Source organism: Cuculus canorus, chromosome Z (assembly GCF_017976375.1).
Source record: "Cuculus canorus isolate bCucCan1 chromosome Z, bCucCan1.pri, whole genome shotgun sequence".
Lineage (NCBI taxonomy): Eukaryota > Metazoa > Chordata > Aves > Cuculiformes > Cuculidae > Cuculus > Cuculus canorus.
This window is the reverse complement of record NC_071441.1, coordinates 52,005,348-52,127,243: the sequence shown is the minus strand read 5'-3', so window position 1 is coordinate 52,127,243 and position 121,896 is coordinate 52,005,348. Positions and strand designations below refer to the sequence as shown.

General features: G+C 44.4%; 4 protein-coding genes across 9 annotated transcripts; 2 read left to right on the top strand and 2 right to left on the bottom strand.

Moving 5' to 3' along the window:
- Window positions 1–268: 268 nt before the first annotated feature.
- On the top strand, window positions 269–32,022 carry TMOD1 (tropomodulin 1). Of its 4 annotated transcripts, XM_054054640.1 has the most exons (11): window positions 269–425; window positions 13,391–13,554; window positions 15,979–16,135; window positions 19,563–19,682; window positions 22,959–23,048; window positions 23,525–23,655; window positions 25,249–25,356; window positions 26,876–27,019; window positions 27,773–27,917; window positions 29,536–29,595; window positions 30,346–32,022. In XM_054054640.1, exons 2-10 carry the CDS (start codon window positions 13,435–13,437, stop codon window positions 29,568–29,570), a joined length of 1,050 nt encoding a protein of 349 aa, XP_053910615.1. In that variant the 5' UTR covers window positions 269–425; window positions 13,391–13,434; the 3' UTR covers window positions 29,571–29,595; window positions 30,346–32,022. The 4 variants fall into 4 exon arrangements, with proteins under 4 accessions (XP_053910615.1, XP_053910613.1, XP_053910614.1 ...); XM_054054638.1 differs by lacking the exon at window positions 29,536–29,595; XM_054054639.1 differs by having other exon boundaries at window positions 29,536–32,022.
- A 1,596-nt stretch (window positions 32,023–33,618) lies between these two features.
- On the bottom strand, window positions 33,619–48,233 carry TSTD2 (thiosulfate sulfurtransferase like domain containing 2). Of its 2 annotated transcripts, XM_054054636.1 has the most exons (10): window positions 48,002–48,144; window positions 47,657–47,925; window positions 45,025–45,113; window positions 44,651–44,755; window positions 42,445–42,570; window positions 40,195–40,300; window positions 38,463–38,581; window positions 37,655–37,813; window positions 36,598–36,736; window positions 33,619–35,279 (listed from the first exon to the last, which is right to left on the bottom strand). In XM_054054636.1, the coding sequence occupies exons 2-10, from the start codon at window positions 47,811–47,813 to the stop codon at window positions 35,020–35,022; spliced, it is 1,260 nt and encodes a 419-aa protein (XP_053910611.1). In that variant the 5' UTR covers window positions 47,814–47,925; window positions 48,002–48,144; the 3' UTR covers window positions 33,619–35,019. The 2 variants fall into 2 exon arrangements, with proteins under 2 accessions (XP_053910611.1, XP_053910610.1); XM_054054635.1 differs by lacking the exon at window positions 45,025–45,113 and having other exon boundaries at window positions 44,651–44,759; window positions 48,002–48,233.
- Window positions 48,234–48,331: 98 nt separating this feature from the next.
- Window positions 48,332–77,197, top strand: NCBP1 (nuclear cap binding protein subunit 1). Its single transcript, XM_009561188.2, has 23 exons — window positions 48,332–48,463; window positions 48,593–48,678; window positions 49,416–49,516; window positions 50,622–50,778; window positions 52,647–52,754; window positions 53,290–53,411; window positions 53,894–53,963; window positions 55,487–55,702; window positions 56,693–56,790; window positions 58,158–58,221; window positions 60,541–60,651; window positions 62,219–62,283; window positions 63,014–63,076; window positions 64,395–64,469; window positions 65,516–65,619; window positions 66,466–66,588; window positions 67,802–67,904; window positions 69,292–69,385; window positions 71,904–72,007; window positions 72,652–72,766; window positions 75,202–75,345; window positions 75,745–75,858; window positions 76,734–77,197. The coding sequence occupies exons 1-23, from the start codon at window positions 48,430–48,432 to the stop codon at window positions 76,845–76,847; spliced, it is 2,385 nt and encodes a 794-aa protein (XP_009559483.2). The 5' UTR covers window positions 48,332–48,429; the 3' UTR covers window positions 76,848–77,197.
- Window positions 77,198–80,598: 3,401 nt separating this feature from the next.
- XPA (XPA, DNA damage recognition and repair factor) lies at window positions 80,599–87,746 on the bottom strand. Of its 2 annotated transcripts, XM_054055143.1 has the most exons (6): window positions 87,466–87,746; window positions 86,918–87,058; window positions 84,806–84,911; window positions 82,988–83,153; window positions 82,248–82,365; window positions 80,599–80,828 (listed from the first exon to the last, which is right to left on the bottom strand). In XM_054055143.1, the coding sequence occupies exons 1-6, from the start codon at window positions 87,629–87,631 to the stop codon at window positions 80,680–80,682; spliced, it is 846 nt and encodes a 281-aa protein (XP_053911118.1). In that variant the 5' UTR covers window positions 87,632–87,746; the 3' UTR covers window positions 80,599–80,679. The 2 variants fall into 2 exon arrangements, with proteins under 2 accessions (XP_053911118.1, XP_053911120.1); XM_054055145.1 differs by lacking the exon at window positions 87,466–87,746 and having other exon boundaries at window positions 84,806–85,817; window positions 86,918–87,057.
- Between the last annotated feature and the right edge of the window lie 34,150 nt (window positions 87,747–121,896).

Sequence of the window (121,896 nt, the reverse complement as noted above, 5' to 3'; positions counted from 1 at the left end):
TCCAGCCCTCTGATCATCTTTGTAGCCCTCCTCTGGACCCGTTCCAACAGCTCCATATCCTCCTTGTGTTGAGGATTCCAGTACTGGACACGATATTCCAGATGAGGTCTCACGGGATGCACGGGGCAAACGGACAGGGAGAAAAGCAAGACACGGCAGGTGCATGGATGCGTTTGCGGTGACGCAGGGCCACAAAGGTCCGGCGGCAGCGGGGACATCCCCAGCCAAGACACCGGACCCCATCCCGACCGCTCCGGGGAAGGACCTTTTGCCCGAGGTCCCCGGGGGCGGCATCGCCTCCCCGCACCCCATGAGGGCAGGACCGGCCCTCGGTGAGCGCGGCCCTGCCTCCCCGCAGCGGGGAGGGGCGAGGGCACGGCGGGAGGCGCCGGGGCTCGGCGCGGCTGGGCTCGGCCGCCGCTGCGGTAAGCGGGGACGGGGCCGCCCGGCGCCTCCCTGCGCTGCGACCCGGGGGACAGCGGGGAGCCCGGGGAGGTTCCCGCGCGTGTTGGGGACCCCTGGGTGGCGCAGGCAAAGCCGGGGCAGTGGGGGTCCAGGGAGTGCCCACGCGTGTCCAGGGCAGTGGAGATCCAGGGAGGTGCGGGGTGACCCGAGACGGCAGGGACCCCCGGGAGACGACCGTGAGTGTCGGGGATAGCAGGGATTCAGGGAGATGCTCACACACGTTGGGGACAGTGGGGACCCCCGGGAGGTGCCCACGCGTGTCCTGGCAATGGGGACCCCCGGGAGGTGCCCACGTGTGTCGGGGACAGTGGGGTCCAGGGATGTGCCCACACATGTCCTGGGCAGCAGGGATCCAGGGGAGCACCCAGCGTGTCCGGGGACAGCAGGGACCTCGGGAAATGCCCACGGGAGTCCGGAGCAGCGGGGACCCCCGGGAAGCACAGGCAGACCCGGAAGAGACGGGACCCCCGGGAGGTGCCCACGCGTGTTAGAGGCAGTGGGGACCCCCGGGAGGTGCGGGCAGACCTGGGACAGCGGGGACCCTCTGGAGGTGCCCACGTGTATAGGGGACAGCAGGGATCCAGGGAGTTGCCCAAGCATGCTGGGGACGGTGGGGATACAAGGAGATGCCCACATGTATCCTGGACAGCAGGGACCCCTGGGAGATGCCCATGCATGTTGGGGACAGTGGAGACCCCCGGGAGGTGCCCACACGTGTCCTGGGCAGCAGGGACCCCTGGGAGGTGCCCACATGTGTCGGAGACAGCGGGGATCCAGGGAGGTGCCCACACATGTCCGGGGCAGCAGAGACCCCCCAGAGTGTCCATGTGTGTTGGAGACAGCAGGGACCCCTGGGAGGCTCCCACGCGTGCCCGGGGCAGCGGGGACCCGCAGGGGCAGCGCCCCTAGGGCAGATGCCACCAGCAGGCAAGGTGTTTCTTTCTTAATGCTGTTGCATTTGTAATTATTGAGGCTGTGCTGGGAAAGGGTTCTCCAGGGGATGGATCAAGAGAAAGCTGCACTGCTTTCTTACTGGAGAAGTTGAAATTGATGTGGGTGCATAAGATTCCCCGAGTCCTTGTGGTGTGTTTTCCATGGCTATCCTTTGTCTGGCTTATCTCAAATATAACTTTCCTTCACGCAGCTGGACACCGCTTCTGCCCCCACTCACGTGCCAGCCTGATGTGCTCATCGCTCTGCTTTTGCTTTTGAAATGGTCCTAAATGGGATCTAGATGAGCTGAAGCCATTGCCTGCTGCCCCCCTTCTGGACTGGCTGCCCTACCTCTGGGCAGAGTTCCTCTCTCTGGTTGCTTTCCATCTTTCATTGAGTATTGGGCCTTGAGCCAGAAAGGTGCTTAGCCACATGGCTGAGGCTATTTTAAAGCGTGTATAAAATCCCTTCCATGTGTGACCCACCAGATCACGTGGGAGTGAAGAATGAATTCCTCATCTCTCATTCAAGAGACAAGATTTCTGCCAAGAGGTGGCACCTGCTCTCAGACTAACTGATAGCGCATATGCTGGACAAGCTTTTGAGTATGCTTCAGGTTACAGTAGTGAGCCCTTCATCTTTTATCTTCTTGAAAGAAGGGTCTGTACTACAGCATTGAAGCCAAGCACTGTCTTGAGGGCATTGTGGTGCCCAGAGTCGGACACCTTTTGCAGTGATGTAGAAGAGTCTGCGCTGTTGTCTCTCGACAGCCTCTGTGCCTGCTGCTCTAAGGTACATGCACTGGGTGTTCCAATAAGCAGACTGCATCCCATACTCACTGCTGCTCATTTTGAGTTGTCTCTTTTCTTCTTGTCAGTGCTTTTTTCTTCCCCTCCCTTCAGCAGTGCTTTGTTTTCCAGCCTGACTCTTCTTGTTCTTTCCTCCATGCGTTTCTCAGCTGTGATGGTCTGCTGGCTTTTCTCCAGATAACACTTTTCTGTATAATATTGGGAATATGTTGCTGCCTCCCCTTCTGCTTGATGTATTTGGGAAAGTCAAATGGATGTGTAGTCAACCTGGTCTATCTCATTACTGATTTCCTTTTGCCCATGTTTTAATTTCATTCACCCAAAGGACAGTTTGATCTATCTTTTTAGGAGATCCTTTTGTAAGAATTGTCTTTCCCCTGTTGCTAGGTGTGTAACTCAGTCCCCAAGAGTGATGTTCTCCTGATGTAACATTTGCAGATGAACTGTTTTACTTCTCCTTTTGCTGCTTCACTGTTTTCCAGGCACACAGAGTTTTTGTGAAAGCCCAGTGCAGCTCGATAGGAGAAGGCTGAGATCTGCTCTCTGATTTTTTTCCTCTGTAGTTGACAGACATTTGCAAGTCACATGCTAGGAAGACTCTGTCTTCATTTCTCTGTTCCAGACAGGGACTTGTAATCAAAACATGTTTACTTTGTAGAATTACTGGGCAATTGAAAACAACAGGAGATGGAAATTGTGTTCATGGCTCCATGGTACTAAATGGCCGCATGGTTTTTGTCACAATACACCAGTACTGCTGGTGGCTCAGCGGTTCTCTAGTCCATGCCTAGCTCCCAGGAGGTCTCTCCTCAGCCTGTGAGGTTGTGGCTTTGTATGTCTAAGACCCTCCAAAAATGGAGATCCCACCTCCCTGATGCTCTGTCCCAGAGCTGCATCAACCTGCTCGGCGAGAGATTTCTTTCTACTCATTCGTGCTGAATGAGATAAACACAAATCAGAGGCTATCCTGAGTCAGACCAAGGTCTGTCCAACCCAGGATACTCTAGCTAGCAGCAGATGCTCTGGGAGAGTCATGGAAACAAGGCTACAGAGGTGATTTCCCAGAGCTGTCCTGCAGAGAAGGACTTGGGGGTGCTGGTTGATGAGAAGCTCGATATGAGCCGGCAATGTGCGCTTGCAGCCCAGAAGGCCAACCAAATCCTGGGCTGCATCAAAAGAAGCGTGGCCAGCAGGGCCAGGGAGAGGATTCTGCCCCTCTGTTCCTCTCTTGTGAGACCTCTTCTGGAGTATTGTGTCCAGTTCTAGAATTCTCAGCATAAGAAGGATATGGAGCTGTTGGAACGAGTCCAGAGAAGGGCTACAAAGATGATCAGAGGACTGAAGCACCTTCCCTATGAAGACAGGCTGAGAGCTTTGGGCTTGTTCAGCCTGGAGTAGAGAAGGCTCAGAGGAGATCTTACAGTGACCTTCCAGTATATGAAGGGGGCCATAAGAAAGCAGGGGAGGGACTATTTACAAAGGCTTGTAGTGATAGGACCAGGGGGAATGGGTATAAACTAGAGAGGGGCAGATTTAGGCTAGACATAAGGAGGAATTTATTTACCAGGAGGGTGGTGAGGCGTTGGAACAGGTTGTCCAGGAAAGCTGTGGATGCTCCATCCATGGAGGTGTCCAAGCCCCAGTTGGATGGGGCCTTGCGGAGCCTGATCTAGTGGGAGATGTCCCTGCCCATGGCAGGGGGGTTGGAACTAGATGATCTTTAAGGTCCCTTCCAACCCTAACTATTTTATGATTCTATGATTGATTCTGTGACTCTATGATTCTAACTCTGCCCCTTTCCAACACTATGTGGTTTAATAGCTCTCTCAGCTGGAGGTGGTATCTTTGTTTCTTCAGGCCTTGGAGGACTGCATGAGGATGCCACCTCTGTTAAATGTCTCGTTCAGATTTGGTGCACAGCATACACCACATGTTCATTGATGCCAGAATGGTACTCATTTTGCTCCTGTGTTCATAAAGTATCAACCCATCTTGGGCTTATTACCTGCACCTTGATGGCACATTGCGCTTCTGTGCTTCAGCTGTGCTGGCAGTGGGATGGGATCAGGTGCATGCAGATGTGGGGGTGTTGCTAAAAGGTCTCTGTGTTTTGCTCAGTGCGGTTTGGCAGGGCCTCTGTTTTACAGGACATTGCCATCACCTGCGGAAGGGTCCAAGGCACAGCTCAGTGCAAGACAGGAACCTTTTTGCTCCTGTGTTCACATGGCGTCCATCAGGTTCGGCCACTCCCAGCAGCTAGTGTGTGCCAGAGAAGCAGGAGTCCCTCTGAGGACTAACAGAAGTTCAGGCAAGAAACACAGGACAGCTTTTCAGAGGAGATTGTTCTGGCTTTGAAGTTTCCAAGTGGAAGGGTTCAAGTTACAGAGCAGGAACTGAGTCCACGGTGTCACTAATGACTCAAGTGTGCCCGCACACTTTTCATAGGGATTAGTAATTAAGTAATTAAGTACATGCCGGGTGAATGAGAGAACCTCACTCAAAATAGGAGAACACATAACTGTGTTTACAAGTGTGTGCCTTAAACAAGGGCAGGTGCAGCTGGGATAATTTGTATTTAGACTTTGGAAGAGTTTGGCCTTGTTATGTTAACTGGTCACTGGACATCCAGGCTGTTTGCTGGTTGGCCTTGATAAGAAAGACTGCCTGGTAAGAGCTGGTATTGAGCTGTGTGGGCTTGCAGGCTGCAAGGGAAGGAGGGCCAGGAGATACAGGCAGTTTCTGAGTCTCGGGTTAGGTACTGACTGAGCTGCACCTCCAGGCATGCAAGGAAGGGGGAAAGTCCACCTGAGTGCAGCCAGTATTAAGATTTCCCTAAGTAGGAGTGGATGCAGAGAGAGGTCACTTTGGTCAAGAACAGGGAGCTTCCTTGTGTGTGTGACCTTGGGCAACAAGCTGTTTGCTGTGGAGCTGTCAAGTGCAAGGATGGGAAGGTCAGCTCTGGCATGAGGATCCCCATGGGAATGAAAGCATCATCATCAGTAAGTGTCGTCTGTGGTGTATTGAGCTTGGTGGCTGTAGGGTTCTGGGTGGTGATGATAACTCCGGTTAGCAAGATTTATTTTGCATGGCCAGCATGTCATTTAGAGAGGCAGAAGTCACACTCTGCTTTGATAGATCCAAAATGCCTCCTTCCAGATGTTTCTTTTCAAATATGAATTGTCTAATGTTAATGGCTGCTGATTCTGATTCCTCCCAAACCAGAGGAAGTCTGAGTTTCATGAAGGGGCAGCTTATTCCTCATTGAATTTCATTAGCCGTGGATCTCTTACAGGAAGGCTAAGAGGGCCTCAGTCTTTCTAATTGGTGGCTGGCTTGCCTGGTGTGATGAGAGTGCATACCGAGCTCAGCTTTCTGTATCTGACATGACAGAGCTTCTCACTGTCCGGAGCATCCCTTGTCTTTTCTCTGTCCACTCCTCTCATCCAGGGCCTGAATGCACTGCCACTGCCCGGCTCTGCTGTGGAAACCCGAGGGATGAGGAAACGCCTGATGGGCACTGCTCCCTGCGCAGGGCTGGGGACATCACCTACCTTGTATGCTCTATTTTATTGATGACGCTTGCCTACCTTGCAAGCTGCACCAGGGCTTCTCAGCATGAGAAAGCTGCGAAGCAAGATACTGTGATGGTCTCTGGGAGGCTGAGTGGCTGCAAAAGCAAGTGGCTTAGCCAAGGTGACCTTTAACTATGTCTGAGCTCATGGGTGGTTTAACAGTTCGGTTCAGGGGAAGGCAGCTAAACCCCTGTGTGTTCAACTAGAATCAGAATACAAGCTTGAATTGCAGTAGTGAGGACTTTGCTTCAGCTAGATAAACTGAGTGCAGAAAAGTTCTTGTGAAATATAGGGGACCAGCTTGGACCCCCATTCTTGTCCTCCTGGCATTCAGAGGAGGAACCTGGACAATTAGACTGACCTATGCATTCTTCTGACACCAAGTCGTGGAAGCTTTAGGTGGGAAAGAACCTCTGGAAGTTCCTAGACCTTGAGTGAGGATGCCTAGCCCCAGGCTAGGTCAGATTGCCCGAAACCTTGCCCAGTTGAGCATCGAATGTCCAAGGATGGAGATCCCACCACCTCTCTGGTCCATGCTGAAGGGCTGTACTGCTCTTGCAGCAAGGAGTCTTCCCTTCCCCATGTTATTCCCATTGCCTTTTGTCCTTCCCCTATGCACCTCTGAGGAAAGTCTAGTTCTCTCTTCTCTAGAAGTCCTTTCCCTTTAGGCAGTGGATGACTGACTGCAATTAGAAGCCTGATTCCCTCCATTTCTCCTTGCATCTTCTGTGCCTCCCTTCGGATGGCCCTACACTGAAGTCTCTTCAGCTTATCAAGACTCATCTTTTGCTGGGCAACATTGAACTGAATGCAGCATCCAGCTGCAGCCCCAATGGTGCTAAGCAGAGCGGAATACCAACCTGTGTGGATTCCTGGCTAGATGCTTTCTAGTGCAGCTTGGACTGCAAGTCCAGTGCACGGTCTGTAGGAGGTCTCTTGTAGCTTTAGCAAGATGTTTCAACATCTTGTACATTCAAGATGGGAATGCAGACCCAGAGCAGACCCACAGCTCTTGACCCTGTAGCCTGGGTCTGTGTTGATGGCTTGTTAAAAAGTTACTTTCATCTCTGGCTGAGAAAATGAGATCAGCGTAAAAAAGAACCTACAAAAAGTGCAGGAGACCATTCCCTTAAAAGGACGGCCTTTAGGTATTTGTCTTCCTTTCATTTCTCCAAGGCAGACTTGACATTTAGCGAGAACACAGTCTGCTTGCTTGAAATGGGGCAAACATTTCATTGCTTGTACCACAGATACAGGGCATGGAGTCAGCTGCAAGGCCACTGCTGGGCTCTGGTTGTGTCATCCAGAGAAGAGACTGCTGGCTCCAGGTGTGACATTTATATCTGTGCTGAGAGGAGAGCATTCCTGTTCCAGCACCTGCATTTGGCTCTCTTGTGGTCAGGGTAGCTACAGACAAGAGGCACCCAGCAATCAGAACTTTGGATATGTGTGGCTGTGAGGGGGACAGATCCAGCTCCTCCTCTGCTCTGCTCTGCTTTGACACTTGGTTTTGCAAAATTCACACACTCATGTTTTTATATGTGGTCTCAGAAGAAGCTGATGTGCATCTTTCCCTCCGTCATTACTGGATCTGGCCCTGATTTGTTCGTGCCTTCTTGAAACTCCTGGGAACTGATGATTTTGGGGTATTCAGTGGTTCAAACAGTTGGGTGGCTGTGGAGTCAGGTGCTTGCACACCAGTGCCCAGGTATGCTGGGATGCAAGCCCAGGGTTTGCAAGCTGTCCCGATGAGCTGTAGAACCAACAGAGACTCACATTTTGGTAGACAGATGTCCTTCATCCCTACTACATCCCCACTGAGTCTGTCCCAGCTCTACCACGTGAAAACGTTCCCTCTTCTCCAAGTGCTTCTGGTACTTCCTCTCCCTCTAGACCTCCCTGCAGATGTCCCAGCTCTCTCCTTCATTCCCTGACTGTCAGCCAAAGGAGGTGCTTAGGCTTGCTCCATGTTACACCTGGGCTGATGGACCTTTTGTATGCATGTGCAGCTTGACAAGGAATTAGGGTTTGAGTCCTGTATGAGATTTCATTAGAGTTAGCTCATGGCTTTTAAGGTTTATCAGGGGACTGAGGAGCCACTTAAAAATACAGTCTTCATTTAGGAGACCAACTGGCATTGATTTTTCTCCTCTTGTCTGCGCAGCATGCATCTTGGATTTACACTTGGTTGATTCGCTGAGGTCTAAGTCCATGCACAGAAAGTACTTAACTTCTCTTGAGTTTACATTAAATGGTCATTTAAAGTGCATATAATTTCTCAGAAAAAGCCCTGGCATTTTTCTTTAAAGTTCTGCTAAATGTTAAAGACAAAGAAATTGTAGCAACTACAGAGGGGTTGTTGACATTGGTTTATTATTTTTATACTGTAAAAATAATAACTCTGAACTTTGGCTCAGTTTTATATTTAAGCTATGAAAAAAATCTCATAAATCAAAACACTTCACAAGTCAAAGAGGAACTGTTCTAAAGCCAGGAAATCCCTTAGGAGGTTAACTCCTGTCTCCAGTGCTGCTTGAAAACAGCTTTCATCCCGAATACCCTTCTGCCTTCAAACTTGTCAGTTGTTTCCAAGAATCATCAATATCTGTTCTGGTGACACTTGTTGGCCTTACCTTGTAGACCAAGCCTTTGGTCTGCTTTCTTATTTCAAAGCACTGAAGAAGTTTCCCGGTAGATTTGAGGGTTATTTGCAGACTGGCATTCATTTTTTCAGCTGTGGCTCTCATTGGCCTCTGCCTTTTGCTGATGATCCAGCTGTGGCTGGTGACTCGGGGTGCACCAAGCCCTCTGCCCTCCCTGTGGTCATGGAATTGACCGCTGCATGCCGCAGCCTGCTGCCAGGTGCTGAAATGAGGGTCAGATTGGACTGATGACAGAATTTATCCCTGAAGAGCCCTGTGTCTTCACTGAGGTTAGTTGCTCTTTCTCTCCATGTACGTGCAGGAAAGCTGGGGAGGGGGTCTCTGTCAGGGAGCGTAGTGATAGGGTGAGCGGTAGTGGTTTTAAGCTGAAATAGAGGAGATTTAGATCAGATATTAGGAAGAAATTTTTTTACTGTGAGTGTAGTGAGGCACTGGCACAGTTGCCCAGAGAAGTCGTGGCTGCCCGGTCCCTGGAGGTGTTTACAGCCAGGTTGGATGGGGCTTTGAGCAGCCTGATCTAGTGGGACATGTCCCAGGGGGGTTGGAACTGGGTGATCTTTAAGGTACCTTCTAACCCAAACCATTCTGTGATTCTGCGATACATATGAAGAGAACAGAGCTTTCAGTAATTTTCTGCGGTGACCATGCTTGTACATGTGGGTGTTTGTGCAGTAAGAGTCCGGGTTTCACAGCACAAATATGTGCAAGACCACTGTCACATCACATTACGTAGCACTCAGGGAAATCAGCTTCTATGTTTTCTCTGTGACAGTTTCGTATTTTCTTGGAATTTGTCTAGCTTGCTGCTGGTTTTGTCAGTTTACCCAATTCTGCTTTCTTGTTCTTTTGCTGAGGCTGTGAGAGGATTCAGGGATGATCCTGCTGATCCTCTGACTCTGTAGTATCTGTGCTGCTCCACAGCCTTCCTGAACAACCTGTTGCAACCTGAGCCTTTTGCTGCCCTGCTCCTGCCCTCCCTACTTCCCCCAGTGAGGAGCACGACCGTGTCTCCATGCTTGCTTTCTGCCGTGGGTGGGGCACAGTGTTCCCACGTGGGCCACTTTCCCAACTTCCCTCAGTTTCCACTGGTTCCCTCTTTTCCTGTCAGTGCTGTTCTCTGGTTTTGGTGCCCCAGAAAGGGGACAGTGCTGCAGAGGGGCTGTGAAAGGTGCAGAGGAGTATTTCCAATGTTGTATGGGATAAGTTTCGTTTTCACTTGTTGTACAGCATGCCTATGTTTGTTCAGTGGTTTTCAGAAAGAAACTATTCCATCCCCCTCATAATCATAAATGTTGCCTTTCTGGTTTTGGTTTTGTTTTCCTGTATTGGTGATAGGAACACTTTTCCCTGTAGGTGACCTCTGGTGTACATCTCCCATCCGATTTAATTTTTCTCCCTGAACCTTTTCATTGGTCTTCATATATACCACTTGTGTGCTCTTCAAGCTTACCAAACACAGGTGTTTCAGCTCTTTGCTGATATGTCTGGCCTAATATCTTACTGTCTTGGTGCAAAGAACAGGTTGCCCAGGGAAGCTGTGGCTGCCCCATCCCTGGAGGTGTTCAAGGCCAGGTTGGATGGGGCCTTGGGCAGCCTGGTCTAGTGGGAAGTGTCCCTGGCTATGGCCTGGGGGTTGGAACTAGGTGGTCTTTAAGGTCCCTTCCAACTCAAACCATTCTATGATTCTATAGTGCTCAATATGAATTTCAATTTCCTGAGGACTTACAGGTGTAGTAGTATCAGTCCTGTGTCAGTCATTACATGTACATTTTGTTGTGGTGTTTCCTTCATTGGTTGAATGAAAAGTGTATTGGTAGGTTTAATGAAAAATAACAGTAGATCAAAGCTGCAATTTTAGGAAGGTATTGAGAATAGATTTGATGGAGATTTGTGGTAAGGGTTAACTCTTTCCTGAATGTACAGAGGTGCACAGATTTGAAATTTCAATATAGTATTGCAGTCCTGTTGGAGGATCTTGTTATTATTTTGGAGTGCAGGTGTTAAACCATACTTGAACCCTAGCACAGGTCAGGGAGAGCTGTTCACGGAGCTGAGTATTTCAGCACTTTGTATAAATAAAAACAATTACGCTTAGGTAGAATTTGCCCACTTCCTATTTTTGGCAGCACAGAGCCCTTCTGCCATTTATAGCAGAGGAGGTATTTGCTTTTTCTCCCAGCACTCATTAGTGAGATAGAGTAGAAGGGGTCTGGATGCGGAGATAAGGGGGAGCCAGTGAACATACTGGTCCTGGGGCTGGTGCTGCAGGGTGCGATGCTCGAAACACACAGGTTGTGCAGTGGGCGGCCACAGGCACCGTTAGCACTCCCAACACTCTCCACAGGAGCTTTGTGAGCCGTCAACGCCGTCCAACTGCACCAGCAGGGTGGTGAGGGCACTGTCCCCCCCAGCAGCTCTGCTTCGGTGCGTAGCAAACGAAATTCTCCCCCTGGGGATTTCAGCTGTGTTTTAGCAGGCTCTGCACCTGTCCTCAGTCTTCAAGGCCTTTGCTATATGCAGCCCCGGCTTCATATCTCTGCAAGATACTTTGAAACCTGGAGTGTTTTCCAGAAGTGTTGCCTGTATGGGCTGACATGCAATGTCTGTCTTGCCTTTCACCTATTGGTGCTGACAATCTCCGTCCTTCTGGCAGGAGGCAACAAGGTCAGTTCTGCGGAGGCTGCACTTGAGTCCCAGCTGAGGCGCTGGTCACAGAAAAGGGCTGTGGCTGCCTCTGGGAGTAGTTACCCCCTTATAGCCAAGATGAAGATTGCCATGTGCATGGCAGCTGTAGATATTTTAAGCCATGACAGGGAATTTAGCAGTTTGGGTGGGTTATCTATCCACTGTCTTCCTGCCTGCTCCTAGCTCCTGCCCCTTCTACAGCAGAACAGTCAAAACTAGAAATTGAATATACAGTACAGACTTGTCATGCTTCATGCACTTTAATCTAAGGTTGCAGTGGTGCAAAACATCTCTAGATCCAGGTCCAAGCTGCTTTTCTTGGATATCCCACATCAGAGTAATAATAACTGCTGTGGCAACCAGCATTTGTTCATGTGTAGTTGTGATAAAGACTGTGCTGTTTTCTGCACCGACCAGAAGAACAGCGTTGCTGGGGCTAAGCTGCTTGACGTGGCTCCTAGCCTCACTGGTGCATGATTGTGTGGCTGCTGCTCAGCCAGCCTTGGATTTGCAGCTTGAGGTGCCTTGCACTGACTTGCTAAAGTGCTGGAGTGCTGAGATCTCCCCATCGCCTCGCTTAGCCAAACCCACCAAGCCCTATAGCCCATGATTCCTCCTTCAGCCTCACACTGCCCTGGACCCTGGTGCCACACAGTGCATACCATCCTGTTTCATTCATACCATTTATACCATTTCTTACTATTTCATACCAGCTGAAATGGTTTTCACCCTCTCAGCTCCCAGCTGTGGGAGCCAGGGGGACTGTTCTTCCCACCAAGAAGGCACCATCTCCTGGCGCTCCACCTCCTAAGTGGTGAGTGGCAGGAATGCAAGTGATGCAGGATTCGCCATCACAACAGTGGGAAACTGAACGTCTGACCTAATGACGGCTCTAAATTTAAGGGCTTGCTGTCAAGCCATGTGTGCGTTAATGTGCCCTTTTGTGACCAAGCTGAAGATAATTTTGCTATCTGGAACAGCAGCTGTGTTATAAGTTGTATAAACAGACTTCTCTGCTAATGAAGAGCTATCATAAGAGCATGATTTGCCCTGAGAGGATGGGCAAAACTAGAGATGTGACTCGGGGCAGGGCTCTGACGTTCTGCAGGAGCTGAAAAGAGACCATTTATAGAAATTCAAGAGATGTTTGGCTCCTTGAAAAATGCACAATCCTTGCTGTTACTTTAATGCAAATACCACTTAAGAAAATAGCAATTTTTTTTTTTAACTGTAGGAAAAGTAACTTGAGACTACCTAGAGTTCAATATTCTCCACAACAATTGAACAAAAAAAAAATGTAAATTTACAGGCAGTGCTATGGAACAGAAAGAAGTTTTTCACATTAAAAAAAGCAGAGTTGAGTAGTGTTGTAGCAAGCATATTTTTAACCCACCTGCATATTTTAAACAAGCTGACCTTCGTAGAAGGTCTACTAGAGTCTTTTAGAGCTGGCAGAGCTCCAGTTACGTGCGTGTGATTGTGTATGGCATTTCATATTAGGAGACATGGGACAAACCCCTGGGTCAGCAGGGATTATCCAGATAGGTCATTTAGTACGTTACTCCCACTTCTCTTCTTGAAGGGTTGGTTGAGACGTGCAGTAACATTCAGGTCAGCTGCTTAGCTTTTAGCAGGGCAAACGCATGTCTCAGGGAAGGTGGATCACTAAACAGTGTGTTTATCTGGCAGCCTCCTGAACACAAGTGGATAATACTCCCTGATCTTCTTGTGGTTTTAAAACATGGGGAAGAGTGCCACGTGGTGTGGCCTCGTAGAGCTTTGCAGTGCTCTGAGGTATTCAGTGATGCTACAAGTCCGTTTTCCTGCCAGGTGACATGGTTGTCTGGAATGCCATGCACAGGGAGATACTGGGAGCCTGTAAGGACCCGAGAGCTGCAGACTTTTTATGATTTGCGGTTTGTTGTCCTTCAAGTCAAAAATGCCTTGAACACTTTTCTAACATCTGGCATTGCTTGGAGCAGGACATCTCCAGCCAGGGTCTCATGCAAAGTACTTCCTCAGTGCTGCCCTGTGACTCTGTGACAGGAAAATGTGCTACTGGAGTTGTGCCGCTGTCATGACCATGGTTACTTGCATGTCGGGTATGGACAGGCAGGCCTGAGCAATCTGACCTGGCTTTGAAGTAAACCATGCTTTAAGCATAAATCTGCTGCAACCCTGTGGTATTCAGCATTCCCTGACCAGCCGGGCTGCAGTATCATATTTCACGTGTTCACTGTCGTGCCTCTTGTTTTCATTTCAGACCCTGTTTCAGAGTAAAACTGAGATTCACAAGTCTCCTCTAAGATGTCTTACAGAAAGGAGCTAGAAAAATACCGAGACCTGGATGAAGACAAGATTCTTGGAGCTCTGACAGAGGAGGAGCTCAGGAAGTTAGAGAATGAACTGGAAGAGCTGGATCCTGATGTAAGTAACCTTTACACAAGATCTGCTGGGTGGTAAATCTCAGTAGCCTGTGGGGGAATGGGCTGCATTAGTAATCTGTATGTAAGTGGGATCCTTTGCAGAGCCTTTACTCAGTGCAAGGATGAAAGATGCTGTCAACAGATGAGCAGAAGCAGTTTTGCCATCACAAACACAGGCTACAAATGGGACTTTGTTCCTGTGATATTCCCGTGACGTTGCCATGGTGTGTGTGCTCAGATGTGGTGAGCGCTGTGATTTACAGTACTGATGCGAGCCGCTGCTGCTGCAGGGCAGGAAACCTGCACAATCTGGATCTCTGCTTCTGATCAGGCCATCTTGCAAGGAATGTTTTGGGGTTTGTGGGTTGTTTGGGCTTTTTTCCATAGCAAATTTCAAATGGTTTGTGTTTTCTTCCATTGAGGCAGAAGTCCAAATCCCAGAGTTTTGCAAAATGCGACAATTGCTTTTTAGCGACCTCCCAACATCTGTAGGAGCTGCTCATGCGCAAACTTTGGGCATGCTGGTGCCAAGCAGTGAAAGTTTCTTCTAGGCAGCGTTGTCCTGTGGTCATAGCAGGGGACGTGCAGGGCCAACTGGCTCTGGCAGAGCTCTGGGTTATGGCAGCGTTAGATGATGAGGCTGGGCACTGCCAAGGGAAAAATCATTCCTGCGACATGCAGTTAGTGTTTCTGGGGGAAATGATGGGCAGTGTAGATTGCATCATCATCAGTATTTTTAATTGCAACACAGGAAAATAATTAAGATGTGGCAGGCTAACTCCCAGGATTAAGCAGCTGGCTGATGGGCTGATTAGAGCTGCCTCAGAAAACGAGAGAGCCAGGCAGTGTTCTGTTAAAGATGCAGAAATGTAAAATAATCATCAACATCTGTCAGCACAGGAGCCCAGGCACAGGAGTTAAAGCATGAAGATTGCATGGTCATCTCTCACAGCATGAAGCCTGAGGAAGCAGACTGTTCCCTATGCCTCCATGCTCATGCATTAGCACATTTCTCCTCTGTTGCCCTCCAAGGCTCCCCAAGTCTAATTGCTTCCTATTAATTATTTTCCTTCCCAGTCTTTTCACTGATATGAATTTAAACTATAATGAATTACTTTTATTAGGCAGGCATGGAAAAATCACCTTAGCTGTCTTAAAAAGTTGACTTCTATCCAGCAAAGCTGTAAAGAATATGCTTAGTGTCAAATCTGAGAATAGTCTTACTGCATTAAGGCTGTTCTATATTTAAATATAAGCAGGTGCTTACGTGCCGTATGTGTCAGGCACAAAGCAGCTTCCCATGGTAGCTCATGGGACTGAATAACAAGGAGGAAGTTTAGAAACAAGCTGAGGTTCGCAGGAGTTGTGTTCTGCAATGGAGTGACGTTCTTTGTGAGACCCTGCCTGCAGTTTGTGATAGATCATGAAAAGCAGAAGAGATCACTGCAGCTCTCTGGTCGTGGGGTTTCCCTGAACTCATTGTTGTTGAGACATGTGGGTCATGTGTGCACTCAGACAGACACATGTAGGGAGGATAAGATAGGTTGAATTTAGCAGCTAAATTTTGATGCTCTGACTGTTGCAAAGAGGCAGCAGAAGTGTTGAGGGTGTGGGAAGAGGCTGGTAGGAGCAAGAGGCAGAGAGCTTCCAGACAAAGGGCTGGAGCTGCTGTTGTAGAGAAACATCCACTTGGCAACACAGAGATCTTGTAGTGGAGCCAGAGCCAGCATTTGAAATTGGAGGGGGAGAACAAGCATGACATGTCTTAAATGATGTGGGGATCACTGGGGTTGCATGCATTGTTGTTCAGTTCTGGGCCCCTCGTTACAAGAAGGATGTTGAGGCTCTGGAGCATGTCCAGAGAAGGGCAACGACGCTGGTGAAGGGACTGGAGAACAAGTCTTACGAGCAGCGTCTGAGGGAACTGGGGTTGTTTAACCTTGAGAAGAGGAAGCTGAGTTGCTCTCTACAACTACCTGAAAGGAGGTTGTAGTGAGGAGAGTGCTGGCCTCTTCTCCCAAGTGACAGGGGACAGGACAAGGGGAAACAGCCTCAAGCTGCACCAGGGGAGGTTCAGACTGGATATCAAAAAAATTTTCACAGAGAGAGTCGTGGGGCACTGGCAGAGGCTGCCCAGGGGGGTGGTTGAGTCACCGTCCCTGGAGGTGTTTAAAAGACAGGTAGATGAGGTGCTCAGGGACATGGTTTAGTGGCAGATAGGAATGGTTGGACTCAATGATCCTGGAGGTCTTTTCCAACCTGGTGATTCTGTGATTCTATGGAGATAACCTTAGACATAAAGAGAAGCAAATTACCCAGCAATGTGAAAGAAAGACAGTGCAACAAGGAAAATAGAGAGGGGAGAGCATTTGGATGGGGATTGTGGCCTGCAGGAATAACACATATTTCTCCCCTCTGTGCCTAGAATGCATTGCTGCCAGCAGGGCTCAGGCAGCGGGATCAGACACAAAAGCCACCAACTGGACCATTCAAAAGGGAGGAACTCATGGCCCATCTAGAAAAGCAGGCGAAGGATGTAAAGGACAGAGAAGACTTGGTTCCTTTCACAGGAGAAAAGAGAGGTATGGTCACCCTTCATGCCATGCTGAATGTGTTGTGATGAAGGTATGGTGGGTACACAGCAGAAAGGTTATGTCTGACCTGCATTGCTAAGCACAGGTTCATTTTGATACCACTGAAGTGGTGGATCTGGTCTCTCTGCTGTCTAGCCGCAGCCTAGACTGGCTAATAAACTGGCGTACCCAAGCGGTCCATGTGCTTGCAGATTTGAGTACCACTTGCAGATTTGGGTACCAGCTGGTATGTTGTTAAGTGATGGACAGAAGCTATACCACTGCACGGCCTCTTTCCATCCTCATCCTGCTGCACCTGTAGCAAGCCTTGGGGAGGACTTCATCTTCTGTCCTCTCTTGTTCCTCCTCTGCCCTGTCCTCCTGTGAGCTTCACAGGCTGTGCTCTGGTTACCACTGTGGCCTTTCTTATTCCATGCCTGTGCTCTGAACTTCCATCTTGATATAGAGAAACTCCACAGCTCCTATCAGAGGTGATGATCCCAACAGTTCCTGCCTAGTCTTCATCACATCTTGGCAACCCCAGCCTGATTTCCCAGTCTCCTGCAGTGTGCATGTTTCTGTTTTCCTGCACCGTACCCTGTGATGGCTGCTGCATCTCTGCTTTGTGTAGCCCTGGGGCCTGTGAGCAAGGGGCTCGCTCTTCCTCTCCTCTTTCCTCTGCTTCTGGCACCTTTTCCTGGTCTGCTGGGACATGTCCCATTATCCAAAGGACTTTGCTGCACCCGTTAGCACTCTGAATCTAACGTGGGATGTGGTCTGGGCTGTCCTTACATCTGGGTTCCTGGAGCTTTTCAGCAGCTTTTTTCTGCTGTTGTGTCTCCGTCTGTACCATGGTCCTCTTGCAGCAGTAGATTTGGTTGTATGCCTTTTTTTCACTACTAGTTGCCTCACATCAAAAAAAGAAGTGCATGAAAGTGTGGACATGTCAGCCCGTTTCCTAGCTGAGATCAGATCTTTCTCAAAGCTGCCTCCTTACTGATCCACTTGCTTCTCTGATAAAAAAATTCTGTTAAATCTGTCCATTTAATAAAGCTTCAGGCGGTATTTTAGGAAAAAAAAAAAAAGAGTTTTTTTTCCTTGAAAAAAGTAAATGAAAAGAGTACATGGAGTGGTCTCAGGAAGAGCAATTTAGCAACTTCAAACATACCACAGCCCAGCACTCCTACCTGTCCCTGGCTAGCCCAGCAGATAGTAGCAGTGCTCCAGAGGAGACAAAAGCGTAGTGTCTTCAGCTTCTGTTCTAAGCTAATCGTATTTCAATGTGATGTGATCTCAAACACACAAAACATATTTTCTCTTGTAACATGCTGTTGAGTGAAGACACTACTTAACATTGACCGTGAGCCAGACGTGGTAAATTACATACTCACAGTCGCAGCAGAGCTGGAAATAAATCACTACGTCTGCATTTTGGAGGGTGATTTAATAGTTTGCCATGGAAGGTGCTCTGCCTGGCCCTGCTGGTGGACAGGGTAGGGGTTGGTGTGTGCATACATGCTATGTTCTGAGATACAATGCTGTGTTTGCATTCACCATTTAATTTAAAGTTCAAATTTGTAGTAAAGCATGACTGAGATATAAAACTCTCTAAAATTAAACCCCAGAAGTTTCAATGACACTGAGATGTCAAAAGGTGTGATGGCAGAATTAAGTTTGTCTTGTTTTCCCTATTCCCTACTGAACTGACCAGATGGTGTGTACAATTTGCAGAGCCATGTGTCTGGAGGGACAATAGTTCCAGGTCTCTGCAACAAGCCAGAGCAGAGGGAACCAGCCCTCCCCAGACCCGCTGCTGCAGAGTGCCCAGAAGTTGCCTGGTTGTGCAGGCACACATGACACTGCCTATTTTTGCGAGAGCAGCTGTGTCCCAGGAGGCAGATTCCTGCCCTCTTTGTCAGGGTGCAGGCAAGAGATGGGCCGTTTTGTAAAAGGCTGTTTATAGCAGCCTCCATTTCATACTGGGGGAGCCCGAAGCGCAGTTGCTTCTTCCCTAAGGCTAAATTTAGCCTCTTCTGTTTCTGCACATCCCTGAGCAGTAGGATCTTTGTTTCTCCCCTTTGGTGCTGCTGACTCTAGTTTCAGAGCAGGGACAAAAATAGTCCTGGCTGGCATGCCAGGCTGAGAGCTTTGCACTCGCTATCTCTCTGCACTGATCCTGGACTATTTCAGGGGAGGGGACTGCTCTGAAATGCTCTGGGTTCCCTCCTCCTCCTTCTGTCCCATGACAGCTCTGGGTTTACCCAACAGACTGCTCGCTGCCATGGTCATTTAAAACACCTTAAGCCCCTCTCTTTTCTTAAGGAACCAGGGCAGTCAAAAGTAGGTGTCCTTTTGTGAAATCTCAGACCTGACCTGTTAGCTTCCACAGAGATCTGCCCGCCTGTTAGCAGTGTGAGCAGTTAGGAGCTGGGAGCAGCCATGTGCCCTGTCTGCTGTCCACACCTCCCTGGAACACAGCCTGGATCACTGCAGGCTCCAGTAGAGAAGGGGTCCTGGCTTGCAAAGTCCTGGGTAATGGGATGGATGAGTGCCAGGGAGCCCACAGCATCACTCACTGCACAGCCCCTTGTCCACACTGAATGTGGGGAACCAGCATCCCTCATTAGGAAAAGGCCACAGGTGAGCAGCCAAGGCTGGAGCTTTTTGCTACCAGCTGCACCTGTTGCATTGCACCTCTGGCTTGCAGAGGAGAGGTCTCTTCCTTGGTCTGTTGCTGCCCTGGGAGATGGAGCATGGAGGTCTCTGTCTGGCACACTCCCTGCCTCTCTCCTCACTGCTCTACTGTCCTCTGCAGCAACATCGAGCCGGACCAGCTGCCCCAAGCTTGCTCCTTCTTGCATCCCATGTGCTTAGTGGACCAATGACTGCTATCCATGCCTGCTGCCAGATCCCCCTCCACCACCTCCTTTCCAGCCTCTTTTGACTAATGTGCCATCTGCTCTGCCACTGTGTGTTTGGAGTAAGCAGCAGGAGCTGTCTCAGTGGCAGGACCCCAATCCTGCACAGTGCTGGATCCGGGCCACTGGCCTGTCTTCGTTTGTGTGAGTGCTGGCAAATATCCATCCTTTTCATGCAGCCTTCAAAGAACTGAAGTCCTGCAGGGTCAGACTGTGCATGGCTTTCTGAGTGCTGTGCAAATGTACCATTGGGCATTTTGTAGACGCAGCCCTCTCTGCTGGTGAAAGTGTCCGCAGTTGGAGGTGTCTGGCAGTTGCCTCCTGACTCGCATTGCATCAGGACTTAGACCAAGCTGATGGGAAGGGACTCAGTGTCCCCTCTGATTTTTCTCTAGGTCCTTGTGCTCCCTCTGTCCTTTCCACTGTGCGATTCTCACCCCACGGAAATACATCCACAGGGCTAGTTATGAAACAGGTGCTACAGCTATACTGAGAGTGACCTCACTTTGCATTTATAGGAAAAGCTTGGATACCCAAGGAGAAGCCGATGGATCCTGTTTTGGAAAGTGTGACTCTTGAGCCAGAACTGGAAGAAGCCCTTGCTAATGCTTCTGATGCAGAGCTCTGTGACATTGCTGGTAAAATAGTTTCACATGAATTGGGAGTTCAAATTGTTTGACGATTGGTTTATTTTTGTTTGTTCTTTCGTGGGAAGTGAGATATTGAGCTTTTTGCTGTTTATCTGAATGCTGTCAGTTTTGACAGGAAGTATTTCTTTGTTAAAAAAGAAGTGCATATTTAAAATTGCTTTCAGCCAGGTGATTTAACTAGAAGCACGGACCAATGCTGAGGAGGGAGAAGAAAGATTTATCAAGGGAACAGTGTGTGCTGTTTGATCCATCCTCCTATCTCTGCCATTGAATCTTGCAAATTGCAGTTTATCAGGTTCAGGAGCACAGATTTCTCCAAGCCAAACCTCTAGGAAACAATCAAATAGACATAGTGAGAATGTGAATTTCGTGTGCAACCTATTAAAGGAGCTGTGAGGTCAGAGCAGTCTTTCAATGTATGCTCAGGGCTACAGTTCATTAAACAGCTTCTCCAACGCATTTTAAAGCTATGGATTTCTTGTGATTTGTGCCTTTGGTTTTGTGAGTGTTAGCTCAGGGCTAGGGGAATCCAGCATTAAAAGACAGGTGTACTTAATGATGACTGACAACAGAGTGGAATGCATAGTGAGCTGGAGAAGGGGAAAGAGCGACTGCAGGTGCTGCTTGAGCCCTGACAGCATGCTCTTCACCAGGCTAAACAAACCCCATGCAAGCTGAGAGGAAAAAGTGTAATTCCCGTTTGATTTTTTTTTGCCTCCAAGCTGGATAGGTTCAAGCAGTGTCCTAGTGCTGCTTTTCAGACAGTGTTCTCTGAGTGCAGGCAACCCCCAACTCCTCTCAAGCCTCCTTACTCTGCCACTTTAGAGGTGACAACATTGGTATCTTTCTGAAGTCAGTAGTGTGATCTTAGCTGTGTGACTGGAACAGGATATACGTTTGCTAAAGGAGCGTGTGAACACTCCCTTGGTACTTTATTAAGTTCTGATGTCCCCTGCTGGTCTAGCAGTTGATGAATGTTTCAGTGCGACTGGCTGCTTCTTCCAGGTCTGTCTCCTTCAGACTTCCATACTCCCTACCAGTATCCTCCTTGATAGAAGTCTGTAAGATAGCCTGTAACACAACCACACCACTAGACGTCTACATAAAATTTCATGTGCTGGTTTAGAAATGTGTTTCTGCATTAAGGCTTCCAACACATGTACTGTGGCCAAGCACTGCATCTCTGGGTTTTGCTTTTTTACTATACTCCTAGAGTCCTGTAAAGCCCTATTCTGTAAAATCTGACTTTCTAAACTCCAGATTTGTGCAGCAATTATTTTCACAGAGAAATGTTGTATGGTGCAGCTTGCTCTACAATTGTTGGGCGAATAGACTTGAAGTGGCAGCAGGAGAACTAATGTGATACAAGCTGTGCTGAAATCTCAACACTGACGGCAACAGCATTGCTTTTCCAAGTTTTCTAAGTCTGTGAAACAGCTCCTGCCTGTTCAGCAGGGCTCATTGTCAGCCATGGTGTACTGGATCCTAGTCAGATAACTCTTGTGAGTAGCTCCTAACAAGTCCTGGAAGGGCTGCCATGCCTTTGTTTAGCTGCGGAAGGCAGAATCAGGGTGCCTTCATTCTGCTGGGGTTTATTTGGATGACGCACAGTAAGCCCCAGACTTACAAACAGTGGGTGCCTCTTGTCTACAAGCACAAACCCTACCTTGAACCCCAGCTTACATGGTCATAAACAGCAGATCTTTTTCTCTTTCTGCAGTCCAGGTAATCCACTGTCCTGACTGTCATAGTAAGCTGTGTTTGGTGTGTCTGTGTCTCCAGAATGCAAATAACTTTTCCAAGCCATGTTGCATTCCTTAAAATTTCAGCTATAACTACATGGCAGAGAAGAGGGGTAGGCTAAAATACAAATGAGCATACTCAGCACGCCCAGTCTCAGTCAGACTTTCAGCTGGAGATGGCTTGACTCTGTGCCATCCAACCAGGGATGTGCTGGGGTCCACAGGGAAGCAGACGGTGGTGTTTGCTGACACTTTGCTACCAGCTGTCCAGCCTGTGCAACCCAGACCTGGAGTCATGGTGAGCTGACATCGTAACAGATGCCATTCATCTTATAACCTTCTCCTGCAACTCTTGGCCATTCTTGCCTAAAACCCAAGCAAATGGTGATAAACTGGTGCCAACCAAGCATAAGAGCAGCTTACGGAAAAGCAAAGTGGTTTGTGGCAACATGGTTGAATTTTAGGGGAGATTTGCACTTCATTTATTTTAACTCTGTCCATCCAAAGGTCAAGATTTGTTAAAATGTGTCTGTTTGTAACAAGTATTCACTTTCTGCATTTTTCTTTAGAAAGTAGGATAATTAATTTTTTTTAAGAAGTTGATTAAAAAAAAAAACAGTTTCTTTTTAAACATGAACTTTCTATGAGTAGGAGGGTTGTTTTTACAAACAGAATCTTTGCCCAAATGTTTCTAAGCCATTGCCTTCCCACTGCTCATTTGCAGTTGGCAGGAACCTCAGCAGATCCCCTTGGGCGTGTTTCAATGTACACTTGAATATTGGTTTTGCTGTCGTGAACCTGAGATACACAAATTGGCAGAAGTTTGGGGTTTAGGCTCTTAAAGTCTTTGAATTTTGTCCTTACCATCACTTTATGCATTTTGACCAAGCAAGCAGAGCTTTAGCTTCTCACAAGGTCAACTTCAAAGTGTACTAAGTTTAATTCAAAGCACATCACCACCACCACTTGTTGTTGAGTGAAAACATAATGTGCCTTGCCGTGCTTCAGATGACAGTCATCTCGTATATTGCTGCCTGAGCTTTGGTTCTGCATGGGGCATAACTCATCTGAAAAACTGGTCTGTTGCAGTGTGTGGCACATGTCCAGATGAGCAAGGATGATGAGGATGCGTAGGTGCCTGCTGGACTGGACCTGTTAGACTAAATCCTACCAATGACATTTTCTTGTTTTTTATTTTTTTCCCCTCACTGTTTTTGTGTGATGCTGAATCAAGTCAGCTACTGGGAAGCCTTGGCTGCTTCTCTCTTCGTTGTCTGCAAAACGATGTTCCTCTTCTCCTTTAAATCACGCTACCTTGGAATAAACAAGGGGGTGCATTTGAGCCCTGTTGTGTATTTATTACAGCTGGGGGCCTTTGTTCCACCTTTGTATGTTGTTCTGTGTTTGCACAGGGAAAGGTAATGCACTATAGACCCCTACCCCAGGCAGCATGGCACATATGTGTCTTTTTCTGGCTTTGGAGCCTTCAATAACTCTAGTCATGTCCTTTCTTTTTCTGTAGCCATCCTTGGCATGCACACCCTGATGAGTAACCAGCAGTACTATGGAGCACTGGGGAGCAGCACCATTGTGAACAAAGAAGGGCTTAACAGTAAGTGGTTTAGAGTGTTAGCAGGCTACATCATTTGGCTTTGAAGCTGCTAGCAGAGGCAAAGCTGGAGCTGGTTTTAGGCTGAAGGCTGGAGATGTGACTGTCAGAGCAGCCTGTGATTGCTGGGGCTGTCCACAGTGCATCCATTCCCTATGTGAGCCAGTGCGGTCTCAGCTGCTGACGTGGTGCTGCCTGGGAGGTAGCACAGCCCAGGGAACAGCCCAGTTTTGGACCCCAAGGACAGATAGCAGTCGGCACCTGTGCTGGTTGGCCCCACTGCCAGGCAGTGTTTCTAGGTGCATGTCAACATAAGAGCGAGTAAATGAGTGCTTGTTCAGTCTCTCATTTTGCATCTGTTTGTCTGGTCATGCTTCCCTCTCCCAACACTGTTTCTGGAAGAGGAGAAACACACTCAAAGGGAACATGCTGCTGCTCAGAGTTCTTTCGGTTTCATTTATCTTGCTATTCATTTGCAGGTGTGATTAAACCCACACAGTACAAACCAGTTCCTGATGAGGAACCGAACTCAACAGATGTGGAGGAAACTCTGAAACGAATACAAAGTAATGATCCTGACCTTGAGGAAGTCAACCTTAACAATATTATGGTATGTGCTCCTTTTTACTCTCCTCTCTTAATAACAGGGCTAAATGTGAAACATAGAAGGCAGAGACCAGGTCTGTTTTGCTGTGCAGAGCAATACTGTTAACACTGAGACACGGTGTTAGACAAGAAATACCAATGCTTCCCAGCACTGTTTTGGGCAACAGAGTTGTTACCTGCTGTGGGACAACAGTGTGGGGTTGGTAACCGGAGCACTCCTGTAGGTGCCTGGAAGAGCAGAGCTGTGTTGAGGGTGGTTTGAGAACTTCATCTCCAGCCTGTTTGTTTAAAAGCATTGTAGGTTGCTTTAATAGTTTAGTCAGGCCCGTTTGTTGGAGAGGCTGTTTATTTAAGATTAAATAGTGGGAGAAAAAAAGCTTCATAATCCTGATACTTGCCATGAAAATATGAAGAAACCTCCCTTCTTGTAGGTAGTCCTATCGATCTCCCACCTATGCCTTCTATGGAACTCCTTTACTTCTCATAGAATGCAAATCAGGACACAGTACCACTTCTTATGTTGCCTCTGGGACACGTACACATACTAAAAACTGCAGTTTACATCTGTCCTCCCTGACACCAGCGCCCTCATCCCATGGGATCTGTTGAATGACGACATGTTCAAATATCAAGAACATGGTTAACTGCCTAAGTACAAAAAAACCACTGGTTCCCTTCTGCCTGCACATTTTTACTTTCACATATTTGGTTCTGGCTAGTGACCCTGAATGTCCCTTGAGGACACCAGGCTGAGGATCTGGCAGGCAGTTACTCTCTTTACATGTTGGACTCGTGACTTTGGGACACAGTTAGGAGAACTGGGGAGTGGCAGTGGAGAAGGTGAGATACTGGGCTCTGTGTTGTAGCTCTTGCAGATAGCTTTGACTATAGATGATTCCACATGGTAGGATCCAAATGGTGCGTTAAGAAGTCAAAGATGAGGATACCACTTAAAAATTTAGACAGATGAAAATTTGTGCATCTGAAAAGATTATCTAAAGTGCTTCATAAGTGAAAAATAATTCGTTTTGTAGGAGCTGAGAATAAATAGCATGGATTTATTTTCTAGACTGAGACCTAGCATGGCAAACGTTAGCTTAAAGATGTATAAAACAGTCAGAGGTATCTGGTTTGTACAACAAGGAGATCATTTCAGGTCCTTCTGGATTAGGCTCTGTAGGTGGAAACTTTCCTGAACATGACGTAAATGTTGCTCAATGCTATCATTCGTATTAAAAAGCACAGGAGCGGTGCTTTGTAGGCTTGTGGATCTTAGTTACATACATCCCCACAACGCCTGCATTCGTAAGTAGCTGAGTTTCTGAGCAATTAAATTAATCAGCAGACACTGTAGCTTCAAATCAAGGCAGTGAGCTATCAGCAGAGTGGGAAGAAGACACTGCCATGCTCCTTGGGCTGTGCTAATATAGCAAGAGAACTTATAAAAACATTGATCAACCCCTTACTATATTACTTCAGTTCATTTGGTGGTTTGACCTTGGTAAGAAATTTAAAGTATCATTTAACAATAAATGTATCACATATTCCTTCATACAGATGATGGTCTAAGGCAAGTTTTCTGCATTTCTTTTCGTAGAATATTCCCATACCAACTTTAAAAGCTTTTGCAGAAGCACTGAAAAATAACACCTATGTGAAGAAGTTCAGTATAGTTGGGACACGGAGCAATGATCCTGTTGCTTTCGTAAGTACTGTCAGCTCATCATGAAGTTATGACAGGAGCTGTTCTTGGGCGAGGTATTTTCGGAGTTGACTGACTGCTTTTGCACCTTATGCTGGTTTGGCCCGTTCTGCACCTCTGGCATTTGGTGCAGGTGCTTCAGCTTCAAGAGAAAGCAAGCGACAGACAGGTTTTAGTTCCTTTGCTTCCTTTTTCAGCTGTGGAGATGTCAGGACACAGTCCTTTAATTCCATTCAGCCCAATATTTGTCCTCAAGGTTCTCCTGGAGAAGGAGCAGGAGACAAGACCTGACTTCCTCGTGGCATTTTGTAAAAGCAGTTTGTCTGTCACTGTTTATACTACACCAGGGCCATCTCGTGTGCTTCTGTTGGTACAAAGCTGTACATTGCTGTGTGTAAACCTGTCCTTCCCCTCGCGCATGTGTGCTCTGGCTCCCTTTCATGTATTCCTTTGTGCAAACCTGTGCAGGACTCTTATCTTTCTTATGTGTGGCCTCAGTGGCTGATAAAGGGTCTGTCTAGCTGGTGCAAGCAGTCTTAGTATTAGTGGGGATGCAGAGAGGTACTGAGCGTTCTTGTCTGGCATTTGTGCTCCATTCTAGTCTGCATCCTTACTCACTCTTCCAGCACCATTGCAGCCAGTTTTAGCTCTTCTTCACACAGGCCACCTCTACCTACACCCAGACTCACAGGTGCATAACAGTTTCCTGTTAGAAGAAAACTTCTTTTTTGCAGGGCGAGTACTGCCCTCACATTACTTCAGGCACTCTGGACTGGGGAAGAAGACTGTGCAGGCAGCACTGGTGCTGTTTAAGGGCCTGTGGGCCACAGTGCAGGGCTAGGGGAGCTGTGGAGTGCCATGTGAGTGGGTGCAGGGCAGCCCTGCCACTTGGGCACCACCTTCTGTTTCATGGCATAGATGGGTCCTCCCATGGAGCTTGTGAAATGAGATTATCAGATCAAATTGAGGGGGCTGGGAGTGTGCCAGTCCATGTCCGGTCCTGCCCGCTGAGGGAAGGAGAAGTAATCAGTATGGTTGTGAGGTCATTTGGGAGGATGTCTTGTACATGGAGAATCCCTTGTTGTTCAACAGATGCTCTTTTGTATGCCTGCTGTGATGGGAAGCATCTCAGCCCTGTGCAGAAGAAGCAGTACAGACAGGGCACTGATCAGGCAGGAGGCAGGGCTGATAGTGGCCAACATCCCTGCCACCACTGTGCTGGCTTTGGAAGAGTGACAGATGAAGGAGAGGACTGTTGCCTTTTGGGGTGGCCCTAACGGTTTGTCCATACGAGGTTTTGCTGTGGTCTCCAGCGTGCTCCCATTCAAGAATACTCTTGCAACAGAGGAAAACTACCTACACCCTGCAGGGAGTTCTCCCATCTGTTGGCAGAGAAACCACTTGGCATGCAGAGTCCTCCCAGTGTCCTCTGAAGGTGAGGGGAGTTGAACCCCTGCTGCTCTGCATTGCTCTGCTCCTGCCTACCTGGCTGCCAACTCTGACCACCCACCTCTGCCCACAGGCACTGGCAGAAATGCTGAAGGTCAATAACACACTGAAGAGCCTGAATGTGGAATCAAATTTCATATCTGGGACAGGAATCTTGGCTGTTGTTGAAGCACTCCAGGGCAACACATCACTTGTCGAGCTGCGCATCGACAATCAGGTAAAGAGTGTGTGAGCGGCAGCTCTGAGCAAGTGAATGTGTCCTGGTTGTGGGAAGTTGCGTGGGTGGTCAGGGTGGAGGGGGAGGCAGTGCGCCACCACTGCCAGGTTGCTTTGGAGACGTTTCAGTCCGTGGTTTCTCCTGCAGTTCCTAGGCAGTATCTGGTACTGCCTACTGTAATTAACAAAAGCTGTGGCAGTGCAAGCAGCTTTCAGTGTTCCCGGCGCTGCCCTAGAGAGCAGTGAGGCACCTGTCAAATATTTTGCTGTGCTCTGAGCTCCTGTGGGAACTTTAGTAATAATGTCTATTTAGTAAAACTCATCTTTTCACTGCAATGCAGGGGAAAGAGAAGGACAGCCCCAGAGTGTGCAGTGGTGCAGATGCTGTGTCACGTTTAGCCCTCCCAGAAACTCAGGGGCTAGTAGAGAAGCAGCTGAGCTGTGGGGAGTTCAGGGACAGACCCCTGGAAAGTCAAAATCCTAGTTTCTCCAGACACTTCTTAGCTGTACATCTGTCCAAGGAATGAAGTCTTTGGGCAGGAGGATTTGTGGGAATGTCTGCTAGGGGAGTTGGAGCCACTGGGTTGTACCAGGAACGAGTCAAGGATTTATTTCACCAGCTACAAATCAGAAATGCCAAATGGACCAAAAGGTCCAAAGAAGGAAAAGGGGGTGGAGACGGCAGATCTAAACACTCACTGTGAATCACCCTGCAACCTGACCAGCTTGCTCTACTCTTTTCTGTTTTCAAAAGAGCCAGCCCTTGGGCAACAAAGTAGAAATGGAAATCGCAAACATGTTGGAAAAAAACACATCCCTGCTGAAGTTCGGGTACCATTTCACTCAGCAGGGGCCACGGCTCCGTGCCTCAAATGCCATGATGAGTAACAATGACCTAGGTGAGTTGGGCTGACTGGAAGCCAGGGAGCATAAGATCCTGTGGGCAGTTCATGGTGGGAGAAGGGTGGAAGTGCTCACTTGTAGTGGAGCACTTGGAAGTGCTCCAGCAGATGTGCTTGAATTAGCAACCACCTCAGGCCTGATGATGCCTTGCCCCTTGAGGAGGAAAGCAGCCTTCACTGACTTGGTTCCCTAACACAGCTGCAATGGGTTGTGCTCTGCTTGGAGACACTGGGCAGCTGTAACTCCCAGAAGAGCATTGGCATTAACAGTAGGTCTTGCTGGGAAGGAGTGAGAGCTGCTAACGTGCTTCAGTACAGTGCGTGATACAGCATATGGTACATGGATTATGAGCTGCCAGCACTTGTAATTCCTGCCAACTGCTTGTCTTCCTCCAGCTTCATTCCCACTTTAACAAGGAGATGAAAAGTAGTCGACTTGAACTTTGACGGCAGTGGGACTTGGCCCATCCCCTTCAGCAAAATAAATTGGAAGTGTTTCTAGGGAGAGGTGGGGAGCTACATAGCTCTGAGTTATCTTTATACCCTCAATGAAGGGATCAGAAGTGCTAGTGAAGCAAAATGGGAGCACATGTGCAAACTGCCATTTCAGCTGAAGCATGTGGCAGAGGCTTTTCCACTGCTTGGCTGCAAGCTGCTCTAGAGCACTGGAAATCAGTCCAGCAGAGCAGTATCAAATGCAGCCACTGTACCAGCCACACTGTACTCAATGGCTCCTAAGTGCATAGGCAGTGTGGTTACTAACACAACAGTGCCAAACTCCTTTTTGGCAGAGTCAGACAATAAATCCTAGAAGAATAAGCAAAAGTTTGCAGATTGTCCTTTTCGTACATTAGGAAGAACCCCTTTCCCAGAAGGCTGGAGGTTTGCAAGACTTGGAGTTACAGAGCCAGCGCTAGGCAGAGCCCTGCTGCAGGCAGGAGGTTGGGCTGGAGGCTCCCAGGGACACCACTAGAGCTGCTGCATTCTGCCAGACACAACAGAAAGCAAGGGCTAAGAGGCAGGGTCTGCGAAAAGACCTAATGTATAAATGCCAGATGTAAAGAAATGGTGGAATGCTGGAACCACATACTGTAGTCCGCGTATGATTCACCACAGACAGGGTCATCTTCCCTTCATGAACAATCTTCAGCTTGCAAAGCCATGGAAAAGCATCTTTAAGTGTCTGTCATTTTTAGACAAATGAAGAACATGCTGGTTTTAATTATTTTTTTTTAAATGAATCTTACTACAGCCGGTATCATGCCCCTAGGAAGCACAGCCAAGCAAAGAAGTATGTGCCAGTTCTCCAGTGACCACACAGAATACTCAGCGTTAGGGTTCACTGTGTATTGACTCTGCCTGCAGCTTCATTCCTGGTCACTAGAGAGTTTCCCTGGGAAAGGCCTGCTATTTCCTGTCCTTTGGAACAGAGCAAGGATTTAAATGACCATGCAGCACCTGGGATACAAAGTAATCAGCTGGAAAATTTGCATATTTTAATTGTTCCTGCTGTAAGGGGAAGAATTCACAACTTGCCTTCCATGTAACAGTTGTGCATTTTGCCTCTTCAACCATTAAACTCTGCATTTTTGTCTGATTTGGTTCTTGTCTGCAGCTCGCATTCATCGGTGTGATGGTCTCTGGCAATAGCATCTTGGCTCCACACCCGGACAATGTATAAGTATAGAAAAACTTTACTTTCTTCCCTGTCAGCAATAGTTCTCTGCTTGTGCTCCACTCCAGTGCTCTTGCCTACCATCACCTGATGCTACCAGAACTTGGTTTAGCTTTGTTTCTCTAAGGTGCTCTACATGAATCAGCTGTGAAAGATTTTTACACTCAACCTCATGAGCTAACTTCTGCATCCTCTTTATACTGTTTTTCCCCCCTTTTTATCTCACACACTCTTCTCAGTAAATCACATAAATCCACCTTAAGAGTAGACAGGAGACTGCTTTGACCAAGTTAACCATAATCAGAGGGTTGGAGGCTAAAGGCTTAAGATAAGAAATAAGATTATTTTATTTTTTTAAATTTGCAATGGCAGTTTAGAAAAACTGGCAAAGGAAGAACTGTGGCATCTGTCTCCTGCTGTGTTTACAGCAGTTAGCATCAGGTGATGCTTGTGGCCCAAAGTCAGGTTACAAAGACAAACTGTGTGAAATAATTGACTGTAGAATAAGGGAGGTAAGGCTGAAAGCAGCTTCTGGCCTTAGATATTCATAGGGGCAGAAACCTCATCTTGCCTTCCGTGACTTTAAATTGCATAGGGCTGTGCCTGCTGCTTTTAGCAGGACTTCAGAAGCTGATGCTATCCTGTTTCTTTCCTGGCAGAACATACATGTCTCCATTCCCATCCACAGCAGGTAAGTCAAGCCACATCTTCCCCCTGCCATGACTGACTCCTCTTCCTATTCTTTTTCAGTGAGAAAAAGAAGACTTGCAGAGCTGAATGGGCCTATTTTTCCCAAGTGTAGAACTGGAGTGTAGTTCCTGGCTATGGAGGTCATTCCTGGGGATATGTACTACACTGTGGAAATCTAAAGGCAATAAGTGCCTTGACACAGTATTTGTGGTGCCTCAGTTCTGTTTTGTGCACTAACAGTTTAACTAGTGGCTGTAGTTGAAGTAGGACTGTTGATGTTTTCTGTAGAGTTGGAAACTATTCAAGCCCATTTTATGCAATCTCAGTTTAGAATACATCCCAGTGTAAAAGTCACTCTTATTTATCCTGGGACCTAATTTTTCAATAAACTTCCTGCACAGTGTTTCCATACAGCTAGGATGTGGTATGCATGAGTGAAAGATACAATTGTTCACACGAGTTACAGAGGTATTAAAAAAATATTTTTTTTTCCCAAACTGATTTCAAGAAACTATAGAGGAGCAACTAGCTTAACAAGCACTTCTACTGCCTGGAAACATGGCCAATGTCAAGAATTGTGAATTACAATATTTACTGACATTTGCTGAGTCAATTAGTTGGAGATGCTGTTTCAAATGCATCTCTGTGTTTCTTCTCCACCCTATGATTAAATGGAACTTAAGGCCACCAGTTACAAAACAGAGTCTCATTAGCTGAGCAGTTTAGGATGGGTTAATATGCTTCTCTCCTATGCATGCCTGAAGAAAACCATCATCTTTAGGGAGGCAATGCAAATCCTAACCCTGCAGAGATGGCCAAACTGATCAGAAAACCAAAGCCCTCTCTTGTAATCCCCACTCCCTTCAGTTTCCTAATGTTAAAAGCATGTGTTCACTGGAAACAAGTAAAATTCTCTTTGCTGTTTAGTCTAGAAGACCGTGTCCATTAATTAAATTTTGTTCTGGTAGGGATTGTTTATTTTACTGCTGTCCCTAATGTCTGCATAAATGCTGCACCTTAGAAAAGCTGTTGGGTGAAATATCCCAATCCTGAACCGACACTGCATACAATGTGACCACTGTTTGTCAGAGCCTGCTACCCATCATCCCATACCCACAGGCTTTAGAGCTCCCAGACATGCATTGGATTGGACCCAACACTATCCCATCCAAAACTCACACTATTAATGCGGGTGGGATCCTGCTGGGTAGGAAGTCTCCTGGCAGCAGCATTGCTGTACTGAAGCCTTATTCATGGTCTGATGATATGTCCTAGAAAATGTTTTCTCTTGTTAGAAATCTGTTAAGAGTGAAGTTTTGCAGACTTTTACATATATTCCAGCAGAAGTCCCACAGATTTCTTTAGAGCTTGTGCGCAAATGTCACCCATGATTTAGCTCTCAGAACAAAGCAGAGAAACACTAAACTTTCAGCAATGTGGGAAACATACTTGTTGCTCTTCAAATCTCAATAAATGCACCAGTGGTGTCAAATAAAACGCTGCAATATAGGTTTTTCCCCTCACCCTGCAAATTCCGCATCAGAAAATCAGAAGAAAAATGCTTGAAAACTTATTTTTTTAAAAAACCCTGGCGGACAGCCTCTTTCTTCCATACACACTGCAAAGACTTCAAAATGGTCAACTAAATCATCACACCAGAGTCACACAGTTCCAGCTGGGCTGTCCACGCGCATTTGCATGGTACAGGCTCAGGTCTTCCATTGGTGTCAGAAAAACTTAAATAAATCTTCTCCTTGGAAATCCTGATTGTGTTAAGAAACCCAGATGCAGAAGGGGATGCATCTGCAGAGCAGGGAGCATTTACCATGGACACTATAACAGCATTTTTTTCTGAGTGTGAAAAATGGCTCTTTAAGGGAAAAAAAAACAAACCACAAAAAACCCCCCCACAAAAATATCAAGAACCTTGTCGTCTGTTTCATTGTAGCAGCATCCAAATTAACCACACAGCCCAAATGTACATTAAGCTAGCAGGATCATTCCAGCTTCCTCACTTGACAGAGCTGGTTTGCTGAAAGATGCATGTGAGAGCAGAGAGCTGCGCAGCACAGACAGGCTGTACTGAGAAGCATCACGCTTTGAGGTGAAAGGCATCAAGCTGTGCAGCAATGGAGCTAGAAAGTGGTGATATTTAGGAGCAAATGGATCATTTTTTTGTCCTAGCAGCTCTCCAGGAAAATGGGAAAAAGCCATCTGATGACTGCAGCATCTGGTAGTCGCAGCCAATCTTGCTTAACTCTCAGCTCTCGTGGAGCTCGTGTGCCTTCCTTCAGGCATTACTACTGAAATATCTGTGTACCACATAAAGCATTTCAAATGGCAATTCCTTATTTGCATTAATCTGACAAAACTAATTCAGAAGCCAGACTATAGAAGGTGCTCACAGGCTAACTTACAAGAGGGAGGCTAAGGCTATCTCTTCCCCTCTTCCCTCTCTGCAGAAGAGGAAACCTAGCTTTACAGGCCTCCATCTGTACATCTCAAACCTTTCTCCTCCCTTGCCTTAGTGCAGCAAGGACCAGAAGAGGCCCTGTGGCTCCCGCCTGCTTCTGAGGCAGCTCTCTGGCTGCTAGGAGCTCTCAGGAGCATTACACCTCATCGCCAGATCTACCACGTCTCAGACATCTCGCTAGGCTTCACCATTTACCTCTGCAGAATTAAGTACCTCCAACATATGGGAGAAGTGGTTTTTGTGCAGTACTTTAAAAACTGCAATGGAAGCACTAAAGATTACCTATCATCATAGGAGTTTCAGAAGTTTATATATAAAATATAGTCATTGCTATTCTGTACTGACATAGAAATAGCCTTCCAAATAGATTACAGTATTCCAGACTTGCTGATAGACTGAATTATAAAACTGTGTTCTTTTTATCCTAATTACATGAAGAAAAGAGAGAACATAATGTACAAGTTAGGGCACTTCCATCAGTGCTCTAGATCAGGCCTCCAATTAGAGCTTGCATGCTTTTTCCACAAAAATTCCAGTCCTCAAAAGCAGAGGTTAACTGCCCACAAAGCTTGGGAGGCAAGATGTCAGGGAACCATGGGTGCTGCTTACACTTCTATTGAAGATGTCTACTGATAGGACTTTTTCCGGTTTCTTCCCCAGCATGGATTGTGCACAGATTTCCTATTAAATAGCATCCTAGAAAGATTCCCAGATTTGACATTCATAAGTTTCAAAGTTTTGCTTCATGGAAGCAACAGTCATAAAGACAGTTGCTGAACTGCTGTTTTCACGGTAGCAATACTGGAAGTAAGAAGATATGCTTGCCATGGCTTTAATGGAACCAATCTGCACATCATTAAGTTGCTAGTCAAGCAAACAATGAGGTCTTGCTGAGATCACAGAACTGTAAGAAGAAACTTACAGTCTATGTGAAAATAACATTGCCCTAAACTGTCAGTAAGCAACTACAGAAACCTGAGTAAACTGTTTTCTTGCTCTTAAAAGTAGTTGCCAGTAAAAAAAAAGCACATGATTTTGATTTCCTAATGACTAACTATTCAGTACCAAGAATGACAGTAAGTTTTGAAGACATTTTAAAGTCAAGACATGATTTCTACTCTATTAATAAAACCTTTCTGTAGATTCTACTGCATCTGGCACATAAAGCAGCAGGTGGATAAGTATTTTGAGCTCGTATGCTGTGGATCCCTTCAAATGCAAAGACCATTCGCCACTAACAGGAGCTGGAAATTGCATAAGCATCTCACAGCTTTCAAAAAACTCAACCCGTGTTTACGAAGCACAAATGCTCCCCAAATCCTGAATTATTTAGCTCAGATAAAGGATTTTGCAATCTCTTTATAGCTGTTGCTGACATTTATGCATACAGGTCAGCATTGCTTCTGGTGCCATAATGCTGGGGTTTTGAAAGTCTCTGCTCCCGTCTCTGGGTGTCTGTTTCAACATGCTTCAAACTGTCATTATTTTCTAGTGCAAGCAGAGCTGAGGCCTGGATATCTCATGTACTGAGAAGCTGAGGGAAGCAGCAGTTCTTGGGGAGACAGAGCACTGGAATGAGGCCTGCTTTTGCTGTTCACCCTGCAGGTCACACACATCACCTAGGGCTGGGCAGACAGTATCAGCAGGCCTTTGTTCCAGTCAGAAGAGGGGTCCTTACACTGTTGGTTTTTACACAACACTCAGGTCAGTAACTTCAGAAAACTACCCCTCACTTCTTACTGGTATAAAGCAAGGAATGCAGGCAGATGGCGTGTACATGGAAAAACACCTTCACCTCTAATCCAGTTACATACCCACATCCAACTGATGTATCTGCTGTTTCACATCTTCGCACTAGCTATTGAAGAAATGCATGATTGTGGAGAGGTCACTCAGATCCATCTCCATGCAGGAAGAAAAGAATGGAATTGTTTTTATGTCCCTTCAGTTTCTTTTGAATTGTGAGCAGCCATGTCCCATCACACATAATCTGCTCCAAAATCCCCAAGGAAGAGGCCAGGCTACAAGACAATACCCAGGGAGAGGAATCCTGTCATGCTGGTGATGGGCTGGGCACGCTGGTAATTCATGGTCAAGTAATGGATGGTTTCTGGGGCATACTCTAGGCTTAAAGGCAGCATATGAATAAGACTTTCCAAGCTAACACGTTTCTATGATTTCCAGACCTAACTGATTAACAGATGGGGATCTGATTATTGAAGCCCTTCGCATTAGCACGTCAGATTAACTAATGAAACAGCTTAATCTTTTCCTGCATCCAGCGTCCTTTGCAAGACACGTTCAATAGGTACCCTTGGCCGTCTCCTCGTACATTCACATTCCTCCTTAAGAGTCTGTTCTGAAGCCCTTGAAGTCACCATGAGCTCTTTCTCTTGACAAACAGGACAGCAAGCAGTAAGACCTTTGTTGCGACAACTTTGACACGTCAAGACAAGCTGCCGGCAGTGCTGGCTGGAACAAAGTTTATACTGGTCCCAGAGTGTCCCACAGTATCTGCATGCTGGAGGGAGGAAAAGAAAAAGTTAACACCCACATTGCCCCATCTCTGCTCCTTGCAGAGGTTTCTCCATGGCACTAGGGGGCTGCAATGTCTCATTTATGTGGCTATTTACTACAGTCTTCCAGGTTTTTAATTCCTGCTTTAGCTTAATGTTCCAGAACCTAGTTAATTTCTAAACTTCTACTTTTGATGTGTAAAAATAAAATAAAAATAAAAAAAAATTAGGACAGGTGTCTCAGGAAAAGGAAAAAATGCTCACTAGTGCTTCCTCTAGTCCAGATCAGGCAGATTTAAAGATTCTTGCTGCCAAGAGAAGAAGAAATATATACAGCTGGTAATTAAGCCAGTATGGATGCCATGGGACTTCATTCATTTAAAAGTAACAGGCTTATGCAGATGGGGTGTCATTTGCAGTCCTGGTAAGAGTCCTTCCACAACATCAGGCACGTTTTATTCCTTTAACTGAAAGCTACAGCCTAATTTAGCTGTACAATGCAGAAGATGCGTATCCCAACACTTCCCTCTGAAACTTCTGTAAGGCTGGCTGTGATTTATCCAGAGTATGTTCTGTTTCTACACCAAGCCAAGCACCTTCAAGATGTATACAGTAATTGTGGAGGAGGAATGGGAGGTTACGCTCAAAAAGTTACACATTCAGACTAAAACCAGCATTGCTTCCTAAGAAAAGGGTAGAGCCAAATTCCATCTATTTGTACCTGTCAACTGAGAAGAAGAAAACAGATACTTGATCTCCAACATCTAAAGAGCAACTCCAGCCAGAAGATCAGGCAAAGTGCTTAAGAACTTCAAGTGGAGTTCTAAAGGCTACAGAAACTTTTAAAGCAGAAAAATAATGAAGCAGCGTAGAGCTCGGTGCCACTGCTCTTCCCATGCCTGTGCTGATGTTCTGTGAGATGACTGGAGTGGAGAACAGCAGACAGCAGAACTACTTAATGGTTCGGTCACTTGGCCAACCACAATCTGATCAGTACCGTGGGCAATGACAGCAGTAGTGCCTGACACACATACATCCCCACAGCTGCAGACAGCTTTTAAAAGCAGCTGTTCTGCAGGGGATGCTCTCTTTTACTGCAGCAGTTTGAGGAAGCTCTGTTTAGCAACTCTTTTCTCTCATTTCTGTTTTATGTGTTAAAACCATAATGTTCATGATAATCATGAAAAGTGACAGCACTAAAAGATCCAAGTGAGTATAAGGAAGAACTACACAGACCAGTTTGGCTGTCCCTATCCTGCATTTCTTTGTGTAAACAATTGGAATAGCTTCCCAGCTTTCTGCATTTACATTATCTAGTCCTACCTGAGATGATATCTTCATTGGAACAAATGGCGTAACGATCATCAAACACAAACAGCTTTCCCCTGTAGAATCCATCTGGAAACTCTTCCAGGTACTTGTGAATTCCACCTTTTAGCTGGTAAACCTCTCTGCACACTGCCTGTTTAAAGCATATTAGCAGAAAAGCTGAAGGAGATAGCAACAGTGGTGGTGCGCCAGAGTTCCCAAAGCAAATGATGTAAATGTCAGGGGTCAACAAAAAGCAGCAGCTTCTTGGTGACCACAGATGGCAACACATGCACCCACGACTCTAGGCAGTGCCACCATGGATTACTGGGCAGCTCCACAACACTGGCTTTGTTGACTTGAGCCCAGATGCACATTTAGCATAAAAGTCAAATCAAGGCCAGTAACCTCCTCAGCTGAGGGAGGTTTGCTGCATCACAGACCAAACACTTCAGACCCTCTGTGAACCGCTGCTTATTGTGCCTTTATGTAGTGAGATATTAGCAGGAGCAGAATTTCCCAAAGTTCATACTGGTGCAGCAGAGAAAAAAAAAAATAATCAAAGCTTAAAGCTCTGGAGAAGCGATATGTGATGGTCCCTTACTCTTGAGGGAGAAGACTGGGATGGAAAGCACAACTACAGCAATGCAGTGTGCTGGATTTAATTCCACAACATTGGGAAAGCACTGACTGGCTGATTTTCACCACTCTGAGATGCTCAAGCTGACCACAGAACACAGCCTAGACAGATGGTGTGGAAACAGCAGAATGCTCTCAAACCCTCATAAAATACCAGTACAATGGGCATGACACATTTACCTCTTGTCAGCAAACAGGTTATATAATTATTTTCACAGAGTAATCGCTGCTGTGACTTAGTCCATGCAGACCATCCTGAGCTGCATTAAAGTATCTGTGACCTTGACACCCACCATGAGGTAAGCGTGCAGAGCCATTCATCTCCCCACTTGCTCGTTGAGCAGTCTGTACTCAGTAAGAATTTACCAGCAAAAGAAAAGACAGCTGCCCTTAAATCAGTCTTGACTCTTGTGCCCTGGGAATGATATCTCACCTTGCTCCGTAGGTAAGCAGAGCCTCTTTCACAACGAATCCCTCCTGTGCAGTACATCAGGACACGCTTGTCTCTAAAAAGCTCCAGGTTTTCATCTACATAGATGGGAAAATAGCTGAACTTCCTGATATCTGGAGCCAGACAACCCTGGAAATGTCCCTGCAATAACAACAGATGGCCATGCGACTGGTTACAAGCAGTCCTGCATTGTAAAGTCTGTGACTCAAACTAGAGGAAATGTTCTGGACAGAACTCTCAGCTCATTGCAGCTGCTTTAGGTGGTTCTTCAGCTGCATTTAGGCATCAAAATACCTGTTAAAATCTGTTACAGGATTCCAGACACAGAATGTCGCCTTATCCTCCCTCAGAAGAGGGAGCTATGCAGAACAGAACTGTCAGAGACTGTGAACCACTATACCGCAGGAGGGCTGGTTGGTATGACGGCAGGATGCCCCTATTCTTTTTGACATATGGGACAAGGCAAAAATGCTGGAAAACATCATTAAGTATTATACTACTTTTACTTTAAACTGCATGGTATTTACTGCTGATGTTGTATGGACCACTTGTGTCTTTTTCTTGCCCCAAGCCGTATAAGCACTTAGTGAGGCAGGCTCCATGCTGAGTCACACAGCAGATCCTCTGCTGCTTGTGTCTAATATTCATTACAAAACTGAACTTCATACATAATGCAGTCAATCTGGAACATAGCATCTCTCCTTCCAGTAAGGTTACAGGTTACACCTGCACAATGTTAAGCACCCCAGCACCTGTAACACACTGCAAGAAGCAGGCAAACAACACTTACTATTTTACTTTCATAGAAGTTCCTACAGTCCAGCAAGATAGTATCGCTTTGTCCTTGACTGGCCTGAGACAAATACTGTTCTACTTCTCTATGAAACTCCCGAGGGGATAGATGGATTCCTTCAAGAACAAAAAAAAATAGAGAAAAGAAAATAAGGTAAATAGAAAGAAAAAAAGAAAGGAAAAAAAAAAGAGAAGTGAGAAGCAGAACTACAAAATAATGTTACATGTGATGTCATTGATCCGAATTCCCCTCAGATTTCCAAAAATTTTCTATGGTAGTTCACAGACTTTTCAGAGCAACTCAACCAGCCAAGTTTACCCATGTTTGGCTTCCTATTGGTAAATGGAAGAAAACACAACAGTGTTCCATGTGACAGAAGACGTAGCACCTGTGTGTACGATCTTTGTTGAAATGCTGTTTTTTTCAATTAAAGTCTTCTCTGGATAAAAATGTAAAATTTCTATATGCATGTATTACTTGCAGTACAACTTCAATTTACATGAAGTTTCTCAGCTTTCAAGTTGCTTAGAACTTGAGACTCCCAGCCTAATGAAACCCTAAAACCTACCCCACCAAAATCTTGTAACTTACTTAAAAAATGACCCTACAAGCCACCTGCCCGAATAATGGAAACCATCTCAATAAAACACTGTAAAATAGGAGGGAAAAGGAGGGGGGAAAAAAAACAAAAAAAAAAAGGAGAAAATAAACATCCAAACAGACATCCTACAAAGTGTCAAAAAACGGGGAAAAAATCTTCTGCCAAAACTCATGAGAAACATAGGGATGGGGAAAACCACAAACAGAAATTGAGCATCAACAAAACCTCTTGGTGGAAATAAATGCACAAAACCTGCCCTGAAAATTGCTATTTGCTGTGCTCCTGCTTACCACCTACATAAGTGTCCTCAGCTGAGGCACAGCCAGAACCATCTTATCAGTCATAATCCATACTAAGCAGCTATAGGTAGAAGAGAACAAATGCATCCTGTGTTAGGGCTGTGGCATGAACCTGATTCAAAACCTGCTCTGTTTTAGTGTAAAAGGCAGGAGCATGGCTGTTAAATGCAATACCAGTAAAGCCAGGTCAGCAGTCACTAAGATAAGATCATTTGTTACTCAATTGTAAGCTTCAGTGGGATTCTAACATTTTCTAAAATATGTTCTCAGCATCCACAGCACCAGAATCCACTGGATCCACAAGAAGTTACCATGGAAACCTCTTCCTAGGCAGCTTGGTTCTTACTGCAAGCTAACCACGAGAGAGCATTTGAGCCCTTTATATGGTGTAATTTTTGAGTGGTCTCAAGCACCTATGGAATATTTAGAACAAGCATGAATAAACTCATACATTGAAATGTCTTTCCCCACCATCAGACGTAGCTTCACCTGCCATTAGCCTTTGGCAGGTGGCTAATGACTTCCTCCCTGACAAAAGCACAAGGTATGTCCCTACTCCAAAACAAGGTAACTGCTTGGTGTCATTTGAAATATTACTGTTTGCCACAAGTTGGAAGATTAATTCTAAATTTATTTAAGGCAACCAGAACTTGGGCCAGCAAATTCCCTGCACCAGTATCTTTAGACTACCAATAAGAGATGAATTTCCGTATCTGCTTCTTCTGTCCTGGCCACTGTGCAGAGGGAAATGTTTTTGATGAAGGTACTTTATTCTTCACCTAACTCTTCACCTGGGTGAGAGGCTTTATTTTTCATGAAATCAACTTACCGGTTTCCTTATACGATACTATCTTTGGATCAATACCCATAGGTACAATCTCTTTGAATACTCCAACTCGAAGGTCTGGGAAACAGTGAGCTCCTCCTGCACTGCTCTAGGAAATAAAACACAAAAATAATCCACCAAAATTTGCCAGGTGCCAAGATCAAAATTATGCACTTGCTTTAATTTCTACATCTCACTGGAATATCATAGAATGATAAAATGGTTTGGGTTGGAAGGGACCTTAAAGATCATCTAGTTCCAATCCCCCTGCCATGGGCAGGGACACGTCCCACTAGATCAGGCTGCTCAAGGCCCCATCCAACCTGGCCTTGGACACTTCCAGGGATGGGGCAGCCACAACTTCTCTGGGAAACCTGTGCCAGTGCCTCACCACTCCCACAGTAAAACATTTCTTCCTACTGTCTAATCTAAATCTACCCTCTTAATGAAAGTGTCTTTGTGGCCGAAGGAAAGGAATATCTCTCCCACTGGAATCCACGTCAAATCCTGAGATTCCTTAGGTGTCTTAGGCCCAGTGACTGCTCTGCACGTGAGACAGACACCATGCGGCATGAGGTGCTGAGACAAGGAAGAATGGGAAGGAGAATAGATCTGAGTCAGAAACAATGTCACAGCACCTATGGTGAGACAGTCAAGGCCCCTACAGGGCTGACCCCAAGAACAAATAATCTCCAGAAATGGACCACAGTGACACATCTTGGCCCCACAGCTCTCTTCAGCCACCTTGATCCCTGACACAAGCACAGACAGACCTCTGATCATGACAAATGTGATGGACACTGCAGTGGTTCGTGGGTATGAAAGAGACAAGTGGGTGGTCAGCCAGGCTCAAGATTTGTTAACAGTGGAGTCCGACACCACTCACTGCTCCAAACTCAAGCGCAGGATTTCCCCTTTGGAGGTCTTGGCAAGCTCTTTTTGTTAGGCACCCCTGCTGCAGGCAACACACTTAGAGAATTCCTGCAGGGCTGAGCCTCAAACGTGGCTTAGGCACTATCAAGCATATAAGCACTTGGAAAAAAAGTGCAGTGCTGTCCAGCTCTGTCCCAACTTTCACGGAAATGAGACTGAAGCAACTACAGTGGCCACTAAATATTATCGGTGCCCCAAAGGCAATTTTCACTCCTATATGTCCATACCTTCATGGCACAAGGACTTGTAACTCACACTTACTTTGGTATACAGCATGCAGGGAAACTGTGGGACAGAAAATGCCATCATGTACTAACACACGAATGTCAATGCTCGGAGAGATCATGCAGGCTTGGAGGCGTTTGCCATGGTCAAGGTAAAATTCTATCCCTATTTTAGTTTTGTACTTACATATTACTGTAACTAACAGGTCACATTTACTCTTGAAATTCAGCCAAGCACAACAGACAGTGGAAAAGCTAAGACTGAACCAGCACTGCAGGTTTGCATAGGATTTGAGTTTCACTAACTCTCTTTGATCCAGTTATTTATGGATAACAATGTAATACTCCCTGAAAATAAAAACTGTGGAAATGAGAAATGCTAATAAAAGCAGCTGCTTTTGTTCCTCACAGAGGAAGTGGTACTCACAGCACTGGGGCAGCAAAGCCTATTAGAATGCCATACAATGTGAGCCACAGCTGCCATTGCCATCTGAAGACAGCAATCAGCACATATGCTCAGACTCAAGCAGAAGTTAGCACCCCAGTCTCCTTCCAGGCAGCCTCTAGCTGGAATAGGGAGAAACCTCTTGACTCTGCTTGTGTATTTTCTCTAGAGGACATCCAATTCATGGGACTGACAGTGCAGCTGTATGGACACCAAAGCCTGCATGAACCTACACCAGTATACTTATAGACAAGGATCTCAAATCAGGATGAAAGGAGAGTGTGGGAATCCTTTCCGAGGGCAAGTGTATGTTCTGATGGTTTTGACGGTTAAGTTGGAGTAAACGTTTGCTGAAGAACAGTGGGGCTGAAGCACAGTCCCTCATTCACCTGTAAGGGGGCTTTGCAGCTGCACCCGTAGCTGCTGAAGCATGCAGCAGCTGCTATCACAGCTCATGATAATCGCTGCTGCTGGCGAATACCAGCAGAGACATCTACACAAACTAAGACTAGCAATCTTTGGCTTAGATCAGTGGTAGGAGAACAGAACTGCTAGAGCAGAAGTAATACTATCAAGAAGCAATGTGCTTATTTCTCAAAAATTAAATGTGCTGCAATAACAATGTCTATACAGAAAGTATTTTTTTCATACCTTGAAATCCTCTTGACACAAAATGTCTTTGAATAGAGGCTGAGAAAGCATAACTTCAATGTAGAGACTGACAGCTACTTTGCTTCCACCAACTGTCCCATTAATCCCTTCTGAAGCAACTCGTACCTAGAAGGCAAGAGGAGAAGCTGGGGTAAGGCTTAGTAACAGCAAAAAATGATCATAGTGAAATTAGCAAAATATGACTGGGTGGCAAAAAGTAGACACAAAAGTATGTCTGGAAAAGAGACTAGAGAAGAGAGGGAGGGAGGGAAGGAAGGAGAGAAGAGAGGGAGGGAGGGAAGGAAGGAGAGAAGAGAGGGAGGGAGGGAGGGAAGGAAGGAGAGAAGAGAGGGAGGGAGGAAAGGAAGGAGAGAAGAGAGGGAGGGAGGAAAGGAAGGAGAGAAGAGAGGGAGGGAGGAAAGGAAGGAGAGAAGAGAAGGAGGGAGGAAAGGAAGGAGAGAAGAGAGGGAGGGAGGGAGGGAAGGAGGAAAGGAAGGAGAGAAGAGAGGGAGGGAGGGAGGGAGGGAGGGAGGGAGGGAGGGAGGGAGGGAGGGAGGGAGGGAGGGAGGGAGGGAGGGAGGGAGGGAGGGAGGGAGGGAGGGAGGGAGGGAGGGAGGGAGAGAAGAGAGGGAGGGAGGAAAGGAAGGAGAGAAGAGAGGGAAGGGACGGAAGGGAGGGAAGGGAGGAAAAGGTTATACTGAACTGAACATAAAGAAGACAGTAAACAAAACAGGAAACAAGCCCAGTAATCACTTTTGAGCTACTTCAAAAGAATGACATCAAGACAGTCACAAAAGTTTGGGCAACAAACAGAGAAATGCTAACTGATTAACAGGCAAATCCTGGAGTTAGCATTAAAATTCTGAAGTCTGGAAGCCTGCCTAAGAAAGAACAATGGGATTGTGCCCAATGAGTCACACAGCTAAAAGGAAAATGTGAATATGCACATAATAATAAATTTCGGTGTGAGTCATTTTATCCGTAGCACTGAAAAATGAAAAAAAACTCTGAAGTGACGAAATAAGAAAGACGGAATATAAGAGGCACAGAAAAAAACCAACTGATTGAGAAGGCAAACGCTGTTCTTGTCTTGAAGACTGGAAAATAACATTTAGAAAAATACCAACCACCAGACAAGACAGACAAGCGAAAAAAGAGAGTGAATGCATCAGGGTATTTCACCCCCAGCCCTGCGCTGATGCAGAACAGGAAAAGTGCTTACCACTGGCAGAGAAGGAGAAGCTACTTATGAAGACAAATCAAAGATAAAAGCAGTCTCCTGCTCGGTGTTGCCTTTTTCAAAAATCTTTCTCCTCAGTCAGCCAAGCAACATCAGCTTTGTAAATCTAAAAATCACCTTTGCCCACAGCCTCTAGAGGTTGGCTAGGTGAGCCAACCCACCTCTTTGGTCTGATTTGCCAGGAACAAGAAGAGCAAAGACTCAGCGCAGGAAAGAACCTTGTTATCCTACACTGTGGTCTAAGGTGTCAGTTGCTCTCGTCTCATTCCTGACAGTAAGGGCTACAACTCAGTGTAGTGATTCTGACTGGAATACCAGGAGGACGAGTTAGTAATACACATAATAGTTAACCAGAGCAACCCCAGGCCCATTCTGCATGGCGCTGCACCTCCAGCTTGGCCTTCAGCTATGCTGTGCTGGATATACCATCCAGCCACAGGATAAACTCAGCCCAAAAATCCTAACAGAGATGCCTACAGGCAGCTCCCTGTTGACACCAGTGATTACGCCACCTGCATGTCCTTGCCGTTATCCATAAGTGCAGCAAGAAGCTCTCACGTTGAATACCCATTCTGTTTGATAGCAGGAGTAATGAGATTTGTTTTTTCATGTAAAAAGAACAACCTGCAGCGGCTCAGAGAATGAAAATCAGGTAACCATTGCAAGGACACGGTCTACACACTGTGGTGTGCATGGATCAGAGACTTGTTCACTGTTGCACAACTTGGGGTTCCCAGCATCAAAAGGAATACAAGATTGTCTGTATTTTTTTTTTTTTATTTGTAGTGTTAGCTCTTAAATTGCATTTTAAATGATACCCTACAGAACCTGAGTGCCTTTCTTAACAGGATCATAACAGACCAGCATGTCCTTTTGCAAAACACTTGGTTCCCGCCATGCCCGTTCACCCTGCACTAAGCAAAGAAGGTGTTTTTTTAAGTATACAACCATTGCTTAAAAGCTTACCTTGCCAGTAAGATGTAGATGCTGGCACAGTGCCTTCTGCCAAGCACAGAGTTTCTCTGGATCCTTCACCTCGCAGTAACAGTAATACAGAAGTACTTCTCCCACCTTGCTGTCCATAGCATGGCAAAGATAACAAATAAGAAAAGGATGTTAGGGCTGAAAGCACAAAAATATACTATTGCACTAACCCTTCAAAAAACAGGCAATTTTCTTCTGGCAGACATGGGGAGAAAAAAAACAAATAAACAAACAAAACAACACAACGAACTTTGGAGACATTAGCGCTACTGCATTTATTTCCAAGACAGAGAAATATGAATTAATGAAAGCTCCCACATTCCAAGTTCTTGAGACTCGCTACAAAATGCACTCACCTGTGCTGCATGGGACTTCTCTGCCAGTGGCCTGCCATGTGCTCTACTCAATTTTCTCTCAACATACAGGACATAAGAACTCCTGTTTTCTGTGCAAACAAGTGTCCCATTAAGTGCTTAGTTTGGCAAACCTGCACACTAAAAATTGAAGTACTTGAGCTACATAAATGTAAAAAGCCAAAATTTTCAGTGAGATTGTGTCAGTTTTCTCACCAGCACAAGCCAACCTTTCTCACAGTCTGAAACATCTTCGTTAGCCTACATATCTGTAACTAATGAACTCTTAAGGTACCTGAATAAGCTGAGAAAAAGGGACTTGCATAGAGCATACCCTGTTGTTCTGCTCTTTTTTGTTACAATCCTTCCTTACTCTCAGATAAAAGCTGTCAAGTAGCTGACAAGACACATCCATGCATGGGTCCTGAGGAAACTGGTGGATTAAGTTGTTAAGCCACTTATCCATCATATTTGAGAAGCTGTAGCAGTCTAGTGAAGTTTCCACTGACTGGAAGAGGGGAAATATATCCCCCACTTTTTACAAAGGAAAATCCAGGGAACTAAACGCTGGTCAGTCTCACCTCTGTGCCCAGAAAGATTTCGAAGCAGATCCTCCCTATGACAAGACACATGGAAAATAAGGAGGTGATTGGCGACAGCCAGCGTGGCTTCACTAAGGGCAAATCGTGTCTGACAAATTTGGTGGCCTTCTACAACAGGGCTGCAGCATTGGTGGATAAGGGAGGAGTAACTGACATCATCTACATAGACTTGTGCAATGCATTCCATGCTGTCCCACTCAATATCCTTGCCTCTAAAATGGAGAGACATGGATTTGGCACATGGACCAGCCGGTGAGAGAATAACTGGCTGTCTGGATGGGCACATTCAAAGAGTTGCAGTAAATGGCCCAATGTCCAGTGACAAGTGCGGTGCCTCAGGGGCCCATTTTGGGACCAATATTATTTAGCATCTTTGTTGGGGACACGGGCAGTGGGATAGAGTGCACCCTTGCTAAGTTTGCAGATAACACCAAGCCAAGTGGGGTAGCTGATACTCTAGAGGGAAGGGACACCATCCATGGTAGGCTGGAAAGGTGGGCCCAAGTGAACTTCATGAAGATGATCCCAAGATTAGGCTGGAGCATCACCTGTAAGAAGACAGGCTGAGAGTTGTGCTTGTTCAGCCTAGAGAAGAGAAGGCTCCAAGGTGACCTCCTAACAGCCTTCCAGCACTTAAAGGGGCCTACAGGAAAAATGGGGAGAGGCTTTTTATCAGGGACTGTGTCCTGTTTTGAGAATGAGTCTCTAACTTTTCAGCTAAGCCTCATCTAACTAACTCCATTTTCTGAAAGTTAACTGCTTGTTTTTCAGGCAGTGTTTCTGTCTAGAGGTGATAACACGGCACACTGGTATGCAGAAAGGCCATTGCTTATACTTATTTCTATGGGAACCAAGGTCACCCTCCAGCTGGTGGAATGCCATAACTGATACTGGTGAAAAAGGGCTGCACTGTAGCGAGGGGTGGACAGGACAGGTGACCCCAAACTGACCAACAGAGGATTCCATCCCATACACGTCATATTTGGTATAAAACTGAGGAATCACGAGGGTCAAGCCGCCTTCTACAATGGCTGATGTGCAGTGAGGACCTCATCTGTCTTTTTGCTCCTGATCTTGGACCCAGGCGTTCCTGAAACCAGTTCCTGAATCCAGCCTGAGAACTTCTCCTTGTGCCTGCTCTGCAGCATCTGGGGTGATGTAATCCTTGAAAGGGACGCAATTTGGTATATTTGTATAAGTTTTATTGTTTTCTCATTAACAGTATTTTATTCATTGTTATTATTGTTTCACTAAAGCTGGTTTAGTTTTAGTATCCAACCTACAAGTCATTTTCTCTCATTTTCCTTTCCCTAGGGTCAGGGGAAATGGAACTGGGAACACCACAACTGCTTGCATACAGCTGCTGATCAAACTGGGCTGGGGCTAAACCCTGACAGAGTGTAATGATAGGACGACGGGTAATGCTTTTAAGCTGAAAGAGATCAGCTCTTAGGAAGAAATGTTTTACTGTAAGGGTGGTGAGGCACTGGCACAGGCTACTCAGAGACGTGGATGCCCCATCCCTGGTGGTGTCCAAGGCCAGGTTGGATGGAACTTTGAGCAGCCTGTTCTAGTAGGAGGTGTCCCTGCCCATGGCAGGAGGGTTGGAATTGGATGATCTTTCCCTTTCAACCCAAACCATTTTATGATTTTATGAAGTAACACCTGTACCGGTCTGTTTTAACAATGCAGGAGGATACAGCTCTGACAACTCCATGCTCTGAAGCTGCCTCTTTTACTATCCAAAAAATTGTGTTGCATCTACTTCTTAATCAGCACCGCAGTAAATCACACATTTTGTGTAGGCATGAGCAGCTATAAAAGGAATTCAAGCAAACCAAGCGACTCCTGGAAGGTCCTTATGTCTGCTGATCTAAAGAAGTATCTCAGGAAGGTATCTAAAGACCTACAGGAGCACCAGGGATAACTCCTGCTGTACTTTAAAGTGTAGTTCAACCGAACTTCATAAGATTACAGCGGCGCTGGCAAAGGGCAGCGTGAAGCACCCGCACCCCCGACCGCCGCCTCCTTACCTGCTAAGCTCGCCCTGGAGGAGATGACTGGTGTCAGGGAGGGCACAGCAGATCTCAGGGCCGCTACCTGTTCCGTGGTGGCGTCTAGGGCTCTGCTCGGCAGCTGCGGGAGCGGCGGCCGCCCGCCCGATATCTCCGCCGTGGTGCAGGGCCACATGCCGGTGGATGCCCGGGAGCTCCGCGAACGCCTGCCGGCAGCACCGCCACCGCGCGCCGGCGCACCGCGCTGCCGCCGGCACCTCCTTGCCTTTGACGAACAGGGAAAAGGCCTGAAAGGCACCGCAAAGCCCGCCCGTTACCGCGGGCCCCGCCGCCACCGCCCGCCGCAGCCCGGCCAGGACCCACCTTCCTGCGAGCCAGCGCGCGCTTCTTCCTCGCCGTGGCTTCAGGGGTGCCGCTGCCCGCCAGGGAGCCCGGCCCCAGAGGCGTCGCCTCACCCGGCACCATTGCAGCCACCGCTCCGCGCCCGATGGGTCCACCCGGCGCCCGCAAGGCCGGAAGCCTTCTCACCTCCTAGCACCGAGACGGAAGTCCTCCCACCGGAAGTCCTCCAACAGCGGCGCGCCAAGGCTGTGACCGCGGGACAGGAAGTCCGCCAAGCACCGCTCACGCACCACGGAGTGGCGAGCAGACAGGCGCCGCGGCGGAGCGGAAGTGGCGGTACTTCGGACCGGAAGTGGGCGGTGAGCTCTGCTCTGGCCCACGCGAGGCGGTGTTGCGCCTGCCGCTCCGCTCCCCGCTGCTCCCCGCCGCTCCCCGCACCCCTTCCCGACATGTCGCGGCGGCGGCACAGCGACGACAGCGATGGTGAGCGCTGCCGACCTCCCACGGGGTGGCGGGAACCCTGCGAGCCAGGCCGCGCCGGGGGGGAGGGGAGAGGAGCCCGGGCGGGATGGGGGCTTTGGGGCTAACGCTGTGCTCGGTGTGTTGGAGCAGGGCAGCCCCATAAGAGGCGGAGGACGTCTGAGCCGTCAGAGATCGAGGAGAGGCTGGAGTCGCTCATCTGCAGGGTGGGAGAGAAGGTAGGCGGGCCGAGGGGGCCGCGGCTCGAGAGAATTAAAGTTTGGGGGAGAGTTTTCTCTCCTTTCTGTACGTTATGTAGGAGCGTTTGTCAACAGCAAGCACCCAGAAAGAAAAAAAGAAGTAGGAAAGTTGTCATCTTTTGCAAAACTGCATGGTAGAACGGGCAAGTGCTTCTCTAGTAGTGTTGTACTTTCCAGGCAAGACCAAGTGGCCAGGAAAGCATTATGGCTTTGCGTCTGCGGGTGCTGTTGCTGGTTCCACTCTGCCGTGGGTGTGCAGTAATTAACTGGGTCTGCCTGTGGCGCAGGTATCAAGTCTTGATGGGATTTGAGGCTGATTGAAAGGGCGGTAAAAGGATAAGGGCAAAGATGATGGTATGATGGTGTGCTGAAAAACAACTCAAAAAGATGCTTAGTTTCTCCCTCTGTCTTTAATGTATTGCTTAGTTGCCTCACTGAGATGTGCCTTGAGGCAGTGTGAGATCTCACATCTTGGGGGGAGTGCTGGCTTTCCTTGGCGGGATGGAGGGGGATCACATGTATCTTCTGAGGAGTAGCTGCTCCTTCTTTCAGGCAAGTGGGAGCAGTTTCTTACCAATAATCTTGCTCCGAAGAAGGTGGTGGCATAAAAGGATGCTCTCACCCAACTTCCTTGTCTTCCATGTGAGAGTCAGGGTCTGGTTCCTGTTGTTTGGTTGATGATGAAACTTTTTTCTTAATTTATTTTTTAATTTTAGAGTAATTCATCTTTGGAGAGCAACTTGGAGGGCCTAGCTGGTGTTTTGGAAGCTGATCTACCAAATTACAAAAGCAAGATACTGAGAATACTGTGTACTGTGTATGTATGCAGGAGATCTGGGAATCTGGGAGGGGCTTTTTTATTTGTGCATGAGTTTTAAGTGTTTAAGGTAGTTTAAATGCCAAAAGTGGCTTAAGTTCCTGAATGCTTTTATAGCTTTGAGTTTGCTTTATTCCAGTCAAAAGAAATAGAGCCTATTGTTTTTCCAGGTATAATTCAAGGAAAATGCCTCTTCACATTAGTTTGACTTGGAGTGTGTACGAAAGCTAAAAGCAGAAACCTCAGGGCTGCTCCTGTCTTCATAAGCCCATTTGGTAGAGGAGGGGAGCAGGGCAGACGAAGAGCTGCAAGCAGGCTCTGTGATGGCTGCCACCTCTTCTTCCTCTCCTTAGCAAAAGGCAGGACCAGCCATGCCCTATGCCGGGGTCACTTAGCAGAGCCTGTGTAAAGGGTTATGCAGGGTCTGGGGTAGCAAAGTGAGGGAGCTGCATGGGGAAGAGGGAGCTTCCCAGCCCGGTGCAGTGCTATGGTTTTGTAGGTAATTTATATCTCTTCGGTAGCAATGTTTGTAAATGTAAGCCAAATAGTACATTTGGTTTACTGTAGCAGCAAGAGCTTCCCAAAGTGTAGGGTTAGCTTATTGGCATACAAAAATGGTCGAGAAAGATTAATTCTTTACAGTAGGAACTGGCGTTCCCTGTGCTGCACTCAAAATCCGTTACTTTGATTTGGAATCAAATTTAGTAGCATAAAATGTGTACGCCTCTTGTGTAATCTTGCTGATGCTGCATCATAAAGTTATTTGTAAATTACAAACTTTAAACAACAACTTACATCCTTGCGTAGATTCTGTCATTTATTTTATTTGGCCAACCAAATATTCAGTAAGTAAAAAAAAAAAAAAGCAGATACCTTAAAAGCACTTGAAAGTGGCAGCTGCCTTTCTAAATTACTGTAGGTAAACAAAAATAGTTTTGTGACATACTAAGCACTGGTTACAGCAATAAGACCATGCTAGTACTTTTGCTTCATTTCCTTGTGAGACAAGTTTAACTGACAATAAGCAGATTCTAAGATGCTACGCAGATGCCAGTTGTCGCATGGTGAATAAAAAGCTCACACCATCTTTCTTTTTTTGTGTCAGTGCACGTCTGTTACCCGAAAAGCTTACTGTTTACACAACACTGGTTGGGTTGCTGAATGCCAGGAACTACAATTTTGGTGGGGAATTTGTGGAAGCCATGATTCGTCAACTTAAAGAATGTCTGAAAGTCAATATGTATAATGAAGCTGTGCATTTAGTAAGTGATTTTTTGTTTGTGTGTGTTATTTTTTGCCTAGTCATCTCTCTGTGTTCTTTACTTTTTCTTTTTGTTCCAGAAAAAGCTGGGCCCCTCAGTGCATATTACAGTCTTGTTTGGCACCAACATGCAGTGTGCTGTAGATTTACCAAGAGGAAATGTGTGTTATATGAGTATTTCCTTCCTCAGGGTAGAGAAATCGTATTGCAGTTGCAAAATTGACTTCCAACAGTATATTTCCCCAGTGACAAATTAATTTGCAGAAAACAGAGATGCTTTGCCCGCTTCCTGTCCTATAGTCAAACGTAAAAGATAGGGGAACGTCATGCACTTTTATTGTGTCTGGAGGTGTATGATGTTCTTGTGCCTCCCATGAAAACAAAACTGAAACAAAAATGAGCAGTCTTGTTCTTAAAAGCTGTATTTGGTGACTATCATCAGACGTGCATTTTTATTCAAAGAGGAATGAAGATCAAGCAGGCAGTTTTTAAGTGCCGTCTGTCTTTGATACCATTCGCTCAGACCTTGCTGCTTATAGATATTGTCTGCAAAAAGACTTCAGTGGTGTCTGATATGGAAGCCCAGTGCTAAGCTCCCCAGCTTCTTTTGAAGACCACTGGTGAAGATTAAAAAGATTCTGCTTTTTCAGTGTATTTTGTGAAGAGGCTGCTGTTCAACTGTGGGACACTTTTGCTAGTAAGGTTCTCATTAGAACTCTGAATGTGCTGTCTCTTGGCTTCAGCATCACCTTCTCTGCTCACACTCTTATACCAATGACATGTGAGAGGTAACAGCTTAGAGAATAGAAGTGGAAATCTTTCCTTAGCTTTCTCAAAGACTTTTCAAAGGCTGCTCAGAGCAATGAAGATTGGGAAAGGAAGAGTTTGGTACCTTTTTTTACTGCAATTGCTCTTTGAGTACTGAACTGTCTGCTTATCCAACATTGCTTTCCAAAGTTGTCTTTCCAGTAATCCACCTTCAGGTCAAAATACATGTGCTGTTTTTAATAGCATTTCAGCCTGTATTTTCTGTTAAGACTGTGATGATGCTGGAAGAGTTCAGCCCTATGAGGGCCTCTTTTAAATCTGAAGGCAGGATACAAATCAAGAGAGAGGGGAGAGGAAAAAAAAGAAATGGGGTGTACTGCTCTGCTCCACGTTTTCTACTTAAATTTCCACTACTGACAGTCTGGATTTCTTACTGGAGTGCAACTCAAGTGAGGATGTGTTTCTGCCCTGAAGAATTTTTAATTCCCCAGCAGATAGGGGCATTTGATTCCCAGCACACCATCAGTCTTGTCACATATCTGAAACCTGAAAATGCCAACAGTTTTTACATTGTGTTTCTCTGTGTAGCTGTCTGTATTTATGAATAAACAGTTACAGAAATTAAGCATTTATAATGGCATAGAAATTCAGCACTGCCATTTCCTCTTGCACCTCCGGACTCATGCATCAATCCATATTTAGCTTTTTAGAAGTTATTTTCCTTCTACAATTGTAGTCATCTGATACCGTTTAGAGTAGACAGAAGCACAGAGTTTTTTTCCTGTAGTATCGGTTTGCCTGTCTTTGAATGCATCCTAGTGTTTCCCACCCTTTCTTAATTAGAAATATTATCCTTGCAGTGTTATTGCGATTAAATAGACTACAGAAATTATAATGAGCAATATTTTAGGAGCACATGTCGTACCAGTTTTGCAGGTTGGAAGGTAGGTCTGTACACCGTGCAGTATTTCTGCCTTCATAGTACTGAACGGATATTGTACTTTTATTGGTGATTTGTTTTAGTTGTTTAAGTAGTGTTTATTCTCGTGCAGTCAGTTTAAAAAGTACTTGTTTAAAACAATTTCTTTGCTCCTTTTTTAGGTTCGTTTTCTCTCTGATCTTGTGAATTGCCACGTAATAGCTGCACCTTCGATGGTAGCTATGTTTGAGAACTTTGTGAGTGTGACACAGGAGGAGGACGTGCCCCAAGTAAGCAACAGATCTGTAGGCTTCTTTAGTGCTGTTCTCACGATTCTGTACCATTGCTTCTGTAATTATGCTTGGAGAGGGAGATTTTAGAGATGGCAAACTAAATGGACTGTCACTTGGAGTTTCCTTAGCATGAGTGAAAGGAGCGTGAGTGAAAGGAGCTTGTGGCAATTAGGAAATACATGTAAACATTAAGGTCCTTTGTAGAGAGATAGCTGAAGTGAATTAATTTTGTTTTACTTTGGCAAATGCATAGTGCTTGGCCTGTTCTGCTACGTCAGGAATCTGCAGAAGGACTGTGGAAGTGGTACTATTATTTAAGTCTGCTTGTCATGGTTCAAATTAAAAATGATACATTTCAAGACAGAATATGTTTTTTTCATGGTCTACCGATCCAATTTTAACTGCTTGTCTTTACATCTTCCCAAAATAATAGTTTTGCTAATGTTTTAATTTTAATCAAAGTGGGGGCTGTGTGCAAAATCTTCTGGAGTTTACTTTTATATTTAGATTTCGGTATATTTATTTCCTATAGGTACGATGTGACTGGTATATATTTGCATTTCTGTCATCTTTGCCTTGGGTTGGAAAGGAGTTATATGAGAAAAAGGATGCCGAAATGGATCGTCTGTTGTCTCAGACAGAAAGCTACTTGAAGTAAGCTGTAACCCATTAAAAAATACCCTTATCGCTATCTATTCAAGTATGGGTTAATAGCTTCAATTACTGCTTAGATAAAAGTATTCTAAAGTCTTGCAGATACCTACACACACCCTGCAAAAAAAACTAGAATAAGTGTGGAGATTTTTTAATTTGAAAAGTTTTGTCTTGTGTAGTTCTACAGTGTGTTGAAGATCTTGTTCTGCTTGTGCTGGAGCAGCTGCAGTTGTGAGCGTGCTGTGAGTGCTGATGGGTTGTTTTGTTTGTGCTCTGCAGTGAGACTGCTTTCTGCCTGGGTGCTTCATGTTGACGTTGTTGTCCAGATATGATAACAGACATATTTTAGGTAGTCGCACACTTGGTTTTTATATACTGTAAACTTCATTGACTGAAGAGATGAGATATACTCACGGTAAGATAAAAAAATGCTGCCCTAAATTAGCCTTTTAAAGGTCAGGTTTTCTTTCCTGTGTAAACAGGCGCCGCCAGAAGATTCACGTACCCATGCTGCAAGTGTGGACTGCGGATAAACCACATCCACAAGAAGAGGTGAGTACCTTCTTTCAGAAAGTTTGAAAAACGTTTTTTTATGAAGGTGTTCTTTTAACATAAAATTAAAAGGCACCTCTAAAAGTATTAGTGCTTTGATTTGTCTTCTGTTTGTTATTATTTATAAGAAGTTCTATTTGAGGAATTCTCTTTTAAGTCTTAGGCCTAAATATACAGTTGTATGGAGTGAGTTGTTTGCTGACAGACCTGTGCGTAAGAGAGGAATGCTTGTAAACTATTTGTTTTGAAATTGTGCGTACAGGGCTTCGTTGTAAAAGGACCTTTGCAAAGAAGCAGAATGTAATTTCTTACTTCTCCCTTAGCATTTTCCGTCTGCAAGAAAGAAACCTTTGTAGTGACTTTGCTATCTGAGCTCTGGGAAGTGCTAAACAAATATATAGAAAGTATATGCAGTAGTTACCATGCCATCTTTCACAATTAAGCCAAAAATAGTGGGAGGTGGCATCAGGCTAGTTTGAGGTGGAATTTGCGTTTTGTAATGCTCTTGTGTTATTTCTTTCCCCTAAGTTTGAGGACAAACTTAGTTGGAAAGTGAGATCTAAGATTATCTTCTGGGAGGTGTGGAACATGGCCTTTTTTATTTAGTGTTCTGATTAAATCACAGTCTTAACAATTGTCTTATTAATCGTAATTTGGTGAGATAGGTTGCCTGATTATTATTGATTCATCAACATGAGTATTCTGCCTGCCTGATATCTGAATTTCCCTATTTAGCTCAATAGAGGAGAGATGAGCAGAGCATTTTTGAGACTTACGCAGAGTACCAAGGCACAACTGTTCACTTCAGATGCTAGTTGTTACTACTTTTGTTTCCATTTTGTAGTGTGACAGTTTCAGTAAATGCAAAGCACTTCCGCATAATGACATTTATTGTGCTAGTTATAACTTGAAGCTTGTGTTCAGTAAGGCCACAGGCTTCCAGCATTCTTAGACTGCCTTTAGGAAGAGAATAATTAAACAAAGCGACACTACTGCCAGATGCACAAATGTCTATGCCATTTCTGGGAGAATGCTGGCACTCAACAATTGTGTTGGAATCCTTGGCAGAGCTATTTGATAGTACTGTATTTGTCTTGAATATGCGGTAGCTGGCAGTTTCAACTGCTCAGTACAGCATGGCAATCCTACCGAATGTCTTTCCTGTTTGAATATTGACATTATGTCTGTTTTAATACAACCAATGAGCATTGACTGAAGTAATGTTCACTGCTCTAGTTTCACTGGCAGATTCAAAGAATGGCCATCAAGCTCGGGGTCCTGGACTGCCTGTTGGTGTTTGAAAAGCAGTGAAATTTTACTGGCACAGTGTCATGTGGTATTAGCAGCGTCTGTGATGTTTAGAGTTCTTAAATTATTTCTTGGTTTACTGAATCAGCAGTTTAAGAAACTATATTTTTTCTGACTGGAATATGGAATTTAAAAGATACATTTATCATAGTTTTGTTATGCCAGCTTTGTTATGACATTCAGCACATCTGATGTTTCTCACCCTTTTTCTTCAGTATTTAGACTGCCTTTGGTCTCAGATTCAGAAGTTGAAAAAAGACCGTTGGCAAGAACGACACATTCTGCGGCCCTACTTGGCTTTTGACAGCATTCTTTGTGAAGCGCTGCAACACAATCTGCCTCCGTTCACTCCTCCGCCACACACTGAAGGTTCGGTGTACCCAATGCCAAGGGTTATTTTTAGGATGTTTGACTACACAGATGACCCTGAGGTACGTGATTACTGTGGGGGATGGTGAGCTGATTTCACAGTTAGGTTCCTGGGGCAATATTGGTCAAATTGGATTGTCCTGTTTCCCAGGACAGTGGATGGTTTGAAGACCAGCAGCAGTTCTGCTTTGGTACTTCTGCAGAAATAAACCAAGTGACCAAGTTACTGTACAAAGCAAATCTGCAAAGAGCAGAATTTAGATATTGTGATGCTTTAATTTAGAGTGGCTATGTTGATTGAATTCACCAGTGTCTTTATTAAAACTACCTCCACAGAGTTAGGCTTTCCTTCCATAAAGTTGGTGACTTGTGTCTTTTTCCAGGCTAGGTATTGTATTGTTTAAAGGCTGATGTTTATTCATCTGTTAATATTTGTTGATTCATATTGTGGAGCAAAGGAGTGCTTACTTTCAGTGGATGAAAGATCCGTGTGTTTCAACAGTCTGTCTCCAGCACTGGTCAACAGCAGATATATAGATGAAAGTGTATAGGAATAGGAAAAAAATATATCCTGCTTTCCTCAACTGCTTTCATACATCCCTTTGCTTAAGTCTGCTGCCTTTTGCCTTTGTTCATTGACCTCTGGTTTTTGCTGTGAACAAGATCACAACTGTATGTTCTTTCCACTCTGTCCTGGCCATTCCTGGCTTTATTTCTTTATTATGTTCCAGCCAACTGTGATTTTTTTTTTTCCAGGCTGCATAGTGGTAGCCTGCCTATTAGTTTCACAGAGTCAAGGAAGAAGTGGATGCTCCATAAACTTATAATCATGTTATCTAATTTTTTCATTTTGTAAAGATTGATCTGAGGTTTGTGTGGACTCTCACCAGCTTCTCAGTCCTGAAGGGAACAGGACAGCTGAGACATCTGTGTATTTGTGTGGAAGCTGGACTTTATTTTCCACCTGCACGTGTCTGGGATAGACTGCTTGCTACCTGTAGTACCAGTGCATTAGCAGTGATCTTTCATGAATCTTAATTCTTTCTTACCAGGGCCCTGTCATGCCTGGCAGCCACTCTGTTGAACGATTTGTAATAGAAGAGAACCTTCACTGCATCATCAAATCCCACTGGAAGGAGAGAAAGACTTGGTAGGAGGAGCTTAGCAGTGTGTGTTCATGATGCTTTTTACAGGTTACCATTACTTCAGTACCGTCAGGGATCTGCGGAGTCCTGCACTGGTTAGGCAAGAGATCAAGATTAAACATTTCCTGGAGTGTTTGATGAAACTTGATTTACTACATGTGTCTGTATTAAAACTGTTGCCTGGAATAGTGTGGGTCTGTAATATCCAGGTAACGGGAGAGTTTGTATGATCCAGGAGGACAGTGGCTCTCACGGGTAATAATTTGTTGATAATACAGGAAATGCCACAAAAAATATGTGGATACAGCTTATCCTTGATGGGAGCACTGTGGAGAGTGTGGTTGTGCTACGTACGCTTCCTGAAATTTTGGAGCAGCTGATTTGCTGGGTCACAATGAGCTTCAAGCTGGCTCATCTGCAGCTGACTGCACACCAGCATTTGTGTGCCTGCTCCTCCTTGTTGCATTCTTCTCCTGAGTATGACAAGGCAGAGATAACTGAGCTTGCTCCAGGGAGTTATTGAGGCTCCAAGCAGGCTTCATTAGTTTGAATTCAGCAATGCTGGGAAGCAGTCAGGATGCTTTTCTTCATTTCTGCCTGAGCCGTATCTGTTTTGGGAGATTGATAACTGAGATAGTTTGCCACAGGGGTTGTGTTTTGCTTACAAATGAATAGCACAAACTTCATCCAGTATGTAAAAACTGTGCAGAAACAACATTTTTGGTGATGGCACATGATAAAGTTTTGTGGTTGCAGCTGATTGGTTCAGCAGAAACTAGAAATTCAAGGCTGTCACAGTTGATGAGATAGCATTTGTCATTACTCAGAGGAAAGTAGGAGGCTAGAGGGAGATACAAGATTTGCAGAGAGGTAGAAATGAAATCAAGGAAGTAGCAGTTATTTGCTTTGTAATAATGATAAATGATCATAAGCTGATTGAAAGATGAAGCATTTGAAGCCTGCAAGTTTAATATGTAACTCATTAGCTTAACTATTCTTTCATGTTATTGTGGAAGCCTGTTGTTTGGAGGCTTTTTTCCCCCTTTTCGTACATGTATGCCAGAATTGCAGATCACCGTGACTCTTTATGCAAGACTATTTTGCATAACAGTGTAGTGTTCAAGTGAGGTAACTACAGAGAGATAAAATACGTCATTACAAATCATAATTTAGGTGGTGCTGGTATGTTCTTGTGCTGTTTCTGAGTGTTCTATGAATTGGTGAGCAGACTCCAGAAGGATTGCTGATTTGTTTGTGAACTCTTTATGTGAACTCTTGTTCAGAATTACGCATTTTCTGTAGCTTTATTACTTGATATTTACCATCACTTTTGCTTTTAAGTTCTGAACTAAATATAACTGTGGTTTTGCAGTGCTGCACAGCTGTTGAGCTATCCAGGAAATAACAAGATCCCCTTGAACTACCACATAGTAGAGGTATGGATTTTATAGATAACCTTTTCTGTAGCTCTCTTATTTCCTGAGAAATGCATCCCAGTTGATTGAATGATATGTCCATTAAATTACAGTTTGATTTGGAAGTTAACAAGGTCGTTGTTGAATTTGAACAGTGGCTTTTAAATGAGCGGATTATACATAACCGAGTGTTAGTGTTATGCCTTTATTTGTAATTTTGGCCTAGTGCATGGGAGCTTTAATCGAGTACCAGTGTTCTTCTAGTGCACTACTCATCTGGGCTGGAGTATTCTCAAACTTCTAAAGTTTTACATATGGTGCCTGCAATAGATCACACAATCTAAGAGCTGGCTAGGTCTGAGACATTTTTAGTTTAAAAAAAAATTAATATACCAGAGGAAATGGACACAAACTGATTTAAAAGAGACTCCATTTAAGCACAAGAAAAACCTTTCTTTTACTGCGAAGGTACTTAAACACTGGATGAGTTTGCTCAGAGAAGTTGTGGAGTTACTGTCCTTGGAAAAATTAAAAACCTAACAGGACATAGCCCTGAACAGCCTGCTCCAAGTGATTGTACCTTATGCAGGGGGCTTTTGAGAGATGCTCTGCAGCAAGTCTTAGCTGTTGTTGGATCTTCTACATGGTTTTCTGCTGATCCTGAAAAGTGAAACAGCTAACAGTGTTTCCTCTGGGCTGTCCTCCCAGTCAGAGAGTTTTGAATAACCATGACGTATATCAGAAGAGTAGCACAGGTTTTCTTTTGCAGGCTGCTTTCAAGGGCTTGTTTTCGAGCTGAATTTGACCATTCTGCTTACTACTGCTCCCTCACAAGGTCTCCCTTAGCAGTCAAATTGGTGATACATTGCTTTCAAAACAGTTTTAAGTTTGAACTGTGAGATTTTATTAACCCTTTCAAGAAGCCAAGGAACTGTAGCAATAATATGGTCTAACAAATAAAGGGACATGCTGTTTAAGGTACAGGATGTAACAGTTAGAGGGAAGTTAATGTAGCCTGAAAGTGTTTGTCAGTACCTTTTCAAATGTCGCTGCATTTGAAGTCTCTGAGGCTCCACGTTGCTGTTTATCAGGCTGAGCACAGAAGGCTCCAGTCTATCTGAAATCTTTGTGGAGCACTGAAATGTGGTGCCTTTCTTTGGCAGTTTCTTACAGACATGTGTGTGGCTATTTCTGTTGGCTGTAAATGGAGAATGGTCAGCGTCGTTGGCTTATGGAACTGCTGTGCCCTGTTGTGCTCCTGCAGCTTTTGATACAACTTACACTCAACAGAGTTTGGACATTCAGATTATCAGTATCCTGATACTTCTTGTGAGCTTTCACAAAGTGTGGTGTGCCAGTTTGAAACAATCTGGACATTTCATAATGCATATATGATGAATGTCACAAATAGTTTTGTGCAGCGTCTCAAACACATAATGACTGATCATCTAGCTGTTATTTTCTGTCTTCAGAAAAGGAGCACTTGTCTACCCAACAGTGTCCGCCTTAGCTTCTTGCCATAAGTTGACCAATTTCTTTGATGTCATTTAAGTCTAGTTGAGAATGGCATGTAAAATAAGCAGGAACTCAGAGGTGAATGTTGTACAATGGTAATCTTTTCATTGCGTCCAAAGATTGACATGCTGCTTTTAGGGAAACTTGGAAATAAAACCACCAATGCTGACTGCAGGATTCTTTTCAGTTTTCTTAGAAGGATCCTTTGCCAAGGAGTATGGAACACCTATTTTGTTGTGTGACATGCTGATTGAAAGTTGTGCCTTTATTTATGTAAGGTTTTATATAGGAGAAAAGAGGACATGATGGAAAAGTTTTAGATGTAATTTTAATGCAAATAGTCGTTCATTTTAAATGCTTAGACTTTGTTTAGTGTGTTTGATATTTATATTTATTATACAAATGATTATATTTATTGTATAAAATATTATATATTATATTATGTATTATATTTATTATATATAAGATTTCCACTTTTGTCTGCTCATGTCATTGTACTACAGAAGGTCATGTTATAACTATGCTCTTTTCTGCAATTATGCGGTATGTTTGTTGGCTAAAACAGATGTGTAGTGTTGGTGTTGTGTTGATGTGAAATGATAGGGGCAGTTAGAGCAGGCTGCATTAGTATGGTGTAGGGTTACCCCTACCTCTGTAAGTTTCTTTCTGTTTTTCTAGGAACATACATTTGGCAGAATATGGGATATTCTGATACAGAATATTTTTTGAGTATGTAATTGTTTAGGATCATCTACTGTTGCAAAACTGAGGGTTGTGCAGGCCACATTGGACTGTGCTCTGATTCTGCATCTTCCTCTCCTACAGGTGATATTTGCTGAATTGTTTCAGCTTCCATCTCCACCACACATTGAAGTCATGTACACAACGCTTCTGATTGAGTTGTGCAAACTTCAGCCTGGCTCTTTACCACAAGTTGTATCCTTCCTGCTCTGATGGAGAGCATCTATAAAATGCAGGCTTTGTTTTGTTCTGAAGGTGGTGGCATAGCATCAAATATGAGGCCTGCAGGAAAGCTGGGGAGGGGCTTTTTGTCAAGGAGTGTAATAGTAGGATGAGGGGTAACGGTTTTAAGCTGAAAAAGGGGAGATCAGATCTTAGGAAGAAATGTTTTACTATGAGGGTGGTGAAGCACTGGCACAGGTAGCCCAAGGAGGCTGTGGAAGCTCGGTCCTTGGAGGTGTTCAAGGCCAGGTTGGATGGGGCTTTGAGCGACCTGATCCTGTGGGAGGTGTCCCTGCCCAGGGGGGTTGGAACTGGATGGGTTTTAAGCACCCTCCCAACCCAAGTCATTCTATTATTCTATGATTCTTTTACACAGCTGCGTGAAACCTCGCCTGTGACACTGAAATAAAAGAATAATGGAGCCCACTTAGCACAGATCTAGATTTGCCAAGTGGGCAAGACTCTTCAGCTTTCTGGGCAATATTCTGATGCTTCCTCTGACCTGCCCAAGAGGTGCTGTCTTGGTGAGGTGATAAAATACAACACTCCTGTTTCTCCCTGCAGCCTCTTTGGGTCTGAACAGTGCGTGTTGTGATCAAAGATACGTTAAAGGCTGAGAAGGAAAGGAAGTGATGGACTTGATCTTTTGTTCTAACAACTGTGTAAATGCCCCTACTCTTTTTTTTTTTTTTTTTTAATCAGTAGGAAGTGTAGCAGTTGATGTAAAGGAACTTGCCTGAATTCCCACTCAGTGCTGCCATTAGGAACATTGAAAAGGTCAATAAGCGTCTGTCAGCTCAGACATGGTGGCTATATGCTGAAGAAGGAGGCATGACTCCCAGCTAGTTCCGGCTATTACATTGCCCGTACTTTGCTGCCATTTTAGATCACGTTAAAGCATCGCTTTAGATCAAGCTACAGATGCTGAGAATGGAGGATGATGAACAGATGTCTATCCACTTATAATGTCATGCCCAAATTTTCATTTTACTTCATGTTTGCAAATCACATAATCTCAATGATTAGAGCTAAGTCTATTTCCGGGATTGGGCAGATGTCCATGAGGAAAGTGTTTAATGTTAACAGAGCCACTGTAGGAAGGATAAAGCCCTTGTTGGGTAAAGTCAGTGTAGACATACTTTCTCAAGACTTTAGTGATGATGAATAATTATTTCCGGTTCAGCATCAACAGCAGCTCATGAAGCTAGACTGGTGGTATTACAGAAGTAACTCCGTAGGGAGGCTGGTGTCTGTTCATTTTGGTGTGGTTTTGCTTGTCACGTGACACAGATTCTGGCTTTCTGTGGAAGAGGCCAACACTCTCATTGCAGTAGCGGAAGAAAAACAGACTGAGATTAGAGGGTAGAATTAATTCTGTGCTTCCATTTTTTTTTTCCACTGTGGATTTACCATGGTTTGCCTGATTTTGGAGCAGGGGGTTTTCAGTACAAAAAGTCAATGGTATTCTGTTAAAAAACGTAAAAGAATGATATCTAATTTGTCTAGTGCTTTTCTGTTAACCTTAATAAGAAAATTTCAGCTTGCACAAGCCACAGAAATGCTCTACATGCGCTTGGACACAATGAATACAACATGTGTGGACAGGTAAATGTGTTTTGGAGACAATGGAAAATATTCCTCAATATCCAGTGTATAGGAAAGCTGTGGAAAGAGTACTCTGAAATCCTGAAAACTTCTGGGTGCTATTCAGAGTATTTTCTGGGCTCTTATTTGAGCCATCTAAAGAGAAGGCAAAGGGCTGACTGCTTGCCTCTCCTTCCCAGAAAGACTCTCCTGGTGGTCACAGGTCTGTCTGTTTGTACAGAACAGTTAAGATTGACAGCTTTTGTGTATTCAAAACTGTTTGTAGTTGCTAATACTCCACTATCCAGTACTATGCATACTCCCTAGTGTCCTGGAAGGTGGCTTAGGACTGGAGTTAAGGGAAATATGTACCACCCAGAGGAGGAGAGTGGAGATGATTTTGTCCTTTGAGTAAATTCTGCTTTGTGTAGGAAAGCTGTTAATTACTCATAAAAAATGTGAAAGTTTCATATTCATAGTAAGTTTACATTTTAATTGTTAGTTTAGTAGGTCATCTCTTTGTATGAAACAACAGAACGTGACAGAAGGCTATTTGTCCATAAAAGCTTCTTTCTAACTCTTCGAAGTCAAGTCTCCAGTACCTGTCAATGTAAATGTCTGATTAATGCTGTAACAGCTTTAGAGTCTAGGCTTGCCTTCGAAAGGTAGGATGCATTTATAAGAATATCTCAACTGTATGTTTTCCTGCACTTCTGGCATTTAATGGAGCTTTCTTTTTCTTTTAACAAAGATTTATTAACTGGTTTTCTCACCACTTGAGCAATTTCCAGTTCCGTTGGAGCTGGGAAGATTGGTAAGTTACTGTCCTTTTGATTTGAAACTGATATTGCAAAAACCTGAAAATTATCCAGGAGATGTCACAGCGTAGTGGCCCTGTTAATTGCTTTCTTCCAGCTCTTCAACCCTCTCTCTTTTGCTGTTCACCACCACTCAGTGGTAGATTATCTTGATAATCTCTTTAGTCACTGTATTGTCCCTAGTGAACTTTGTGATAAATCCCAAGCCAGTGTGTTTCCTAAACAGGGGAAGTAGAAATGCAATTTTGTTGATTTGCCCTGCATCCTCAGTCAGTTGCTAGTAAATATTCCAAAACGAGTCCCTGATTTACCTTTAATGATTTTCCCTGACTCTTTGTATCCTGTATTCATACTGTAATGTTGCTCTCTGTCCTACCCTAAACCCTTCATTATAATCTTTATCCTTTGGTCCTTGTGATATGTTTTCCCTCCTGCCAAATCCTAGTGCCTGAAGTACCATCATAACCAGCCCTGCCATCTATTCTTATCATGCCAAATTTTGAACTCCCATCTCTAGCAGGAGGTCCCTGGACTCTATTAATATCCAGGCACAGGTTCCCCTGAGGTTTCCATTCCAGGCACCCACAAAGCGAGAAAGGTCACCTTGGGAACTAGGCCTCCCTACTGTAACTTTCACAGCCTGCCACCATACCTACTTTCTGTAGCTGATCTGCCCAAGTGTCCTTGTGGGAAGAGGTGCAGCCCTTCTTGTGATATGTTTTTGTGGCTTTACCTAGGTTTGTCACATTGTTCTCATGTGGAATTAAGTGCTTGCTGGCTACCCTAGTTATACATCTATGTTGACTGGCCAGGCAGCAGTCTTCAAAGAGCTGATTTTTCTTTGCCTGGATGATGCTTGATGGCAGTGCTTCTATGGATTTCTCTTACCAGCTGCCATTTTTCACAAATATCAGAAGCAGCTGTATTTGACGCTTTATCTGAAATGTCCTTGAAATCAGCCAGAAGATAAAAAATTTCTGTGAAGGAGAAACAGACTATGAAGTCACACAAGGTTTCTTTCCTAAGGAAAGGGAAATTCAAAACAAATTATTTTTATAAACAGAAATGGTGGGGGAAGGGAAATTAGATGAAAATATATCACCTAGATATGAGATTCCAAGAATGCTAATGGCAAATAAGGAAATTGTGATAAATTTATCTCATTGTATTAAAATTGCTTACACTGTAAAAATAACTGTCAAGCACTACAGTTGTCTTTAGAACATGGTTGTTATGAACCTGTCAGACCAAGCCAAAAGGACAGTGAAGAACAAATTCTTTTGCTAAAAGCTATTGCATTCCGTTCTTTGATAGGTCGGATTGTCTTACTCAGGACCTTGAAAAACCCAAACCCAAATTTGTGAGAGAGGTTTTGGAAAAGTGCATGCGGTAAGTAAGATCTTTTGACAGTTGCATTCAGGGCCGTTTGATCTTCTGGACAGCGTCAGATTCCTCTTAAATTTAGTTTTATGTATGTCTGTTCTTATAGTTCTGTTTCAGTTAAGAGACAAGTCTGTATGATTTTAATCTGTTTTACCTGCTGTGGGACACTTAAGACAGGACTTTAGAAAGAGGTAGAAGCAAATGAAGCAGATGGTGATGAGCTCCACAGGCATGGAAAGAAATAGTTTAGGCAATATTCCTGTGAAGTATTCAGCGTTCACAGAAATGGAGGCAACCAATAGTTAGTTGTACTAAAAACTGAGTCTAATCTTCATTCTTCTGATGTTCATTGACCGTACTGTGCCTCTGATGTTCATTTGATCTTAAAACAAACAAACAAAAGCCCCCAAACCCAACAATAAAAGGACACAATCAGAGCTGGTCTTAAAATTGTTGTAGAGGGAAATAGGAGTTGAGGAGAGCGAAGTGTTCCAAAAGCCTGTGTTGTTTAGCATCCTACATGAAAACATTTGTCTGATTTTGGGTGACTTCAGTATAGGAAGTGTGAAAGTATTGTGCTGCGAAATGAATGCAGTTTTTTTTTGTAGCGCTCTTCCATTTCACTGAAAACTCTGGTAGCAAAATCAAGCCTTTGTGGGGAGTGAAATAAGCTAGAAAGTAAAATGAAGATATCCAGTTTAATATTTTTTCTGCTTTGAATACCAGCATCTTACTAGTTTTCTGCAACACACCATAGGCTTTTGCGTAGAACATTTTTACCAGGCAGACTCTGAATCTTTTCATGAGGTGAATTAATTGTATGAGGATGAAACTCTAGCATCAAGGAGTTCAAATAGAAAGCATTTACCAGTAAGTTTGGTTTAATTAGCTCTTACTACCCTGCAGAAACTACCATTCTGTTGTATAAACATCCTGATTTTTGTTTTGTTTTGTTTAAGCTAAATACAGGAAAGCCATTATAAAGCAGTCACTTTAGAATTAGCCTGGTATCATTCCCATCTTAATTCTGCTGTAAAACTTGTCATTTCCAGACTCTCCTACCATCAGCGAATAATAGACATTGTTCCTGCAAGTTTTTCTGTCCTCAGTCCTGCTAATCCAGTTTGCATTTACAAATATGGAGATGAAAGTAACAGTAAGTATTAAAGTTACTTAGTAGTCAAGTTGAAGAAAATAGTGTTTCTGAGTAAAGGAGCACATTAGATTGACTGTAATATCAGTTGTCTTCATAAAAAAGAACGCAACTGACATAAATATGCATGATTTTCATATGGGTAAATATGCTTCACTTGAGCAATTAATATATATTAAGCCTTGATCTCTGTAATATAATGATCTTTGTTACTTCATGAAGAAAACAAAATACAGGTACCTGAAGTTAATCTTGCTGAGGTGGTTGTGGTGTTGTGCGGCAGTTTGGCAGAAGTCCAGAATTGGAAAATTCCCCTGTTTGGGGACAATACTAAGCAAAAGTCAGCATGTGAAGTGATAATGTGGGTTTATTTTATTGAACTTCATGAAACAGGAGAAGATTTTACCAGTTAACTTGGTCTAATGAAGCATACAGAGGTAGCAGATGATGTGAAGATTGAGGTAGGGAAATCTTATTATTTCTTTTGTTACTCAGTGTAAAACAATCTTAAACATAAAAGTGTTATCATCAAAGACACGTGAGGAAAAACGAGGAAGTATTGTATTTTTAGGAAGCTGATGAAAGCTCAAGTAGAGCTTTAGACAGGAGAGTGATTACCTGACCTCAGCTCTAAAGATTCTACTGAAAGTTTTAAATTTAACGTGAAGACCACAAAATGTGGTCTGAGCAGTTTTATGGAATAGTGATGTGGACAACAATGTTGGAAACAAGCTGGTTTTAGGTGTAGCCAGGAAGTGTACTTGTTTCTCTGAGAGACAGACTAATGTTAAAAATGTTCACTTGCATCACACTTGTACACGTTTTTTACCTCTTCGCTTTTTTTTTTAGGGTCTCTTCCTGGATATACTGTGGCACTCTGTTTAACAATTGCAATTAAAAATAAGGCCAGTAATGATGAAATCTTCAGCATTTTAAAAGATGTGCCTAATCCAAACCAGGATGATGATGATGGTAAGATATATGCTTTTAGGCTTTGGCAGACTGCAGTTTCTTTTGTGTGTAGACTGATGTGCCATCCTTTGGAGCTGTGGGTGTGGTGGTTAACAGAACTGCATGCTATTCCTTCTAAAAGTTGGTTTCCATTTATTCGTAAAGGGAAACAATACACCATTGTTAAAGGTCTGTTATAAACATCTTACATGCAGAGGCAGGCCTGTTTTTCTTAAGAGTGCTGAGTGCCTGTGCTTGAGATGTGTTTTCTTGTGGTTATTGACAGAGGTAGCATGAAAGTATTTAACATTTCCTTCAACAGCAAAGTGTGGTTCAAGCTGTTATCCTCACTCCTGAGAGTCAGTGCTTGTGCCCTGTCTGAGAGCTTCCCTCCCTTGAGTGCAACCTTACAGCCAATGTGATAGCCAGCCTGCTGGCAGTAGTCTTCCAGAGATACAAAGTCACAAGGAGACTCCACTCATGTTCTTTTTTAGCTCTGCAGCCATAGGCAGCATTGATTCCTAAAGCCTGTGTTGTTTAGGGAGTGAGGAGGAGCATGAGACAGAGAATTAAGAAATTATCTTTACAAGGGTGTCTTCAGTATTTCTGTAATATTTGCAAGTGTTCTGTTCTGCATGCACAGAGCAGCAATGATTTTTTTTTTTGCCCTGGGATTCCCTGTCACATTTCCTGATTTTCTTTAGGTGTCTCACTCTAATGAGTACTCTGCATCCTCCCTATCTTCAGCTGTAGGTGGCTGCAGCTGCAGGAAGCAACCTGGCACCATTCACCCGTAGTACCTATATTTGCTCTCCACACTTGCTGGACCCTTCTCCCATGTCATAAATAGCGAGCCTCTGTACTCTAACGATCCTTACCTTTCTCTCTCTTCATTCCACTCTCCTTTCTGTATGGTCTGCCAGACCTTCACCTCGATGCGTAGCTCTACAGTTTCCATTGCTGTCTTTGCTGTTGATAGGGTGACTGTGTCTCTGATAGCTTCTTCACTGGCCTGAAATTCTTTCCACATAATTTCCTCATGGCAAAATGGGAGCCTGAAGATCTGCACGTTCTGGGAAATCTTTACTAGTTCCCTGCTCAGCCTTGCAAAACCCTGTTGATGAAACTCTTTTTTGTGAAATGCATTAAGACCTTAAGCTACTTGTACAGTTTTATGAATAACTCACACACTCGACTTTAAATACTTATAGTTTCAACTTTAAATAACTTGCAGGTGAAGGATTTACCTTCAACCCTCTGAAAATAGAAGTCTTTGTTCAGACTCTGCTCCATCTAGCTGCAAAGTCTTTCAGCCACTCCTTTAGTGCCCTGGCAAAGTAAGTGTAATATCTGCATTAGTTTGGCACTTACAGAACTATTTAATTCTGACAGTAAATCACATGATGAAAGAACTGCACTGCAAGCTTCAGCGGTGTTCTAGGTGCTTCAGAGTGCAACATGATTGGCAGCAATAATGGCACTGCTTACTGAAGGAATGGTAGTGTAAAGCTAGGTTATATGTAATATAATAATAATAACCTTGTATGTTATATATGTAAATGGAATTAGCAGAAATTTGTACGTTACTGCCATGTGATGTAAATCAAACACATGAGATAGGTTTGGAACGTGACTCCAGTCTAGAATTGCTTGTTTTCTGACTATGGTGAGGAAGAAGAATTTCTCCTTACATTTGGATGAGTGGGTTGCTCCCACTTCAATATCTTGTACTAGGAATGTGACTCTGGAACAGTTATATCAGTGTAAAAAATGAAGAAAAAGAAATCATGAAACTTCAAAGAAGTCTGCTGTAAACTTCCTTTATTTTCCAAAGCACACTAAAATCTGTTCCAAGATACATGAGAATGCTTCACTTAAAGATATACTTTAACTTTTAAAGAATTTACTGCACCTTTTTCTTTTTTCCTCTTTTTTAGCAAAAGGAGATAAAATAGCTACTTTTTAATCCTTATGCTTAGGAGTTACCCTTCAGTGGTACTGATACATGAAAGGTAGTCACATGCATTTTAATGAATTTTTTTTCTAACTGTCCTTAAAGATACATGAAGTTGTTACAAAAAGATGCATCTGAAAGCTTCATAGAGGCAGTGTTGATAGAAAGCTGTAGGTAGTAACCTGCTGTCAGTAGTACAAGAGGCAGGGTGATATGAATACTTTGAGGAATGGTATTTTCACTGCTGCGCACCAGCAGTGGCAGCCATGAGGTCAAAAAGAGCCTCTTAATGCTCTGTAGTTATATTTCAATAAGCTGGGTTATGAATGCTATGTAGCAGGCAGTGTACCTGCTAACACAGGGCTTTCAGCAGCATTTCCTTCAAAAAGGGGCAGATTGGATAAGTGTCTAAAGTCACAGAAACACATATTGATGGAAAAGTCTAAGGCTTAAAAGGCAGCAAATTTTACTGCAGCTGTGTATATACTGCACATGAAGTATTAAAATGCCTCCTGCTTTTAAGAGCATGAGGAATGTAGCCCAGCTTCAGGGAGGCTCACCACTAAGATTTAAGTTGCTTCTGGGAGCTGTCATGTCTTTGTAGCCTATTTTAGCTCAGGATGGTTATGTTTTCCAGGTGGTAGTTGTTCAAGGATCACTGCAGACAGTCACAAAATTTTCTTTTGTCCAGTCGAAACCACTTGCATTGTATCTGCTGCTCTTTTGACCTGATCCCAACCCCTCCACTTACTATTTACATTTATTAAAAGGTTTCATGAAGTCTTCAAAACACTTGCTGAAAGTGATGAAGGGAAGCTCCATGTTCTGAGGGTTGTATATGAGGTTTGGAAGAATCATCCACAGGTAAGAGATTTTAATGTCAAGATTCTATGTGAGTTTTGACTAGCAGAGGCCATATTTAACAAAAACCAAAACAGTCTGCTTTACAGCCTTTAAAAATAACTTGTCTATTGCCATCTTATTTGAAGGAGAGTTCAAAATGTATTTACTGTTTTACTAGTACTTGCATTGAGGCTAGACGAAATATATACCATCCGTGAGGCCACTTCTTCCTCAGGAGTTCATTGTGGGAGGGCAAAGGCTGCCGTTCTGACTCAAATTCATGCTGTGGTGTTTGTTGCATGAGAGAGTAACATTTGCTAAAATCACATTTCTGTTCAAAATTGGAAAATAGTGTAGATTGAAGTAAGGCATCAATCTCATATCAAAAGCAGGCCACAGTCTTAGAAATGTGAAAACCTGGGGGTTTCGGGGCTTTTTTTGTCCCAGTTGCTAGTGAAAGCCGTACCATTATTCCACAAAGCTCATGCTGGAATCACTGTTTTGCGTGGGCAGAGTGAGTAGAGCTGCATTCAAGGGCTGTTCAGAACAGATCAGTCTGACAGTTGCCATGATTATGTTCATGAGACAGAGGAAATAACTCCCCAAAAGACCTCTACAAAATACCTCAGTTTTTTAAACTGTTCAGTTTTTTCACAGACACTGTTTTCTCCCTCAGCTGTCATTCTTCTATAAATAGAAAGCAGTAATGCACTCAAGCCAAATTTGCCTGCATTGATTTATTCACTTATTCCTTACTGGTGTGTTTGTGTTGTGCTTTAATTGTGTTTGAAAGTGGACTGTACCTCACAACTGCACAGGCCAGACTGTCAGAACCAATGTCACTGAGAAAAAAAGGCAATCCTTGCGCCTGCTACTGGCCCTGTGGCCCATTCGCTAGGGGCAGGAAACTGAGTACCTGGAAGATGCCCAGGCAAGATGTCACCTCTCTTCTATGTACAATAAAAATATCCAAAATGTGGGACTTTTTTAATGTATTAAACTTCCTACCTAAATTACTGACCTTGAAAATGTGACCTACTTCTTACTGCCATTTAACTGGATCAGAAGAAATTACATTACTGCAATCTAGTATCTCTATCCTCTTCCATTTCATCCTTTTGTGTTGCAGTATTACCAAACTGAGATGGAGGTTTCAAACCCAGACTAAACAGTCGTGATAGATTTTTATAAATAAATGAGGATTGCTTTAAAAATAACAAGTGCAGAAGTTATGAATGGCTGCAGGTTCTACTTGATCATGGAATTTAAATTTTCTTGTCTTGCATATATTGCAGTCTTTTTCTTCTTGTCAATCATTTTCTTTTCCGAGCCCACAGCCTCCCTGGTGCAAAGAAAAAATGGTACCCAGACACTTGTCCGGAGCCTGTTTTCATGCTGCTTACCCTGATACAGGAACATCCTTTGATTTGGTTCAGTCTGTCGGCAGTATTCACAAGGCATGTACCACTCAGGAGTGGTCTATACTGCAGGCAGTGATTTAGCAATAGGAGTTAGTAGTCCCTGGACTACTATATGTAGGGTTGTGGTGGCGAGTTCATAAAGAGAAACTTTAAAATTGTGAAGAAATGTTTTCCCAGAACTCTTGTTTCTTGGAATAACAGGCTAGGTAATAAGAAATTCTGCCTGGCAATACAGAAAGACAAATAGAGCACAGGATGCTATCCTGGGATTTGAAAGTTGAGTGCTGAGTCTTCTGCATGATTCATTCAGTTATTTTAATTTTCTTTCCTTAAAAGGAGCTTTGTTACACTTCCTTATTTGACAATGGGTGGCTGTAGGGATAAATACAGTGCAGGCTGTGGTTCTTGGATACTGGAGCATTCAAGCATATCAGTAGCTAAGATAAGCCCTTTTTCTGAACAGCTTGCAACTGCTTTAGTCAGTAACTCCTCTCTGCAGTTGTCTGCTAGATTGCTTGCAACTACCCCCAGTATCTTGGCAATGCCTGTAGCAAGTAAGCACTTCCATTGACTACACGGCACTGGTTGTCCTGAAATGAATGGGTCCTGTAGAGAAGAGCTTGCTGTCACATTTGAAGACTGTTGCAGTTCAAGGAAAATATAGCAGTCGCTCTTTCTTTATCTGACTGGTATATCTGCTCTGATTTGAGTGCTTTTATGTTAAATACTATGTTAAATGTTACTTATGTTAAATACTTTTGTGTTAAATACTTGTGTCTCTTAATGCCTCACTTCCAACTATGATGTTTCTATTTTTTGCTTTTGTATGGAAGTATGTACGTTAACAGAGAGTGATCCATCACTTTCACAAGAAGCAGGAAAGATTGTTAAACAGAATCAAAATGCTTCGTATAATTCATGGAAATCCTGCAATTTGAGCAGTTTTAGGCTAGGTTACCTAGCTTCGTAAAGCATCTAGAATTACCCAGTAATAGCACTAATGTAGAGTTGAATCAAACAATCTCTGCTTTTATCTGAGCCTGGAATACTTTACACAGACTATGTGTGCAAGGCTTTTTCTTATTTGAAATTACTATCATGTCTTTCATAAAATATAGATGATTGCTGTGCTTGTGGACAAGATGATTCGGACACAAATTGTGGACTGTGCTGCAGTAGCAAACTGGATCTTCTCTTCAGAACTGGCACATGATTTTACTAGGTAACAAGAATCTGGCTTGCATTTTTATTTCTCTGTAAATTACTATTTTAAGTGGCTAATAGATAGTTTAATCTGTGAAAAATGAGTTGTGGCAGAAGAAGGTGCAGTTAAGCTTTTGCTCCTTCTACAAAAGAAATACTTTATTTTGTTTCTTTCCGAGTTGGAGTATGAATACATATGGAGTATACATATGTTTACATAGTTTCTAAGCTTGCCAAAGCAGGACACTGGAATTATTTCTAGATAAATTCTGTTGCAGTGTATTGTATAGCTGCTGTCTCAGTGTGATCCTGGTCTTTGGGTGAGGTGTGTAACTTGTACTACTGTTGATGCATTGCTTATTCAGAACAGAAGGAATATTTGGCCTAAGGAGTCAGTTTAATGTTGGTAGTCTTGCAATATATGTATGAAATAATGCTGCTTTGGAAGTGTACCGCTAACAAAAAAGGAAAGGAAGGATTGCTACAATTTCTTATATAACAGGTACGCTTTCCTGTATGCCAAGTGTTTGCCACTCTTGTGTCTTAGGTGATACTAAGGTTTTTTTAATTTGCCCAGGTGCATTTTTCTGTAAGAAACTACATTTAGTTTTCTATCTTGCAGTAGTATGTGATTTAATATTTTGAGCTTTGTGTCATTCCTAGGTTTTATATCTGGGAGATACTGCATTCCACAATTCGTAAGATGAATAAGCATGTTCTGAAGATTCACAAAGAATTGGAGGAGACTAAGGCAAGATTGGCCAGGCAGCACAAAAGAGTGAGTAATTTGTTTGTGATTTTAATAATTTTAAGAAAAGTTATACAAACGTACATGCTTTCAGACTGATGCACAGTTGTTTTGGGGAAGGACTGAATTAATAAGTTTATCAGGACAGATATCTGCAAATGTGGTCATCAAAAACTGCATGCATGTTCTCAGTCCACCTTTCTGAGAGTATCTGTAATATAAGAACTCAGTAGAATATTTAAGGGAATTCATATATATTTGCTGTGTTCAAGCTTTCTCTCACAAGTTGTCTCTTCCGAAATGAGCGTGTCTTCTACTTGCCTTCTAATCTGGGTTCCAATTACCTTATTAGATAACAATAAGAACAGTCACAAATTATTTACGGAAAGTTCTGTTAAAGATTGCTCTTGTGGCTTCCATGCAGAAGTGCATGGAAACAGCTATTTTCCATTGAAGAGTTGGCTGTTACTGTTCTTCTGATGGGTGCTGCTGGATTCTGACACTGGCATCTGTCACTTTCTACTTCCAGCCTATTTTTCTGAATCCCTTTGTGGGATTTAGATTGCTATATACAACAAATGGATGAGTGACCAGCTGCTCTTGTGTTCCATTGTCCCAAGCAGGAAAGTAGAATGGGATGAGAGAGTGTCTTCTGTGGCAGCTGCAAAAGACAGGCCCAAGGAAGCTTGGCTGAAGGCAATACTTAGTCAAGATAGAATTCAGTGATTTGTAGGCATGTTAAAAGTTGCAGACAGCAAGACAGCATTTCCATGTTTGTATGTAGTCTGTGAGTAGAATAACTGAATGAAACCTTTAGCTAGCTCCGAAACTTCAGACAAGGTTTGTGTGACAAGTTGGCACATGGCACAGAGGTTGCTGGTGGGTTTTGAAGAAACCTGCAGGAGTCAGTCATTTTTCCAGAAGTTTCTGTTAAGACATCACTAATACCTCATGCCATTTCATCCCAATTTGCTCCTGCCAGTTCATCCTAGCTCCTTGATCTTATCTCTTTCACTCCCAGCAACAGCTATCCCAGTTGCTTGCATCAACCTAGATTGATCTGCAGGTTGTAAATGCTCGTGGTTATTGAAGACTCGGATGCAGTCATTGATCTTACTGTGAGGCAAAGAGCTTCTTTGCCTTCTCTAAACAAATATACCAGTGTTTTAATTTCTCTGCTTGTCTCTTGCTGTTGCCTTTTATTACTGAGTACTTTAAATGAGCATTGTGCCAGGAAGAAATATTTGTATGCAACAGTGAGTTGTTCTGCAGGCTGTTGCTCTGCTGCATGACCATTCCTTTTAGAGGAAGTGAACTGTCAAGTTTTGATGTCCCTAGCATGAATTGAATTTCCTTACTAGGGAATGAGTCCAAAGCTTAGATGCTTTCTCTTGTGTCCTATTGGTCCTTTAGCATTCTGAGTTCAGCAGACTTCTGTAGATGAGGAATAAGTTTCTATAGAGAGAATAAAATCAAACTCTTACTTGCTCTGGTAAAACATTTTTAGTTTTTATGCTGATGCAGAGCTAGCTGTAACTGTCTTCTGATTGCAAGTTTAGTTTGCTGTGCAGTAGGTGAGTTAACACATGGCCCTATGTTAGTTAGAAGTTGCACATGCTCCTTTTACAAGTATTGAAGTTTTGAGCTATATTTTTGCATGGAAAAGATCCTGTGGGACTGAAGCAATATCTGTGCTTCAGTGTACCATAATCCGTCAGAATCAACATTCCTCCTATATCCCTTGTTGTCTTGTGTCATCTTATCTGAGCTTGACGAGTACTTTGTGGGTTTTGTTGTGTTGTGTTTTGGTTTTGAGGCCATGAGAACATGCCATGTTCTATTTCGTAACTTGGTTTCCATGCTGACCCTTTCCAGTTTGAGAACATCCCTTTTGATCATGAATATAGGGATTCCCCACAGGCTACAGTCTCTCGTCTTCTTTTGTGCTAACCAGCTGGGTTGAGTTCTTACACAAAGTGCTCTATTTTTTAGAGCCATGATATTTCACAGCTGTTCGTTTAATTAATTACCTGCCCTGCTGCAATGGACACAATTTGAAAATCTATGTCAGATTTTCTTTAAAAAGTTGTTCATTATCTGGTAATGATAAAGTAAGCAGGATATTATTTTTTTATTGTGTTTCGATTAGATAAAGGACTAGTAAATCTTTAGTTTTTCTCTGGTTTCTCTGAAACCTTTTGTTTTTTTCAGGGCTTTCCTATATTGGCATATTTTTCTTCCAAGTTTCATTCCTGAATTATATTAAAAGTAAATATCCTTCAAAATACTATTCTTAGCCAAGGTATGGTTAAGAATAGTGTTTTGCTATGGAGCATATTTAGCTATTTAAGCTGTGGAGCATCTTCAGTTGCTCTGCAGACCTTGTCACATGGGAACTGGAGGGCATTAACAGTACCCCAGGAGGCCGGGTTGCTAGTTAGTCTTTCTGTTGCTGTCACTTACAGCGAGACAGTGATGATGATGATGACGACGACGACCGAAGCAGTGATCGGGAAGATGGACCGCTAGAAGAGCAGATAGAGCGCTTGCAGGAGAAAGTGGAGTCTGCCCAGAGCGAGCAAAAGAATCTCTTCCTTGTTATATTCCAGGTAAGGATGGGCAAAGTCGCTTCCCATTAAGGTTTTAAAGTTAGTGGATTTATAAGCTTTCGGTGCCACTTGGTATCTTGGGCATCTTTTTGGAATAGGAATACGGGAAGGATTTGATTGGTTTACTCTGGGTTAGAATCAATCCAGATCATTTCCCTGCGAAGCCTGCCTCTGAGCAGGATCTGTTCAGCTCAGTGTACTCACGAACAGAGGCTCTCTGTTGGCGTTCAGTTTCTTGAGCAACCAGAAAGTAACTGACTTTTATTTGGTTGCTAAAATCAGTGTTTGCCAAGCAAAATAATTATTCTCACGTTGCTGTTCAAAGCTTCTGTCACCCAAGGTTAGGCCCCTGCTTTCGTTTGAGGAGACTGAATAGGTATTTTTTTTCCTCTCCTGCAGCGTTTCATTATGTTGTTAACTGAGCACTTGGTGCGCTGTGAAACTGGTGGAATTGATGTATTTACACCTTGGTACAAGAGCTGTATAGAGAGGTTGCAGCAGATCTTCCTACAGGTAAGTTAAATTCCTCGGTTTTGCAGGCTGTGGGCAGGGACATACTTGCTAGAAAGGCTTTGTGGCTGGGAGTTGAGCGCTGCGTGAGAGCAGCAGTAGGTGGCAGCAGCCCTCTTCTCTGACGGCGAGTGTGGGGATGGGCCGTAGCTCTGGTTCCCGCCAAGCCTCTGCCACGGACTGGTGGAGTGAGTGGTTCTTGGCGAATTCCCACACTGAGCACGCTGCAGAGGGATACTGAGGTGTGGTTGCGAGCTGAGCTCCTCCCACTGTGTGTTTATAGTAAAGGCAAAGTGGTGAGTGAACGCAAGTACTAATATAGATGTCTGTTAAATAAGCAGATTAAAATATTGTTAGCATATTGCAGAATTCCTTTTAACAAGATGCATAAATATTAATTTTCAAATTTTTTGCTCGTGTTTTAAATCGCATAGCAAGCACAGGTGGCTGGGTGAAAATGATAGTGATAGAAAACTATACTTGTGTGAGCAGAAGCTGTGTTGAAGAATGGGAAGGGTGGTTTAATTCTCCCCTGGGCTGAACCCTTCCCTGGTAATAGACGTGGCTTCAGAGGAAAGCAAATGTCTTGGTTCCTGTAGGATACCTCTGCAGTTGCATGGTATCCTGCACACAGTTAGGAGCCTAGGAATGAAGAGCTACAGGGGGCAGAGTGCTTCCTTCTCACAGTCAGTAGTGACCCTGCATTATACTTTTCTTGTCAGTGGCTGCTGCCTTGTGGAGATCAGAAGTGCTTAACAATTCTGATGAAAACATTTGACCTGTGATTTTTACATGTCTTGAGTTCTCTGCTTACTCTTATGTAAAGATAAATGAAAACAGTAAAGGTTTGTGTTTTGTTCTTGTTTTTCATCTGCCAGCATCACCAGATAATCCAGCAGTACATGGTGACCCTAGAGAACCTCCTGTTTACAGCTGAACTGGACCACCACATACTAGCTGTCTTTCAGCAGTTCTGTGCTCTGCAGGCCTGAGGATTTGTTGACGGGCACAATCTTGTCTGCAGGACTTTGATGAATTTAATTTTTTTTTTTTTTAACTTGACATGGGGATGGAAGAATATTTTGACTAAAACTGGCTGTCATGTGTTCCTATATAAAACAGTACCGTACTTTAACAAACTCTGTAAGCATCAGAAGCCTTACAAGGTATGACTCATAGGGGATAGACATAAAGTATGAGTTCTTCTTGTTGTCTTTTAATTTGGTTTGACTCTTGACTTCATGATAGTATTTCTTCCTTGTTGTTTACATAAAAATAAAAATCAGGCAGACAAAAAAACACCCTCCCAAACAAGCAACCAAACAAAAAACCCTCCAACCAATAGATTCTTTTACCTCTGCCTGAGGTAATCAAAGGAAATTAGAAACCCTGCATAGTGTTTTGTGAGTATGAAAGGGAGTGCACCTTCTCTGGTGAGCAGTGTGGCAAATTCTTTAGTGTGACATAGAAGTGTTAGCTTTGGGCATGCAAAACACTAGAGTTAAACTTTCAAAGTAGTATAGATCATACAGATTTGTTGATTCCCAAGCCTATTAGATTTTCACCCTTTGAAAGAATATGGTTGTAATACAATTGAAACATGTTTTTTAAATGTATTGTCCAGTGTCTTATTGCAGTAGCTATAAACAATCGGTAGAGGAACTTTATGGATAGCTTCTGAAAAACTGAATCCTTTCTGCAGTGTGGTCCAGGAACCATGGACTGGTCGTGGCAGTCTCTGCTGGTAAATAGAAACAGTGAGCAAGAGCTGGAGGGGAACAAACTTTGAACTTCTGTACCGCAGGCCTTACCTGAGTGCTGGGAAATCCATCCCCAGGTGCCAGGGGAGAGGGCAGGGCAGTGTTTGGCTTGTTCCTTAATATCAGCATGTAACTAGCTGGGCTGCCAAGCTTGCACTGGGCTGGACCTGCAAGCCTGGTGGTGAATGAACCTTCAGAGCCTTCACCTCATCTGGCTTAGTAACAACTGCTTTGCAGTGACTGCATCTGCTACTCCTCTCTTGCTTCAGAATGTGACACCACCACGTGGCTCCCATGTCTTCAGAAAGCGTTTTGATGCTAAATCAAGTGATATCTCACAAGAGACTTGGGACTGTGGAAACACAACCTAATAAAAATAGAGTAGCCTTCATTCTGAGTTATGCAAGTAATATTACCTACATAAACACCAAACCAGGGTGGTCTGTGTCATGGTAAGCAGTGATGGAGGTGAAACACTGCCTTAGGTGCTTGGGTCTGTCAGTGTATCCAAGCAGTTCATGGTCTCCTCATTTTGCAGATGAATGTTTAAAGAATTTCATACCCAGTGCTATTTAGTTTAAGCTTAGAAAGTGATGAGCTTTGAGTAATTTTGTTCTGTACATTTTTTTTTTGAGTATTATACCTAGTAGTGCATTTAATCCACACGTTGACCAGCTGACCCTCCTGATCAAGCAAGGAGAGTGAAAAAATGGAGTTTTCTGCTATGAGTGTTGACATAAATTTGTGTGTGGCCTGTAGTGATCCGATATATCCTCATAGACTTAGGTCTGTTACTCCTGCTTATTGGCTTACCCTTTCTGATTTGACTGATTCCTCCATACTTTAGGGTACACTGTTAATTGTTGTAAATTTGCTTTGCGCAATGGTTTTGTCAGTTATGCACAGACTTCTGCTTCAAATCTTTCTCTCTTAATGGTAATTGGTTAGGTTTTTTTGGGTTTTTTTTTTAAGAAACATTTAGTACTGTAGAAGTTTTAGTTGGGGTTTAGTAATTTTTTTCACTGGCTCGGATCAATACCAGCGCTCTGATATTAACTAACGGTGGGGGTCTGACTATGAATGCAACTTCTGTAAGACTGATAATTCAGTTAGAACTTCTGTAACTTCCTATGAGCCTTGACAAATACGGGTGCTGGGGATCCAGTTGCAAATGCCTAAGCATAATCCTATGATTTAAAACCAAATAGCAGCATCTTTCAGAATTGATTTGACTTCCAGGGCAAGCGTAGGCTTTGATTACGTTTCTTGAGTCTGTTGGAAACCTTCCGCTCTTTGTAGGTCCCATGGCGTACGCCTGACTGGACTGGGAAACTGGTTGGATCTGTAGGAAAGATAACAAGATGCTTGTGTAGTGTTACCAGCGGTTGACTGGAGAAATGTGGAACTGCTGAAGCATGAGGTGGTGGATGGTGTAAAGATGCTGTAGAAATGTGGTGTGGTTGGAAAAAATGCACAATTAAAGACAAAAATAAATGAAGGTGAAGCAGGTCACTGCTGGGAGTGTTTGTCCAAACCTGTTTGGGGGGCCAGTGAAGCAAATCGGTTATGGCAGCGTTATGCTGGCGTTAAACATAGTTGGGTTTGTGGCAGTTTCGTTTCCCCTGCGCTGTTGCTGGTGCCCTGACTCACACACAAGCCGTCCGTGCGCTCGGGCTGGTCTAACGTGCTTCCCCCACCTGCGCATCAGAGTGAGGCAAGCGTGCCTGCTGATGGGTGCCAGAGGCTGCCGATGGGGAAATCCTCCCTCGCCCCGTCCTGGCTGCTGGGCGGTGCAGCTGCAGAGGGTGAGGCAGGGCTGAGGCAGCAGCCTGCCCTGCCCAGAGGTTGGGGCAGCTTCGGCTGCCACATTTCTTGAGAGGAGGTTGGGGACCCAAGACAAAGACTGCGTTATGGAACCATGACCTGGAATGGAGGACCACTGCCTCCAGCAGCTCTGCTAGGACCCGCCTCCACCCTCCAGCCAACTTCACGAGCCTTTCAGGGCCCCCAGGTCCTTTCGATGGGAAGGGAGGTCACTGAAAGGAGAACACAGGAGAAATGAGCCGTCCTCCACCGTGTCTCCTCCCGTAACACATGCTGCCAGAGTGGCTCAGGCTCCCCTAGGAACTCTCCACAGACTTCACCAAGATCTGCCCTATTTACGATGGTGAATAAATGCAGAACCCCCCACTGCCGCCTAGAGCAGCTCCTTCAGCCATTTCCACAACCATTCCACAACATCTGTAAGAACCGGAGGTTTGAAATTCGAGAAATTTGAATTTGAAAGTAAATCCACCCCTTACTGAAAGCAAACATCATTCGGATGCAGGGAGATCTATCTACCTTGGAATGCTACTTCCCCCTCCCCCAACACGAAGATCTACCTTGGAATGCTGCTTCCCCCTCCCCCAGCTCGGAGAGATCTACCCTGGAATGCCACCTCCCCCCCTCCCACAAAGAGAAATTTGTAAATGAAAGGGTCAAGCTGTTTTGCAGCAATCACCTTGGTCCCCGGTCCAAAGCTTGGGAACAAAGCAGCAGAGTATATACTTAAGGGCTCTTCCCTGTGAAAGGACCTCCCCAGGAGCACGCGGTTTTCCTTTTGAAGAGAGAATTCTCCTTAGATGGAGTCGAACCTCCAAATCGAAGCAGGAAGAGAGCCTGTCTTGTGACAGGGCCTCCAGCCACCAGAGGAGGTGGTTTATCAGCCAGTTGCCCTCTGCTTGCCTCCGACAACAGTAACTGGAAACCAGACCACAGTTAAGTAAGGACAAAATATGGAGCCTTCCTTCTTTCAGGGAAGTAGACGACTATGAAGTACATTGATACCAGCGTGTGTTTGGGCCTACAAGGTATCCATTTATCAAACTGTTAAAAAATTGTTTTATTATACTCTAAGATTTAGCTTAAAAGCCAAAGCTTATTGTTCTGTACGCGTTCATGCAACAGAGGGACATCACTCTTCACAAAATTTGGCAAAAGCTTGTTCATAACGAGCATTTATTTGACATTAATACAAAATACCATTAGAAAGATAATTAAATTAGAAGAAAAAATACTACCACTACATCTTCTCATAAGTTAATTCATGGCCACATACAGTACATGTCTTTTTATATGTATCTTCATCAATGTTTTCTTCTGGTCCATAGTCGTGTTCATGGATACTAGCTCCTCTCTTCCACAAGCTACTCCTCACAGCCCGGCGGAGCTCTGATGAGAAATACAAAGAAATTTTTAATTTTAATAAAACTTAAATAATGGTTTATAAAACTGAAGCTAATGACCTTTCTGAGGACTACAGATTATAATCTGCTTCCTGCCTGTCTTCTGTAAGTTTAGGGTGAGAATCTGGTATTGCAAGAGCAAGCTTTGACTTGCCTTGCCATCGCCACCTTGTTTGCATAATTTAAAGGATAAGAATTACACAGAGATGAGAACTCACAGGAGAAGATTTTCCGTCTGGACTAAGTATGTGTTGCCCACAGTCTTTTTTTTACATGAAACCATTCAAAGGTATCCAACAGTGGTAGGTGGAATGCAGAGGAAAAGTTTTTATACAACACCTCATTGTTTTACGCTACCAAGAAAGAGTACTTCTCATTCTGGTCACAGTAAAGCCTCCCAAATGACTTGGCATTCTCCATGCTTTACACCCAATAACGTGAGTTGCCTCTGCAGCAGCCGCAGTGAAATCGGCGGGTTTGCCAGAGAGCACAAGCTGGCAGCTCAGACCAAGATGTTACTGCAAGTGGGTGGCAAACACACCAAGCAGCAAAGCATAGTCACGTTCTGAGCCAAGCCATTCAGGCTACAAACTCTGTCATGCTAAGGCCTGTGCTTGCACTGAACTTTGGCATCCTGACTGCAGCCTTGCTGCCAGTCCTTCCGTGCGCTGAACACCAATGGTCAGGATAGGGCTTATTTGCTCCGTCTCACATCCTGCCTCCTCCAGACAATACCAGAACCGCCAGCTTCAGCTTCCTGCCTCTGTGAATGCCGACCCTAAGCAAAGCATGGACACTATGGGCAGCACAGACATCTTGGTAAACCACAGCTCTTGCAAAGAAACAAACATGGCGTTTTTTAAAAATTACTAGCATGTACAGGCTTGAAGTATTTTTCAGAAGTTCTACCCACCAAGTACCCTCCTAAATGCTACCTGGGAGTACTGTGAACACTAGAAAAAGGCATTTTCTACCTTCATTTACAATTACACGGCCTGAAGGTGTAGTATGACAGAATTTTAACCTACTGCCACAAAAATCCATGTTCTGTGCCAGCCAGGATAAGTAGCAGAAACAATCCATGGCACACTCTGGGTCATACCAAAAAAAATGTTAAAAAAAACCATAATGAACCATTGTGATCAATTTCTGTTACTTTCATCACAGCCATAGGACAAGAGGGTGATTCAGGCTGTAAGGGACCTCAGATCTCCAGTCCAACCCTCTGCCCAGAATAGTCAGCTATGAGGTCAGATCGGACTGCTCTGGACTTATCCACACAGCTCCTGAAAACCTCCATTTTGCCATACTGAAGACTCTAAATACTTCAAACTGATGCAGAAACAAATTCAAACAGAATTGTATTGTACTTCAGGTACCTTAGTATGTAAATTTAACCCCTTACCTTTAACTTTCTTATCAAACTTCTTCTGCTTCATCTTTTCTCTGTTGCTAAGGCGGAGCTCCCTTGCTTCTTGCAATGATTCTTCGCTACCCCAGACTTCAAGAGAACGCTTGATTACCTGCAGCATGGACATAAATGTGTTTCTTTTTCCCCTGAAATAATAAAAATTAAATATTCGAACTCATAAACTTAATTAGTTCCCTACACATACAAAAAAACCAACCCAATTTGTCTCTACCTCCCATCTGTCTCTTTACTCTTGACCCACACGTGCAGCATTTCTTCCACAGCAAGAAGCAATATTGATTTCTAGCATCAGCTAAATCTAACATGCTCAGGAAGTCAACCCCAGCTCAAATTTTGTGTATAATCCATGACAGCAGCGGCATTCCTATAAAAGTAGCAAGCAAGAAAGTTACAAGAGCCCTGGAAAATCTGCTTGCCCTTCCTGCTGCCTCTGGGGGCAGAGCTAGGAACATAAGGACACAACTACTCTGCCCCTTGTATTTCAGAGCAGCACTGAAAGGCCATGCACTTCATGACCTGCAATTGTGCATGCAAACCACCGAAGGCTGTGGTCCATGATCATTATCTTCTACTATGCAGAAAATATACACAAGCTATGTACAATATACTCAGCTTTTGACAAAATCATTTAAAAATCAGAACCAAAGTGATACATTTTAGCTACCAAAGTTGTACAAAGCTTAAGAAGTCTAAAATACACTAAATTTCTATACCTGCAGTTTTAAATAAAGTTTCATGTCACCCCATCGTGAATTATGAGGGTTTTTCTTCACAATGAACCTGAGCACTGGTTCCCTCTTGTCTAAGTCATAGTCTTTAAGAAGATACTCTTCTTTTGCTTCTGTCCTTGTTATAAGCTTATGTTTATCTTCAGGATCTCTGAAAGATGTAAAACAATGATGAGAAAGCTACACCTTAAAACCATGTTATTAACATCTAAGTCCCCACGACTTCTAACATTCCTGAAATACAGGCAGCCCTCATCCTCCCAGTTTTTCTGTATGCAAATAACTTTGGATTCCAACTCCAGCTAAAGTCCAGGAGAGGTTTACCGAAATTAAGTTTAGAAATTCTCCCATTTGAGCAAATATAGGCTGAGAAGCCTGTTTTTCTAGAAGGGCTTTTCTTCTGTTCTTTTACAAGAGGGAGTAACTGAAACTTAAAAGCAGTATGAATAATTTCAGGTGTTCACCTATCCCAGATGCAATTCAAGAGGACAAAGTACAAGCCTAACACATGGTCAAGAGAGAAAGAATGTGTAAGGTGAGACAAGTCAGATCACCTGAGAATATACAAAACTCCGTATGTTTCTAGATCCCGGAAACAGATTAGAAACAGACAGAGCACTTGTTTCTAAATGCCAGACATTAGGCAGAAGAACCATAAAATAAATATTCTAAAAGATTGCAACTTTTGCTAGACAGATAATGAACAACTGCGTAATCACAGCAGTATTTACGAGTTAATGAAAAAAAAAACCAACCCTGCATTTACGCAATCCTGACTGAAGTATAACTTCAACTGTTAGAGCCAGAACAGTCTGCCAAACAGTAAGTGCTAGCAACGGTCATCAAAGAATTTACTGCTGTGAATGCAGCTTTACTACAATTCAAAGTTCACACTAAAAGCTAATGCATCAAGGAATCTCGAACCTTCAGAGCTATTTAGTCCGAAAGAAAAACACCCCCAAGGCGCTCAGCCCTCTCCCTTAACATCCTCTTCCCTCCCATGCTTCCCTTCCAGAGACAGCACTTTGTCTCCCATGACTGCGAACTGCCTACAGGGCGGGCACACCCCTGACCGCTCCCCGCTGTAAGCAGGGAGACTCCCAGAACAAACTCCCAGCTGCAACCTTCCCCTCCCTTCCCATTCACCCATTCATTCTGACACTCATGGCTGGCTGCCTCAGAGCTGGTTTGGTTATCTTGATGGCTTTTGGAGCATTTTCTGCTCGATAAGAGTGCAAACTGCCTTCTGCTCAAGGTCAGACTCCTGCTTACCCTGGAGTCCGCTGGTGCCCTCCTTTGGGGCTTCTGCCCTTTGGCTGCCACCCCCCGGCCTACCCTGCGGGCCAAAGTACTAACTTGACTCGGGTTAATTCACCGAGAGCAAATACTCTCCCAATTCCCACCCCCACCCTTGCCCTCCTGCCCCTCGTTCCCCTCCCCCCTCCAGCTCTCCTTCAGAAAGCAGATAATCGTGCTCCATTAGATTTTCCAATAGGTCGTCTGCAAATAGCCTTTAACTTTCAGGCTTACAAACACAGCAACGGCTCAAGACATCGTGTTTCTAGGACTTAATGTAAAAATCCAGTGATGACTCCTATCCTAGGGCAGGCTCATGAGACAAGGCAAGGCTGTTCTTCACCTCCGTAACAGAAAATGGAGGTTATCAGCCAACTTCCATATTTTAAGTAAGTGTCGAGTTACTGAAAAATAGCTCTTTGCTTATAGCATTTTTTGATTTAGCAAGACTATTTAAATCAATTTTTATGTAAAATAAAGCTTCCCTCTTCTGATTATTTGTAATACCTGCAATTATCACATGTTGCCCAATCAAAATGCTGCATAAGGTAGGAATCCATGAATTCTTTGCCACAGTCTCCACAGATGAGATAGTCAAATTCTAGTACGGGTGCTAAGGGAAAGAAATTTTTTTTTTTAAGGAACCACGATGTTAAAAACAAGCATCTGGAGTTGGTATTGCAAGCAACTTTACTAAAATTTACATGATAGTTCTTACAGTATTGGTTACAGGCTAGTTTCGCTCTATTCAAGTTTTCCAGAAAGATACAGAACAAACTAAAAACCATTATCGTCCAATCTCATCTCTGCTAGTCTATTTCGGTTCTTGCTAGAAGGTTCCTTGTATTCAGTATTGGATTTCAACATTCAAACACACACATTTGTTTCAACTTAGCCATTGTTACAAAAAAAAAAAAAAAATCTCTGCATTTTCTTATAAAGGGCTTCACATCCCCTCCTACACCTTCCTCCATTCTGGCTCTGCAACGCCATGTCCTGATTTACAGAGGACGTGCAGGCAGGAACGGGAGGAAGCAGAAGGGGATGCAGTTCGAAGACAGTGGCTAGAGCAGGAAGCAGTACAGGAGCTGTGCTGGCATCATAGTCCTCTCAGCTCTGCTCCGGTTTTTTTCCTAGCTCGGCCACGCCTGCCTCTCCCTAAACGAGCTCAACGAAGGCCTGGGGCGGTTGGCAAGGCTCTTGTCCGTTCTTTCTGGCAGTTATGGAGGTGGATGGCCAGAGAGCTGCTAGGAGTGGAATGGGGATGGAGCTCCACTACAATCCTCTCCCCAAGCCCTCTCAGCACTGCTCCAAGCCCAGACTCATGCCAGTGGCAGCCATGACTCCTGGCTGCATCCTCGCCGGGTAGATCACTTCCAGCGTCATCGCCATCTGCTTTACGTTTCGTGAGACACCAAGAAACACCGATTCCGATAAACGCAGCTACGAGGAATGTTTCTTTTAACAGCAACATTGTAGTTCTAGCAGGAAATTAACATTTTCTATACAGTTTCACAAGCTGAAAGATAAGTAATGCCGCAGAATATTAACAATACCTGAAATAGAAGATTAAAACTTGGCATGCAGCACCATCCACTTTTAATTTCGTTTGCATTTATAACAGATTCGAGCTAGCAAAGACGACATTTTATGCCGATTCAGTCCCACTAGCGACAGTAGGAGGCTCAGTACTTCACTTAGGCATGCTCTTACATCATATTTCATCATTTAAGGCAGTATTCCCGAATATAAAAGCATTTTATTAAGACAATGATAATATGCATTACACAGCAAAAATACCCCCGCGGTGCAAAGACATCCTGGATCTACACAATTTATTTTAAAACGTTAACCCCTGAAAAAAGCAGCAGGGCTTCTAGTTCTTTACCCTCTGAATGAAATCCGGTACCCATTTCTAACAAAGAGGCAGACTGCACCAATAGCCCCGCTGCCGATTCAGAGCAGAACAAAGCAAGACAAAGGCAATCCCTGAGAAGAAAGTGGATCTATTTTGGGATCCCTACTTCTCCATTTGCTTTTTCGGAGGGAGAATATCGCAAGACAAAATGTCGAAATCCTCCGCCGAACGATCGGCAACTTGGCGCCAGCACGTTTTGTAACGATAAAAGCCGGCATTGCAGCAGCGCTCTCATCCTGCTATAAACCTAATCGACCTCAAAATTCCCACAACCCACGAACCAGCGCGGATTTACAGTTATTTCAGCCTAAAAATTCAAATTCATAAAGAAATAGCGAAAATATAGTTTATCGGGAAAATGAAAAAAGAAAAAAATTTAAAAAACGAGCTATACCCAAGGGCACCGATCGTGTCCCAGTTCCAAGGCTTAAAATTCTTCGGTGTTAATTACCGCGTGCTCGCTCACCGCTCCAAGTGCTGGAAGGATCGACCGCGCCAGCCGCCGAGCACATGCAGAAAAGCCGCGTTGGGAGGAAGGAGGAAGGGGAAAAAAAAGGGAGGGGGAGGGGCAGGAGAGGGGGGAGGAAGAAAGGAAGAAAAAAAAAAAAAGCCCGGGAAAAGAGAAAAAAAAAAGGCGGCCGCCCCGCCCCCCTCCTCCCCCGGGTCCCTCCCGGTTTTTTTTTCTTTTTTTCTATTTTTACCGGGAGGATGCACGATGTTCTCGGCGGCGCCGGGCTTTTGCCGCTGTGGGTCGCCGCCACCGTCCTCCTCCTCCTCCTCGAGGAGGAAGCCCCCTCCGGTGTCCACGACCTTGGGGGGGGCAGCCCGCGCCCGCGCGCCGCCTGCGGAAACAAAACGGGAGGCGCCGCGTGAGCAGCGACAGCGACGCCGCCGCCACCACTAGGGGGCGCCCGGGCGCGATCGTCCCCGACTCCCCCCCCCCCCTTCCCCCTTCCCCCTTCCCCCCCGCGGCGCGAAGCCGCGCCGAGAGCGCGCGCGCGCACCACCACCCCCCCACGTGGGAGGAGGGGGGGGCGCCCTCGTGCGCGCCGCGGCTTCCCCCCCCCTTTCCCTTCCCTGCTCCCCCCCCATCCCCCCCTTCCCGCCATCCTCCTCCCCCCCTCGCCGCCTCATGCCCAATCGTGCCCCCCCACCCCCAAATCCTCGATAATATCCTTCCAAAAAGAGAAATAATAAAAAAAAAAGAATAAAAAGGCGCGGGGAGCCGCGTTCTCCGCCGCCATCCGACCTGCGGCGGGGTAGGGCCGGGCCGCCAGCCGCGCCTGCCGCAGTGTCAGCGCCCGCCGCCGGTTCCGCTCCATCCTCGCCATCGCCGCTGCGGAGAGAGGAGGCCGCTCGTCGTCTTCCTTCTCCTCGTCGTCCTTGTGTCTAGCTCCGTCGGGCGCGGCCGCCATGGCGGCGGTCGGAGGAGCGGAGCCCCGCGGACTCCCCCCGCTCCGGTCGGCGGCGACTCGCCCTTCCCTTCACCGCCCCGCGCCGCACTGCGCCTGCGCGCCCGCCGCGCGGGGGAGGGGGGCAGGGGCGAGGCTCCCCGCTCATACGCGCCGCCGCGCCCCCCCCCGCCCTCCCTGCCGAGCGCGGGGCACGACGGGAGGAGGGGGAGGGGGGCCGAGGAGGGGGGAGGGGGCGCCGGGTGGGGCGGGGGCTGCGGCCCGCGTGGCGACGGAGGGAGGGGGGAGGGGAGCGAAGAGGGGGGTGGGGGGCAGCGCGGTCCTCGCGGGGGGGGGGAAGGAGGGGGGGAAGGAAGGGGGGAGGGGGGGAGGCGATGACCCTGCGATTTCCGCGCTGCGCCGCTTCCAGCGCTTTCTGCGCCGACCTTCGGCGAGGAGAGCACGCCCCCCACCCCGTGCGGCAGGAATTCCGACACGGCGTCACCCGGCCCCGCGCCCCTTTTGTCCGGCCCGGCCGGCGGCACCGCGGCTGCGGCGTGGCGGCTGCGCCAGGAACGCGGCTGAGCCAGCGCCGGGGTGCGCTGGTGGTGGCTGTGCCAGGAACGCAGCTCTGCTGGGCTGGTAACACAGCTGAACCCGTTCTGCAGCTGTACTGGTACTGCTTGTGCCGGTACCACACCTTTACTAGCACCGTGGTTGTACTGGTTCTGTCGGTGCTCGTGCCACACCTTTACTAGCTCCATGGCCGTACTAGTTCTGTTGGTGCTAGTACCATAGCTCTGCTAGTGCCATAACTATGCTAGTAACATAGCTCTGCTAGTTCTGCAGCTGTACTGGTTCTCTTGTCTTTACGAGTACCATGACTGTGCTAGTACCACAGCTTTACTAGTACCGTGACTGTCCCAGGACCACAGCTCTACTAGTTCGGTGGCTATACTAGTTCTGTCTGCACCAGTACCACAGTTCTGCCAGTACCACAGCTGTACTGGTTCTGGGGCTGTGCTAGTAGCACAGCTTTACTGGTTCCATGGCTGCACTGGTTCTGTGTCTGCACTAGTTCTGTAGCTCTGCTAGTACCACAGCTTTACTAGTTCTGTGTCTGTACTGGTTCTCTTGTCTGCGCTAGTGCCACAGCTCTGCTTGTGCCATGATTGTGCGTGTACCACATCTTTGCTACTTCTGCAGCTGTACCAGTGCCACAGCTTTACTGGTTCTGTGGCTGTACTAGTTCTGTGGCTGTGCACAGCCGTGTGACCCAAACCACGCTCGGCCTGGGGACCGGGAAAGCTTTCTCTCCCAAATCCCCATCTCTATCTTTAATCCTTGCGCACGATGCATGCACGAGAGCAAGGGGAGCATAAATGGAGCCCGTCTCCATCCTTATTGATGAGAGACACGTAAATGGCTTTGTCATGCAAATGTGGCTCTAAGCCACTTTCGTATAAAGCCAGCTTAAAACTGAATAGCCAGCGATCCTTGCTGGTCCGTTATGCAGCGCTGGCCCTGCCCTTGAAGCAAGGGGAACGAAGACATTGTTACAGGCGCTTGCTCGCTGCCTCCATGCTGAACTGGTGTGACATTACAGCACAGGAAGAAGTCTTCCTCCCCCAGAGGGCTCTTTCCTCCATGAAACTATAAATTAATGCCCTGCCAACCCTTCCGTGCCACCCTCGGAACGTATTCCTATCGCCTCTCCGTCCCAGTCGTAACTACCCACCCTAATTACCTGCACAGGCTGGGTTTCTGCTGTGCCGAGAAACATTTTTATTTCTTTTTAGCCGGTCATCCGTGCTTGGTATTAACTTCCAACAGCAGCCAGCAGAGTGTGCTGTGAACGCTGAAAAAAAGAACATCCGGCTTCTGGGAATCTGTTTTTCTTTTCTTTCTTCTTTTTTTTTTTTTTTTTTAACATATATATATATATTTAAACACAGATTAAGACATTTTAAGTGGTTGAAATACTCACGTGAGTAGTAGGTAGTTCCTCCCGTCAATTAAAATACTTCTCTTGTCGCAGATCACAGAGCTGCTTCCTTAAAAATTAATAGCCGAGTCATACTCAACTCTCCCCTTTCAGCAAGATTGCTTTTCAGTCTTTGTGAAAAGTTGGACAAGTGCCACGATGAACATGGCGAAGTACCTTTTACAGTCTAAGAGAAGGGTCTATAACACAAGGTATTTAATAAATGAAAATATTCGCTGTGATCCTGGCCTACAGGAAGCAGCTGGTAAAATGGTGCAGTATGAGCACACATTTCCCTGACCTCATTAGTCACTCCTTCAGACTTCCTGATGGTGGACTTACAAAGAGGTTAATAAATAAGCTACAAGTAAGTAAAAGAAAAGTAGTTTGAAGAAAAACGTTTTCTAGATGAGTTGGAAATGTAATTCTGTGCTTGACAAGCAAACACACCTATGCTTGTATTCCTAATTTTATTCTGGTGTCACTCTTTTTTGTTCTGTAGAAGTAGAAATTTAGGGAAGAGTAAACTTTTCAGCTGCGCACAGGGACTGATGAATTGTTCTCTATCGTTCACAGAGCAAAACTGCGACAAGGTTTGGGGACATGTGTAAGGGTTTTAAGGGCAGAAGGGTATTGTTATTATGCAACTAAACTGGAATCAGGATCGAAAAGGAAATCAGAAGATATAAACAGAAGCAAATTCAGAGGCAAGGCATTCAAACAAATCTAGCTGTGGGCTGCAACTGTCTGTGCAATGCAGCTAGTGCGCTGTTAAGTACAACTGTTCTAGAAACATATACTAGAGGGTTTTTTCCATTTTCTCAGGATCAGTCTGACTGGGCAATCACCGCAAAATATTCTCCTCAGCTCTGCATCTGAACAGAATTAATCAAATACAGTGCTCCTAGTTTTCACAGTCACGAGAAGGTAGTGATGGTTATGGACTTGCAAGGGGTTACAAACTGTCCCATATGCACTCCTCTGGTCATGCAATAATACTCATGCTTAATATTAAATACACATGACTTAATGGGTGGGCATGAGTTAATAATCATAATGGTGTGTTCTAGATAGTTCTTCAGGTGAGTATGCCAAGCAATATTTGATATTACTTAGCTCCTGGCAGCCATGTCATAAAAAGTAGCTATCATTAATTGGCAAGCGCAGAGATGCATTTGTTTCATAGCCACAGAAAACTGCATCAGTGCATAGCTGAGTGCAGAGAGGCAGCTAAGCAGTGCTTGACAACTTGCCACTTCTGTGGAGAAAAAGGTGAGCAGCAAGATGAGAATGTTTGCTGACTATGCAAAACTGTTTTAAATTAGCAGGGGTGAGGGTCATCTGTAAAGAATTGTGGGTAAGTAGGTAGTAAAAAACCCAGATTAAATACAGGGTAGGTAAATGCAAGATGTTGTATGTGCAGAAACCTAGTTTTAACTTTGCATAAGTGATAATGATACCTGAATTGGCTGCTGCCACTCAAGAGTGAGATTTTGAGTATGTATGGTCTGCATCAACAGCAGCCTGGTGTCTGGAAAAGCGAGGCATGTTTTGAGGAAAGGGACAGAGCATGAATCAGGGAAGATATTTATGGCACTCAAGAAATCTTTGATGAGCTTGCATCATGAACACTGTGCCTGGTTGTGTTTCCTGCTTCTCGGAAAGGAGTTAGTGGAACTGGAAAAGGATAAAAAGAATGCTCAACTGTCTGGTTTCGTGTCCCTTGAGAGGAACAATTAAGTAGGCTCAGAGTTTTCACTTCCAAGAAATTACTTGGGGATATGCCTGAGGCCTATCACATCCTAAGTAACTTAAAGAGGGTGCATGGCTGTTGACTTTTTGTGTGCGAACCATTGGATTAGAGGTAGGGGAAGCCAGGCTCTAAACGGACAAGATGAGATGGTTCTTCACAAAATGACATGGGGTGTACAGTGCCTTTCTGAATGGCACACTGCATACAGGGTATTTCTCTAATGTGCAGGGGAGATTGGCTAAGTGTTCGGAAGAGGACTGTGTTGTGAGTTTGTGAGTGGACACTCCCTTAGGCTCAGGAAATCCAGAGCTGAAAGCAGTTGGAAGCTATAGGAGTGTTGTAGAGGAGGTATTGTATATTTAACTTGTTTTTCTTTTCCTTTGATGTTCGCCTATGGCCTGTGGTGGAAACAGGATGCTGGACTGAAAGGATTCTTCACCTGAGTCATTACACCTCATGCTCTCTATTCATGGAGAATCATGCTGTAACTAATACTTAAACACGTGAAGATGCATAATAGCGAGTAAGCCTGTGATGGGGTCTTTTGACCCATATTCTATATTCATCTACACCAGGTGGTTACTTACAGAGCAGCTGCTGTGGTATTTCCATTTTGCCTTGTGGTATACCTATTTCTCTGTCCAAAAAATCTTAATAGTAGTCTGTGTACACTTGCACTGCAGCTGCATACCTGCAACCAAGCCTTCTCTTTGTCCTTCCTCAGTAAAAATATGTATGTTCCATGGGAAACACATCTAATAAAACCTTATTTTTCTGTGAGTTTGTCTTTTGAATGGAGTAGCCATGGAGAAAAATCTCTTTACCACTCTTCATCCCTCTCCTTCTGTTTGACGGTTCAGGCAGTAGCATCAGTTTTGGCCCCATTTTAGTTCTGTAGCCAGCAACTGACCAGCAAATACACGCAGGCTGTTGGCTGCTGCCTCTTTGCGTGACTAAGGCACTGGATTTTGTCCAATGACTTCAAATGCTTTTATGGGAGAGAACAGTTCAATTGCATCTTTAGGAATGGAAGACAAAAAATACTATGCCCTTTGCGATTATATTTCCATCAAGTTTTTAGTTTGATACATGCATTTCCTACACTGCCTTAAATAAATAAATGGCAAAGTGTTGCTGGCTTCTTGGTGAAAAAGAAGCATCTGACTTATGAAAAATAAAGGCAACTTTTTAAAACCAGAGAGTGCACCTTCTTGGATTTGTGTGCGCTCTTTCTGGATTCAGCTCTGCTGTAGTTCATGGATCAGAGATACGCAGTGAATCATCTTGTTGGACAGAATGGGACATGCAGAGTAAATCAAGTTTGTCATCTCTCTGTGAGATTTTCTCATTTGGTCACCACCTATAGGAAGAGATTTTCATAGTAATGTGACCTGTCTTCACGCTCCATTTATCATCTCCCCATTGATGTATATAATCTTGGTGGAACAGATAGATAATGGAGGAAACACGTAAAGTGTTGAGTGCTTGAGCAACATCTCTGACAAGAACAGGTAAGCAAGAATTAAAGTGCAAATCTTTAAAGACAAAAATTGGCATTCTTCCCTGACGTGAGACCTTAATGCAAGTTTGTTATTATTTTCTCATTACAGGAGATGACAGAATGCGAAATTGCCATGTAAATCTCTTTCATTTGTTAGCATTGTACGTGACTTTTCTGTTTTACTGATTAATACTTTATTTAATATATTTGCTTTTAATATGTCAAAGCATGGTGAAAAAACGCTTTTTACTGTTTCGGAGATCATCACAAAGCTGACTGCACATACGTATTGATTGGCAATCAGAAAGAGAACTCCTCTTTCACAATTTTAACCAGGAAACACATCTTTCCCTTCCACGCACATAAAGAATGAGAAATTGTGGCAAAATAAGAAACATGTTCTGTAACTGTGGCTAAGCAGCCTTTAAGAGTTTGATACTTTGAGCAAAGAGTAACAACATTGTAGGAATGTAGGAAACTATGTATTTTTACTTTTTTTTTTTTTCCCAACTAAGGTGCTGCGAGGTTTTCTTTCCCCCACTAGTGGCCGGTGGAGGAGGTGCTGAGAAAATGGGTTTGAAGACCTGTCTCAACTGTCATGAAGTCGAACCCTCCAGATTTCAGTTTGTTGTTTGTTTGGGTTTTTTTTTTTTGTTTTCCAAATGTGTAACTACTGTCATCTGTATGGATATTCAATATCAGGTAAAAGGGATGTGTGTATCGGCAGTTTTTCTCCCCCTTTCAACATTCCTATTTGGCCAGTTGTTTTATCCATGCAAAACTCTTTCCCTCAGCAGCTTAGAAACATTAAGAAACTTTGCTTAGCACTTTAGTCACTTCTTCTTTCAATTAAGAGGATCTCAGGCACTTCTGAGACAGAAAATCAGTACTTCATCTATTACACTAATCTCTGAGACGTGAGATCTGCCTGCATTGATGTAGAAAGGCAGAGCATTCTGGGGAAAACTCTGAAACTCTGGTCTTCCTGAAATATTTAAGGAGATTCAGAATCTAAGTATTTTAAAAGAAATTCTTCATATTTCTGTTTTATGTAATTCAGTGTATTATACCTTCTATTTTTTTTTTAAGCCTTACCATAAAGACATTATTTTTACAATTGCTTCAGAGTCAGTCTGAAGAGTAGCAGGAACAGAAAACCACAAAACAGCTGACAAATTCCGCTGTAGCAAGAAAATCATGTCCCACTTGCCAGGATTTAAGCAAGATGTCTCTCTTCCAGTACCTGCAAATCTCTGCAAAATGTTTTGGTGCTGCTGCCCATAGGTTTGATCAGATCCCTCTCCAGAATTTGGTCTCCAATTGTTATTTGCAAAGTTGTGATGAGAAGTTCATCTCTTAGTGCTGGCCACACTTGCCTCCAGGCCTCCTCCGGGTGTGTGCCAGCAGGAACTGTGGCCAGTTCAGTGACTTTAAGCATGGAAGGAGGAGGATGTGGAATTGATCTTAATGACCAGACCATGCATTTTAGGTTCCCAACAACATACCTGTGAGAGAAATACAGAGCCAAGACATGGCTTAAGCCTCATAGGAATGCAGGACCACTGGGAGGTGCCTCTGAGGGACTATGGCATCCACAGTGTTTGAGTGTTGAACATAATCTGGATGTATTCTCTCAGCATGGCAAGAAAATAATTTCTAATCAGGGTCTTCACTTGCTGCCTGGATTCCTTCAGTTAGTTGATTTTCTTGTCTTAGTTTGGGGATTTTTATTTTTTTTTTTTTTTTCATTATGAGAAAGTTTGGGTTTACTTGGCCAGCAAAAGTACCAGTGACCATAGAAATTTAACATGCAACATTAATAGATTTTTCTCATGGAACAGGGAAGAATGAACTCCAAAGGTTTTAATAATCCTTATTTAATAGACACTATTCTCAAGTGAAGGGAAATTCCTAATACCTCTAGCTCCTTTCTTAGGAGCTAGATAGGGATATATACTACAGTTTTGGGATATACACTACATTCCTGTATTACTTCCTCTTCATGCAAATGTTCCTGGTTAATCCGTTCAAATCAAACTCTTGAACAGCAGCAGAAAGGTAAAGCCAGATCCTCCCATTTATTTTTGAGATTGGTGTGTTGTCTTTCAGAATCAGTTTTCTTTTGTTGTATAGGTATGCTGAGCTTTGCCTTTTGCTGGAACCCTTTTTTCTGAAGAGTGGGGTATGTCCAGTTATTGCCTAGAGCTAGGGAAATAATTTGTGAAGAAAACTAAAAAACAGAGAGAGGAAAAAAAGACTTTTTTTCCCCTCTTCCTGACTAGATTTGGGATCTAGTTAATGATCTAGTGACACAGCACTTTTATTGTAGGAGATTGCGCTTCCTTGGTTTTCACTCAGCCAGAGTTTTAATTAAAACAGAGGTCAAAAGCTCCTGTTTTCAGCATCCTCTTTGAGTTTAGTGACAGTGAAGTGGTTCGCTACTGAGAGAAAGCATCCTTACCTCTGTCTAGTATCTGGCTGTTCCCTGGTTGGAGGCTGGCACAGCAGCCTTCAGCTGTTGCAGCCCGTGCTGCAACACATCAAGAGTGCAGTCCCGTGCTGGGAGGGGTGTCTTACTTTCTCGTGTGTCTGTCTCTGGTCTGTCTAGGGTGTGTCAACATGACTAGTGTTAAACTCAGCCAGCTTGGATTTTGATCTGCCATAGTTTGGATTTTGATCTGCTATAGTTTGGATCTTCCTTGAGTCACATTTTTCACTTCTTGTTTTTCCAGTTGGGTTTTGGGTTTTTTTAGTTTATTATTATTGTTATTATTCTTTTTATTTCTCCCTGAGATTTGCAGGAAGTTCTGAATGTTGCACATTTTCCTAGGTTATGTTCAAGGTATTTTTATGAATTTCAACTCTTCTTTTTCTCCTGGCTGTTCTGAGAAAGCAAGAAAAACAGGGTTAGTGAAGTCCAGACAAGATCCCATGGATTTGCTGATTTTTATGTTAAGTGTCTACCAAAGCCAGAAAGCGCCTGTAGAAATCACCTCAAACATCCATGGACTTGGATGGAGCCACTCCATCTCTTCTCTGAGCAATGTAATTTCTAATGGTACATTCAAAAGTTCTGTTATGCTTTATCCTAATTTCTTAATTTTCTGAGTTTGTCCCTCCTGTTGTCCATAGGAGTCGCCTTCTGCAACATTTTGGTACCGTAACATACAACCTCAGTTTCTGCCCTAATACCTTGATAGTCTAAATACTTTCCTTTTTTTTTTTTTATTGTTTCTTTAATTGAATACTGTGATTGATACTGTGAAACTTGCCACTTCCTGTCTTTTCCAAAGTGATTGCTCCGAATTACACACTGCAGCACACATAAAATCATCTTAACTTAGGCAGAATCCTGGCTGCAAATCCTTACACAGGACATCAATTCTCTTGACTCATGCTTACGCAGCAAATCTCAGAGGACCCACCCAGCAAGTAATATGCTTTCATAGTAGAAGATAACAAGAAGTTTACTCCCTAACTTAATCACAAAATCTAATGATTAAATGAAGAGCAGTGTGATACTAATATGACACTAAAATGGCATGCCAAATTCTCGTGCTGTGGTACATGTTTAGGGCGTATGTTTGGAAATTAAATACAGACAAAGCATGCTTGCTGTCTACTTGGCATTCAAGATATTCTTCTTAGTCTTTTGCTTCTGGAAAGACTCAATCCATCCATCCCTTACCTTTGACAGTTTCAGATGCTGCAACTCCTGCTTCGTCAAACTAAAGCTAACTTGACTGAAGCTGAGCTATGTCACTTATACATTCCAACCTAGTACTTACCTTCTGAGTCTGGTTTTGTATTTAATGATTATCAGACAGTAATTTCTGTATTATCTTATAGTAACTTATATACTTAGGCATCTTTAAAAAGTTATGATTAAGTTCAAAGTCCGTAGGTTCCATGATTGCTTCAGAGAATTGCATCATATCTGTTTAGATCAGTAAATCATGACTGCCTTTTTCAGTAACCACATTGCTTTCTTCTCAGCAGATCAACTTTATGCAGCTGTATATTAGTTCCATTCCTGATATGTACTCCAAACTTACTGCTCTGTCATTTTTATTTTTTTTTAATCCATCCTGAGGGTTTCCTTGGCAATTTTGAAAACTGCAAACAAAGGAATTATTTTGCCCAAAGCTCTAGAGTGTGCTAAAATATTTTTATTAAATGCACAGCATTTTTGGTGGCTAAACAAGATAAAACCTTGCAGTTGTGTCTGTTTGACTGGTGTAGCATGAAAAACATACAGCATAACCATAGTTTAGTAAACTTTCTGGGTACCTCGTGCTCATGCACACAAGTATCACTAACGCCTTTCTTTGAAAAGTGTAACTAATATCTGTGATAAAGCCCACTAGAGGGTGCTCTTATTACTCTTCCACGAATGCCTTTGGACTTTTCACCCGCAGAGCTAATGGGACAACTGATTTTAACACTATAAAAATTTAAGTGACTTCATAATAAGTGGAATCTTGCTAAGTTATTTGAAATCAGCCATAATGCTTGGTTGTATAATCCCCCACAAATGCGCTTTCCTCTAACTTGACAGTAAGCCAGACAATACCTTCAGTTATGCAGCTTCACTTTAATGCATTGTGGTTTTTTTACATTAACATAGCTGTAAGAACAGCAAGAATTTTCTTTTACCTTAGTAAACTTCAGTACAAGTCTCACATGAACAAAGTGCATGTTGAAATGTTTCATATTTGATACAAAATCAGTAGCGCTGAATTCCAGTGTTAAAAACTGAAAATGCTGTGCTCAAGTGTTTGCACTGGATGACCTGCAAAAGGACTTGATTTTGCTTTCTGTCTTGTTAGTGATCTATTCAGTGAAGATAGACAAGTAATTTGCTGCTCTGATTACAAAGACACCTCGTTTTCCACGTCCCAGAGTTTATAATTTTTGGTGTGTTTTAACGCCTTTGTTTCCCTGTGTGTAAAACGAGAGTGTATCCATCTTGGTTTTACAATGCCACTTCCGTTCCTAACAGTGTGTGTGAATGCAATGCGAGAGCCGCATTTCCCACTTGACTGCCAGTTAAGTATGTGTGTTAAGCATGATCCAGTACAGAAGTAAGCACTTGGCTAACCTGGTTTCAAATGCGATGATCATAGTGCTGTATTTGCACACACATCACTAATCTTTTGTGCCGTTTGTGCTGACACCGTAACAACTTCCAAGTGGACCACCCACCCTGCAGTGCAGGAATGCTTCTTACACAATTGACAGACCTTTGGGTTGTTTCCCTCTCTTTTTTTTTTTTTTTTTTTAAAAAAAACCCGTTTCTCCGAATCATTCGTTTTTAGAACAATAGATGCAAATAATGGTAGCAACGTTCAGTTTTCTGTGTGTTCCTGCTGCTGACAAAAGAGCATCGAGACTACAGGAGGGAATTTTGTCTCTGTAGAAGCTGAAGTTGATGAGATTTACTCCCCCTGAAAGTCACACTGCACAGTTTTGAATGAAGCAGCCAGCTGCTGGCTGATTCTCCTTACTCTTTCTCTGACAGTGAAAGGATGCAGCCCTGAGAGGCATGGCAGCTGAGGCAAAAGTTGCTCTGCTGCTGAATTAACCCAAACCACAGCCATGTTACTCTGGAGTCAGAAGTCCAGGGTTCGTCTGCACACTAGGACTGCCACACAGCGTGGCAGTGCAGCAAAGGCTCTGTGCTGAGGTGCCTCTGCCAAGAATAGCCATCTCTGTGTGAGGGCAAGCAACGTGGTGCTGCTCTGCCGTGTTAGCGGTGACCCTGCTGACTTAACACCACTCCAAACTGAGTAACTACTCCATTCGCTGAAACCGGTACTTCCTGTCCATTTCAGGTCTAGTTTGTCAAAGCATATTCCCTAGGCTTGCTTACCAAGGATTTGAAACATATATCTTTACGGCAGACACCTAAAGTACGTGCATCCTTTCTGCTCACTCCCCAGGGCAAACTGTGTTGTAGTCCTCTGTATTAATATGACTTACAGTCAGCACAAAAGTCATGTGTGATTCATGGGCACTTGTTACAGTATCCTCAAGCAGGCGGTGCTGTCTCTTCAGTGAGCTCTTTATTGGGAATGTCCAGCCCCACTGGTGAAGACAGCTGTTAGCAAGATGGTATAAGATACCATCACATAAAGAATCAGCAGCGCAGTGCTAGTGAAAATCTCTGGATACCTCTCAGAAGCAAGGAAAAAATGAATTAAACCGAGCCTACTCCAGTTGCCCTTCTGCTGTCTCACAGGATCTTTGCATGCATTTAGACATCATCTGGTGGAAATATGGGAGCCTTATACAAAAGTGTTAGTGATTATTACGTCATTACACCAATTGAAAGTCTGATTTGGGATGAAAAAAACAGTGTCAATTTTCTGTTTGAGGCATTTTGGCTCCAGCACAATATGTAAAGAATCTTTCACAAGATAACAATGTTTGACCACCCTTGTGAGACTGCGGTCTACTCATTGTTGGGTCAGTTTCTGTCACTTCTGAGCCCTGCAGCTGCATAAACAGAACAAGTGACTTGAAGTCCTTGGTTGCAAAAGGAACAAGAGAAATGTACAATAGAGTTTTCCTGCTTGAATAGTTAGATCTGGACCATTTCAGTACATTCAGTGCTAAACAATTGTGAATTTGCTTAGTAAACACCTGGGATGTGCCAGAAACTGGAGAAATAAGTCAGACAAATAAGAGCTACATGCTTTGAATTGCTTTCATGCTTACCTTTTCAGTCAGTAAACAAGCACATAGATAGAATCTCCAGCTTCTGCAAGCTCTGTCAGACATGTATTTTGCTTTCTAAGGCCTGCTGTTTGTGACAGAAGATGCTATTCAGGTCTTGTCAGTGTTACAATAATTTGCACTTCCTTTCCCTTCCACTAGGAAGAGCAAATTATAGACAGAAGTGGGGGAGAGAGAAAGAGAAAAATAATATTGTAGTTATTACTGAGGGAGTTGAGGGGATTTTCCAGGAAGGAATTCAGCTAAGGCTGCATACCTGAGCTCTCATATACGTACCATACCTTTTCTTTTGGCTCCAATAAATGTCTCTCTGAGTGATGGTTTCACTTACCTGTTGCAGCCATGAAAAAACTTTAGGCTGGTCCTTTAAACTGTCTGTGACGTTAACTGGGTTCTACAGGAGAGTGCTACAGATGATTTGGACTCTGTGTCTTAGGATGGGCTAAATCACAGGAGCTGCCCGTTTCTCTCCTAGGGATAAAGAGAATCACTTTCCAGTTTCCTTCTGATTCCATGCGGGAAAACAGGGTTAGAGTAATTGCCTGTTCCCACCTTTTCTATGTGAGCAACAGTTGCCCAGGGCAGTGGTGCTGTAAAGCCTGGTGTACCTGGCTCAACAGGGCACTGAGCTTGGGTAGGGCCAGTAGGTGATACTTCTGTTTCAAGAGTATTTAGAAACAAAAGAGTTGATTGCTTCTGTTTTGTTTAAAACCTTCAAGTATTCCCTACAGGCCACAAGAAGGCTGCTCCACAGGATCCTACCGATGACTCTTGACTGCTTCCTACCTTTACCATGGAAAAGGTGGCACTTGTGAGATTTGTAGGAATTGCTATTACACATAACCCTTCAAGAAGACAGAAGAGTGGCTGAAGGTGCATCAGCATGCGTGTCAGGTACATCTCCTCCCTCGTGCCAATCCTTTCTAGTACCACAGGGCAGGCAGCAGCGCAGAGGCACTGTGTGAGTCAGAGAGCTTACAGCTGACCAGTGACCACCCAAGGAGTCTGTGGGTTGGCGTCTCAGTTGCGCAGGGAGGATGTTGTTCCTCAGTCAAAAACACTTTTGCATTTGATCAAACATGGATGATCAGTCCTGGCTTGGAAGGCTGGTCACACTGGATGGGATAAGGTTCCCAGAATCTGACAAGGATTTACATCAAAAGGCATCTCTGGAAGCTTCCAAAGTACCACTATGTGTCCAGCAGAGCTCACCACAGCCCAAAGTCAGGTAGCTCAGGCTCTCATCTGGTTAAGTGCTCAGTATCTTCAAGGAATGAGATCTCACCACCTCTCTGGTGCCTGTCCCAGGGCTGCACTGCTCTCATGGAAAAAGGTTTTCTCCATGCATTCAACTCCCCCTGCAATTTGTGACCCGGGGCCTCCTGAGGCACCTCTGAGGTTTCTGGGCACCTCTGAGGAGCATCTGTCTCTATCTTCTCTGTAACACGCTTCAGGCAGTGGAAGACTGTAACTTACAGCTCTCTCATTTCCACATTTAGCAAACTTTGCTTCATACAAGTCATTATCTATGTTCTGCAGAAAGGCTTCAGCCAAGAACACCTCTTTAATGCGGCCAAGAATACATCCATCTGCAGTCACAGCTGTGAAGAGCATGAAGGCAGGGCCCATTTTCTTTATATGGCACCAAGCAACCTACTGATCAGAAGTCACCTTGGCCAGTTTTTAATGGCAATAATAATGATTTAATGACACGTGGGGATGAGGCAGGGTGATGGGGAGGTATAATTCTCCATTCACGTTTCCTGGCTGCCCAGGAGAGAGAGCCTTATGCTCCTCCTTATTCAGCATCACAGTTTTGCACTGTTTGTAAGGTCAGGGTATGTTTCTCCTGACCACAGCAATATTTGATGTTTTCTCTTGTCCTGTTACTCTGTCCATCCACTTCTGTGAACTTGTCTTGTATTTTTTTTGAGCGAGGCACAACTACTAGATCTACAATAACTAACAGAAATGGGTCACACAGCTGGATTGTGTATTGTAACAAGAAATACCTCCTTTACCTGAATGTAAAGCTGCCATCTGCTAGTTTCATTTGTTGCTTCTTTGTTCTTGTACTGAGAGTCACGTGAGCAGTTATTACCTATTGATCCTTTCCTTGTGTTCACCACTGATGGGGTCTGCTTTCACTCTAGTCATCTCTTCTCCAGACTGATTTGTCTTGATATAGTTGGCTGATGAAGAAACTCTTTCTTACTTCATCTTCCCGATATGTTTCTGTCCTTTTCCAGTTTTTCCATCTCCTTTCTGAGCTGGGGAGATAAAGGTTAGATATTACTTCAGTGTCGTTGTAAGAGGCCTGTGGAAGAGGAGACTTAAAAGGAGATATCTGGATAGTTTAGCAAAGAGGAAAGAACTGGCCAGTTTCTGGTTGTTTATTTAAAGTTTTCCCATGTTGGCTGAAGGCTTCTCAGGGATGCAGGCAAAAATGATAACCCAGACAAGATCTTACCAGCACCACTATCACTCTGTCCTTTGTCCAGGCTCTGGTCCTCAAGGCATCTTCAGTAAAGGTCTTGGCAGTATTGTAACCATTTCAATATTGCCTAATTTGCTGCCTGCCAAGATGCATTGGAAAACACAGTCCCTTCCCCTGCCCCGAGGACAAGAGGTATATTCTTAAAAGAGCACTTTTGAATTAAAACTGCTCCTTTTATTTCATCCTCTTCTTTCCTGTCCAGACTGGTCAAAAGGTACTGTTTCAAGGTGGCTTATGAGAACCCATTCACTTGCCACCGGAGGTTAACACAGATTGTACCATGACTGTTCCACAGACGTAATTTGGATATGTTTTCCACGTGTGTTTCTGGGGCCAGTTTCAGAATCCAGACCTATCCTGTGTGTGGAAATGGCTTTGTGAGGTCTAGGTGTTGAGATGAGACAGGGCTTTTCAGTGATGGTGTCTAAGGCAGAGGCACCCATGAGAGCTACTCCGCAATGAAACTGTGAAGACTGGAAAGTAGGAGAGACCCTTCAGAGGTGATGTGACCCATGAAGCTAAGCTGCTGGAGAAACAACTGGCAGGAGAAGAGAGTTCTTGCAATAACTTGCACTGGACCCTGGAGGCCCCACAGCAGGTAACACTGGAGTCATACACCATGCAAGCAGTTTCGTGTATGAGGGCCCCAAGCCCTCATACCGCAATTATTAAAGCAGCTGAACCCGCCACTTTTACTAGTAGAAAAGAGCTTTTCAGACATGCCTAGAAGAAATAGAGCTATTTTATTTTCTGAGTTGCCTTTTGCAGAGGAACTAACTATTGGGTTGAGATGTGTGCGTGTGTGTGTTTGGAGAGAGGAGTGTGAAAGCTCAGCTCAGACTGAAATGCAATTCAGATTCTAGATGTCTAGATGGAAGGCGGGCAGGATTTTCCGTCTGCTTTCATCATTTATTAAATATTTGTAAATACATGCATCTGGATTTGGTGGAAGAGTCAGCCCCCCATTTTTGCTGGCAGAGTCCAGATCTCAGAAGTTTATTGCACAGGGTCTGTGGCAGGCCAATGCTGGAGCAAGAGCTGCTCTTTGCACAGAGGTGGCTGTCCTAAAGTAAGCATCAGGCACTCGGGGGGCAGCAGAAGGAACAGATGAAACAGTAGTCTGTAATTTTCTACTAAGAATGAAAAGCTAGAGACGTACCCTGTGCTTTTTACAGAATTATCCTCTTTTGCTTTTGGAATATTTTCTTCCTTAGAGCCATAAAATACCATTGAAAAACAAAATTACTGCTTTAAGAACTGCCCAGAAAGCAGCAAAGAGCGGGTTTCTGCAAACCTTGTTTTCAAACCATCATTTTGGAGCTCCTTGCCTATGACCCCTCCCTACGGTTCAAGGCACAACAGTTACGGTGATGCTTTAGATACATGTAGTACAATAGGCAGTTCTAATGCCACAAGATCTGCATGACTAGTGATAAGAGGCGACATGACATGTGTGCTGCTTTGGCCTTAAGTCCCATGACAGCTGTCCTTCCCCACCCCCCAGTTCTGCTTCATGACCCAAGTCTTCACCTAAATACCAGCTCTGTGCTTTCCTTCCACCAAATCCTGCAGGGAATATGCTACCTATGAAAGCCTCTTCCTCTGGCTGCATACCCAAGAAAGGATTTTAACAAATATAGCAGATGGACAGAGGTTTTGTACTCCTCTGCTATTTCTTGCAGGAAACACATGGCCACTGGGGAAATCAGATTGTTTTCTTGCTCAAGAAGCCATTGGGGATGAACCTCCTTTTAGAGTCCTGGCAGGATAAAGCTGCTTCTCCTGGCAGGAACTGAAAAACATGCCATGAGAGGAAATAGGCATACGTGGCATCCAGATTCTGAAGTGTGGAGAAGACGTTGCTGGGCAGGGAGATATCATTCATACAACATTAGCATCTGTGTGGATCTCTGTCTGACTGCTTGTTGTAGCAGGTCCGCCAGCTTTTTTCAGTCTGTGGAGATTGCTGAGGTGGAGGAAGGCAGAAGAAGCCCCACTCTGCAGGGTACGGACGTTTTACACTGTGGCATACAGTGCTGCTGAAGAAGGCAGACAGGAAGATGCACTGTCTGTCCCAAGACAGGCACACTAAGGTTTGTCTGTACAGGTCAGTGAAAAGAGACCTGGGCTTCTGTTCTGTATTCCTTACTGTTGTTGCTGTTGCTTTGGCTCAGACATTCCCTAACAACGCTTGGGGCTGACAGCAGTCCCTATCTGTAGCCTGGACATAGTCTTCTGGTGTGGTAAAGGGAAAAAGGGACATAACCATGCAGACCTGAACAGAGCTGCACTGGTTGGCCTCCAAGATGTGGAATGGTCCCAAATCCTTTGGGAAACTCCTGTAACTATTCTCACCTGCGTGCCTTCAAAGTCAGGCCAAGTTCAAGCACACCTAAAGTCCCATTTGCAGAGGTGTTGCACTGAACTACCTGTACTCCTGGGCTTCGGCACCATTTTTCCTTCACCCTGCATTTCTCTGATCGAAGCTATCTCAAGTTCCCAAGCAGCAACACTGGCAAAGCAAACAGTACAAGAGTGTATACATATTTAGGTGACATGTCGCATGGAGGGGTGCCTTGCAATCAACATTGCAGAGGATCTACAGTGCGTTCCTGCCACATCTGTAGGGAATAGACCTACTTCAATGTGCAATGGCCTGCTGCGATGCATTCTCTGGGGGTATCCCGTGGAGCTGGCAGAGTCCCTCTCTCCCTGCTACTTCCCAACCTCCTGCACACCACAGTGCCAAAGCGAAAGGAGTCTGAGGCCTCCATGCACTTCCCCAGGTAAGGAGAGCTTTGGTGTCTTCTGTAGACCTAAGAGTTGCCGCACGAATGATCCAGCTTCCAGACAGCTTTACCTTTTCTGCCATGTGCCTCAGCTCTTGGGACTACACAGGAAACATAAGGAGAAGTTAACGATAGTGAGAACAATCTTGCCTGCATTGCCAGTCCTGCTCTGGTGCCCCAACAACCACTTAAACTGCAGGAATGGTACTGTGCTGCACTGGCCCAGGGCAGGAGCCGTCTGGTTGCTCAGGCAGGCAGAGGTGCTCTTCAGCTGTGCTCAGTGAAGAGAATGGAGCTGGAAAGCAAAGAGAGAGGGAGCTTGGGACAGCAAGGGAGAAGGGCAGCCAAGGAGGATATTTATTTCTTTGCTAGTCTGCTCCCTGCTCTTGGTGAGAAAACCACTCATGAGAGTCCTTTCATGGCACTGGTGCAGCTGGGTCTTCGTCACAACGTTGATGAAGGAGAAGCAAGCAGTTCTCAACCTGTCTGATTGCTGCTGTGGGCATGGTTTGTACTTGCTTCATTTCTGCCTGTCTCGCTTCTTCACGGTTCGTTTGGCGGAACTCTTCATACAAAATAATGTGCTAGATGAGCTCTATGCTGGGAATGTTGAGGGAAGGCATTAGGCTGTCCAGGAAGGGATGGGCTAAGGGACTCTGCTTTCAGCATCTGTAGCAACTGCCTTCTGAGCAACTGTGCTTGTTTGCTTTGTCAACTCATCTAGAATAATAATGTTTCAAGTCAAAGAAACACACCTATGAAACCAAACCTTTCTGGACAGTGGCTGTGCCCCTAAGCCTCCTGCAGTGTGTCCCATCAGCTTGTTCCAACTCTTTGCTTTGTATTAAACAAGGAAGAGTGAGGCTAGCGTGTGCCTGATGTTTTAATTGAAAAAACTTCAGTTACAAATGAGTGGAAGATTTATTTCCCTTCCAGACTTTCATTTCTGGCCCCCTCTCAGCAGTGCTGTTAAGGGACTTAACAAGCTTAACAAGCCAAAGGATGGGTCGCTGCTTTGTTTTTTTGAAAACAGCATAAGGAGGCGCCTCTGCCACAACAGGGCATGGAAATGCAGGAGCGGGATGGAGCGCAGGGAAAACTAAAAGGCCTGAGTGGAGGCATGGACCACAAAGACTAAGAGAGATACAATTTCTCCAGCAGCAGGTCCTTCCTCCCAAACACTGTTTCTCACTGGGCAGTCCAAAGTAACTCTGCAGCCCAGGTCTGTTAGGAACCACCTTGCAGAGTGGGGGTTGGAGAGGGTCCAGGAAAGATGGTGCTGCCCTGTGCCACTGTGATGCACCTCCGTTCTGCCACACAGATGAGCATCTGGGGCAGGGGTTATGAGGGTAAAAGGCTGCATGAGGATCTCTGTCCCCATCCTGGCTTAACCTGCTGCCAGGGTGGCTCTGGTCAGGCTCTGGGTCTGGTGGCAGACTGACATGCAGAGGGTCACTGCAGAATGAAGGGTCTGATGCCAACAGAAGATTAAAAGAGGGCAAAAAATTTAGTTTTTTTCAGTTCTGTTAGTAGAAATAGTGAGATGAGTTCTTTTAAATTTGTATCTCATATCCAGAATTGCTCTTTAGGTTCTGACTCTGAAAGCCTCATGGCAAACTGTGATGGTGGCTGAGTGAGAGGTAACTCACTAGGGACACTCAGACCCCAGCAGATGTGTGTAAAACAAGCCTTGTTTCAATTACTTCAGAGGCTGTGAAACTCAGAAATGTGAAGAAACCTGCCCACATCCCCAAATCAAGCAATTGTAAAATCCACTCCTGAGGGTCATAAAAGTCATGGAAAAATATAGATTAGAAGAGGAATACTTGAAGGCCCCTGGCCCAACTGCCAGCTCAAAGCAGGGCTCAAGAAAGCTAGGCTAGCCCCTTGTCCTGTCAGATCTGGAATATCTCCCAGGACAGATGTCCCACAATCTTTTACCTGGGTCTTGTCTGCACCACCGATGGGAATGAATCATTTGTTTATATCCAACCAGAATCTCCCTTGTTGCAACCCATGCTTGTAGTTTCTTTGTGCACCTTACAGAATAGTCATTGTCTTTTGTCTTGCTCAAGTAGGCAATGGCTGACTGCAAATATATGCCACTGCAGCCCTGTCTTCTTAAGACTAAACAAGTCCAGTCCCCTCCATTTCTTCCTGTAATATGTTACATTGCCATTGCTGGGACATCTCTGTGATCCTCTGTTGGAACTCTTCAGTCCCTGTCTTGGAAACTTGCTTCAAAACTCCACATGTGCTGATCAGAGTGGCACAGTCACTCTCTGCAAGGTTTGGGTATGGTTCATGATAGTCAGTTTTCAAGACGTGTTCACGTCATCTTTTGTCGTTGGGTTTAGAAGCTGTGCAGAAAGGAAAGTGGTGGTGTAGTTTCACAGTACATGCCTTCTGCTGCCAGAAACTGCCTAGATTACTTGCGGATAGTGGAGTATGCCAGCAGCATGAGACTGGCTCAGAGCACTTGTTATTTGCTGTATGCGTTTTAAGAGTCCTGTACAAACCTCTAGCCTCACAGGGCTATATGGCTTGTCCAATTAATGTTTTCCATCCTACAGACACATTAATGAACTAACACTGTTTTCAAAAATCCTCTGTGGAAGTACAATACCCCTGACATACTTCCACTCTCCCTGCGTTTAGAAACGTTCCTTAAAGGCTTTGTATTATTTGGTATTTACATAGTTTCACTCTATATTCTTGTAATTTCTAACTAGCACTTATTTACAAAACAGAGTGCAAGAGTACTTCTAACAAGCATGTGTAGAGACTGTTTTCAGAAAGATGAGGGAGAGCTCGCCTTACAGACATTTTTAGGCTTCATTAGCAAAGGTTGTGGGGAAGAAATAGATGCATGTACATTTTTCTGTTTCCCACTGGGTTTAGCTGCTGTAGCGTGGGATACACTTTTTTTGTGTATGCAATCAAGTTTGACCAACTGCTTATAGGCACAATGGTACAGCACACCGGAGTCTGATTCCAGCTGTCAGCTGCAGCTGTGTTCCTTGGAGAAACAAAGTTTGAGACTGTGGAGCACCCCAGGCAGTTCTGTAGTCAACACTCTGTTAAAGCAACAGGTATCATACCAGTGATTTTGTTTACAGCACAGGTTTCACGTGGACATAGCTGCCTCTTTAACCTAAGTGTAGGAAAGACAGTCTTCCTGCTTCACTATGTCGTGACAAACGTGGCTGGAAGAGGTTAGAGCAGCCTTTGAACAAGGGTCTTGCCTTTGCATACAGCTTTCTGCTCGTTTGCTCCTGTTGCTGCGGCAGTAGAAGGCATGGAAAAGATTCCAGGACATTCATCTGTCTCTGAGAAGAAAGATGTTGTTATCGTGAGCAGAAACAGAAAAAGAACAAAGAGGATCAAGTCTCTTGTACATCCTTACTGCTGCCCTCCATTTAACAGAAAGTTTTTTTTTTTAAAAGCAGAAAATTATTTATTTTCTAACAGAAATAGCTGAGAGATTTGACTCATCACTTGTGATCCTCCAAAACCAGAAACTCCTCCTGTAAGCTGCTAGCTGACTAAATTCTGTAAACAGAAAAGCAAGTTTGCATTTCCCCAGAGGTGATTGGAAGTGATCTTGCTGAGCTCTCCAGTATTAAAGTTGATGTATATTTCCTCATATCCAAGATTTTTCCAGGATTGCACAAAGCAGGTGGAGTTTAGGAACAGCTGTATTTCCCCTTTTGTAAATGAATAGCTTCTAGGTTATTTTCAAGCTTTTCAGTAATCAGAATAGTAGATTACTCATCTGTTCTCGTTAAACAGATTTCAGGAATGGCTGAACTCCCAGAAGCCCAGAATATATAACAAGTTGATGCTTTTGCTTCCTTGTGCTTTGACAGTGCATTTTATCTCTGAATGGCTTTAAAATGCCAGGGACAGATCAGATGTCCAGAAGGCAGTCTTGTCAAACTATGTTTGTGTGTTTGGGGTCATTAATTTCTAGATAGGCAGGTTTCAGAAATAAGCAGCAAAGACACCTAGGATTACCTCCAGACCTTTGTGGCTCCTTTGCAGAGTGGCCTCTTACACTCAATATAATTGCTTGTAGCTAAATTGGATGTGTGTATCTCACTTTGTAAGGTACTACATACACAGACATATCCAATCGTGGCATTATGGCCAGTATTGCCATCTATGAAGTATTTACAAATCAAAATGCTGTCTTATGCAAGTGAATTTTTAATGAATAATGAAAGTTAAAATCCTTCTTCCCCAAAGCTTTGGGTTCAAGTGTCGCATATTTTCCCTACCATCATTACTGCTGTTGTTCTTGTTGAAAGCTGAAAACCTCATGTAATCCTGTGTCTGTGGAAGCAGGGATTTTCAGAAAAACACGGAGCAATGTAAGACTGAGAAATCCAACAAAGCTTGTGAAGGCACATCCCCCCCAAGTGTTGGCTGCCACAGTGTGGCATCACATTTCGGTGGTTAAGCGCTAAAATGAACCGAGTATCAATGAGAGCTGATCGACTCATGAGAGGTGTGCCAGCACGCCAGAAGACATGTGAGAAGCCATCATTCACCAGTGATCATGCCCGCAGCCAGGCTCAGGCTGTAACCATCAAGGTCATCCTTGCCCCTCCCCTGGTGCAGAAATCCCCTTGAAGAGGGAATGGAAATGGATTGCTGGTGACCCAGTGCATGAAGTTCTCAGGTGTTCACCAGGAAAGGGGCTGACCTGCAGCCATGATCTCTTACTGACAAAGCAAAAAGTGAAGTGAGAGTGCTGAGGCACTGGAACAGGTTGCCTAGAGAATTTGTAAGTGTTCAAGGTCAGGTTGGATGGGGCTTTGAGCAACCTGTTGCACTAGGAGGTGTCCCTGCCCATGGCAGGGGCGTTGGAACTGGATGATCTTTAAGGTTCTTTCCAACCCAAATCATTCTATGATTCTGTGGAAGGGAGAGGGGAGTCACTAACGTTCTTTGATGCTCCTCATTCTGAACTCTGAGATTTGGATTTTGCACATGAAGGAAAACCTTGCTGCTGTCTGGATTCGACTTCCCAGATCACAACAAAAAAACCCATAAGGCTTTATCCCAAAGATGAGACCTACTACAGGGCCAAGAAATTTATTTTCTTGTGCCATTCTGCCATAGTGGTTTGGCTATAACACTCTAATAATATTATTAGACGAACCTCAGTAGAGCCTTGTGGGGTCTTCAGGACCTGAAGATTATGTCTCAATCCAGGAGCATGCTTCTGTCTCTGGGGTATGGCTCTTGCATCAAGGAATATTGCAGGTGCACTCTAAGAAAATATTTTCCATGGATTTTGTATTAAATTTTGCCTGGAGACAGAGAGGAAGGTAGTGCTTGGCTCGTGCCTATAACTATTCAATAATCACTAAGTCTTTGTGATTTTTTTGTCTCAAATTAATTTAATTGCTGTGAAAGTGCTCACACCTAAATGTCTCAGGAGATACATAGGCAGGCAAAAGCTAAATTCCACCTGTTTGTTTACAACCATTTATCTCCCAGGAGTTGCTCACCTGGCTCTTTTGCACTGTGGTTGCAAAATTCATGAAGGACCGAAGCCCCTGATGCTTGAGATCCTCAGTGTGTGTGCACACAAACCAGCTTTTCCAGAAGTGCTGAGCCTCAAAGCTATTGCATATTTTAAGGAGCAATCCATGATACGCAAAAAATAAAATATCTCTGGCAGAAAAAACATGAAGGAGTGAAACTTCTAGGCTTGCAAACCATATGTAAGGACAGCATACTGTCCTGAGACTGCTCAAGGGAAAACACTGTTTCAGCTCTAACTTTGAAGTTTACACGAAGGATGTGTTTAGTTACTCCAAAATAGAATTTTTTTAAAATACATGTGTAACTTATATATCTGTTACTTTATGCATCTCTAACTTAATAGGAGAAGTGGTAACAGGTAAATAGAAAGACACAAAAACTTTTTCCATCAGTGTTAATCCTTTTACAGAGTAAAATGGGGTGCCTGCTGTTCTGGACTCACCAGGAGGGCTAAGCAAATTGTAAGTGCCTGCCTAGGTAATCCTCTCTGTGCTGATAATTTGATTGATATGATCTGGGCTGTTCTGTTTATGAGACATGTATAGTACCACAAACACAAAAGATTGTCAGAGGGAGTGGTAAAATTGCCCTGGAATTACAGTCCTTCAAAATTCTAATAGTTAATGTGACTGCTCACTGATTCGGAAATGGTTTGGGTGTGATAAAGCTTTATGTGGCCATTTTAAGTGCATATAAAAGATGTAATCCATATGAGGCTAAAAGGGTGCAGCTCACTCATTTTTGGCTTAGGATATCCAGGACATGACAGGGCATGTCCTGCTATTTTCTGTTCTTATAGATGTGAACTTGAAACTCAAGCCTTCAAAACTCAGGGGAGGAGAAAGGAATGCTTCCAAAGATAAGCCAGAGATATTTCCACTACAACACTTAAACCTGTTGAATGTGGAATGCTTAATGTACCCCCAAGAGTTATCGTAGCTGAAGCGCAGAGTTTGGCTAGGATCTGGACTCTCCTATGGCCACTTTTGCATTAATCACTTCCCTGATAGGAGCTCACCCACACAGGATCACTAAGGCCAGCTTTGATATCTTCTGCTTCTGAATGCCCAAGATGGGATTCCTTGCTTCCAGTCATCAGGCACATCAGAGAGCCCACATGTCAGCTGAAATCAGCAGGAGCTGCAGAACACCAGTTTTCAAGGGGCTGATAATTGAAAGACTTGTTGCATCTCTTCTTGGGTGGAGAAGATGATGCGATCTCTCTTAGGGGGAGCTTCCTAGCATGTGGAGTTACCTTGAAGCACCCCATGGCTGCCACCACTGCTCTCCCCTTACCAGTTCACTTCCCTCTCTGCATGGCATGGTCTGTCTCCAGTCTACCAACAATGCCAAGCTCCACCATGGCTGCCACACACAGGCAGGGAAGTTGGGTGCTCTTCCCTGAGCTTGGGCCTAGAAGAGAGGAACAAGTCAAAGCTTAATCTGGCTGCGATACATGGGTTGTTGACTGGTTCAGGGAAGATGGGATTGAAGTACATCTGCTTTGTAGCCAAGCGGCATCCACATTTGCAGCTGTCTCCAGCTGTAAGAGCTGGGTTTGTTGTTCTTGTGAGACTGAGTAACAGTGGGTCCAGTAGGACTTTCCCCTCCTTCCTACTGGCCAGCAGACCACAGCCATGGCTTTCAGGTGCTGACACTGCTTTTCATCAGCAATGCACTTATCTCCTGGAAACTCAACATCACAGTCACTGCATGAGCTCCACCTTCAAATCAGCTTGAAAGTTGAAGTTAGGGCAGCTTATGGCAGCGAAGCTGGGTGTTTTTACTGCATGTACATCACACCATAATGTGCTTCTAGTTTCAAGGTGGCATTCAAAATGTGGCTTCAGAACTTATAAAGGTCAGAAGGTAAAGACTTTACACCCTGCTGTCTCAGATCTACTAAATAGGTATTCAGCAGAGAGGTCTTTTGGTTTAGTAGGAGCAAGCTGCTCAAGGTCTGAGTCCTGCAGCCAACCCTTAACTTTGCACCTCTCACACCCCTGGGATCTAAACCAGCAGAGCTCAAATCTGACCCCAAAAGCACAATGCTAAGTTTTTGTACACCTAAGATTCAGGGATGACTGGAGACTAAAGCAAGTCAAGGGAGGCCAAATCTGATGGAAGGTGCAATATTCCCTCCTCATCCTTTTCACCAAAATGTTTTGCACTGTGATAGCATACACGCTTAATTTATTTGGCAGTAAAAGGGACTCAACTTAAAGTATGTACATGAACACACCAGAAAGGGACTTCCACATTTCTGTTCTGTACGTGACAGTAAGTAAATGATCTAAACAAATCCAAGTCCTGCCATTCCAGGCAGTGGAAGAAGTAGAGACCCAAAGTTGACTCCACACTAAAATTACTTTTTTCTGAGAGCAATTGCAGGAAAGCTCCCAGCAGCTGTCGCTGTCTGGTAGATTTGAAATCTATTGTGCCCATGCAGTGACTGAGACAACTGCTTCATTTTGTCAGTCTGTGAACCCTTTCTCAAAATTAAAACATGTTTCTTCTCTCAGCTGTGAGAATGTTATGACGACAGTGTATCTCCGGTGACACAAGTTTGAAAAGTTCCCACCAACAGGAGCTTATATTTGTTGTTTAGTTTGCAGTGAAATCATTCTAAGCACAATTAAATGTGTTAGTATTTTTTAAATAGGTACAATCCACAGCTTTTAGCTACTAGCAGAGATACTTGGCTATTCACATAGCTCACAGAGTGCTAACAGCTAGTTAAAGAAATAAAGGTGACAGAAGTGAGAAACTGATAGAAAAAGCCCAGCTGAAGGACCCCCTCCAGAAAGTGGTGCTGGGACTTCTCAGGATCCTCTGTGAAGCATTTTCTAAATGCTGATCAAGGAGGTCCCATGCCAAAAGCACTGCTATGAACTTGATGATGGCCTACAGAAAGAACCAGGTACAGAGTTAACCTCTTCTCTTAATCTTTATTGTACTATAGGAACAATTATGGAAAGATTTCTTGTAAATTAAAAGCAAAATTTTCATGTATCTCACTTGGAAAAGGCATTTCTTGGTTCAGATCTAGTAACTTACATTGTTCACAAGCTATATGAGGTACTCATGGATTTGTCAGTGTAACACTTTTTCCCTAAGAAAACAGCAAAGCACTGAAAGCTAAGCTTCTAGAGAAATGTGCAAAGAAAGAATGTCTTAATTTCCCCCCAAATACTTCATCATGGCAAAATGAACTTTGAAATGCATGTAGCTATGAATCACCCTGAGAAAGATGAGTCAGTTTTTGTTCTGAAACTCTACAACGGCCAGTGAACTGCAAGTGCCCTGAGAGTTTAAGCATGTTAGCTTCCACACCAGATCTTTAGCTAACCCAAAGCAAAGAGAAACAGCACATTTGTTTGCATGTGCGTGAGCTCCACACCTGTAGTAATCTGAAAGGAAGCATCATCTTCTCCACAATGCAGCAGTCAGATGCTGCAGGCTATGTGGTGCCCTAGGGATTAGCGTCCTGTTATTCTTTTGGGTCTTTTTTGAGTGACAGGTAGAGTCAGTGCTGCGGCTGCAGAGCTTTGGCAGGCATACTCTAGGTATTACTCACCATGCAGCTTTGTCAGGATGTCAGATTAAAGCATGCCCAACCTACGGATAAAGCCAGGTTTCTTTGCCCCTTGTAACTCATTCTAGTAGCTCACTTTTTACCTCAAGCATCAATGCTCCTTTCTTTTCTAACTAGTGAAGCTGTATTTAAAAGGCACTGTCAGTCCATTTCCTTCGTGCTTTCTGTTTTATTATCTGGTCAACAATACATGAACTTTCTGACTGTAGGGTTTTACAAAAGATGGAGTTTTCACATCCGACAATACCTTTTTGCTGGTGTGAGTATAAAATTATGAGTGGGTGTTCTTTGTTACAATAACAGGGTATTCAGAACAGCAGGCACAATAGTGATATGCTGATCTCTGGGTTGGGCCAACACCAAAGCATCAAACTGATAAAAAAGAAAAGTTTGTGCCTGAAAAGAATGATGTTTTAGAGAGGGAAATCTTTTGCAAGAGTAATTTTTGAGTTTTCAATCATTACTTTAGAGGCTAAACTGGTGAAATTATGGATTTCATAGGTGAACTGCAAAGTGGGAGGAAAACTGAATGGATTATCAGGTTCAAGGATAATGGTCCATCAGTCAAGGTATAGCTGGCAGGCAGTCACAAGTGCCATTTCTCAGGGAACAATACCAAGCAAATATTTTTACATTAATATATTTCTATATTAACATCTTTATCAACAATCTAGAAGACGGGATGTAGGGGACATGGGGATAGTGTGGCGCGGGGACCGCAGCTAGAGAGGCCCCTTCAGAGGGGCCTCAGCAGGCTGCAGAAATGGGCTGCCAGGAATCTCCCAGTGCACAGCCTGGGCAAATGCTCTGTCCTGCCCCTGGCTCGGAGGAGCCCAGGGGCAGTGCAGGATGAGACTCACAGTCTGGAGAGCAGCTATGTGATCGTGGTCGACAGCTGGCATCTGCTAGGGGTCCCATGGCCTGCCTCAGCAGCTGACCAGGAACAAGGTAGTCCTTACAAGCATTAGGAGGCATCCAGAATTAGGTCCAACTTTGGGAAACTCAGTCCAATGGAAGTTTTAAGAAAACAGAGACAAAAATCCCGCACAAGCGTGGTTCAAGCCATGGGATAGAGACGGTGAGATCTCCATCCTTGGACATGACCTGATCTAGCTTTATGGTTAGCCCTGGGTGGAGCAGGTGGTTGGATTAAGGACCGCCAGAGATGCCTTACAATTTAATTTTTTTCTGAGCTCCTTTAATTAATTGCTCTTGTAGCAGGACTACAGTTGAGATAGAGCATTTGTTTTACTGAATGCAGCTTCTTATGCCATACCCAGGGGGCCGGTGAGATTAGGTGGCAACTTGCCAACAGAAGACCACATGCACTGACTGACAACAGGAGGATGGCAGCAAGCAACAAGGTCCCAGAACTCACTTGTGCCTTTCCTCTTTCAGGAAACCCAAATCAGGGAGAAATTATGCTGAAGTAAGCAGAGCTCAGAGGCAAAATTAATACCCTGTAGTAACCCCTGGATCCTCTGGAGTGCACAAGGCCTGTCAAAAAAACAGCTTACCATCACCAATCAAGAGACACCCAGAAGGCTCCATGAGAACTTGGTACCTGGCATCCCTCACTCACTATGTCACCCCAAGTGGTCCTGGCCAGACTGCTTGGCTATACATCCCTCTGCATCTGAGAACACATAGGTGTGAAAGGGTAGGAGAAAATTCTCTAGCCTGACAGAAGTGAAATGAAACTGAAACACACTGTAAAAAGACCTGAAGACACTAAAAAATGGCAGGTTGTGTTGGACAAATAACCTTTATTCCTTCAAGGAATACGTGGATAATTGCCTGCCTATTGGAATCATTCTTCTACGATGGAGAAAATGCTATATCAGAGAAATATCTGAGAGGGATGGATGGAAAGCATGTGTGCCCATCTGCCAGATATTGTTGCAGACTGAGTAATCCCGTAGGGCTGCTGACTTATGTTTAGCCCTTCAATTAAGAGCAAGTCCTACACTTGGTACTCATGTGAATAAACCCCAGGGTTACATAAATAATCCTCAGGATTACTCAGAAATTAATTTTAAAGACAGGATTAACACATAAATGAGAGCTGCAGGCTTTGCACAGAAAATCATGGTAGCATTCAGGTGGGGAGGCATATCTGGAGCTCTTCACTCCAGTCCCCCTCTCCAAGCACAATTATCTTTAAAGTGAGGTCAAGATGGTCAGGGCTTTGTCCAGCTACGTTATGAACATGTCCAACAGTGGAGATCCCACTGCCTCTATCAGCCCTGCCCTGAAGTTGCACCACTCTCATGGAACGGAGTTTTTCTCCCTATGTGCAACCAATTTCCCATGCTGCAATGTGACCCTTTTGTCCCTTACAACAGGGGACAAAGGTGTTTTAAGACAAGACAATCTTGTGCACTTCTGAGAGGAGGTTGACAACCACCTGTGATGAAGTGGACATCTGCAACGAGGTCTTCCCTGAGGTGTCTCTTCTCCAGGCTGACAAAGCTTGGTTCCCTCCACCTCTCTCAGTACATCAGGTGCTCCATCCCCACCACCTTTGCTATGGCCTTGCACTGATCTCTCCCCAGTCTACCAACATGTAGCTTGCCTGCACCCCTGACATATACACAGGAACTGCAGCTGCTCTGAGAAGACAAATGCTCTTCTGATGATATTCTAATGCTTATACAAGTGTAACACTCTGTCAGTACTTACTAGAGTTGTTCCCTGCAATGATACCATACTATGTGCCTTCTCCCAGGTACGACTGATAGAGGGAGAAGTGTGAGCCCACATGGGAAAGAGGTGCTGTTTGCCATGCACTATGCGAAGTACCAGAAGCATAGGCAGCGTGGGACCTTGTGGTCACCCAGTGATGGCCCTCTGGTCTCTGGATAGGTTAGAGGATTCTTAGAGGCAAGATTTCATCCCAGAATTTGGGCAACAGCTTTGGCTGAGAGCCAGGGCTCCTTCCATATCAGCAGTGAACAAATGTGTAAGTAAGCCATGCTACATTTCTGTTACATATGTCCTGCTCTCTCCTTTATTATTTTGTATTTTTCTCTTTTTTTTCTTTACTTTCTTTTTCCTGAGGAAAAAAAAAAATGGTCTTACATGTCTTTCTTTAACGAGTATTAATTACTGGAGTTGTGATGCTCTGGCTCCAAGTACTGTTCAGCCACACAGAAACCTATCTGGCTTAGGCAAATGGCTATTTGCTTGCAGTATTGCCATATATTTGCTGCTTTCCAGTACAGGTACAAGCTCCAGATTTTTGAGCAATGCTACAAAATCTGTGGGCCAGATCTCTCTCAAAGGCCACTACAGCCATGCCTACAGCACAGACATCATATCAAGTGTGAATCTGCATTACCATTGGTGCAAAAGGACACAGGAACTCTCTCTGTGATGCTCTGAAACATGTTAATAGCACCTTTTATCTGAGGGCTGAAATATAATACACTGAATCACTAGAGGAGAAAAACATTTGGTGCCAGTCTTTGAAATTTCACTGCAACTGTTGCCTATTCATGAAGCTCTTTATGCTCTTTGCAGTGCATTCATTGCTCACAGGTTCACTTGCTGGTATATGGATGGTTTTAACCTAATGTGCTGATTTCATCTCTCACTCTTAATAGTATAGCTTATTTAAACTATGCTGCAGCTGCATTCTTGGCCCAGCATGCTGCAAGGCTGTTTACTCCAGCAAAACACCATGGGGTCTTGCTCCTTCCTATGAAGCTCTGACAGAACCAGTTCAGGCTGCAGGGGAAATGGTTTGCACCTCACAGTCACCTTTGTGACTTCCACCTTAACCTGATGGCCTCTCAGAGAGTTGCAGCTGAAGTCTGAGGGCCTCAAATAGCCTCCTTCCACAGAGAGGGCAGACTACAACTCGATCTTGTGTTAAAAGTAACTTTTTGCTTATGTAAGCTGTGTTTCATATGAAAGTACAAGCCTGAAGAAGAGACCAAATAAGGTGAAGTACGCTTGAAAAGAAATATGCCAGCCTTTCAGGTATCTATGTGCGTTGCTGAGGAGCGGGTGTTGCTGGTTAACCTGGAGTTTACAGGAATCCCACAGAAATGCATGTTAGAAACTCCGGGCTAGCATGGCTGAACCCCTTGGAATGCACATTCGTTCCTTAGCTGTACTTGTTTAGGCAAACCAGACAAAAAATACCTGATTTAGTCTGAAGAGGTAAGCTGGAGTCCAAGGTAAACATGTATGGGCAGCGCTTCTGAGTAGCTCAACTTTCAAGTTTCCTGAGAGCAGTCATGCCCACGGAGTCTGTAATGAGAAGGAATTTGTTTGCTGAAGGATCTCTGGGGTTCTGTGTATTTTTTTCCAGGTGGGGGCATTAGACAATTGATGAATGAAGCATTTTCTGTCTGAGACAGTAAATATTTAGCTGGAAAGTTTAGAAAGATCCATGTTTCTGAGTTTTCAAGGCCTGCTCAAAGAAAGTGTCTTTACTGCAATCACAAAACAAAAACCACAGAAAGAAGGATAGAGGCTAAGGCACACAGGAAAATCAGATAAGCTATGTCCCACTGTAGTGTGCAGTAGTTCCCCACCACCTTCTCCGTAGCATGTGCAAGAGCCCTGCTGTAGCTAACCCACTCCGATGTCTGCAGCATGCTACAGAGCATCTCTGTCTCCCTGCCTAGTTTGTTTGAGCACCCCCAAAATCCTGTTTGTCACCTTAGATCTAACCATCAAATGCTCAGTGCCCTTCTTTCCTTGGATAATCAAACAACACAAAATATGACCTGCCTAGAAATCTCAAAGTGAGGAGACAGTGTAGCTTTTTACACGAAAATGTTTTCCTTGGGTTTTTCCACTGTTGTGCCCGGTGGCCTCTGGACGTGAGAGCAGCACCAGCAAGTACCCTGAACTTTTTGGCATGCAACCTTTAGTGGCCTGGTAGCCAACTGCCAGGATGCATCAGGATGGTTTGATACAGCATCTTAGCACAGGGAACCACAGGCTTTGTAGGCCTGATGCAGGTACAGTAGGGTTCCAATGATTTCAGTAGGAACTGGAGTTGCTCCCAAGCATCAGCCAGCTAAATCCTCCTATTCACTATGTTATATTTTGTGGTTCGTCCTAGAAAAGTAGCTCCAGACAAATAGTCTTAACAGTTATTCTGGGATTGACTTTTTTGGCTCAGAAAGAGCTGTGTCTCTCATTGTGTTCTAAGATTTCAAGATGTGAGTTGTGCGTACTTGAGGTCACAACACATTTTGAAAGAAGTCCCTGAGGTTTGCGTGCTTTACCTCTGCAACAGACTCAAGAGCCTTCTCCTATCTGCCATGATGCACATGATGTCGCCGGTGAAATGCCTGCCTAGCAGAGCTATGACAAGGAGGCTTGAGACCACACTTAACCACTCAATGGCTCACCCAAGCAGAGACTGGAAAGAGGATCTGCCAGGGGGAAAGCATACTTAAGGAGGTAATAGCCTGGTGCCCTGAGAGCGGCACATCTCTTCAGAGCACTGGAAAAGGAGTGCAGGAAGGGCAGAAATAATGGAGCAGAGAAAACATCTAACAGGGAGATTATAAAGGCTTTCTTTTGGGATTAGCATTTCTCTGGGGCAAGTCTTTGCCGAACTGATAGCAGGGTGTTGGCTGGTTCTCTGGGCTGCTTCCATACGGTGATTCACTTTCTTGTTGAAGGTGGTCAGAACTGATCCTTTTACGCTACCAAATCCCGAGCAGCCCATGATAGGAGAGACATTTAAGAAAAAGCTATACAAGGAACTCATGGGAAAAAAAAAAAGAAAATACTTTGACACAACAGAGGGTATGAGGGTATATACAACACAGTAAATGGTAAGGGGTTGAAAAGAAGGATGCTGGGTTTGTTCAGCCCGGAGAAAAGAAGGTAGAGGAGATACCTAGCTGTTGTCATCCCCTGCCTCACAGGGTTACAGAAAAGTGAGAGACAGAATTTTCTCAAGAGTCTGCAGGTAAAGGACAAGAGGCAATGGGCATACATTGGACATATGGAAAAAATTCCTTCCAAAAGAGTGGTGCAGATCTCAAACAGACAGAGGTGGCCAGAACTCTGTTCTCTGAGATTACTGAGACTGACAGGACAAGGCCCTGTGCAACCTGGCCTATGTGTGGTGAGCCCTGCTTTGAGCAGCGGTTTGGGCTGAAGACAATCAGATGCAAACCTCTCTGCAGTTCCTCAAGAAGTTCCACAGTGATTCTTCCGAGACCTCTCAATCCCACAAGATTCAAAACCAATACATTGTACAGGTAGCTATATGAAGATAGAGCTTGGGCTGTGGGGGTGCATAGGGACGTAGGTATGCTCACACCTCATTCTGAGGAGAAATGTGCCCAACACCATGTTTTGAAGGAAGAGCCCCTCCTTCACTGTCCTTCCCAGCTACTGCTCTCCTTTAGACTGTTACACAGTCCTTAGAAAGCAAAGTCAAACCTTTCATGAGATGGCCATGTGTAAAAAAAATTGTCATGACTACTAGTCTAGCGGTGTTTGATTTCTGTAGACTAAAGGCTGTCACATAACAGCTCTTTGAAACAACAGACATCGTGGCCAAAATAGTCTTTGTGTAAGACCTCAGCTGAAGCACAAAGGACACAAGGAAGCCAGGGACATATGGCGTCTCTACAGAGTGGGAAATGCAGCGATGAAGTTGCTAAGTGCAAGCAACTTCAGCTGGAAGGGTCTGTAGACTTGAGTAGGATCTGCTGAGCTTACAGTGGGATCTGCAGTAAGGGCTGCATGGGGATTAGCAGCATAAACAAAAATCAAAAGGTCTGGGCAGGCTTTCGGCATAGACCACAGGCAGTAGTTGTTGTCTGAGCTAACTGGCTGAATGGAAAACCTCAAGGTAGGCACACGTTTGTGTTCCTCCACTATTTAAAAGGCCTCAAGCCAACAGACTGCTCCAGAGCAGAAGTGAGTCCCTCCAGGGCTCCTGTAGTGTGAGAGGAACTGGCCCAAGGGCCAGCCTTGCCCCACCTCCTCAAGAGGGAATTGTGTGAAGTCCTCTTTCCTAGAAGAACCTATGGGAACCAGATGTGGAATGGATGGGGCTTTAAAAGCAGACTAGCAGTGCCATCGCTGCACATCTCTGGAAGGATGGAGGCAAGTAGACAAGTGGACGTGAGAGATCTTCAAGCATGGCTGGGATGGCATAGATAGGGTCTGGAGATACATAGAGACTGTCTGGAGGTAAATGGGGTGCCACTGGCAGCATATTTCTCAATACATCTGCCTTTGGTGCCTGTGAGTCACCAGGAAGCTGCAGGAATAGCTCATACAAGGATGCCCCCACGTACAAGTGTGTGCTAGCAGTCCCCATGTGCTGCAAAGCACAGCTCCATCAGGATGTCATCTGTCAGTACCTGGTTGCCCACTGGGAAGCAGCTCTCCGTGGGTGTGTAAGTGTGCATTTGAGCTTCAGGTTTTTCAGAGGAAGAACTCTTCTGTTTTTCATAGTCCTTAAGCATTTGTCTTTCAACCATAAATGGTTTTTAACAAGTCCTGCACAAAATTTCTCTACTATTTTTTAAAAAAAAAAAAGTCTCCAAAGTTCACCACGTTTTAACAAAGGATTTGCCATTTTGGGGAGGAACTCTCAACAAAGTGATGGTTTTCTCCCCTTCCCCCTTAGCCTTTCCTGGACCTAATTAAATGTCTGTTCCTCCTCTTTTCCTAGGGACATAAGCCAGGTAAAGCTGCGGGATGTTAAGCTGAAACATGTTCTGATCTCACCCCCGTGAGACAGAAACTGTAAGTAGTTTGGGGATCATTTCGTGGTTTCCTGGGGGCGGCAGACAAAGGAGATAATAGCACTGGTGATGGAGAATGTGACATCTGGAGACATCTGTCTTGCAGCAGAACTTCTCCTGGTAGATGACTCCCAGGT

Coding starts and splice junctions, on each gene's coding strand:
- TMOD1 (XM_054054637.1), top strand. CDS start 13,435: ATGTCTTACAGAAAGGAGCTAGAAAAATACCGAGACCTGGATGAAGAC. Junction 19,683..22,958: donor AGAGCTCTGTGACATTGCTG/GTAAAATAGTTT, acceptor CTTTTTCTGTAG/CCATCCTTGGCATGCACACC. Junction 23,656..25,248: donor TCAACCTTAACAATATTATG/GTATGTGCTCCT, acceptor TTCTTTTCGTAG/AATATTCCCATACCAACTTT.
- TSTD2 (XM_054054635.1), bottom strand. CDS start 48,103: ATGGTGCCGGGTGAGGCGACGCCTCTGGGGCCGGGCTCCCTGGCGGGC. Junction 36,737..37,654: donor CTGCTTACCTACGGAGCAAG/GTGAGATATCAT, acceptor TGCTTTAAACAG/GCAGTGTGCAGAGAGGTTTA. Junction 35,280..36,597: donor CAATGAAGATATCATCTCAG/GTAGGACTAGAT, acceptor TCCTCCCTCCAG/CATGCAGATACTGTGGGACA.
- NCBP1 (XM_009561188.2), top strand. CDS start 48,430: ATGTCGCGGCGGCGGCACAGCGACGACAGCGATG. Junction 64,470..65,515: donor GTTTTGGAAAAGTGCATGCG/GTAAGTAAGATC, acceptor TGTCATTTCCAG/ACTCTCCTACCATCAGCGAA. Junction 67,905..69,291: donor TCCTTTAGTGCCCTGGCAAA/GTAAGTGTAATA, acceptor ATTTATTAAAAG/GTTTCATGAAGTCTTCAAAA.
- XPA (XM_054055143.1), bottom strand. CDS start 87,631: ATGGCGGCCGCGCCCGACGGAGCTAGACACAAGGACGACGAGGAGAAG. Junction 87,059..87,465: donor CCGGCCCTACCCCGCCGCAG/GTCGGATGGCGG, acceptor TTGTTTCCGCAG/GCGGCGCGCGGGCGCGGGCT. Junction 83,154..84,805: donor GCAACATGTGATAATTGCAG/GTATTACAAATA, acceptor TACATCTTTCAG/AGATCCTGAAGATAAACATA.